Raw genomic sequence first — 121,649 nt, 5'->3', positions numbered from 1 at the left:
AGCAAAGTGATTTTTATCAAACCTTGTGCTATCATGTCGGCAAGATCATCTTGGCATCAGTCAAACCCTCTGTGATCAGGTAAAGTCTATCCCTGATCAGCACCCACATCATTCCTGCAGAAGCCCAGCTCAGACTGACATGGCCCCCTTCCAAAGATCCACAAAGAACCAGAGAGAATTCGGGCTCATCAGAACAGGATTATAGAGAGAGCGCTGGAGGGAATTCCCAGGCAGTCCAGTGGTTAGGACTCAGCACTCTCATGGCTGGGGCCTGGGTTTGATCCCTGGTCGGGGAAATAAGATCCCGCAAGCTGTGCAGCGTGGCCAAAGGAAAAAAAAAAGCACTGGATTGGTCAGGAATCCTTGGTTCTAATTGGGCTCTACTCTATTGGTTTATAGTAAGACCTTAGCCTGTGAGTTGGCCATCTGTGCCTTAATCTTTCTATCTATAAAATGGACAAACATTCTTCACTTCCTAGCTTATCTAACAGGGATAGGAAGCCTATAATACGTAGCCTGCTTCTCCGGCTTGGGGGAGCTAGTACCCTGGCTGGTCAAACAACTGGTGTGGTGGCCAGCGGGCAGTCTCCAGGTCCTGAGGCCCCTCCCAGAGAGCTTTTGGGAAAGGTGGTTGCAAAGAGGCAGTGGATCCTAGAGCATCTTCTCAGTTGCTGGAGGTCATCTTGGCTCAGAAGAGGCAGAAGGAGAGGAAAAACTGTCTATCCTGGCTTGGAGGCAGCTGGTAACAATAATAACAAGAATAACAAAGATGATAATGATACTAGTTCTTGACGGCCCAATCTGGGGAGGACTTTTTATGCAATATCTCATTAAATGAACTCAGGGTTTGGAGTAGCTATTGACATTAAATCCTCCCACCCCACCCTGCCAATCCCTCCTTCTAGAACTTAGCACAGTGGAGGAGGTGGGAAGGCCAAGGTGGAGAAACTGGAGGTGGTCCCACAAGCCATATCAGAGGTCCATGGCCCACCGTACTGCATGCATACCCAGGAGTGGGCTCCTGTTACAGGTTGGGGGCAGGGGTACCCCTCTCCTCAGGATCATGGTGGAGCCCTTGGTGCTGAGGTCTGATTTCTCCATCCCAAACTTTCTCCTTGGTGCAGCCCTGCCCTACCCTTGCCCACCTCTTGACAGGGCTATGTCCCCTCCCACTCTTTCCTGCCTCCTCAAGATGAGACCTTGAAGGGGACCAAGTTTATCTTTCATTCGCCCATCCATGTATTCAATAGTCTCCCGAATGGTCTTTATGTGCCCACAGCCTTCTCCCTGCAGCCCCTCGCCCGCTCAGTAGCATCCACTGCCCTCCTCTGCTCTCTCTGCATCTGTCAAAGCCTGCTCTCAGGAAAGAGGCTGACAAATCCATTCACACTGATAGCAGCTTAATGTGTTCTCTCTCCCAGGAATATTAACAATTTAACAGGGAACAAAGGAAAGAAGCCGGAGGTTGGGATTCCAGCATCGACCAGGGGTGTCCCTGAGATCCCACAACAAAGACTGGCCTCGCCCCCCAGGACGCCAGCATGGCGCCCTCCCTGCACCCACCGCCATCCACATGGACACCCAACCCTCCCCACGTGGAGAGCAGGCTCACAGCTGGGACCTCCCCACCGCAGCTCAGCACCCGGCCGTCCAGAGCCCCCTGTGCCAGCTCCAGCCACGCCTGCTCCCAAGGCAGCCACCCCCCTGCCCACCATCTGTGACCAAGCTGAGGGGCTGAGGAGGGAGTCAGAGGAAAGCAGAGGTGAAAGCCTTTCCATTCCCTTTATTCCCCCACAGTCTGGCCTACACCCCCTGCCAGGAGCCAAGATCCAACAGTATATTCAGCCTGCAGCTGCCACTGGTCATGTGAGCCCATTGCTAGGTTACAGGGACCCAAAAATAAATCTTTCCCAACCAGATTAGAAACTGGGGGCCTTGGATGAACCAGGCTCAAAAGAGTGACAGGAACACCCACAGTGCATGTGCAGGCCAGGCCTGCTATGAGACGGGGGAGTCTTCCCCATGCTGCCCACACACCCCCATCCATCAGCTGGGGCTCAATGCTGGATCCCCAAAGAAAAATTCCCAGAGAGCTGCTGGGCCTTTGATAATTGCACAATAAATAGGTCTCCAGGGAGAGTGGTCCTTCCTCACTAGCATCAGGGGCTGCTTGGGCAATAGCCCTCTGCCTGTTCTTACCATCCAACCTCCTCAGCATCAGCCTGCTCCTCCACATGCGCCACCCCACCCCCGGTGTACCTAAAAAGCGCCATTAACGGTTTGCCCTGTGGCTTGAGGGCCGATCTGTACCAGTTGCCCTTTTCCAGACTTGGGGAGGGAGAGAGATCTAGCAGTAGCCCTAGAACAAGGCACTTTCACAGGAGAAATTTCACAACAATTTTCTGAGTTAGTTTTAATAACTCCACTTATACACGTGGAAACTGAGGCTCAGAGAGGTTAAGTGACTTTCTCAGAGCCACACAGCTGGGCAGCTGGGATTTAAATCCCAGATCTCTATTTACTGAGTCTGGGGTTAGGAAAAGGAAGAGGACAGGGAAGCACAGCAAAGGAAAGTGAGGGTCCCTGAAAACCCTTCCCTGGAGCCTGATAACCGGACATTTTACTTACCCTGAGTCGGGAGTGTTTTCTCTCCCTGCTGCCCTCCTCCACATCCTCTGAGTCAGGCCACAGCTGACTCAGCCCACATGCCTCCTTCTTCATGGCTTTGCACTCTGTCACCTTCTCTGGTCCAGGACCTAGATGGTGCTTAGGCCTGAGGGGGGTCATGTACAAATTCCCACTAATCATTACCCCTCTACTTCAGAACCCCCAGCTGGAGTCAGAAGAGCAGAGTTGCAAGGGTCATAGGAGGTCAGGTAACTATTTTACAGATGATTAGACCCAGAGACAGGAAGTAAGTTGCCCAAGGCTACACAGCTAGAGGGTGAAGGAGAAATGACCAGAATCTAAGCCTCCAGATTTCTATCCCCCCTTTTTTTTGCTTGTCACTCAGGATAGCTGGGGGTCTGTCATACCTGGCCCTGGGGCAAACCTGAACTTTCCCCAATACCAGGCTCCCTTCCTCAACCTACCACATCTCCAAGGCCCTCCCACCTGCCTGTTCTCTTCACTAAAGTGTTCCTCCTCCCCAGGCAAGGGTCCAAGGAGGCCCAGACACCCCACTCACCTCCCTGTACAGTCCTTGCCTCCCTGTCCTGAGCACACTCCCGTCATCGCCTGAAGCCTCAGAGCATCCCATTCCCACCTCCTGCAGCTCCCAGCAGCCCAAACTGCAGGCTTCATGTCACTCGATTCAAGAATGTTTACTGAGCACTTTCTATATGCAAAGCTCTGTTTAGGGGGTAAGAGAAATGGTACGAAGGTGAAACAAATATAAACATTGCCCTCTTGGTGCTTACAATCTAGAATGGAGATGAAGCAGGTTATAACCTTCAAAGGAGAGTCAAAGTGCCATGGAGATTCAAAGGAAAAAGTGAACCGACTCCCTCAGGAAATATGGGAAGGCTTCCTGAAGGAAGTGGCATGGGTCTTAAAGGAGGGGTAGGATTTAAACTGTGAGTAGTTGAAAGAGGAGAGGAGGAGAGCAGTTCAGGTGGAAGGAGCAGGTCTAGCAAAAACGTGGAGACAGGCAGGTTTATGGAGACAGGGCACGATAAGTTGTCCAGTTTGACTGAAAAATAATCAGGAAAACATAGGGCCACAGATGTGCCCATCTCTGGTCTTTTAGTGAGTCAGTTGACAAGTATTTACTGAATCCACAAGTTCCAGAGTGAGGGGATGAACTCAAGGCTGGGAATTTTCCTTATCATTCAGGCCTAGAGAGAGGAGAAAAAACACATAGGTCATCAAGGAGATAGTGCCTGTGACCATATGACAGAGTGAACTCAGGGCCGTCAGAGATGAAGTGATGTAGAGACCAAATGATACCGATGAGTCACAGGTGGGGCTCTCCCTCGTGACCTGCATGTCCATTCTGTGGGGGAGGTGAAGGATGGAGCGGTAACTTGAGTGCCTGGAAATTCTCCCTTCTAGATTCATGATGTCATAAGAAGCTGCCCAGCCTGATCTGCAGGGACAGGGCACCCTGGACCACCCAGCTGCTCATTCTGAAGCGGGCTGCCCAGCTGCCCAGCTCATTGTCAGGTCCTGGGCTCTGACCTAAGACCAAAGAGTTGAGCTGGGTTTCCCAACCTGCGGTCCACAAAGCACTCCCAGCAGTGCCTGGTCTCTGACTCTAGGGGGCGCCCCTGCTCTACATCTCTGGGACAGTCCCCCTAAACAACGTGTACTCAGCCCCGCCCGCCCAACTGAGCCCTAGGGTAACCTGACCCTTCCTTCTCCAGGCTGGGCACAGCTGAGCACAGGGATACGGGCCCTATGGCCTCTTTGCCAGACAGTGTTCTTTCCTCCAAAGTCCTCTCCCTGCATTCGTGACCCACAGGACCCCCCTCACCCCATCCAACTCTCATGCCCCCACGGCCAAGGAAGGTCCAGACTCCTAGACCCAGTGCTCCTTAAGGATGGAGAGATGGACTGTGAGTGGCCCCTTGGGGTGGGGGTGGGGCCGATGGTCAGCCCTCGATCACCTACCTGAGGACTCTGTTGCAGAATGGTGTGTGAAAGCTTAGTCTTTCAGATGCCCTAGCCTGGAAGGGTAGGCCTGGAGGGTCAAAATCAGCCCTGGGGGCGGGGGACCCTGGGCTGGAGAGAAGACACCAACTGCTACATTTCAGGGCCTCTAGGCCGCCCTGACAGTCAGAAACCACAAGAGGGCAGTGTTGGCCACAGAGCTGCAAACAGTTGATTGCGGTTTCCAGGTAGAGGCTTCTCACCTCCAAACCTCACCGGCTTTATCCCTCCTGGGGCACTTGCTGTCCTGTGGGCCCCGAATTTTCACCTTTCTGACCTCCCACAATCTTGGCTTGGAGGACCAGGCAAGAGGGCCAAGGCTCCCAAGAGAAAATCCCTCCTACTCCTAGGAGTTGGGTAGGAAGAGATGAGCAGGCTGGCATCCTGGAAGGAGCACTGAACTCAGAGTCCAGAGGTTGCACCTGCATAAGTGAGCAGTGCACTTGGGGCTACTCTCCTCGCTTCTCTGAGCCCAAGCTCCAAATGAGGATTGGACTAGACGTGTATATGCTCTCTAAGGTCCTTTGCAGCTCTCGATTTTGAGTCTGAGTCACAGCTGCTGTCCTCAAGTGGCTTCTCTCTCCAGGGCCCTGGCAGCTTGAGAGATTCAGGCCCTGGGGGTAAGGGGCTGGGTGCAGGAAATAGCAGTGGGCACATCTGCTCTCCACAAACCAGGTCATTCCTATGGGAATTACAGTCAGAAAGAGATTCAGTCCTAGGACTGGGAAGGGACCCAAGAAGGAATAACCAGCATCAGCTGGGCCCCAGAAAGACCCCTCTAAAGGGCTCCATCTGAATGGTTTGTGTGTGACTGTGTGAATGGTAGGAGGGCTGGAGGCTGGCTGAACAGTGTCCCCTCCCAGACCCAGGCTACCCAAAAACCACGGGGCCAGATTGGACAGCCCCAAAGTGGAGGCTGCAGAAAGCTTAGACCCCTAACCTTGGCCTTTTCACTTCAAACCCCCCAACAGTCACCTTCTGCCCTTCTCCCCACATTGCTCTGACTCCTGCTTCCAGCCCATACCCTCATCCCCAAAAGCAGAGCTCAAGGTTTGAATCTAGGAGAGAGTCCCTGCCTGACCTTCCCGTCTCTGGACTCCCGGCCCACCCCCTATCCCTCCAGACCAGCTCTGTTCCCTGTGCCTCTTTGTCCCCAGGCAGTGTCTCCTGACTCCTGTCATTTCACACCAGGCCCCTGGACACACTCTCCCCAAGCACCTCAGCTTCCTGATGGGGCATCTGATCGGGCACCTGGGGCCTGACCCCACTCAGCACAGGGTGTGTCCTGCTACTTGTATCCCAGCTTCTCTTTCTTCCCTGATGGCCCCATTTCTACCTTTTCTGTCTCTTATTTGGCTTCCCTCGTTTTATCTCTCTCATCTGCTCTCCCTAGCCTGTTCTCAGAACTCTCCAAGTCTCAGAGCCTCTTTGCCCTGGGCCTCTGCTCCCCCGCCTCTCTGTTTCTTTGCCTCAGTGTACACCTTCCTTTCCCATCTCTCTCTCCACCCTCACTTCCTCCTCTGCAGTGAGTACATTGAGAATCTGATCCATCCCTCTCTGGACTGAGGGTATAAATAGCAGAGGGAGGCTGGGCTGGGAGCCAAACTTGCTACCAGCCTCTTCCTTGCAGCCACAGGCTTAGGCAACCAGGACCAGTAGTGGGGAGGGTCCTGGGCAGGGTCTCCGGGGCAGGGAGTTAGAGAGTTGGGATTGAAGGCCACTGTACAGAGCGGCAGACCCAGACAGAGAGGATGTGACAGGAAGCTGGGGGTCTGGAGCCTCACGTGTAGGCCAGGTCCTCCCCACCAGCCTATCCACCCCTACTGGTTATGGAGTCCCTACTTCTGCTGCTAGAGAAGGAGCTCTGGGTCAGAAGCCTCCCCAGGGCCACTCGATGGCCCTGCCCCCTCCTCCAGGGCACAGATGCGTGGGCACAGGTGGCTGCCAGCAGACAGCAGCTGGGGACTGGAGTGTAAGTGGTACCCTCAAGAAACAGGCCACACTCTCACCCCAGCCAGCTCCCTGGCCTAATTAGAGACTGGAACGGGCATTGATCGGCCCTGAGCTCATTATGTCACAGCTGGGGAACAGCTGGCCAGTTTTTTCCAGGCCATTAGCTGCACCATGAAGTGGAGACAGGGAGGGGGCATGCCAGCAGGATCAATACCCCGTCTGTCTGTGGGGGGAAGCGCCTAGTGGCTGCCTCCTTCCGTGCTCCAGGCTGTGCTTCTCTCCGGGGCTGCCTGCCTGTGAGCCGAGCTCCTTGGAATTCATACACAAAGCTCAGCTCCTTCCAGCCTGGAGGCTGGAGAGACAGACTCTGACCTGACCCTGATCTGGCCTGCGGGGACCCTCTGAGTCTTCTCTCTCAGGGGATTAGAAGGACAAGAAAGAGGTTCAGGTTACCCACGCTGGTCTCCGAGGAGACCTTAAAAGTCCAGCTCCTCCCACCCCCGCAGCAAGTTGACACCTAAAGCAGCTGTTTCTGCTGGCCTGGGGCCCACCTGTCTGTGCCCCTGGGCTTAGCCGGGTTCAGTTTCCTGCGGGGTGGGGAGATGGGAGGGGATGCTCCAAAACTTGGGAAACGGCAGGTGGTAAAAGGAGGGAGGGAAGCAGGTCAGCTGGGCGGGACCTAAGACAGGAGGAAAAGTGCCCACACGGCCTGACCCCAGGAGGCCCACTGTCAGAGGGGAGTTCAGCTTTATTTAATGAACTGGCTTTTTACTTGTGGAGTTAGGAAGTGTCAAGACCCCCAAAATATCCCAAGCCACACTTCTCAGTTTACAGAAATGAAAGCAAACTCTAACCTGCCTTAAGCTCCCTCTGCCTGGCCGAATACTATCAGGGCTTCACTTTGGTTCTCTCTGTTCCTTTCCTGTTTGTTCCGTATGAGTTCTAATGCAGCCCCGGGGACTCTCAGTCATACGTCCTCTGGCCACCAGTAGAGTTGTGGGAACCGCCAGGCTCCCCTCCATCCTGCCTCTACGCCACTCCACCCCCAGCACCACCATGGGTCCAGCTGCTGGTTTCCTGGGCAGTTCCCCTACCCTGCTGAACAGAGGCCAGGATGTGCCGTGCCCTCTGCTCCCCAAACATCCTGCCCTAGCCTCTGTTTCCAGAATCAGCAGTGAACTGAGCCTGGGAGTCAGAGGCCTGAACTCCAGACTTGAGTTCCTGCTAGGCTTGAAGAGGCCGGCAGACTGGTTTAACTAGAAGGGCACAAAGGACAGAGGGCCCCTAAAATGTACTCCTCGCGTCATGGATGAGGAAACTGTGTCTCAATGAGCAGAAGCGATTTGCTCAAGGACGCCCAGCTGGTGAGAGCAGATCTGAGACTGGGTTTGCCAACTCCCAGGTGATCAGTGTTGGTTCTACTCCACCACGGGGCCTTGGCTGTAAGTTCCAAAAGCCACTGATCAGTGTCTAGTGGATCACCCTTGACCCATCCAGCACATCCCAACAAATCCATCCCTAGCAAATCCAGAGTGCACCCTGTTTCTCAGGCCTCTCAGAACCAATCAGAATGCAGGTTGGTCACCACTGCTGCCAGAAGCAGCCCCTTCTCCCGTGAGCCTCCAACAGGTCGGGAGCAACTGCTACCAAGGGATCTGATCTGATCAAGCGCAGACCGGCTGGGCTCTGCTGTGTCTGATGTTGATCCATCTGTGTCTGGGTCCAAGAGGTGCTGAGGGCAGAGGGCGTCTGGTGATAAGCTGGCCTTGCTGAACTTCCTCCAGCCTGACTCACAGGGATAGAGTGAACTGGAAGAAATTAAGTATTGCTCCTTCTGCTGGCATTGTGAGGAAAGAAATGTCTACATGGACTTGAAGATGACACAGCACCTGGCCCCAGAATCGAAAGGGCACACAGATGAGCTCCTGGGGCCAGCTTCCCCGGGGCCATTGTCAGGATGGCCTCATGCTCGTTGTCTCCTCCTTTGACTCCAGAACAGGGAGTGACAGCCTTAAGCAGCAGGGGCTAAGATGCTGAACCCCTGTGGTTCTAGCCAGATGTGGTGGCAAGACAGCCTGGAGAGAGAACCCTAGCATAGGGTGCTTCAGGTGGGGATCTTGTGGCAGAAGAGCTCTGAGAAGCCAAGGGCACAGGAATCAGCCCCCCGAGGCTGGAAAGGGAGCTAGAGAGGCACCAACGCTGAACCATCTCCTGTCAGAGTGTCCATGATGAGGAGAGTCCTGGCTGGGTGTCACATGTGTGCCATTTACTAGCCTTGTAGACTGGGGCAAGGCCTGGTCTCTCTGATCATTACACTTTCCTGATCTGTGACAAGATGCAGAGAGCCATATTTGCTTCACAGGTTGCTGCAGCTTTAAGGCTCACAGGGGGAACATCTGTGAGAGGCTTCTGAAAATGTACAAAACAGGAATGATGATTTTCATTACCCCGCACCGCTGTCTGTCGGCACCTCTACAGTGGGTAGCATTAGGACCCTGATTCCTAAGTTGCCAGAGGGTGGATTGTATCACAGCGTTGTGTACACAAGTTTTGTGGGGAATGACAGAAGCAAAGGGCGTTGCCTTCTAGAAGGGATTACCCAGGCCCCACCAGCAGATGTTTATGAATCTATAACAGCATCCATTAGTCCCCACAGGGTCCCTCTGCTCACGGAGAAGGCGCCTAACATCGAAGCATCCAGGATACGAGTGCACGCACAAGCATGAGCACACAAGGACCCAGGCAGACGCACCATGGCAATCCGCGGATTCGCCATCAACTGTCCCCCTTCCCAGGTGCTGGGCCTCCTCAGTTCTCAGTCCATTAAGGGAGGAATCTCTCTGAGGATAACAACGTTGCGATGGTAACTGGTTGAAGAACTAAGAGAAATGGACTGAAGGGACAATTTTGCATTCATTAGTTGTAGTTTTCTGGGAGAAAGATACTACTAATGATTTATATTTGGTATCATATTTTATAACTTACAAAAGACTGTCACATTCATTACTATTTAAGCCACATGGCACTCTTAGGAAACACATACTGTTTATTATCTGAGGCTCAGAGAGGTGAAGGGCCTTTCCTTGTCTTCATATTTCGTGATCTTGATATTTTTGAAGAATATAGTCCAGTTGTTTCGTAGAATGTCCCTCAATTTGGGTTTGGCTGATGGTGCCTTATGAGTGGATTCAGGTTATGCATTTTTGTCAGGAATGCTACAGAAATGATGCTGTGTTCTCGGTTCATCTCCAAAGAGACAAAAAATGTTGATTCATCCTGTTTCAAGGATGCTAACTTTTAGCAGTTGGTTAGGATCACGTCAGCCAAGTTTCTCCACTGTAAATTCAATTATAAGTGTTGTGTACTTATCAGTTAATAAGCATTTGTGGGGAGATACATTGAAACCATGTAAACACTGGGTTCCTCATCAAATTTTCACCCACAGGATTTAGCACTCATTGATGATTCTTGCCTAAATCATTTATTACTATGATGGTTGCCAAATGGTAATTTTCTAATTTTATTTCTTTTCTGTATTTATCAATTGGCATTCTAATATAAGGGAGTGCCTTCCCTTCTCACCACGTATTTATTCATATCTGTATTAGCTCAACCATTCCTATTTTATGCAATGGGTTACTATACTGAATACTAATGCTAAAATTATTTACTTTGATGCCTAAATTGTTCCAGACTTGGCCTGTGGGTATCCCTTCCATCTGGATTATGTATCCTTTTTTTTTTTTTTTTGCGGTACGCAGGCCTCTCACCGCCTCGGCCTCTTCCGCCACGGAGCACAGGCTCCGGAAGCGCAGGCCCAGCGGCCATGGCTCAAGGGCCCAGCTGCTCCGCGGCACGTGGGATCCTCCCGGACCGGGGCACGAACCCGCGCTCCCCGCATCGGCAGGCGGACTCTCCACCACTGCGCCACCAGGGAAGCCCTGGATTATGTATCCTTTTGTTCCCATCATTCTTTGAGCAATTCCTTACTTTCTAGCACAACAAGATGCTCTAGGTTCATCTAGTAATTTTTAGGCTGGTCAGTCCTGGTTCTTTTTAGTGGAAAATTTAGAAACAAAGATCAGAGTGATTGGTGTGTTCACTGCTATTCAGGTATCATTGCTTATAGGACCTTTAAATAGACGGAACTAGAAATATATATGTACACACACACACCACACACACACACACACACACACACACACCCTTACATCTATTTATCTATGTTTAAAACATGGGTTCAAACTAATTACCCTAATTCTGATGGTTTATTTCCTTTCCATAAATGTAACTCCTTTCACTAACCGTGAGAAATATAGCTCCCATTATCCTCAATATATTACCTATTTTCTCAAGTCCTCTACTTGCAGTCAATCTCCTAATCATATGAGATATCTCCTCTGCCCCAGGCTCACCAAACACACTGGTTGCACTGGCCAAATTTTGACCCCAGTCTCACTGACCACACTAGCTATGCTGACTGAATCCTCCATCTATATCAAAGGGAAAGAGGAGAGGAAGGGCACATTCTATAATTTTTTGAAGGATTGCATTTATTTAAGTGTCTTCATCACATATTGAAATCAATTACACAGTCATTCAGACACATCCTATAACCTAAAGATATCTGTTCCAATAACAGAGCATCTTTAATGTTTCTAATAGAGTAATATAGCCAGTATTTATGAAGTTATTTCTAGATTAATCTGAAAAACAGATTATAACATGTGTGTTCTTCATTCTGCATTTTTTAAAAAGTTACTTTCTATTTCCTTACTTACTTATTGGCTGCATTGGGTCTTCGTTGCTGCGTGCAGGCTTTCTCTAGTTGCAGTGAGCAGGAACTGCTCTTCGTTGTGGTGCACGGGCTTCTTTTGTTGTGGAGCACGGGCTCTAGGCACACGGGCTCAGTAGTTATGGCTCACGGGCTCTAGAGCGCAGGCTCAGTAGTTGTGGCGCACGGGTTTAGTTGCTCCACAGCATGTGGGATCTTCCCAGACCAGGGATCAAACCTGTGTCCCCTGCATTGGCAGGCGGATTCTTAACCACTGAGCCACCAGGGAAGTCCTCATTCTGCATTTTTAAAGCTCTCTCATAATCTGTTTTCTTATTTTATATTCATTCTAACTTTGTAAAGATGACAAAGTAGAGACTCTTTGCCCTACTGATAAATTCAGGAAAAAAATTTCAAAGATGGTATGTCAGACTAGTTGTTTACCAAACCATTTGTTTTTACCTCCTGGGTGCAAGCTTGACTACATTTCCCAGCCTCCCCTGCAATCAGGTGTGGTCATATGACTGAGTTCTGGCCAGTGGAATGTGGGCAGAAGTGATGAATGCCACTTCTAGACCCATAACACCTTCCACACAATTCTGCAGGCTCCAAGTCTCTTCCCCATCTGCTGACTGAATACAGAGGATCCATTAGAGGATTCCAAAGCCTGTAGCAGTTGGCTGAGTCACAGATGGACAGTTCTAGGTCCCTGCATCACCCTGTGCAAGGCCATCAGCTGAACATCTGCATTAAACTCTTATGTGAATGTGATGTTGACTTGTATTGTGATAAGAAACTGAGACTTGGAGGTTATTAGTCACATCAGTTAGCTCACTCTAACTAATAAGAAAGTAAATTAATTGCCAAAGTTTACCCTTTAGAAGTGATGAAGCATCATGTTGAATATGACCTTCTGATCCTTACCTGAGGGTTCTTCCCATCAGATCAGACCAAGTTAAATAACATTTTCCTCTTTAGCACAAGCATGACACTAGACCAACATTTTATCCCTTCCCCTTTCCCAAGGGGACTGTGGCCCACATTTGCTGTTTCATGGATGCATCTTCATCAGATGAAAACACCTGGTTTGCCTAACACCTGGCCTCTGGCAGGAGACTTGCCCACCCTGTAGAGGTGAGTCTCCCCGGTGAAAGGGGACAGCCCTTCAATTTCCCACAAGTGGACTCTGGTTGGTGTGGCAGTGGTGACAAGGCCCGAAGTCTGGGGATGGTCTGAAAGGCTTGGGGACAAGTTGATTTCTTCCCCTGACACAGGAGGCCAGCAGCAGTTCCTGGTCACCTCTACATCCTGGCTATTCATAGGCTGACAGCTATGAATAGCTGTTCAGCATGTCAGCGCAGTCCAGGCTTTTAGAAACTTACATCTTCCTGAAGAGGACATTCCTCACCTTCCTCCCTCCAGGGAAGACAATTTTTCAAGACCAAGAGAGTTAGAGAAATCAGATCAAGAAGGTGGGGAAAGTGGGGAACAATGCAATAATATGGGGGAAAGGAAACCTCAGGCTGGAGATGTGGACATGAGAAGCCTTGGGAGCTTTCTCAATATCTCGGTCTAAATTTCCGAGTAAAGTCACAGTCATATTTCTAGAGTTGGGCAAAGCCCCAAGGTTTGCCTAGCCTTCATTTCATAGAGAAATGCCTGACTGTCATTTCATAGAGAGGAAATTGAGGACCTGAGCATATCCAAGGTCACAGAGGTAGTCAGGGCTAGGACTAGACCCCAGAACAGTGCTCTTAGCACTTTTCTACTATGTTTGCAGGTCTGATGGGAACCACTCAGTTCAAGCAGTTGGAGAAGCAGATGTAATTAGGATACTAAGTGCTCGAGAGTGTGGTCTCTGAGGACACATCTCTCCATGACCTTGGCCAACCCCCAAGCCTCCCTGAAAGCCTTTCCCTGCTTCTATGAGATGCCAGCTCCCATCACCCACCAGGGTCTGTCACAATCTGTCTGGGGTGAGTCGCTCAATTGCAAGGTGAAGCAGGAGTGGGAACATCTCCACTTAGAACTCCAGAGCGCCTGGGAAGGGAAAGTGTCTCCAGACTGGAAAGGCATGGAAATTTCCCTGAACCCAGAAGCATGCTTGGAATAGTATCAACCTCTGCATCACCACTCCAGCCTGGCCTTGTTAGTGAGGCAAACTGCAATCAGGAGATAATTAGCTTGCTGTTATTTATTCCCTGCGTTAATCAGCAGCCCACTGCTTGCACAGTGGAGAGGGCTCCCGCCCCCAGAGCGGTGCGGGGGGCGGGGGGGTCCTCAGGGACCTTTAGTTACCAGCCAGGAAACAAGTAGCAGAAGACAAAGGACTGTGGAGATGAAAAGAGGGAGGAAGAGCCCCGACTACAGGACTCAGGCGCTGCTGGGTGCACAGTGCACCGATCCCTGGGGAGAGGCGGCTCAGGATTACCAGGAGCCCCGGCAGCACTGTGCTCCGCTTCGTTTTGTTCTTGGGGTTGGGCTCTGGTCAATAAAGGGCGGCTGGCGTTCACATCCCTGTTCTGCCTCACTGCAGTCAAATTGCCTTTTTCCAAGGCGACTTTCAAAAAAAGATGACATTTATCAAAGCCTGCTGAGTGGTGACCTTGGTGGGAGGGAGAGAGGGCGGGTGTACTGTCTATGGAAGCAGGCGAAGAAAATGAGGAAAACCTTGGAGGGAAGGAAATGCTTTCAAACCTCAAAGTTGTTGGAAATGCTTTTAAGCCATGGGGAGATGGCTCTGGGTTTGAGGCCATGCTCAACTGCACTCCCTCTTGGCCCCTTCCTCATCCTCACCAGCCCATTCTCACTGGCAATCCCTGCATTTCCAGATGCTCTATCCAAATAACAACCTCTGGTAAGGGCTCAGACCTATGACTTGATAACTCTGCAAAATATAGAACCTTAGAATCAGTAACAGTTTCAGAATTTCTGTATAGGGCAGGCTAAGAGGTTGCTATTTGGTTGGAAGGCAGGGAGTGAGGGAGCTGGAAGATTTGTACTAAAGCTGTATTTGCATACCAAGTATGTTGGGTTTTTTTTTTTTTACAGATATCATACATCTGTACGGAGGGCATGGATAAAGCTCTCCCAAGCCTCTTCTTGGATCCACCGCTGCACAGGATCCCAGAGTTGGAAGAGAACTTAGGGATCATCTGGTCAACCTTCGGTCCTACACAGGACTCCTCCACAAGTTTGCTCCCTTCTCTTCTCTGGCCCTTTACACACAGGCTCTTATAGCACCCGTCACCATGCATTGTGACCATCTATGTCTCAGTTTCCTTCACCAAACAATGACACTTAAGAACAGACACAGCTTCTTATGTGTCCACCTTTGTATTTCACTCTTCTACCCCTAAACACTCACAGGAGTTCTTGCTGTATGTGACTGGGGTATGTGATAGAATGAACGAACAAACAAATGAAGGGACATCTGAGCAAGACAGTCATCCAGCGCCTGCTTGAATGCTTCCCGTGATGAGGTGTTCATTACCTCAAGATGGAAAAGATCCATTACTGGACAGTTGAAATGTCAGAAGATGTTTCTGGTCATGGAACGGAAATCTGCTTTTCTGACCCTTCTACCTGGTAGAACAGCTCTTCCCTTTAGAGGCCCAGAAGAACAGAGTCTTCAATCTAGGATTCCATGGATAAGCCTTATGAGATCCCTGCCCCCAGGAAATATGTACTTAGGGGCAGGGAATCCACTGTTTCACAAAGGAGTCTGTATTGCCAAATTTTAGAGCCATACTTCATTTGTTTACTCCCTCTTCCTCATGAAATATATACTAGACAAATAAAAAGTCCTCAGAAATGCTTACTTTTTTAGATTTTTCCCTCCTTGCTTTTCCAAAGAAAGCAGATCCCCAAGTTGTTATGTATCTTGAGCAAAACTAGCTCTGTTACTTTAACCACAGATGATTGGATGGGGATAAATTCACATACTGAAGTTAACCATGTATGGGTTGGGCACACAGGAGGCCAAAGGAAAGAGCTTGATAGGAATTCTTATCACAAGGGTGTTCCATGTTGGATGGTAGCAATTTGACTCATTCAAAGACTCTTCCTGGGGAAATAAACATCCTGCTGGCACCCACAGAAGGTGGGTAACTTCTGGGTTGCAAGCCTCTTTCTGCCATTTCAAACCACTTTTTCAGTTCTCCTAGCCTTGAAGGCACTGGGCTTATAGTGACTACAGCTAAGAACGCAACTCCCTAGTTACAATACACTTCTGCAGGGTCCTGCAATAACCTTCTCTCCCTGAAACCTATTGGGTAGGACTCTTCTTTGCAGTTCCAAAGAGTCTGACTAATATACAACGCTTCAACTTTCAGAAGTGGTTATTATGGCTTCCTCCCAAAGTAAAAGGTCCTCATTGCTAAGTTATCCCTCATATATGGCTACCAAAGTAAGTATTCACATACATTCTCATTAAATCCTCACAAAAATCCTAGAATAGTGGTTCTCAAATTTGGGGGTGGGATACAAAGAATCACCTAGCTTCACCCTAAATACAGATTCCCAAACCCCCATCTCTAGAGGTTCTGAGCAAGTCTGGGTTGGGCCTTGAAATCCATTTTTAAAACAAGTTCCTTGGAGATTCTGATGTAGGTAGTCTGAAGTGCACACAAAGAAAACATTGCCCTACAGGGTAGTGTTTCCCAACTGCCTTGATGATCAAAATGCTTCTCAGACTCCTCCCGTAAAAATTCTGATTCAGTGGATCAGGGGCTCTGGAATTTGTACTTTAAATAGGGCAGTTATCATAACGTCCATTTTATCTGTGATAAAACTGAGACCCAGGGCTTCCCTGGTGGCGCAGTGGTTGAGAGTCCGCCTGCCGATGCAGGGGACACGGGTTCGTGCCCCGGTCCGGGAAGATCCCACATGCTGTGGAGCAGCTGGGCCCGTGAGCCATGGCCGCTGAGCCTGCGCATCCAGAGCCTGTGCTCCGCAACAGGAGAGGCCACAGCAGTGAGAGGCCCACGTACCGCCAAAAAAAAAAAAAAAAAAAAACTGAGACCCAGAATAACTTATCCACAGTCATACAGATAATTGATGTCAGGGGTGAGACTAGAATCCAGCTCTCTCAACACTCAGTCCAATGGTCTTTCTGCTGGGTCACAAAGGCCACACCACTACATAGAGGCCTGAACATAATAGACAATTGGTAGAGATTCGTTAAATGGAATCCACACAGGTTCTAGAGGGAAGAAACTATTTCTATAAAGCATGTTTGCATCTCACTCCACCCAGCCTTACCCCAAGGCATAAAACACAGTGGTCGGCCCTAAGGGCTCAACAGATATTTGTGAGAGAATGCATTATTGTATGATTACTGGACTGTTACCACTCCATCAACTACCTCTGGCTGTGCTCCTGACTGTAAATGAGCTGCCCAGAAATGAACTTGATACACCGGTTATCATCTGACCCAAACTGAGTACAGCAGGAGCTCCTTTGCCCATGTTTCTACAGGAACTGCTGCCTGTTCTGGGGAGCCAGACCTTGCCCTTCCTGCTGGTCTGGGGTGTACCCTCATGAAACTCATATAAGCCGACTGATCTACTACTGGCCGCCTCACTCCTTCAGCCTCTACTGTGGCTTCCTAATCCTAGCCTCCCATTCATCAACACTTAGAACTCTGCTATGCCCATAACCTCAGCAGCTTTCCCCCAGTTCTGTATGCTTTGCACTACTCCTGGAAACGAACTCCTGGAAAATAACCCTGCATTGAAAAGAACCCTAAACAAGGATGAAGGGCACAGCCCACTCCTACCTCCCCACATTTACACAGTGCCTACCACATGCTAGAGACTCTGTACATGAACTTATTAAATACTTACAACAATTCCATTAGGTAGATATTTTATGCCCATTTTACAGTTTAAGTAATTAATTGGCTCAGGTCACCTGGTGAGTGGCAGAGCCAGGATTTGATCCCAAGGAGCCTGGCTCCAGAGACTATGGTCTTAACCACAAAGTTACACTCCTTCTTCAGGCTGACTCAGTTCTGCCATGACCCAGCTTGTGAACTTGACTGCTAAGGTATCTTCCAACACTAGTAGTCTAAATTTCTCTTATCATAGGTAAGGTCCAGACCAGCTGACATTATGATTAGCCTGAGAATAGGCTAAGAACTGTATAAGTGGTCAAAGAGTAGAAACTTCAAACAGAAATGAATAGGGACTTCCCTGGCAGTCCAATGGTTAAGACTCTGCGCTTCCACTGCAGGGGGCATGGGTTCTATCCCTGGTCAGGGAACTAAGATCCGGCAGGCTGCGCAGTCAAAAAAAGAAACATAAATGAATAGGTAAGGACTCAAAAAGTATGATTCGAGGGAAAAGATCTATTAATTCAAAGAGTTAGTCATGTTAGTCAAATGGCCTTAGATAAGTGAGAAAAATCCTTAACTACAAGTTTAACCTTTAGTTTAACTATAATCCTTTATAAAATCATAAAAGTGCTGAATCCCTATACTGGAATATTAACTCTCCAAATACAATACAAACTAGTCAAGGATTCATACGATATGAACTAGCTTAGAAGTCTCACGTTAGCTAAATTTTAATTTTAGATATAAAGTCTTTCAAAATCAAAAGAGAGGGTTGCGTGTACAGGAAAAGAAAATATCAAAACTTTGACAAAACTTCTTAATGAAAAAACACCAAACTCATTTTGGAGGGCCTCCTGGTTATTCAGACTCACAGGCAGGAGCTCCAGGGTAGTCTTATTCGTCAAATACTTTGGAACAAAAGTCTTCCATCTCTGGATGTCCAGCCTGCTGCAGGCAGACTGAGGTGGGGGAACCCCACCGCTAAAGGCTAAAATAACATTTTGAGCCATGAATTTATTTGTCAGCAATATTTCAAAGCCACATCTATCTGATGACTCAGTGCAGGACTATTTTGAGATGTCCATATGTGGGTGTCAAAAGCCAAGAAAGTGTTCATGATTGAGCCATCGGAATGATCACCTCTAAGGCAGCAGAATAACCCTGACCAAGAGCATGCGCTGCAGATTGAACAAGACACTGAAGGGTGTCAATGGCACCCCTCCACCCACAGCAGTGATTCCTCTTCTGCCCCTGGTTAGTATCCACATGCTTGTGGTTCCTGCAGGTCAAGTGGAGCTTCCAGAAAGTGTGCAGGGTTGAAGTGGAAAAGAGTAAGGAGCAGCAAAGAGGGATTTGGATGTCAGTTGTCCAAAAAAGAGGACATATTGGTCTCCTGGACAGTAAATAATGGGTGAGCATACTAAAAGGCAAGTTAAAAGGTTAAAAGGATCAGTGAAATGAGTGATGGTTTATGGCGTGGAGGTGGGAGGATGGCAACAGGAATCCTCCAGATTGAGCACCTTCAGGAACAAACTAAAAATGGAAACATAGGTGAACTGCTAGGTATAGAAACAGCTCAACCCAATGGTAAGGGCTTCAATTTCAACCCTTTAAGCAATACTTAACAAAGCAGTCATCTTTACTGCTACCCCTCCCAGAAATAGCTTCATTTTGGAGTCAGCTCTTTTGGAGATACTCTAAGAACTACAAAGACTGTGCTGATAGTAGTAATACCACTGAAGTTCTCCATAAAATGCAGAATATTTTTAAAATTAAAAATTTTTAATTTAAATTTTTATTTTAAATTTGTAAATATTTTTAAATTATAAAAGATAGCACAGAGAGTGAGAGCTTGAAAACATGAGTGAATGTTCTAAACAGGCAATACCCTAGAATGTGGGAACAAGGCAGACAGTTGTGCAAGGTGATCTGTACATATGTCGACATCAAGACCAGGGGATCAGGGCTTCCCTGGTGGCACAGTGGTTAAGAATCTACCTGCCAATGCAGGGGACACGGGTTCAAGCCCTGGTCCGAGAAGATCCCACATGCTGCAGAGCAACTAAGTCCGTGCACCACAACTACTGAGCCCGCGTGCCACAACTACTGAAACCCTCGTGCCGCAACGAAAAGTAGCCCCTGCCCTCCGCAACTAGAGAAGCCCTCGCACAGCAACAAAGGCCCAACGCAGCCAAAAAAAAAAAAAAGATCAGGGGATCTCCTAACTCTCATGGAGAAAACCAGGTTTTTAAAAAGATAATACTTATAAATAATAAAGTACTTTCACACCTGTTACCTCATTTGATCCCCAAAATGTGTGCCTAGAGCCCGTGTTTCTAAAGCCCGTGCTCCACAACAAGAGAAGCCACTGCAATAAGAAGCCTGAGCGCCGCAATGAAGAGTAGCCCCCATTTGCTGCAACTAGAGAAAGCCCACGCGCAGCAACGAAGATCCAACGCAACCAAAAATAAATAAATAAATTTTTTTTTTAAAAAAGGTAGCTTCCTAACAGGGTGCTTTCCTCCAGCTCTGACTGAAGTGATGAGTACTAGTTATTGAAAAAGGAAAAAAAAAGTACTTCTAGTATGGAGAAAAGCAATTTATCCCATCTCATAACCTGATATACATATCCAGCCTTTTTTGCTCAGATGCTGAGCTGACCAAACAATCTTTCAAATTGTATTTAGGAACACTGGGTTGATCCATTGCAGCAAGAGGAAATAAACACCCACTATAAATAACCTGTTGCTATTTATCCTGCCAAGGTCCTCTTTTTGTTGTAAATTAATAGATGGTTGTTCTGGTCTAGAAAGCATCTGCAGGAGAATTATCATGAGTCAATTCTTTATACCAGGGCCATCCAGTGGAACTTTCCATGATTATGTTCAAAAGGGTAGCTGGCCAAATATGGCTACTGAGCACTGGAAACGTGGCTAGGGCAACTAAGGAAGTGATTTATAATGCTATTTAATTGTTTTTAACTTCTTTATTGGAGTATAATTGCTTTACAATGGAATGCTATTTAATTTTAATTAAGTGAAATAGCCACGTGTAGCTAGTGGCTACTGACTTGGACAGCACAGCTCTAGACCCTTGGTACTCAAAGTGTGGCCTGTGGATCAGCAGTGTCTGCATCCTTTTATTAGCTTGTTAGAAACGCAGAATTTCAGGCCCCACCCTAGACCTACGATTCAGAATCTGCATGTTGACAATATCCCCAGGTGATCTGTATGCACATTAAAATCTGAAAATGGCAAGGTTATTTCTGAATGACCTGAAAATTAAAAAAAAAAAAAAAAAAAGGATTGACTGAGAACCATATCTGTGGTGACCTCTTCAATTGCAGATATCCGCATCTGAGACTGGTGTCCAGCATAAGGGGGCTTCTTTCTTTGTATCTGTCTCTTATCCATCCCTTAAGCATAGCAGAAAGGGGGAAATGAGAGAAGGGAGAGAGCCTGGAACACCGAGTCTAAGGAAAGTCAGTACAGGATATGCGGATGGGGGTGCGGTGGGAAGAGCGTGAGTTTCTCAGGGATACCTGTACAAAACAAAATGATGGAATTCCCTTGATAATTATTGACTATGGATGATGGGTATATGGGCATTCACAGTATCATTTTCTCTTGTGTATGTATGACATTTTGAAAAATAGATGTGATTTCAGAGATGATGTGTGTGATAGCCAGCCTCCAAAGTGGTCCCCAAAGATCATCTCCTCCTGGTATTCATAACTTTGTGTAGTTTCCTCCCATACTGAATCAGGGCTGGTCCATGTGACCAAAGTGGAGGTGACAGGTGTGACCTCATAAAGCTAGGTCAGGGTGACCTCTGCCTTGCTGTCTCTTGAATCTCTTGCTCTGAGGGAAGTCACCTACCGTGCTGTGAGGACACTCAGTCTTGTGGAGAGGTCTCTCCAGCGAGGAGCCAGGCTCTCCGGCCAACAGCCGGCCAGTCATGAGCGAGCCATATAACTGAGCCTCTGTGGAAGTTGATTCTCCAGCCCCAGTCAAGCCTTCCATTGACTGTAGCTCCATTTGTTTGCAACTGCCAAGCCAGAACTGCCTTTCAAGCTGCTCCTGAATCTCTGACCAACAGAAACTGTGAAAGACAATAAATGTATATTCTTGTATTAAACCACTGAATTTGGGGCAATTTGTTATACCGCAATAAAGAACTGATGCAATGTGATTTCAGAATTTCCCACACCCTGAATACCCTCCCTACATTATCATTGATGCCTGAAATAAACAGGAAAGACCTTTTCACACTGTGCATAGGGTTAACATGCTAATACCCCTTGAAGAGATAATACATTCCCTTAAATCCATGGTAAAACATGTGACATATAAATTCTTTCTTTTGAAAACTCTTAGCAGGCTAATATATTGAGACATTAATTTCAGTCTTGTTCTTGCTGTTGTAAGAAACTAGAAAAAATAAAAAGGTAATTTCTCCCTCAGGGTCTACCATCTCAAGAACAGCTAGTCTTGAATTATAAGGTCTAGGCTCTTCTCACATCCCCTTATTCCCATGCCCAACCCCCAAAACACACACTGGTTAACAGCTTCTTGGTGTTTCAGGGACCACCCTAAAGAAGACACGGCCCCGCCCCCTTCATTTTGAGGATTAGGTAGCAGAGAAACTATGCTGGAATTGCTCCATAAGGGGAGGGGAAAGAGCTGATACTGGTTTAGGAAGAGGGCAAGTGCCAGAGTTAAGGGATGAATGAATGAATCCTTCCCCCAGGCTGGGAAGGATTTTGGAGTTTCCAGGAATGGAAACTTGTCCCTGGCTTGTATGCAGTCGGGGTGTGTGTGTGTGTGAGGAGAGCGAGAGAGAGTTGCCTCACAGGGTGTCTGTGCTTGCACCAAAGATCCTCCCTTACCCCTACTCCTGCCCATCCACCTTGTAGGCTGTGGAGCTGTACCCTTTCAGTGGTACCCCAAGAGTCGTGGAACAGTAGCATCAAGACTGAAAAATAAAGGCCCTTCTCCAAATCTTTCCCCCAAATGTTGGAACTTCACAGACCTAGAAAGAGGGGAGGGAGGAACCTCAGAACGTGACTAATGAATTTCCCGCCAACATTAAGAGCCGGGAGCTCAACCAGATTTCTCTAATTTGTAAAATTAGAAGACATGTGACGCATCTTGGCCCAGAGCCAGTTGCAGCGAATTCACTTCAGTTAGACCTACTTTTCCTGAGAGAGGTTTTGGTAGGTAGAAGGATGGGGTGGTGAAGGGGCTGGAAGAAGGTGGAAGAAGTAATTGGGGAACTAAGGGGCCAGAGCCCTCCTCTCGACAGTTTTCCTCGCCAGGTCCCAACACTTTCTGAGAAGGAATGAGCGGCGCGCGACCGCCGGTCCGCCAGTCGGGCTCCGACACAAACACACGCACGTGCGCCCCGCCCCCGCCGCGCGCACGCGCCCCCAGGCTCGGCGGCGGTGACGGGCGCGCGCGCGGTGTTCGCTGCCCCCACGCCGCTCCCAGCGCTCGGATCGCGGCGCCTCCCGCTCCCAGCACCGCTGCACGCCGGCCCAGCGGACCCGGAGACGGTGGCCGTGGTCTGGGGGCTCCGACGGCGCAGCGGTCGAGGCTGCGGCGCGGGGGGAGCGGAGCGGAGCCCGGCAAGTCCCCGGGAGGCGATGTTGCCGGGCGCGGGCCCCCGCGAAAGGCGGGCGCCGCGGCAGGCCGGCCGGTGAGGCGCCGCCAGGGGAGGCCGCGACGGAGCTCCCGGACCCGCCATGGGCTGAGACACGTCCTCGCCGAGCAGGTGCAGTGAGCAGAGGTCCCGCGGGGGGAGCCCGCCCCGACAGGCCCCGGGGCCCCTCAGCCCGGTTAGGGCTCGCCCTACCCAGCCTGTGCCCCGTCGACCTTCCTTCAGCTCCTCCCCAAAGGCCCTACTGACCCTGCCTCCAGACCCGGGCCCTGCAATCCCTGTAACCCCAACAGTCCCTGACGCCCCGGCGATCCCCATCCTCCGCTCCTGTGACCCTAGCGCAGCAGGCCCTTGTGCCCACCTCCTTCTCGGTCCCAGTATTTTGAGCTCACCGCCTGCACAGTGCTTGGGAACTACCCAGCATCTCTTCCTTTCTCTTCTAGCCCAACGGGGATGGGGCCGCGGGGTGGGGGGGTGGGGGAGAAGAGGGGAAGGCAGGAGAGTCGGTCCTTCCTGCCAGAGGCCCCAGTGACCACAAACCCATCCTCTTTCTCTTAAGCCTATGGTGAAAGTGACCCTTCCTTACCCCACCAGAACATGCCCGGGTGACTTCCTCCCAGATCTTCCTTGTGGCCTTCCTCGCCCTCCCCAGTGACACTATGCAACCCCAGTGTGACCTGCGAGGCCTCTGGCTCCTGCTGCTGTCCTTGTTCCTGCTCCTTTTTGAGGAGGCCAGAGCTGGCCGTCCCTTGGTTAGCTGTCCAGCCGCCTGCCTGTGTGCCAGCAACATCCTCAGCTGCTCCAAGCAGCAGCTGCCCAACGTGCCCCACTCCTTGCCCAGCTACACGGCGCTCCTGGACCTCAGCCACAACAACCTGAGCCGCCTGCGGGCCGAGTGGACCCCCACGCGCCTGACCCACCTGCACTCCCTGCTGCTGAGCCACAACCAGCTGAACTTCATCTCCTCTGAGGCCTTTTCCCCAGTACCCAACCTGCGCTACCTGGACCTCTCCTCCAACCAGCTGCGTACCCTGGACGAGTTCCTGTTCAGTGAACTGCAGGCGCTGGAGGTGCTGCTGCTCTACAATAACCACATTATGGCAGTTGACCGCTGCGCCTTCGACGACGTGGTCCAGCTGCAGAAACTCTACTTGAGCCAGAACCAGATCTCCCGCTTCCCTCTGGAACTGGTCAAGGAAGGAGCCAAGCTACCCAAACTAACGCTCCTGGACCTCTCCTCCAACAAGCTAAAGAACTTACCATTGCCCGACCTGCAGAAGCTGCCCGCCTGGATCAAGAATGGGCTGTACCTGCACAACAACCCGCTACACTGCGACTGTGAGCTCTACCAGCTCTTTTCCCACTGGCAGTACCGGCAGCTGAGCTCCGTGATGGACTTTCAGGAGGACCTGTACTGCATGAGCTCCAAGAAGCTGCACAATGTCTTCAGTCTGAGTTTCCTCAATTGCAGCGAGTACAAGGAACGTGCCTGGGAGGCCCACCTGGGTGACACCTTGACCATCAAGTGTGACACCAAGCAGCAGGGGATGACCAAGGTGTGGGTGACACCAAGCAATGAACGGGTGCTAGATGAGGTGGCCAACAGCACAGTGACGGTGTCCAAGGATGGCAGTCTTCATTTCCGGCGGGTACAGGTCGAGGATGGGGGCGTGTATACCTGCTATGCCGTGGGGGAGGCTTTCAATGAGACACTGTCTGTGGAGTTGAAAGTATACAATTTCACCTTGCACGGACACCATGACACCCTCAACACAGCCTATACCACCCTCGTGGGCTGTATCCTCAGTGTGGTCCTGGTCCTCATATACCTGTACCTCACCCCTTGCCGCTGCTGGTGCCGGGGTGTTGAGAAGCCTTCCAGCCATCAAGGAGACAGCCTCAGCTCTTCCATGCTTAGTACCACACCCAACCACGATCCTATGGCTGGTGGGGACAAGGATGATGGTTTTGACCAGCGGGTGGCCTTCCTGGAACCTGCTGGACCCGGGCAGGGTCAGAACGGCAAGCTCAAGCCAGGCAACACCCTGCCGGTGCCTGAGGCGACAGGCAAGGGCCAGCGGAGGATGTCAGATCCAGAATCAGTCAGCTCGGTCTTCTCTGATACGCCCATTGTGGTGTGAGCAGGATGGGTTGGTGGGGAGATTCTGCCCCAGGAGAGGTAATGCACCCCTGAAGGATATGAGGGGATGGAAGAGAGGGCTAGCTGCCCAAGGGAGTGGGCTCCCCCCGAACTCAAGGGAATTGGTCACGGTTACAGCAACAGGCAAGACCCCAAGCAGGGTGTGGCTGCCATGATTTTCAAATATGGATATGCTAATTCTCAGGCAAATGCTACACCCCTATCCAGAGCCCTGACAGTTCTCAATGTGGTGGAAGAAGAGGAGTGTATCTGAGCTGGTGGGAATGAGGAAGGGGTGGGAGGAAGAGCGGATTCCTTAAACTTTTTTGAGGTCATCCATAGCTCCTTAAGAGAAAATTATTTGGAAAAAAAAATCATTTTTTCCTATCTCTGCCCACCCACACCTGCGATGTTGTGTGTGCTGGCGGGAGCTTCCACAGCAGCCATGTTGGGGGAAAGCTATGTTATCTTTGACCAGGAAGTCACACTTCACAGCTGGGGAAATTGGAAACCTTTGGAAAAATGAGTCAGGAAAAGGCTGAGACCTTAATCAGTAACACTCCCCAAAGCCGTTGTAAGACTTCCCACTAATGCCTTCCTCTTTCTGGATGAGCCCTGGGTGGATGGTTCTTTGCAGGAGCCTGGCCTGTTGCCTGTCAGATACGGCAACAATGTGAGATGTGGTATCTGTGCCTTGTCCTGGGACCAGTGGTACAGAGGGGTACAACATGAACCGAGGGGTCCCTGTCACAGCATAGGTGCCAGCACAGAACTTGGAGGTGGGGGATAAACTCCAGATTGGCTAATTCCCTGGTTGGTGAAACCCTTGGTTAGCATTTGATTCCCAGCACCTGTGTGTAGCACCAGGGTGGAGGGTGCTGAAAGCAGAGCTTCTATGGATGCCTGCCACAGACGTGGGATGGGGGCCTCTTTGCACTAGGAGGAGGAGGGTAAATCAGCCTCTAGTATGTAGCATCCAGCTGGACCTACCTGATTTTTTGTGTATGCCATCTCTTCATTCAGTCTCCTGGTCAAGTTCAGGTGGGATTCTGAGTGTTCCCTAATATGCTGCTCTGCAAAGGAAGGAGTCCGGGAAAGTCTGGCCCCAGCTGGGTTAGATTGGGCTCGGGGATGGAGGGGGCCGGGTATGTATCTCTTCTGTGTTGACAAAGCCGCTTTGCTCCTCTCTTAGAGATCTCAGCCCTGCTGCAAGGCCAAAGCATGGGATCTCATCATCCGAGGAGATGGAATTGAGTGGTCTCTGCCACAGAAGAATGGCAATTTGGAGTGTGGCTAAGTCTTGCCCTCTCCACGAGGTTCCAGGCAGTCTTGTAACAGAGAGTCAGTGGCACTAAACTTTGAAAAGGAGACCCTGTCAGCCAGAGGTCTGTGCAGTTGTGGTTGTCAGGCCCAAGGAACTTAAGAACAGGCCCAATGTTCCATTCCAACCCGGTTGCAGGATACTTTGGGTATAGAGACGACAACTCCCTTTGACTCTACTGCAGGCCCTGGGAGTTGGTTGCTCTGAGCTTTGGCAAGGGGACGAGCAGGGCCAAGGTGAAAACGTTCTCTGACGTTGGTCTTTTCAGTCTCTCCCCTCTCTCCCACCAAGTCTCCTTCCATCGGAAGTTCTCCAGATCTTCTAGTTTTCTGATCTCTCTTTAGGTTCCAAGAAGTGTCATTTACCTGCGGGTGAAAGCTGCTTGCTAGGAGGGCCTAACTCCCGCTGCCTATTAAGATTCGGGGAGGGGACTGGAACTCAACGTCTGCTTCTTGTCTGTTCCCGGGATGTCAAGACTGCTGTCCATCCTTTATTAGTAACCTAGTTTTGTCAAGAGAGGTGCAGCATTTCCCTCAAGTACTTGCATGCTCATAGGGATGCATGCTTATAGGTCTGCATGCACCCCAGCACCTTGACTTCCATCAAGACAGTGAGTCTTCAGTCCCCACTAACGTCCACTTCCAGAGTGGTTTCCACCCATGTGCACAACTTCATGCACACAATTTTCTTGCCCTGTAGGAGAGACAGTGACCATGCCAGGCTCCACAAATACAAACTTTTGTACTTTAGATTTCTGAACGGCCTGAAGCTTCACCCACATCTCCACGACACTGAATAACTTCTCAGCAAAGGCTGGAGTTAGGAGAACTACAGGTTGAAGATCTTGAGAGGAGGGGTGATGAGGAGCTAGCTGGCTCTTCAGACCCCTCAGAAACCTTCCTTGGATTAAAGATGATATATGTGAGAAATAAATGTAGAACTAGGTCAGTGACAGACCCAGAACACTGGCAGGGGACCAGGGAGCTGTAAGTTGCTCTTCCTGTGTTAACTGCCCTGGTAAGACAGGGGCAGGAGGAAAAAGTTGTCTGGTTATATTTCAGAGACTTCTGAAGATTCTGATACTGAAGCTATAGGAACCAGGACTCCCTCCTCAGACTTACCAGGGAATCGGGGAAAAATCTCACCTCCATACTGCAGCTTCCCCTCTAGGCACCATCTGGGGCTCTGAAAATCTTTAAAGTGAATGTCAAATGAAGTGGGTCTTCTGGGGCCTTCTAGCTGTGTTCCTGAGGACTAGGAAGGCCATTTGCTTCATAAATCCTACCCAGTTTAGGGCATAATATCAATAAAAGGCCCTGAGGATCTAAGTCTCCCCACTGTATCCACTAGGTTGGCCAGTACCTACCGGTTTGAGAGACTGGTAGACGTGCCTGGCTGCCCCACCAAGAGACTGAAGTGATGAGCCTCCTCCCATGGTTTCAGTTGATAGAACCCAAAGGTAGCTTTCTACCTGGGGGATCGGGTACTCAGCGTATGTAAGCTCAGTAGAACCCCGTGTAGGAAACTGCTAGCTCTGGTTATAAAGGTCGAGCCATCACCCCAACTCCCATAAACCAGACGTGTCTCCCAGGAAGCAGGTGTCCCTGGAGACAGAACGACAGGGCTGTACAATCTGTGTGATTATTTGTGATTTTTTTTCTTTGCCTGTATTTATGAGGCTCCTAGGAAGGAGCCAGGAGCAGGTATACCCCAGCTGGGGAGAGTAAAGCCAACTGATTCCAGTTTTCCGTGTGTCCTTACCTTTGTACTTCCTCGTAGCCCTGCTGGCGGAGCAAGCAGGCCTCCCCATGTCCAGGATCCTAGTCTTCCCACTTATGTACTCTCAGGCTGGCAAACCTTGGAGCCTCTGGGCTCTGAAAACTAGACAATGATCATTAAACCTGGCTTGAGTCTCTGTTCTGGCATAGTCTGTGACTGGTTTATTTATCTTTTCAGCCTGTGGCTGGGGTTCACTGGACCTCAGAAGGGTGTGGCCTGTCTAGGGGGAGAAGAGTTAAATGCTGTTATAAGGGCATGGGTTGAATCCACATCTAGGCATTAAGATGGACCAGGGGTCAGCCAACCTTTTCTGTAAACAGCCAGACAGGAAACGTGTTCAGCTTCGCAGCCCATATAGTCTCTGTTACAACTACTCAGCTGTACCGTTGTGGCAGGAAGGCAGCCACAGACAGCACACAAATGAATGACTGTGGCTCTGTTCCAGTAAAACTTTATTTATGGACATTAAAATGCGATTGCCATATCATTGTAACATGTATTTGAGGTTTTTTAACCATTTAAAAATGCACAAACTCTTACTAGCTCACAGACCATACAAAACCAGGCAGCAGGTTGGTTTTGGCCAGCAGACCATAGTTTGCCAACCTGGCAGATATTCTCAAAAGAAATGTCACTGACGCTTTAGCAAGAGAGAGTTTAGAAATTCCATGACTTGGGGCTAGAGCCTGTAAATAAAGAAGGCTTTCTGGATCCCTGGGGAGGAGGGTTGTCTCCCTGAAGAGTTCTCTTAAAAGTCTGGATCAAGCCTGCAAACTGTACCATGGAAAAATGCTTGGACTGGGTTAAAAGAAACGATGGGAGAGCAGGTCGGTTTCACAGTATTTTGATTATTACCGGTATATGTTCATGTCGTGAATGGTAACCATCTTAGTTTGGCTTAAAGTATATTAATTTAATAGGAAGGTTATTATTCATTGACAGTGTAATATGTCCTAGGCATTGCACAGAACACAGAAATGCGGTCCCCACTTTCTTGGTACAGAAGACAGCTTACCAGAAATTGGACTGGATTCTACTAAAGTCTGAACATGCAGTTTCTTTGGCTACTCTCTTGGTAGGGGATTGTCATGGTAGATTCCACAAGGGAAGAGGAAATGGTATAAGGAAAAGAGAAACTAAAAGAATCAGAATTTGGGGAATTCCCTGGCGGTCCAGTGGTTAGGACTCCACACTTCCGCTACAGGGGGGCACGGGTTCAATCCCTGCTTGAGGAACTAAGATCCCGCAAGTCATGCAGTGCAGTCAAAAAATAAAATAAGAATCAGAATTTGAATAATTACCTAATTTCTTACATGGATAAAATCTTGACCAAAGGACAGTCCTCCTCTGTCTGGAAAGCTGTCTTTTTCTCTTCATGAGGAACAAGTAAAGTGGTGAGGGATGGAGACACCTCACAGCCAGCCACATCAGACCAGTCAACCTTGGCAGTCAATGCAATGACAGATGTTGATGCCAGAGCACCCCTAGAGTCTTCATTTATATAGTATTTTTTAATCTTTCCAAAGCAGTTTTTGCTATGGCTGAGTTTAGCCAAGAGGGTGAGCTGATAAAGAGAACAGATCTGGGGAAGACTACTGAGAGTTCTCCCCTGTATTTTGGCCTGTGCCAAGCCCTGTCTCTGTGCCTGAAACGTTTTGATACTCCTTTCTCCATCATCCCAAGGAATCCGTGGCTGCATCTCTTCAACCCTCCCCTTCTCCCCCCTTCCCCAGCCCCCCAGGGAGTTCCATAGGTCCTGGCCAAGATGTGCAGTTTTGTCTGCCATGTTTTGCAGCTCTTCCCCAGCTCCTCTTAGGTGGCACTGCAGGAGAATGGATGAGGTTAGTAGGATGGTTACCTTTTAGAACAGAAAATGGGAGTTCAGTGGATTGCCCAGCCTAGTCTCTCTTCCATCTGATCTCTCAAACTCCTTCCCTTTCTGCAGATGTAGCTCTTGTACCCCTTATCTTATCTCCCGGGCAACCGCTGGGGAAGCGTCACTTTTCCCACCCACACTGCAGAAAAGTCTCAGGCCCATGCAGTAGTATGGTTAGCTCTTCTGGTCTGGCTACAGTGAGCCTATGCTGGATGATTCCTCTCCCCAGGCTTCAGAGAGGAGAGCTAAAGCAGCTGCCACGTCAAGCCCTTTCATCAGGCTTATATACTGTTGTGTGGAAAACATGAAGTGTTTTCCTGCCCTGAGGCCTTCCAGTCAGACATAGGCTTTGTTACCGTCCCACAATCACAGAGGGCATGGAGAGAACCAACCTTTAGGACATGAGGCCCTGCAGGAACTTCTAGGTGCCCTACAGCACTGACACACATAAGGTGAGAGTCACTGACCCCAAAGTCGGAGCGGGGGGTGGTGTATGCATGTGCACGCCCATACAAACATGCACACAGGTTGGGGAGCACTGGAGCTGGATAGAACTTTGTGCTGCTTTTCCTGCACCTCCCACTGCTTCTTCACTTGGCCGTAGTTTGCTTTAGGCGTGGACCTAAGCAGAAAGGCCGAGCCCAGTCTTGGGCATCCTTAGAAAGCACTGTGAGATAAGTGGGAATCTGCTTTAAAGAGAGGGGTGCTGGGGGCCTCTCATGTATACTCAATGAGACAAAGTTGAATCCTCTGGTACCAGAGACTAGCCTGAAGTAGCTGCTTAATCTGCTTTTAACAGAGGTTCAAAAAATCTGAGAAATTCTAATAGCAGGTAGATTAAAAACTGGAACTTATTCCCTGCACATCGGTAACTTAGTCAAGCCTTCTGGGTGGGTGGGTGGGTAGGGAGAAGGCGGTCTTACTGGAGGGAATGGAGGAAATCTGTCTGCTTTAAGCTTAGCCCAGTGCTGGAGACTGTCTACATCAAACCACCATCCAGAGCAGTTCTGGGCCACTATCCTCCTGCCTTTCAGCTGTGTCTTCTCTGTGCCTATGCTTTGCTGAGGCCATGACTGCAATGCCTGACTAGTGTTTCATTCCTGGATCCCAGGACAGAGAAAAATAAAATAAAATAAAACCCACCAAGATTAAAAAACAAATACTGAAGCCTCTGCACTCCTGGGGTGCCTGCCTCTCTGTGTCCACTCCAGGCAGACTGCTGGCTGTTCTCAGACCAATGGAATGGAAAGTATCCTTCTTCTAATTTGAACATAACTGCTTTCATGGCGTGTGTATGTGTGTGTGCATGTGCGTGTGTGTTTTAATTCCAATAAAGTCCTTTGAGGAGGAAGGGGCTGTGATCCTACTCCAAGAGGCTGAAACAAGGAAGGAGAAACAAACCCGTGAACAAGCCAGGGGTTGTGTCTCACAGCTCCCTACCTCCATGCTGTGCCGGGGTGAGGGCCTGAGGCAGCCTGTGGCTATGGGGGAAACCAGAGGGTTGGTGTGGCAGTGTTGTGTCCATTGCTGTTGCTCCTCCCTTCCTGGATTGTGTGCTCCGCCTTTCCCTCAGAAGAGCAGAATTAGGTAGGAGAAATTTAGATAGACTTGTGACCAGGAGCTCCAGACTAAGACCAGCTCCAGGAACTTCAGGCTGGACCTGGGGGATAACTGACTCCCAGATTTGCAATCAGCCCTGTGACTTGAAAGCACTAGCTGGCAGCACTCAGGGCAAGCTTCACTAGAGTCATAGCCTTGGTGGCATTCCTGACCTTGCATCTAGGAGGAAATGTCTGTGTTCTCCAGTGATGGCCAGCAACACAACCTCTCAGAGACTTGGGTCCTCTAAGCATCATTATCCATAACTGTTTATTGCCTCCCTAAAAGAAGCATAAAACCCAGAGCCAGGTTGAGTGAAAGAGAGATAAGGACAAGCACGTAATACCACCTGTTTACATGTTTAATGCTTTGAACTTCCCAATGCCTGTTAACATAGCATTCTGTCATCTAGCGCTCACAACATCCCTGTGAGATAGGTCAAGCAGTAAGTGATTTGCCTGTGGCCACACCAGTGTTAGGAGCTGGGTAAACCCAGACTGCAGGTTTCCTAGCTCCCAGGTCGATTCACTTTTCACTTCATGATATGTAGGCTCTTTATGCCAACCAGACGCAGGGGCAGCGGGAGCACTGAACCAGACGCCTCCCTGCTCCCTAAGCCTGCAGAGGGCCACCAGAAATGCTGAGGGAGTCAGGGGTGTCCCCTGGAGGCCAAGACAGGTCAACAGAAGGAAGGGCAGGAGTACTAGAGGTTCAAGGTCAACAGCCACCACTATCAGTGTCAGTGGAGCATGTACTACGTTCCCTACATCTTGACCTTTGTCAGGTGAAAAGGCCTTATTAGTTTACTCAGAGGATGCTCAGGGCCCGCTCCCAGAGGAAGGATGAGGCTTGGCTGGGAGGTGAGACTCCTGACCCCTCCTCCCTCTGCAGCCCAAGAAGAGGGGGAAGGTGAGGGCTGGCTGACTCAGCCTGCAAGTGCTTAGAGATCTGGAGCTGAAAAGCCCCAGCACTGTTCAGCTAATGATTACTGTTAACTCTGAACGCCTTGGCATAGCAGCCAGCTGGCTCAGGAAGAATGCCTGGATCTCCCACGGTGAGGTTTTAAAAACAAGACCCACGGCAGCCATGCCCAGGGGTGGAAGGGTGGGGACGATGAGAAGGAAGGGACAGGCCGGTGTCGGAGTGGGGAGAGGTAGTCTGCGCTGTGAGAGGGTGCGGACAGAGGAGGCACAGGCTGGCAAGAGATAGCAGCCTACCTTCGGTGCAGCTGAAAAGCCAAGAAGGTGAGGCTGGGAGACTTCCCCAGACAGAGCTCCTGCCATTCAACACCACCCCCCAGCCAGGGGCAGGGCGGGGGGAAGTGTTGGGGTGGGAAAGCGGTGGCTATGGGAAAGATGGGGGCTTTGGGGTGGTATGTGAACCCAGAATGGTGATCCTATTACCATTTGGATTTAGATACAAAAAGCATCTATATTTCTAATGTCCTCAAGGCTGAGTTTGAATGTAATCATATTCGGAATCAGGACTTAGTGAGCTTGATATGCAAATTTGTGCAAATGACACAGAATTTAAAAAAACTTGAACACCCTGGCTTTTTTTTTTTTAAAGGCAAAACAGGCTGGCTACTAGCAGCTTTCCCTAGTTAGGGGACAAGGGCAAAAGGGCAGCCATTTGCTTCTCCCACAAGGCCTCTGCCTCACTCCTGAGGAGCCCAGATAACACCCCAGATGGGGAGATACAGGGAGGTGGGGGGATAGAGGGTGTAGGGAGGAGGAAACACACAAGCAAGAGGCATATGCAGCCGTCAGCCCCCGAGATCCCAGCTGGAGGAAGAGTGCTCTGGCACTGAGGTCTAATGGTTGCCCAGCTGCTGCCCCAGGATGTGAGGGCAGGTGGTGATGGAAGGAGAAAGGAGGGGAGCGGAGGGAAGTCCCCCTACAATCTGGCCAGCTGGAAAGAAGGGCTCCTCCTGGCGACCTCCTCCCTATACTGCAATCAGACTGGCTAAGCAGGAGACCACCTGTGCCCCCCTCTCTGCCCTGTGCCTCTGCCCCCCCACCCCCGAGGCCTACCGGTCAGAGAAGTGACAGCTGGGACCCCTTCCTCCTGCGGAATATAAATGACTTCCCCCTTCCTCCCAGGGCTGGGAATAGACATCAGCTGGCACTGCCCACGCAAACTGCCGGCTGTCAGCCAGCCTGCCCGCTCACCAGCCCCCGCACCACCTGGGAGGAGGCAACACCTCAGGCAGGCTCGGGCTTTATGGTGTTGCCTGCTTGGCTCCCAGAGCAAGCTGGTGAACCCCACCCAGCCTTCCTACCCTGCTATAGACAGAGTAAGACTCCCAGCACTGACTGTGGTGGGCAAGGGGTGATGGGCTCCCTGATCAAAGCGACCCTCAGTGAGAATCTCCTCCATGCAGCCCCAGCAACCATCTCTCCCAAGTTCAGAACACACTGAGGAGTTGGAGAGGGGAGAGAGGGCAATGAAAAAGACAGGAACAATCACCCTCTGCATAGCAGGGGTCCCCCTTGAGATGCTCAGGGTCTGGAGAGCTCCTAGGAGATGACACCTGACCCAGGAGGATCCTAGCGAGGTCCGCTCAGAGAACCCCTCTGCCCCTGCAGTTCTCACTCCTGTACTGTTGAATCATACCAACCTCCCTGCTTCTGAGCCACCCAGAAAGGAGGTCTTGAATCTTCTAAAGACCTGAAATATCCAAAATATTGCTATCTAGGAACATCTACCCCTGCTCCAGGGACCTAGAGCTCCAGGCCCTACACCCCAGGCCTCCCAGAGTTCCCACTGAGCTCTCTCTACCAGCCTTAACACCAATTTCCTGGCTCAGCCGTTTTCAGTATTTGCCATGGTCTACGGAGGTCCCAGCTCCCCGACTGAGCCAGACGACAGTCAACCAATCTAGCAGCCAGCCCTTATCACCGAGGGCAGTCTGGGGAACTACTGATACTTTCAGTTTGGAACAAGGAGGGGTCTCTGCAGGGAAGAGAGCCCAGCCCTCATTTGCCAGCTGGCACCAAATTCAGCCCCGTCCTGGGCCAAAGAGCTGGCAAGAGATGACACTTGAGGAAAGCTTAGCTGACAAGGGGAGAAGGGGAACCAGAGACACTTTGTTTTCTCTTAGATCAGAAGAGCCCTGCCCCATTTCCTTGACTCTTATTTTGTTCTAACAGCTTCGGAAGAGCTCCACGAAGCTATGTGCTAAGGCAAGGACCTGAGCCCTAAGAAGGACAAAACATGAGATGTTCAGGACTACTTTGCCACTGAGAATGGATGTCTCGCAGCCCTCAAGCCCAGATCCTGAAGTGAGCTGAAGGAAGTTCTTAGCTGGGCTAAGAAGCCCAGCCGAGGCTTAGTTAAGCCAATGCCCTTTTGCTCCTCCAAAAGTTTTAAAGTGACTTTAGTGCCTTTACTGTCTTGATGTTCTGGAGACCCTCACCTGGGCCCCTTCTCTCCACAGCGCCTGACCCCTTGTCCCCTGGTGCAGGGGCCAAATCGGCACAGATTCCTGAAAGGCCACGAGAGCAGACCTGTCCCTCCAGAGGGGTAAGGAGACAATGAATGTAAGAATTACACTCTGAGTCTGCTGAGTGGGCCAACCCACGGTTCAGACCTGGGAGGGTGTTCTGTGACATCAACTTGACAGACACTGAATGTTAAGAGAAATTGTTTAGAAACAATCACTCATTACACAGATGAGGAAACTGAGGTCCTGAGACATGTGACTCGCATCAGGTCCCACAATAGCGTGTACAAGGACCACACCCCATAAACAAGACCCATTGGCTCTCTCCACTACACTGCTTTCTCAAAGTGACCCAAAGAGCCATAGCTGTCATTCATAAGTTACAGGAATCCAACTTTTCACCAGGCATGCAAGCAAGAAATGACTGCCAGTACCATCACCACCACCACCTGACACTTCTGTCTCCCATCAAGAGTGGAGGCTTCAGGATCAAGCTCCCCATCACCTTTCACTTGCGCCCCGTACGTTTCCCCATTTGGGCCCACTGAGTCATCTGTCAGCAACAGCAGTTTGGGTTTCTGCAGCCCCTAGCCCAGCTAAGAAATACAAAAACCCTACCACTTCTGAAGTAGATCCCTGAAGGTCACCAAAGGAACCACTGAAGTCCAAGTCAAGTGTCCCATCTTGATTCACAGTTTGGAGGAATTCACATTTCCATTTTCTTCCTTGGCAAGTAGAAGCTGGAGATCTGGTGCATGATTACCAGGGCTGGATAGAGGGGCAGCGCCAGACACAGGTACCAGGCTGCACCTTTGATCTGGGCCTGGAACCACACAGAGTGCATACCCAGGAGCACTGTTACCGTAGCCATTAGGTAGATCACCAGTCCACATGTCAGATGGTAGAGCTTGAGGCGAGCCACCCTTGAGACCCTGGCTGCCCGGGGACAGAGGAGGCAGAGCCCACACAGTGCCTGGACGCTAGTGGCCAGCAATGTCAGAGCCCCTACCCAGCTGTGCCAGGACACCAGGTGGGGCAGCTCACTGCGGGTCCTGCTGGAGATGATAAAGCCCAGGCCCAGGGCTGCGCAGAGGATGGCTAGGGTCTGCCCCGCCCAATGGAGTCGGATCCGGGCCTTTCGGGAGCAGAAGAAGAACAGGGAGTGCTCAGGCGAGAAGAGTAGGATGGCCTCAGCCATGCAGAGGCAGAACTGTGAACACAGGAGAGGGCCAGTGAGCCTCAGACCCAGCTTGGAGGCCTAAGAAAAAAGAGGTGCCTTCCTACATCCAAACAAGGAGGACAGAGGGTGGGGGCTAAAGAACTCCCACCAGGACCGCCTGCCACACAGGTCCGCATTTGTGGGCAGAACTGGGAATCCATGCTAGAGCGGAAGTCTCATCATTCAGGCTGACATCATGCCCCCACCTCCACCACAGACAATGACCCTCATTTCTTGACCAATGGGAACAGCAAATGTTAAACTTCCTCCTGAACTTTGGGAGTGGGGAGCAACTGGATTGCACCCCTTCCACTTCCTCCTTTCAGGCCCTAATGGAGAAAAAAATGGTATCTTCCATGTCCTCCCACCCCCTTAAACCACCTGACTACCTACAGCCCAGCCCTCCATGTTTCCTGATCTCACAGGTAGCAGGGAAAGATGGGGCCCTGGGCATTTCCCCCCACCTCTCTGAGCCTCAGAAAGGCTAAGCCTTCTAAAGGCTGGATGCTTCCTTAGGGGCATATCCAAACCAATCACCTGCAGAAAGAAGCCCAAACTCACCGCCAAGGCCATGAATACAGGGTGCCAGGAGAAAAGACCTAAGAATCAAAGAGAACAGACTGACGACTGGGCACCGTTGTTTCTACCCCTGTGGCTGGCTGGAGCCCAAAGAGTCTGGCTGGAGGGGAAAGGTCAGAGGAGTGTCTCCAACCCTAATGGGTAATCAGGAACTCCGGGCAAAGTGGAGCAGCCAAAGGGCCTTAGGGTGAGTAACCAAGAGGGCAAACATACCACTTTGGCCTGCGTTCCCCATTCAGCACCTCGCAGCTACCAGCCCAGTCCTAGAACAGACCTTGGCAGCCCTCCTTTACTTGCATCATCCACGAGGGCCTTTGCTTATGATGAACTAGTGAGTTCCATTCACTTCAGTCGCCTCCTCTCCTCCCATCACCCAAAGCCCCACCCTTCCAGGCCCCACCCCCAAGGCCACGCCCCACCGCGCCCTTACTACCCCTCCCTAGTCCGCCCATCCACAGCTAGGGTCCCCACTCCACGCCTCTTAGCGCTCCCAAGCGCTGCCCCTCCAGCTCTCGGCTCCGCCCCCTTCCCCGCCCCGCCTTGCACACTTACTCGTTCCTGGCCGGGACAGCACTGTCAGAAAGATGGTGAAGCCCAAAGCGACCAGGTGCGCCAAGATCCCACTGCCTCTCCGCAGCCACCGGGTCAGTCTCGGCTCCCTCTGTGGAGCGGGAACCAGACCTACCTCCAGGGACTGCATGGCGGTGCCCAGCCGCCCCACACTTCCAGCTGCCAGGGCACGTCTTCCGGGTTTGCGATCGCGGAGGCGGCCTCGGCTGCGGGAGAGGCTCCTCCCCGGGGCGCCGCCGGCAATGCGGCGGTTCGTCCACAGCGCCCTCTGGGGGCTGGGGGAAAGCGCATCCGTCCTGGAGAGCCCCGAGGGCAGAAGGCGACTGGACAGCTCCGGGCCCACCGTGTGTCTTCTGCCCAACTCATGTGTATCTTTATGTCTACCCGGGCTGACGGGGCTTATGTCTCAAATAGCCTGTGGAAACTACGTTTACGACAACTTATTTCACCCGAATCACAGATTTGGTATACTGAACCAAGAGTGTGAAACCAGTGTTTTGAACAGTTTTCCAGAAATACTGGATTTCCCTGGTTGCCCACTCTCTCCTGCCACCTCTTCTTCTGTCTTGTTAAGGGAATAAGATCCCTCCCTGCCTAAAAGCAAGGAGACGGAAAGGACAGGAGAAGGCTAAAAACTAGTGCCCTGTGCCTGGTGAATTCAGGTTTGAGGACCAAAGGAGGGACGTGCAACAGTCGTATCCCCTGTCTGCACAGTAGCTGTTGTCCCCAGTGAGACAAATGGAAAAACTAGGGCACTCCCAGCCCTTGCCGCCTCCACACCATCTGCTCAGCCCTGGGGAGCCAGGCGAACCTGAGGGGCTAGGGCCTCCCACACAGCTGCTGCCTCCCACACCAAGGGAAGTTCTGTAAGTGAGGATACCTTTTCCCTTCCTGCCTCCAAAAAAGGGTGTGGTTCAGCTTAAGGAGGCCTACCTGGGAGAGGCCGTACCCCTTCCTGAAGGGTAAACCCACAGGCCATGGAGAAAGACCAAAACCAGGCTGTCCCACAGAAATCAGGGACATCCTGAGTGCAATTACCAACTCAAGCTCCAGTGGTTGAGAAAATAAGGCTACTAGTAAGAGACAGAAAGGGCTGAAGAAACTGAGGCAGAAATTCAGAGACAGGACGGAGGAGCAGGATTGCTGGAAGACCAGAAAAGGACCACAGGCGGACATCCACAGACCTTCAAGGCCAAGATCCAAGAGTAGAGCCAGAGGTGTGGCTCCCCTCCCCCATCAAGTTTCCTTTCCCAGCGGGACTGTAGTCCCCTTGCTCGCTCCGAGCCACATGCTTCCTCATCCTAAGACTCCCCCAGTGATACAACCCCCAGCCATTTCCACAGACTAAAAGGACAAAAATATACGAGTGTAAGAGATTTTTTCTTGCAGGCAAGTGACGGGAGCTGGAGTCTGACTGCCTATCATCTCAGCCTCCTGGGGAGCAGCTGGGGACAGTAAGGACACTCATTTTGTTACATTTCTTTCCTTCCTTTTCTACGTTTCTGTTTTTATATTTTCTTAGCAGCAACAGAACAGGGAGACAGTCTTGAGGTATTTTAAAGAGTTTTTTTTCTTAAAAAAAATAATATAAAGTTATAAAAAGCGGCAGCAGCCTGGGGCCCGGATCTGGAGGGGAGGAGGTGCTGGCGGCTCCATCGCAGTGGGCAGGCACTTTCTTGTTAATGGGCTTTTGACTGTAGGAAGACAAGAGGCAAGAGACAGGGTCGGGCTGGGGGTCTAACTGTCCTCCTATCCAGCAAACTATGTGGGCCAGAAAAGCTAAGGCTTGATTTCCTCCTGCTGGTCTTGTGAGTAAAGCTGGTCAAGGGGGAGGATGAATGCCAGCCCAGCAGAGGCAGCCTGGAGATCACCCATGCACACGTGTGACAAAAACACACTCAGGCCCCATGCAGCTGTCAAACTTACTACTCTCGTATGGGCACCAAAGGTGTTGGTATGCATCTGGCCAGTGCCTAAACCAGGAGGGCATCTCCCCTTCCCACCTCCAATGCGTTCCTCCTGGCTAAGGTCATATGGATAGCTCATAGCATGCTATTCCAGGGCTCCCATCAGAAGAGGCAAATAAACCTGGCTGCTGGCTTTACCAGAAACCCTGGAGAGCTTGCCTGCCACCTCAAAACCTGGCAATGGGTATATGTATAAGATGGGCAGACATGCATACGGGGACCTTGGGTTATGTCCCTGCCCTTTCATGCCCTGATGCCCAGAGGCAAAACCAAGGAACAAGACCAGCCCACCCAGCCTGTGCGCAGCGTGTTAGGCCACAGCTCAGGGACCCAAGCTCAACCCCACTGCCCAAACCTTTCTTATCAGAGCTCATGGAGTCCAGCTTTCTCTCCTTCGGGGAACAGAGGTAGCTCCAAGTCCTGGAGTGAGGGCCACGGCCAATTCAGAAAGTGGCCCTTTGATTAAAGCAAGCAGGGGAAGGGGGAGAGGCAGAGGCAACATCTCCTTAGCCCAAAGGAGAGGGCTGGGGATAGGGGAAGGCCCACCAAGCAAAAGCCGGGGTCACCTCTCCCTAGAGCAGATGGCCCAGGAACGCTCTCTCAACTTCCCCAGTCTTCCCTTCCCTGCAAGATGTTTACTTAAGCACCTCTTTTTGTCAGGTGCCTGTGCACTCCAACCTCATCCATCCTGACCCTTCCCTGCCCCTGCTCTTCAGGGAGCTGGGCTGGTACCTTCAGTGTAGAACACTTCTCCTCAAAGGCCAGGGCTGGACCCGGCTTCTTGCGGCGCACAGAGCAGGCCGCGTCGGCAGGGGCACCAGCCTGGCAGTGCTTGGCCTTCACTGGCCGGCAGTAAGTGGCCAGGTTTTTCCGCTTCTTGGCTACCTCCTCCTCAGAGAGGCAGTTGGTCGGCAGGGCCTTGGCCGGGTGTCCAGCCGCTCCCTGGTTGTCCAGCTGAGAAGCCTTGACTGGCGTGGGGGGCTGATGAGGGGAACCCCGACAGTCCAGGGGCCCTGCCCGCTTCACTCTTGGCTCCACCGTCCCATTAAGCCCCATGCCCAGGCCTGTTTTAGTCTTGGCCGAGAGGCCCCGGCAGCCAGAGGGTTTGCCTTTTCCAGTGGGCTCCAGGACGCAGGTCCGTTTGAAAGTGGTGGGCCCAGGGGATAACTTTCGCTTTCGAGAAGGAGCCTCCACCTCGAGCCCGTCCTTGCCTTTGGATGACTTGCTGGCCTTGGAAGGTGGGAGCTTGCTGAAGGACGGGGAAGGTGTGTTGGCAGGCAGTGGTGAGGTGATAGCCTGGCTCCCACCCATGCACTCCGCCTGGCTGCAGGCGGCTGCCACGTTGGGGGAGCCTGCAGGGTAGCCAGGGCCAAGGCTGTCCTTGGTGGGGGGCGTGGAGGCTGGGCAGGCAGGTCTGGGGGGTGGGCCTGGAAGGCGGGGGCAGCTGCCCGTAGAGGATGGGCTCAGGGGAGCAGATGGCGGGGAGCTGACAAGGTGGGATGGAGGCTCAGCTGCCGGGGGGATCTTCCTGCAGCAAGAAGAGAGCCCCACTGTGATGCCAAGCAAGCAAGAGGGCCTCCCCACCAACACACAAGTCTTTCCACCCACGTAGAAATGGCCCACAGAGCCCTGGCAGTGCCGCCCTCTGCTGGGAAACGCTGGAACTCAGGGATAGGAAGAAGGCACAGGGAAAGGCAGGAATGAACTAATATACAGACCCTTTAAAAACCTCACTTTAAATCTCAGGCTGGACATCCCCTATCCCTACTTACCCAAAAGGTACTGGGAGTGATTGGTGAGAGTTAAGATTCACTCCCAGGCGACCCATTCAGGCCCTGCCTTAGCCCAGCTCCAGGCTGCCAAGTTTCCCCACCTCCTGTTCACCCTACCTGGGGTCTTCCTGGCAAACAGCCAAGCCACATCTACAGGTATGTGTGACGAATTAGGGGTTCTGAAGCCCGTGTATGCCTGGGGCCTGGGAAGGGAGGTTCTGGGGCTGAGAGACTCACTTCCACATGTGTGAGCTGAGGTGCCGTTCCAGCATAGAGCTCAGTGCCGAGCAGAACCGGTCCAGCCGGCGGCTAAACACGTAGCATCCTGGACTCACCAGCCGGCTCCCAAAGGTGCAGAACTGGAGGCAGAAGGAAGGCACATGGTTAAAGGGGCCTGAAATACAGGGAGGGCACCTTCATGTAGGATCTGACCTCCTCCCCACATTGTGGGCCAGGAGGACTGGCTCCCCACCCCCAGGTCCCTGCCCCAGGTCCTTACCGCCTGCGGCCGAGGGGGCCGGGTTGCATAATGGCAGTCAGTGGGTAGGTGGAGGTCATCAGATGTCCCCTCCTCCTCACTCTCCTCGCTGGAGGCCTGGGCACCACCCCGGGGCAGGGGGAAGGGGAACAGGCCTGGGTCCCCATCACCACCACAAGGGCCTTCATCATCCAACTCACTCTCAGAGGAGGCCCGGGACCTGGAAGGGCCAAAGGGGATGTGAGGGTGATGTGATGAGAGTGGGTCACGGTAGGTGTGTCCCTGAACCTGCCAAGCTCAAAAAGTCAGGGCAGACACCCTGCTGGGCGATCAGACAAAGAGGAAGGAGGACAGGAAGGGAGGGAACAACAGAGCTCACAGAGTAAGAGCCAGAAAGATCAGGGGCCACAGCTCCCAAGGGGTTTTCTCCCCAGCCCCTTCACTTCCCTGGCCCTGCCTCCTCAGGGGGAAAATCTGCTTCACATTCGCCTCCTCCAGAAAATCTGAGTATAACTGCACCCAACTCTGGTCAGCCCAGTCAACCCCCTTCTTGCATCACATATTCCTGTGAGCCTATCTGAGCTGAGCCTATGTTACAGGCAGAGATGCATGTGTGTCTCCTTCCGCAAGGCAGGCTCTCCCCAGGTTCCAGCGCAGCCTCTGCACACGAAGGGGCCAGTGAATTAATACACAGTAGGACTGCCTCACCCAGGACCCTGACTCTTTCGGCTCCCCAATTACCACTTTTGGCCTGTTGGAAGCAGCTGGGAAAATGGTTTTTCCTCGGTGTTGGAACACTACAGAGTGCCTGGGGTACTGCGGTATGCCGGGTTAGGAACAGGGAGTCACCCACCTCCACACCACCGCCAGGGGCCCCTCCCCACACACTCAGGGTGGAGTGAGCAGCATCTTCCAGGGCACTCCCTGGGCCTGAAGGGGTTCCTGATGGCCTGGGGCCAAGTGTCCCCAGGTAAGATGGGCGCTGGATCCTGGACGTACCTGGGCAGTGCACAGTATGGGTAGGTCTGCTTGGCACGAGCAGAGAAGGTGCTGCTGGGAGCAGCCACTGCTGCCACAACCTGGACTGAGGAGGGGGGCTCCTGGGAGGGGCGCTCAAGAGCTGCCTCCTTGCGCCCTGGGCTCTTCTCCTTGGGAGACTCCCCTTTGCGGGAGTTGGCCTTCAGCTCTGCCACCAGCACATCAAAGTCCTTGGCTCGGCCCTGGACTTCCCTGCGCTGGTGCACGGAGTGGATCTAGAACACAGCAGGGGGGAGGGTGGGGAGGAGCTGAGCAGAGGTAAGGGGCAGCGGTGTGCTCTGGCCTGGGCAAGTGAAGAGACTGGGCGTGTGAGTGTGGGTGTGTCTGTGTGTCCTTGTTTCACTTCCTGACAGGGCCAGAACCCTCCTCTGGAGAGGGGGATCTGGAAGCCACCCCCTGCCCGCTGTCCCCACCTTGGGCCCAGTATGGAGAGCCTCCCCTCCCCTTGCCTGGTCTGGGCTTAACCCCCATCCCTTCAGCTGGATCTTGGATGAGATCTCACTTGCTCTCCCTGCCCAGGGCCCGTGTCTGTGCAGAGGGACTGGGGGTTACCTTGCAGGTCAGCAGGCGGGTACAGATCTTTTTGGTCTCTGGATTTATTACCCCACACTGCCTGTTGAGGTCGCACTCCTTCCCTGTGGGGAAAGCGGTTCCCATGAACCCCAAGGCCATTTCTGGGAGGGTCTGGCGTCTTCAGGCCAAAGGCTGGAGAGCCTCTGGGCCTCAAGTCTGGGGCTGCAGCCTTCCAGAGATACTCCTCTGGGCAACAGCAGCTCTCTGCTGGGTGTAAGAACCATCCCGTCCCCATGCCAGCCCCGGCACTCCTTTGGGGGCCCCAAGTCTCAAACAGGGCAACATGTACCAGGAAACAAAAGCAGCTACAGGCATCTGGGATGCCAGGGAAACCAGCTATGGGAGGCTTCTGGTGCCCTGGATCTAGACGAGAAAAGAGATAAAGTTCAACAGCCCAAGGTGAGGAAAAATACCTTCACCTTCTTGGGCACAGGCTCCCATGGCCTTAATCAGGAGACCTGGGCTGAAGAGAATCTTCCAAGAGAGCAAGCAGGTCAAGTAAGTGTCCACGTCAAGGGATGACCAGGGGCTCCTGTATCCTGGCACGCTGTGATGGCCAAGCCCACCCTTTCCTGACCCCCTCTCCATCAGGCCCAAGGACAAAGCAGTCCAAAGGAGTCCCCACTCTACCTTCCTGACCCTAAGACCACGACTACTCACGAGCCATCTTCCGGTGGGTTTTAGGGGGCAGCCTGGCCCCACCAGGCTCCTTTTCAGACGGGCTGCCTTCAGCCCGGTGACTGGAGCCCTCGCTGGGGGTTATCTCGATGCTCCCTCTGCCAGGAAGTTCTTTAGAAGGGGATGCCATGGGGTTTTTTCCAGGGGAGTCCTTGGTGAGGCCAGCCGGCTGGCTGAGGAAAGCAGAGGGCGGAGCCACCCTGATTCCGTGTCCATCAGGCTTCGGGAGACTGGACATCTTTTCCAGATTCACCACAGGCACGAAAAGGCTACACATGGAGAGAGGGTGCAGGCTGGGAGGTAGGGAGGCTGGGCCTGGGCCCCAGACTCTAGCCCAGAGCCATCTCCTTTCCCAGCCCTGGAACTTGGGTGGGCTCCTGCAGGGGTGCAGAACATGGGAAAAGGGGACCCCATATTCCCTGGAGCGAGTAGAAGGGAGCTGCAGAGAGAGATGGCCGCCTCCTGCAGTGAGCAGTGCCCATCGCCCCACAGCTGCCTCCATGTGTGCCAACCCCTCCCTGGGCTAGGGTCAGGGCTTGTCTCAGGGAGCCTCCAGCCTTTCCTTACCAGAGGTTGTCCTTCTGGGTCTTCTCTGGAGGCTGGTGGCCACGGCTCCGGGACCCCTGGCCCTTCTCCCTGGAGGAGGTTTTGCTGGAACCTGGGGCCCTACAAGCTGGGCCCTGACCGTTCACTACATGGCATTTCTGAGAGCTGGCAGGGGCTGGAGGTGGGGGTGGGGCCCGGGCGTAAAGCTTGCTGAGCGGCCCATGTCTTCTTTCTGTCACCAGGAGGTGGAGAAAGCAATCGAGGTGAGTGGCATCAACTGTCTCCTTCCCCAACCTCCTAACCCTGCTCACAGACTCATGATAGAGAACCTGGGGTTTCCAAAGCTTAGATTTTAAATTTGCCTCCTTCCCATTTGAATTTGAGCCTTCAAGACTCAAAATTCTAGAAATCAGCTTCCTGAACCTCTTAGCTCTTCCCAGACGCTAGAACTTTACTCCACCAGATGCTAAAAGGTTGCTTAAACAATAACCCCAACCAACCACAATCTGTGAAGCTCCCCGCCTCCACCTTCTTATTCCCAAAGCCTCCCTCCATTACTCACATGACCTCCCAATTGGCCCTGTCCTCAGAGTTCCATGTTCCACCTTCCCCTGTCCCCTCTATCTCCTCCCGAGGGCTCCCCTCACCGCAGTGCTTCTGGAAAGCTTGAGGCTTCACCACTTGGCTGCAATGGTTACATACAACCAAATAGAAGTCGTCATGGGCAGGGCAGTGCCCGAAGATGGACATGTCTGCAATGACAGAAGCCCTTATCACTGGAGCTGAGGACACCAGATTTTCCCTGTAAGATCAGAGAACACTCCCACCCACCACTCAGATGATACTTCCCCTCCCAGCTGATATGACAAGCTTTATATTGGATGCTTCCAGCTTCCAGAGTTCAATCTAACCAGTCCCTAAGAATGTGGGCTTTCAGGTGAGTGGGCACCAAACACCAATGATTAGGATCTCCCTCAATAAGTCACAGGAGCCAGGGGAACAGGCTGACTCAGACCTAACAAAGTGAGAATCCCCAGACCTGCTGCTTCAGGCAGCCACCTCCTGGGTTGTGGTGGAGGAAGGGAAGGTGGTCCTGTCTGCCCTGGGCCCCAGCCCCAGCATGTGTCAACTCGCACCTTCTTTAATGAGGGTCATGGCATCCAACTTCTTCAGGTTTTTGTTACTCTCCTCCAACTCAGCCCCTGGAGGAGAAACACAGCTCAGAAGGACCACTCCCATCCCAGAAGCCCCATCTCCCGTCCGACCAGGTCCTGGGGCCAAGCAGGAGGAAGCTCTCACTACTCGACAAGCACCTGGTGCTCAGGACCACTTGGAGAACCTTTCAGTGGATCTTTCTCAAGTGCCCATTCTTCCTTCACCTGCTACCTCTGGAATGAGCTGGCCCCATGAGGAGGGATCCAGCCACCTTTCTTATGGATCCTTTATTCCAAGGTACAGTTCAGGATTCCACTGCTGACTAGTTGGGTGACTATGGGTAATTATCTCTTTTCTGGGCCTGCTTCCCCATTTAAACGGGAAACAGTCCTTAACATATTTTACTACAGATCCCTGAGTCCCTTCTTGAGATTTCTCAGACAGGTCCTTTCTGCTTTTCTGTGGCATCCCAAACAGATAATCTCCTAGGTCCCCATCCCCAATTTTGTTCCACCTGTGTTGCCATGGCATTGTCAAAGTTACACCTAGCTTCTCAGGTCCTGCACTGATAGGATGGCCACAGAGGAGAGAAACTGCTGTCTTAGGGCCCTTCAGCATCTTCAAAGTCCCCTTGATCAGCTATGCAAGCCCTTTTCCTCTTAAGAGGGGGTTTGGGCAAGGGTTGCCCTTGTACCTCAGTTTCTGGGTTGATGACAAAAACGTTTTAGCTGTGCAAAGTAGCTCTTTCCCCATCCCCCTATCTTACTCCTCTCCCCTCCCTCCTCTACGCCCCCTCCCTGTCCCTTGGAAAAAAAATCAATTCTGAGTCACCAAACCCGTCTGATTCCATTTCCGGTTCTCAATGCACCCAGACCCTGACAATGGCCCCATCCTTGCCCACCCAGCATGGGGCAGTTCTGGGGTGGCCTGAGGCTCCCACTTAGGTCTGCTTCTGACACCTACTAACAGACGTGCACCTTTCTAGAATGAGAAGAATACTGACAGTCTTATATAATCTCCAGATATGAGGGGTGGTGGGTTAGGCATGCAAGAAACAAGGGGCAGCTCCCACTCTTAAGTCCATTAAAATGCAGTGATGGACAGAACTGAGCTGGGAGTTGGACGTCTCAGAGGAGAACAAGTGTCATCAGAGACCGCTCCATGTGGTCTCCTCCTCCACCTCTTCTCACTTGCAAACTTCTTCAGGGGTGTGATGCCTGCTGTCACCCCAAAGGCCACGAGGCCAGATGCCCCCTGGGGCCCAGGAGACAAAGATCAGGAGAAGGGGCTGTCAGCCCGCTCACCAAAAGCACTCAGGGGCCTAGAGAAGGTGGGGTCAAGGGAGAGAGCCCGGGAGGCAGGGCAAGAGGCCCGGGAAAGGACGGAGGGTTGGAGGCATGTATGGATGGACGGAGGAGGAAGGAAGGGAGGATGGATGGATGGATGGACCGACGAACTAATGCGGAGGAGGCGGGGGTCTAGTGGCACTGCAGCCGACAGGCAAACACCGAAAAGGAGCAAAAGGTGTAGGGCAGAAGGCGAAGGAACAAGGGGGGTTGGGAGGGGGGCACAGAAGTGGGGTGCGTGGGAAACACGTGGAGAGGACTGTTGCGGATGGGGAAAGCTTGAGGCAGGTGCAGAAGGGGCGGAAGCTGGAGGACAGCAGGCGAGAAGAAACATAAAAGCAAGCAGATGTGGGGGCAGGTACTGGGCAACGGCAGAGGCAGAGGTGGGCAGGGTGGGCTGCTGGAGAAAAGCCGGCGCTAGGACCCGGAGGCGCGAAGGTGGAGGAGCGGGCGGGCACTAGGACCCGGCGGGTCCTTTGTTTGGGGGGCCGGGGAGCCGGACGGCGGCTCCCGTCGGCAGCTCCCCTCTGTTGGCGGGGGCCCGGAAGGGGGGAGGGGAGACAGTGATGGGGTCTTCAGACTCTAGGGGTGCTTCACTCACCGTCGGCTGCGGGCAGCTCGGCCCGCTCCACCCACGAGCTCCAGCTCTGTCCCGCGAAGTCATCGAGACTCGGCACCCGCCGCTCCAGAGCGGCCATTGCTGCCGCCGCGCGTTCACGCACCGCCATCACCGCCGCGGACGCGCGCCCGCCCCGGCGCCGCCGCTGCGCGGCCCCCTCCCCCCATCCCTGCCGCGGGCACGCCTCCCCTCTCCCTCCCACCTTTCCAGCTCACTCTTTGCGCAAGCGCAGCACTGGTTGCCTTCCCCTCACTCTCCCTGCCGCATAGCCTTCTGGGAAACGTAGGCTTAGAGGTGGTGAGGTTGCCTACTGAGCTTGACGAGAGAGCCCCTCCAAAATGCACAATTGTGGGGGAAAAAGAGACCAAAGCCCCAGGACCTCTGCTCCTAACCGTTGTGAACCCATTCTTTGTGCTACCAGCCCACTCTCTTAAGTTCGCTGCACACAAACCCCAGTCCCAAACCTCTCTCTGCCCAAGATGCCCCTTTAAACCGTGCCTCCGCCAGCTGGCTGGCGCCCATTCCCGGGCTGGCGGCCACGAAGCGACTTCGCTTCCCCGTAGATCGAATGCGGTAGGTGCAGGGAGGTGGGCGCTGTGAATCAGAAGGGCAAAGGGAGGGGGTCTGTAGGATGTGCTGAAGGACACAGGGGTTGGAGTGGGGGGAGGGTCCTCAACTCTCGGGTTGTGCCTCCTGTGTGGCAAACCCACGCTGCCCTGACGCAGAGCAGAGGGTTGAAGTGGCGTTGTCTGGGTTTGGGAGGACCTAGCTGAGCTGACCGGGATCACCTGTCAGGATGACAGAAGGCTATCTCCGAGCCAGAGCCAGCCCCGGAACTGGGGTGGCCCCGAGGCTGCTGGTGTTTGCAGCATCTCTGCTGATCCGTCTCTCTCCTCATGAGCACTGCGATCGATACCCTGTACCGCCTCTTCCCAAACCCTGGCTGGACCCTGACTCCATCCATCCCTTTGGCTTCTTTTTCTAACGAATATTTTCTCTGCTGGCAGGGCTGCTATCAGAGCCTGGGCACAAGGAGATTTCTCATCAGATCTGTCATTTTCCTTGCTAAGGCCTGGAAAACACCTTAATCATCCACCTCTTTCTCTTTTCTCAGCTGATAACATTCCCTCCCACCCTCACATAATCAAGAGACAAAAGCCTGCCCCCCAACCCCATCACATCAGAAAAGAGATACTAATTCTCTTTTCCCTCCTCAACCCCTTACACCTCACCACATATATTCATTCTTTCATCTAAGGGGAAACCAAACTGGAGGCAAATAAGTCAAGGTCTGTGACTTCAAGAGCTCAGACTGTCTCATTTTCACCCAGGGAAGGTTTAAGTACTTCAAGGATAATCTCTGAGGGTAGAGATTCTTAACCTGAGAACCATGGATGATTCCTAGGGGGAGTGGGAAACTGGTGACATTGAACGTAATATTGTGCCCAAGTGTATTTTTCTAGGGAATGTAAATGTAGCCTGTGACTGTTTGTCAGAAGGGGCATAGAGGTGCAAGTCTGTTCAGCAAGAACCTTTATAGTTAAAAGGGCAAAGCACGTGGCCCTCAACTCCTGACAGGAAGCCTGTCTAGGTCACAGATGGTAGGAGAGTAAGTGGAAACAGCATTGTGGAAGCCAATATCTCTCGCCTTCTGAGTTTGCTCTAAATTTACTAATGAGTCTCAGTTACTTTGGACTAATTGGTGCCACCAGAAGAGGAGATGTTGCCAGACTGGGGTCCGCCAGGAACAGCTCCTCAGCGTGCAGACTCTATCGCTGGGAGTGCAGAGTGGAGGGGAGCGGAATGATGTTTTGGCGGAAGTGCTGATATTTGTCCAAGAACTTAAAGCAAGGGGAGGAGGAGGAAAAAGGTCCCCAGAAGGGCTACATTCTCGGCTCCTTCATGGCAAATGCTTGAAGCACTGTTTATTCAAATGTATAATAACAAGCACCAGAAAACAACATGCAACATTCTCCCCCCACCCCTGATCTTCAATCCCAGAAGAAGGATACCTATGACCATGATAGTGGAGGGAACTCATGTTCAGGAAAGGTCCTAGGTGGGCACCCTGGCAGGGTCAGAATTTACTAGGGCAAAGGGCAAGTGCCCTGCCTGTTGGCCTCCTGCGGCAACTGGAGAAACCAGCACCTTCTACCTCAGGACCCACTAGGCAAAGTGGTGATGCCAGCCCTAGTTGGAGGGGACATGAGTCCTATGAGGACAGCCGCGCACTCAGCATTTGACCCAGCCCAGCCCTCTGAAGGTTATGAGGTGAAGTAGCCTTTCCTCTTAGGGTGGCTATGGAGAGAGAGGCCATAGCCTAAATCCAGGCTCTTCAGGCTGAGAACAAGCCAGCCTCTTGAAGAGGAGAAAGAGCCTTCTCTGCTCTAGGCAGAGTTCTGGGCTAGGAGTCCTTGGCAGGAGTGCATACCCACCCACCCCCTTTCCCTAGCTGAAGGGCCAATTAGTAACTTAGGCCCCCAAATGAGAATACTTTATCCATCACATTTCAGATAAATTACAAATACGTACACAGAATCCAAACAGAGTTCCAGTAGAAGCTGCTCACAGACCCTCACAGGGGCCAGCTTGAAGAAAACTGAAGGTCATCCCTTTGTTCTCTGTGTCTCTATAGCTGTGGGCAAAACTGTCTCCCCTTGTCCTTGAGTAATCATGGGGACAGCTCAGGACAGAGAGGTTCAGACTTAGAAACACCCTTATCCCCATCTCCTACCTTCCCTCCTCAAATGCCTTCCCCCAAATCTAAAAAACAAAACAAAACACCTGATTTTTCACTGAAGGACTCTGGAGCATTTGAAGATGTAAACCTCACACTCCCCTGTCACGTGGGGAAACTGACCCAAAGAAGAAATGATTGGCCCGAAGTCAAAGGTCCTGCCGCCTAGGTACCCCAGTAATGCACACATTACAATGGAGGGTGCTGAGGAAGGTGAGGAGGTTGGAGGGGTTGACTCAGTCCTGAGGAGAGACTGGCACAGGGCACATTTACCTTTGGGATTACATCTGGGCTAATTGGCACTGGATTGGAAAATGGCTGGATTCTGCCTTCTTCCTTCTTCCCTGGGCAGCCCTATGGCCAGGGCAGACTGAAATGTTTTGAGCTGGATGGGAGACAGATGGCCCTTATCCAGTCAGCACTGACTCTTGGGCCCTGGGGTCCGCAGAGGGACTGAGGAGGTGTCAGGAAGGGGAGACACACCAAAGACAAATATGGAACTGGGTCCCGAAGTGAAGAAGCACCAAGAGCATCAGCCTGCCCTGGACTGGGGTGGGTGTGTAGTGGGGACAGAGCTTGGAACAGATGCGGAAGCAGGGGAGGAATGGCGGGCAAATGGAGAGGGCATGTTCTTTCGTAAAGGTGAGAAGGGGAAGTATGAAATGGGCCAGAGAAGGAGCAGGGCGGGAAAAAAACGAGCAGAGAGTGAGGAAGAAATGGGCCCATCCATCCATGTCCTGGGGCTCTGGGGCAACTTAGACTCATGATGGTCCTTTATTACCCTTTCAGAGCCCCTATCTGGCCCTACAGGAATGAAAGGAAGGCCTGGACAGACTTTGAAAAGGATCTTGAATGCCTCAGACCCAAGAGGCTGGGGAAGGGAGAGGAACAGAGAGGTGGGAGGCGGGGAGGGCTGAAATGGAGATGCTCCTAGACCCCTCATCTTGTGTCCCAAGTGTGAGACCAAGCCCAAGTAGGAGGACAGGGAGGAAGGTAAGGAGTTTCTAGGGCAAGTATGAGTTTAGAGTGTTGGTGGAAGTGCCCCAGCCTGGAGGGGTGGAAGGACTAAGGGAATTTAAAAAAAACTGATTCCCCAGCAAGTTTTCTGGCTTCTGTTTCTTTAAGTTGCAACTCAGTTGCAATTTATCTGCTCCCCACCAAGTCTCAGCCTATTTGGGACCCTCTGAAAGGCTGTTTTCTAGGCTAGTCCGCCTCCTGGGTTCCCACGTGATGGGCTCTGTGGGCAAACAGAGGCCAGAGGAGGCAGAGGAGAGGGTGGGGAGCATAATGAGCTCAGGCAGATTGGAGGTCAGCGCAGACACGGGGCCTTGATGACAGCCATTGAAGAGGGGTCACTAAACCACTGGTGGGCCCTCCATGCAAGGGGGCAGGGAGAAGGCTGCCAGCCAATTTCCCCTCCCCCCACTTTTATTGACGCTGGACAGACTGATAGAAGTGGCAGCTAGGAACCAGTCTCAGGTCTCCTGACCCCAACCTTTGCCTGTAGCAGAGGCTGGTTCTCAAAGGCTGTGAGGGTATACGTAAGACCCCAAGTAAGATGCCTGGGTCCAGGCAGTAGATAAGAAGCACTGAGCTCCTGCCATCCAGGGCTCCAGCAAGAGGAGGGATAGGAAGCCACTGGGAGGGCTGCCCAGGTTTCCGACAGCTGATGCCTGCCCATCCAGTGAAGACGTCTCAAAGCTCAGAGCCCAGAATAATGGGGGAGGGGAGTTGGGGGGAGGAAGAAGAGGAGGTCCTGGAAGCCAGAGGCGGTTGAAAAGGCGCTGTCCTGTTCGGGAGTAGCCGGGTGGGGGCCGCTTACTGCTTCTCCACCGCTCCCTGCTCAGCTGCGCTCTCCTGGCCGGCGCCCTGGCCCTGGTCCTGGCCCTGCCCGTGCCACGGGGTCTCCTTGAACACAAACCAACAGTTCCCGGCCCACAGGAAGAAGCTGATAAAGCCAAAGAGCTGCAAAGACATCAGAGGGAGGGTGGCTTATGAGAATAGGAGGGCATCCTGGGAACAGGGAGGGGGAGTACCTGTGTGTTGGGGGGAGGGGGAGGTGCAGAGAGCTAGAAAGACTAAAAGAGAACTGGATGTAGAGTCAGGGTTTAAGGCCACCACCCACTAAGGGATTCTCTGGTGAAAGTGTCTAACTCTGTCCACAGCATGCACCCAAGTTGTGGCTTGGTCGCTAGGAGAACCTGGCTCCTGGAGTGGAGCACCGTGCAAAGCACAGCAAGGAGCAAGGGCTCTAGTGGCACTTCCCACAGCGTCCGCAGGCCATTTTCCGAAGGCCTTGTCAGGGTGGGTGGGGCCAGAGCTGTCCAAGGTGCTCCTTCCCTAGGGTAGCGACCCAGCCAGCTCTATCCAAATATTTATTCAAAATATTTAAAAACCTATCAGCAGGGAGTATTTAGGGGGAAGTGTACTGATGTCTGCAATAAACTTTGAAATGCATTAAAAATAAGATGGATCAATAGATGAAGAGAGGCAGATAGATACAGGACAAAGCAAGTCTAGTAAAATGTTAATGGTACAGTCTAGCTGATGAGTGCGTGGCTGTTCATTGTAAAAGTCTTTCAACTTTGCCGAATGTGTGAACATTTTTACAGTAAAAGGCTGTGGGGCTAACACCTATCAGCAGGGTTCCAGCAAGGTCTAGAAGGCTCCCTGGTGTGCCAGCCATTAAACCTTTCAGTTGCTGGGCCCGGGGAAGGTTCAGGCCATTTTCAGGGCAGGGCTGAGGCGGCTGGGCTGACAGGAGGGCATTTGCAAAGCTCAGCTACTTACCAACTAATATGGAGATGTTTCAATGTTCTAACAGCTGGGGTGGCCAAATACATGCATACCAGCTAGACCCACCACTGCCCAAAGACCTTTTCCAGCCTGGAGGCCTGAGTGACAATAAGCCCCTTCTCACCCACTCTGGGTCTGCCCCCCCTCCCCCGCTTTGAGCCCCGTCACAGCCCTAGGCTCCCCCTCCACCTGCTCATGTGTGTACATTCACACAGACTGTAAAGAGGCAGGAGGAGGGAGAGGCAGTCACAAAGAGCACGCCTGGAGGTGGGGAGAAGAGAGGGAAATGGGAGGCAGAGGGCGGAAGGAGGAAGGCACAGGAGGCTGAGTGGCTCTTGGGTTCCCCCTGCCCAAATGTCCCTCAGGGTCAGCCAGGGGCCAGCAGCCAGCATTAGGTTCAGCGGAAGCACTGGTTGCCAGTGCCGGGGAGGGCAGCTGTGAAGACACCCTCTCTGTCCCTCTCAGACCCTGCTGTGACAGGCCTGGGCAGCTGGGAGTGTGCTGCCTTCCCCAGACCCCTTCAGTGGCCACAGGTCTCACCACGGAGATGTTGGCCAGTCCCATGGAGGGCGTGGCCCCGGCACTGCACACCGCCTCCTCTCCATGGCACACAGACATGGCTGCTGTCAGGCTGGATGGTCGTGTGGCCCCCTTGACGTCAGTCAGGCCCTTGCCCCAGGCAGCTGCAGCTACCAGCCAGAAAAAGGTGAAGGAGACAGTCACACAGAAGTCCTGGGAGGAGCAGAGGGACAGGAAATACAATCAGAAAGGCCCCCATGATTCTGTACTTCTTTTCGTCTTGCCATAAGGCACTGGGATATTGGGGTCCCAGGACAGCTGCCTCTTCCTATCCTACCCAACACCTAGAGTTTCAGGGAACTCAGATCATCCTAGGGAATCTGCCACCAAGAGAATCCCGCCAGCCAGGGCTACCCCTGCCCATGCCCTCAGAACTGAGGTCAGGTAACAATGTGCCCAGGCATCTGTTGGTCAGTGTCATCCCTAAACCCACGTGGCCTAAACTTGACACTCTCCCCACGCCCAGCCTTTCCTTTGATCACCAGTGCTCAGTTACAAGTGGTGGCAGAGTGAGGGCAGACTGCAGGAGATAAAAGGGGTCCCCTAAGGCACCCTTTCCACCTTGCATGCCTGGGATAGGGAGAAAGTAAAGGGGAAATAATATTGATAATAGCTAGCACTTATGGAGGCTAACTATACACCAGGTATTTTACATGCATGTTCACTTTATCTTTCCAAAACACTATTAGATAGTTATTATTTTATTCCCATTTTATAGTTGAGGAAACTGAGAGTTAGAGAGGTTAAGGAAATTGTCAAGAGCACACAGCTAGTAAGGGACAGTGCTGGGATTTGAACCCAAGCAATCAGACTTCAGCGCCTGCTTCTTGAAGCTATTGTGCCTACTTTGAGTAGAGCAAGCGATGGGAGGCTGGTAGACGCAGAGTCCTGGGACATGGGCCTTCCACTGGCCCGAGGACCTGTGGCAGCCCCAGCACCCGAAGGGACCAGCAGCAAAGAGCTGGCAGGGAAATTGAGGAGGTTCACATCCGAGTGTCAGGGACCCAGGAAAGCCACCATGTTTGTCCTCAGCCCGGAAACGTATGTCTCCTCAGTGCCTCCACCCCATCCCTCCTGGCTGTGCCCACTCACCACCAGGGGGAAGCGCCTGTTCTCCGTGTAGATGTTGTGGAAACGCAGGTAGAGGACGAGTGCAGCTATGGTGTAGAAGAAGGAAAAGATGCCCAGGGTCACGAAGAACTCGGCGGGGGCAGAGAAGTCCCCCATGAGATGCATGGTCTTGGAGGTGGATTCATCGTCGCAGAGGGGCATCTCATACTGGACCCGGTTCAACCTGCAGGTGGCACGGAGCCCACCCTGAGCTCAGGGCGATCCTCTCCCTGTGGAGGCAGTGGGCTTCCCCTGCCCCAGGAGCAGTCCTGCACTAGTTCTCACCCAAGGACTCTTACAGAACCAAGAAAGGGGCAGGTAGGGAGGAAAGTTTCTGGAGGGAACCTTGCAGTCAGAACAGGAATTTTCCTGGAATTCTGGTCAAACTCTACCTCCCTCTCAGCCACCACCCCACACTCATCCACCCTGCCCAGATACGGTGACCCTGTATTTCCACGTATCTCCACGACCCTTTAGATTGTAACCACAGTATATATAGTTCATCTATTTCTGGTAGCCAAACCACCAGGGAAATCAGCTTCATTCTGTCCCTGGGAAAGCACAGGTCCACAGTGGCCAAGTTAAGATTGGAATCACCCATTCTCAGGCTTTATTTAGGTCCCCCAATGAGACCACACTGGACAAAATCAAGAGAGAAAAACAAATACCCTATTATGAACAAGAGACAGCTAATCTAACTTGGCTGCTGCTACTAGAAATTTCTGAAAAGCTGAGCGCTGTCCCCATTCCCCTCTGAACACTTGGGCTCTCCCTTCTCTAAGCTCCCAAACACTCAGGAAAGAGTATTGTCTTCTACCTCCCGGCCAAGGTATACCCCCTTGTATTCTGGTGGTACTGGTGAGCATCCCCCATCAGCTCTTCAGGACCTGAGTACTGACAAGCTTCCTTACCTTCAAGGCAGGGAGGAGGCTGCTGAGGGTCGAGAAGCCTCCACCCCACACTGCATAGGTTCTTTCTGTAAGAGCTGTTGTTACCTGCTATTGGTTATCCATGGACTGCAACATTATTATAACAGGGATCTATTTGAGTTTCCCTTATATTTTTCTCTGGCCAGTGTGTCTGAAATTCCTAAAGGGCAGGAAGGACCTGAGCCTTGTAATTCTATCTGAAACTGGAGTGGCACACAACAAAAGGTCTTTAGGTTTCTGGAGGAGAAAGAGACCAAGCAGGTCCTGCCAATCCAATGAGAGAGGCTATGCGGGGTCAGAATCAACTCCTGCTCACCTGAAGGGATAGCCGAACGAAACAAGGATGGTGCTCACGTCCTTGGCTTCGTTGTTGCAGCGAACCGTTGCTCCTGTTTCCCCACTGTAGGAGCCGCAGGACCCGAAGGCGAAAATAGCAAAGAGCTGAGGGAGAGTGAAGCCCCTCTGAGAGTCAGAAGGTCTCAGCTGGCCAAGGTCTATCACTTCAGAACCACCCTCTGACTCTCAGCCGGTGCAGATATGGGGGCGGGCGGAGGGCCAGGAGTCCCTTTGATCAAGTCCCTCCGGGCCGGGGACCCATGGCTTCCTTTGGTCTCCCAGCCTCAGGGTGCTGTGTTCACTGCACAGCGTGCTGGACCAAATAGCCAAATGAATAAGGTTGACTTTGACTGGTACCTGGGAGGGAGATGAAGAGGGAGAAATGGGCAGTTTCCAGGTCTCCCCATCGGATGTGACACTGGAGACCACAGGTAGCCTCCTTAAGATGATGACTAACACAAAGCAATTTAGGCTTTGGAAACTTCTATCTCAAAGTTGGACTTGAATTTCCTCCCCAAGGGAGAGGCACCCTAGAAATAGATTTCCCTGCACCAATCTAGATCAGGAGTGCATGGAATTCTTTCCATTTCTCCTTTGAAGCCATCAATGAATCTTGCCATTACCTTCTTGCTAACTTCCAATGGCTTCCTGCCTCAGTGGAGGTATAGCTAGAGGGGACAACCTCTGCCAAGCCTTCCGAGGGGCCAAGGGGGCAGGGGCCCGGCTGCTGTGTACTGCCAGCTAACTCCTCTCCCCCAAAGGCACCTTTCCTTTGGCAACTGTGCTGGCTGGGTTGATGATGGCAGTCCTGGCTCAAGCCCAGAGAAAAGTATCCTCAACTTGCCTTATCAGCCTCTGCTTTTTCCCCAGTGGTGTTTCCCTTTATAATCCGTTGCTGCTGCCATTTCTCAGTGTTAAGAACCAGAGGCGTTTCAGATCACATGAATTGTTTTCCTCTTCACCTTTCATCACATTTTACTAAACCTCCTGCCTTGAATGACATGAAATTCCCTCATCCTATGATTTTCTAATTTCTTTCTGAGGATACACACTTTGGTTAGAAGGAGGTGAGAAATTGGAGTCTCTGATCCTCCCACATTATCTGTTCAGGGCTCATTTCCTGTGCACTTACCATTGGCTTGTGCACGATATAATCATTTGTATTAAGCAGTGAGCTTATTCTGTTAATTGTTCACTTTTTGTACGTTTCTTTGCGATTTGGTATCTTGGATATTAAGCACCTAGAAGACAGCTAATTCACATCCCAGTCCTGCATCCAGTGTTTATAGAATAGAGTTGTGTTCACATTATTTTGCTAATGCTTGATAGTATTGTGGAGTGAAGAGCCCTGGATCAGGAGTCTGGAAATCCAGGTCCTGGTCCTGGCCCTGTCACTAACTGGCAGGGTGACCTCTAATAAGTCATTCTGCTCTCTGAGTCTCAGTTTCCTCCTCTGTAAAATGAGGAGTTTGGAGCAGGTAATCCAAAGGCCTTTTCCAACTCTATGATTCTCTCACTCTCCGAGGGTAACGCTATCAGTGTGCCCTTGGCTGGGCTTGCCAGCAGCTGCGCTCTGTCCCTGGGTGGTGTCCGGTGCCACTGCCCCACCTTGCATCGCCTGGCCTGGCAGATCTTCTTCATGCTGGAGCCACTGACCCCTCTCTAAAGGTCATAATGGGTACCTCTCTGTTTCTAGGAGGTTTAGTTCAAACAAATGACAATTGTCTCCATCTTAAAAATCGTCCAGGAAAGGAGACAGTATAACCTCTCTCCAATGCCTGCTTAACCTCCTGATCTGACTTACATTACAGAGGCTGCAATAGAGCCCTGTTTGCTCATCTTCTTGACAGGCCTGGAGAGAAGTTACTCAAAGCCTCTGCATCATTATCCTTTACATACTCCAATTTGCCTCCCTGGCATAACAGTGGAACTTCTCTAGCTCGTCCTCGTAAGAATTCTCCAATCTTGTCAGCTCTGTTTCTTGTCAGTTCTCTGATTCCTCTTGGAAGTTTCTTTGTTCCTCTTAGCTTCTGGTGCCCAGAACTGGACACAATTAAGGCGTTACATTCTGGGAAGGGCAGACAGTTGGATATATGTTTACTGTTGGCAGTTAGCCAGTGAATGACTCTGTAATAGGTTCCCCCCAAAAGTAGGTACTCCTAACTTGGGGCAATGAACAGTTAGTTATGGAGCCTGCTTTTTACTAGCACTCTCTTGACTGGCACTCCTGACCATTTACAGAAAGATGTCATTTACTGAGCATCTACTATGTACCAGGCATTGTTCTAGGCGATATGATTTATTAGTGAACAAAAGAGAAAAAAAACCTCTGTCTTCATGGAGCGCCTACTATAGAGCTGCACTATCCACAATGGTAGCCACTAGCCAAGTGTGGCTATTTACATTTAAATTCATTAAAATTAAATAACACTTAAAATTCAGTTGCTCAGACACACTGGCCACATTTCAAGTGCTCCCTAGGCACATGTGACTAGCAGGTTCCATACTGGACAACACAGATTATAGAGCTTTTCCATCATTGCGGGAAGTTCTGCTATGGCCAGATGACAACCTTGAGGTTCTGAAAATCCTGAACCCTCCTTTACGATTCCTCTCTGGGCAAAATATACCCATAGTAACTTTAGTATTAACTGTATTCTCTTCTATTCTGATTCTTTGAAAGTCAGGAGCCTCTAAACACCTTATATAACTTTATTAACCAGAATATATGATTAAATTTGAACATAACACAGTCAGATGGTGTCAGATAACAGATGACAGTTGGCTATGCAAGTGAACGGATGGAGGAATCTCAGCAAAATCTCACAGGTTCACAGAGCAAAAAGGATCTCAGAGATTATCAAGCACAATAGTCTCATTTCATAGAGGTGGAAACTGAAGTCCCAAAAGATTAAGTGACTTCCCCAAGGTCACATTTAGCCAATGTGAGAGCCAGGCTTAGAATTCACAACTCCTGATTCCCGGTTCTGTGCTCTTTCTACATCACCCATTCATTAATCAACAAAGAGTTATCGAGCATCTACTTTGTGCCAGGTGCTGCAGAATCTAAGTTGAATAAGACCTGGTGCCTGCTCTCAAGAGTTTGCATCCAGAAAGGAGAGAGTCATGCTCAAATAAAAACCAAAACAGAACCCTGCATCACAGAGTTATAAAGGCTGAAAAAGATCTCTACCGTGTGCAGGGAGGATTGCAAAGAGAGAGGAAGTAGCTCTGCACCTGGGATGCAGGAGCAGAGAAAGACATGCTTTCCCAGCCTCCTCTACCTTTCTGTATCAGATATGCTTTCTTCCTTAACTGTGCCAGGTGACTGAGCCACAGGGAAGAGTGGGGAAGAACAGAAACCACCCCTGTCACCAAGCACAAGGCTCTGAGCCAAACAAGCTGGTCATAAAGAACAGAAGCCACAAAGACATGGAGACCCTAAGACAAGGGGCAACTCCAGAGCTCTGGTACCAACCAGCCTTCCTCCTCATGGACCTGCATTGCTGGGAACAGCAGTGGTCATACACTGCCACCCTCCTACCCCTCTTCCTCCTCCTCCTCTTCCTCTTCCCCCTTCCCCTCCTCCCTCTGCATCTCTCTCTTTTTTTTAAATAAATTTATTTATTTTATTTTTGGCTGCATTGGGTCTTTGTTGCTGTGCCCGGGCTTTCTCTAGTTGCAGGACTACTCTTTGTTGCGGTGCACGGGCTTCTCATTGTAGTGGCTTCTCTTGTTGTGGAGCACAGGCTCTAGGCACGCGGGCTTCAGCAGTTGTGGTACATGGGCTCTAGAGAGAAGGCTCAGTAGTTGTGGCGCACGGGCTTAGTTGCTCCACGGCATGTGGGATCTTCCTGGACCAGGGCTCGAACCCGTGTCCCCTGCATTGGCAGGCGGATTCTTAACCACTGCGCCACCAGGGAAGCCCTCTGCATCTCTTTTGGAAAGATGTCAGAATAACCTTGCTACTTTAAGGATGAGGCTCCACTTTGGTGCTGACTTGCTTTTTGGTGATAATCCTTTGTCAGTCCTGAGAACACTAACATTTCCACTTAGTGCAGGGCACAAGAAAGACAAGTTCTCCCCCAAATCCTATTCCCACAATCATCTCACTGGTTTTTATGGACTCTGATGGTGTACTTTCGAACTCCCCACATTTACAGAAATACCTTATTTTCATTACAGAGACCCCAGGGCCAAATAAGTGACCTTGGCACCTCAAAGGTGAACTACTGATCAAGGGCACAAGTTAAAGGTAACGTGACATTATCGATACAGTAACTGAGTAATCCAGGAGATTCGTACCTTACCCTCAAAGTGAGGATTTGGCAGTGACATCTGAATAATCTCACCAAAGGACAAGTCTAGCTGACAGTCTGCATAAGGGGGAAAGTTAGGGAGAAGGAGAGGTTTGGGAACAAACACTTGCTGAATACCTCCTGGACTGCCAGGCTCACCATGGTCTTCCTGAATGCTCCAATGCTTTACAGATATTAGCTCCTGTAATCCTCCCAGTGAGCTCATGAGATAGATCTTACCCTCATCTACAGATAAGAAACTGAGACCCATGAAGATTTCATCACTTACCCTAGGTTCCATAGCTAGAAAGCAGAGAAAAACTAGTTCTCCAATAATTGGTATATGCCTATGTTATTTTCCTAGCTTAGTGTAGACTTAGTGAGACCCCAGAACTGCAATTGAGGTGAGATTAGTTAATCTTTAAATTTTAAGGAGATACCCCAAGCTAAGCTCCTCACTAATAAAAGAATAACATTACTTTTATTTCACCAGGATTCCAGTAAAACCTTTGCTTTTTGTAATAGCGACAACAAAGTTTTCAATTATCATTACAATAACTGCAGGTTCGTCTGTGGTTTTTCCCCCCTTTTCCAGACCGGAGTATTTGATCCCTCCAAGCAGGAAATATGCAAAAAGTCCCAGACGACATTTTCACTGTCATTTTGGTGCTGGTTCCTGGTGCTGGTTCCTGTGTTCACCTGCAGAGACTCAGAGCAAGTGAAACTCACTCTGAATTCAGGCTACCAGGATGGCAGCAAAAGCAAATCACGTCTCTTTATGATGTTACCCTTCGAATGAAGGCTGAGTGCAGAGCCTAGCCCTGGACTCTTGGATTGAGTATTACGAGAGAAAGGCATAACTTCCTCTCTAAGAAGCTGAGGATCTTAACAAGTCAAACAGCGGGCTTCCCTGGTGGCGCAGTGGTTGAGAGTCCGCCTGCCGATGCAGGAGACACGGGTTCGTGCCCCGGTCCGGGAAGATCCCCCGTGCCGCAGAGCGGCTGGGCCTGTGAGCCATGGCCGCTGAGCCTGCGCGTCTAGAGCCTGTGCTCCGCAACGGGAGAGGCCACAACAGTGAGAGGCCCGCGTACCACAAAAAAAAAAAAAAAGTCAAACAGGTCTTAATTCTTAGGGATCAGAACTGACTGTGGGAGGAGACTAGGCATTGCTTTGTGCAGCCTTATAGAAATGTTGTGGGTATTGGTTGGGGGAGGGTTGGGAAAAGGGTAGAAAGGTTAAAGAAGGAAGCTTTTCAGAATCCCTCCCATGGAGGATGATTCCATGGTCTAACAACCTCATTGTTTCCCTCATCCCTTGACAGCCTTTCTCAAATTTCCCTTAGATCCATTTGTCTAGTTTAATGATAAAATTGTACCTTACATTTCTGGTTCTGCTCCTCTGGACCACTCATAATGGATCCCTAGTTCTGGATGGTAGACACACAGAGTCTTAATATCATTCTTCTACGGCCCCCTCAAGTACTCAAGTGGTGGCTCATGGCACGGAAGTGGGGGGGAGGTGAAAGAGCTCAGTCAGCAGTAGTTCCAACCGCTCTTGAGGCAGTAGAGAGAGTGGAAAGTCCCCAACAGGTCCCAGAGTTTGCACTTGGGAGCTCCGCATGCTGGCCTGTAGCCCCAGTCAGGGTCTCAGATATCCAGAGGTAACCCCAAATGCACTATTGCCCCCGAATTCCAGATCTGATGATTCTCGTCCAAAGGATGATTTAAGAATCAGCGACACAGTGCTAGCTCCTGTCTCCAATGAGTTAAAAGCCCCTTAGAACTCAATCCTCCTCAGTATTAATGGTAACTTATTCCCTAGCTGAATTCTGTGCTGAAAGCACATTAATTAAGTTTTTCACACACCATTTGGTGTGTGGATTGTCTAACTTAAATCTCTTCTGTGACAGTGCAATAACTGCTCTCGAAAAGTCTTTATGATTTGAAAGAGCGACTGCACCTGTCCACATTCCTAATTTATACCCAGGAGGCCTTGGGCACCACGAAGGACAGAGAACATGCTAATGTCTCAAAGTACCAGTGAGGCAGGAGAAGATGGTATTTCCCCTATACCACTGCAGGGGAAACTGAGGCCCTGGGCAAATGATTTCTTCAAGGTCACAGGATAAGTCTAACCCAAGGGCAATGTTCTAGCATGCCAACCCATTTAGAGCAGAAAGGGACCCTAGGGATGGTCTGAACATTTGATTAATATGGAAACTGAAGTCCAAAGAAGAGAATTGTCCAGGGTCAAGTAAGTAGAAAAGGCAGGTCCAGGTCTAGAACCCAAGGCCCCAGCCTTCTAGCTCAATATTCTATCTTATTCTACAAGCCACATTTTGGCTGATTTTTATTCTGTCTTACTATTTTTTCTTTTATGTAATCCTAGAGCCATGAACTCCATTCATTCATTCATCCACTCCCTCACGCAGTTACAGGAACACAGATTGCTCTAGTGACCTCAACAGAACAGCTGCCAGCCAGGACCCTGTCCCATGAATCCACCTCCAGGATCAGTCAGGTCCTGGTGGGTTTGGAGACAGGATGGTTTCCATCGCCTGCCTCCTTCCGTCCTCTGCCCTCTGCAGCTCTCCTCATTCCCACTTGTCCTCTTCGCCCCTCCCGCCACCGAGGAGTGGTATGTGCAGGATCAGAGTTCTGGAAAGGTTACACCCGGGTCCTCTCGCCCGAGTGAAATGTGAGCGCCCTGGGCAAAGACTCCTTGCACATAGAAGGACCGAATCCGGGGCTCCGCGTGCTTCGTTCCTCACCCTCCTGCCACCAAGTGCTGGAGAAGCAGCCCCAGCCCGCCCCTCCCCCGCCCACCTGTCACCGCCCCCCACCCTTCCTTCGGGACCGGCCTCAGCACCTCCCCGCCCCCCACTTCGGCCACATTGCTCGGGTCAGCGTCACAGCCCAGGCTCCCGAAATAGCCCTCGTCTAGGGCAGCGACTCACCCACTGGAGAACTTTGATGAAGCCCAGCGGCTCCTCCAGCCGCCTCCAGCGCAGCCCCACGAGCAGGCGGTCCACCTGCGGAGACAGGGCTCGGGGTCAGGGCGGTGGGGGACCCAGGAAAGCGCTGGCCCTCTTCCTCCCACTCACACCCGGGAGAGAGGGCAGAATAAGGGTCGGCCCGACACCCAGGTGGAGAAGGGGCGGCGAGAGAGCCCTAGGGGCGTGCAGGGAGTACCTGCTGGCGCGGCGACTTGTCCGCCGTGCGACTGGAGCTCTCCGTCGAGGACATGCTGGCGCGGCGGGGCTGGGGCGCGCGCGCGGTCCGCGGGGACCGCGGTGGGGCTCGGGGCTGCTGACCCGCGGCGGGGGAAGCGAGCTGTACCGAAGCGCGAGCGGCCGTCGGCGGCCCGGGATCCAGTCTGGCTGGGTGGGTCGCGGGGGCGCTGCTGCTCGCGCTCGCCGAGGCCGCGGCCGCCGCTCTACCCCGCCGGCTGCAGAAAACCCCCGAGTCCAATTCAAACTTCTGTCAAACTCGCGAACGAACTTGGCAATAGAGTCACGTGGCGTGCGCTTGAGAACCCTCCTCCCGCCCCCTTAGCTCCCGGGTCCCTGCCCGCAGGATGCCTTAAAGGGACCTATGGCCTCTGCGGGCAGTTCGGCCGCGAGGGGGCTCAGGTTCCTTGCCAGGAGCCTCCAGGGCCAGTCCCAAGCGAGACATCACAGCTGCCCCGACCCGTAGCCAAAGTCGGGAACCAGCCTGGAGCGCTGGCAATCATCGGCTCCTAGTTTATCTTTACCAATTTTCCTGGATTTGGAGCTGCTCTGTGCCGTTTTTTCTTCTTTCACACCATAATACTCAGAACCTAAAGGATTTTCATAAAGGCATTATCAGGGCTGAAATAAAGTTCTAAAACTTACGGTTAACAAACTGCTTGCTTCTAAAATCTTCAAGAGCCAGTACAGACGAAATGGGCAATAGAATGTAACTGACTTATTGTTCTGTCTAGTTAGGCGTTGCTTTAATTTGTTAACACCAAAAGTATTCTTACGTTAGTAATTTAAAAGTTATGGATCATTTAAAAGTATAAACTCAATCTCCTTTAAAATAGCCCTCGCCATTTAAATGAGAGTGAAAATATTCTTTGACGAATGGCGGGGGCGGGGGGTTGGCTTAGAAGATGTACTTTGTGTTGAAAAGTTGACGTTGTTGCATATGATCCACCGTAAATCGGTCCCTAATTTTCAAGATGTGTTCCGCAGGAGCCTGAATGAGTAATGATGAATATTACACATTCGGTTTACCGGAGTGTAAATATAAGTAGTGAAAGGTTAAGTGATTTGCCCAAGGTCACTGAGTGAGCCAGTGGGAGGTAGCCAAAGAACCTGCCTTCACCTCCTAAGAACTGACTTGTAAATGTGTATCCATCGCCTGGGAATCATTCCTGGAGGCCCCTTCTGGTACTTCAGGATGACTGGTTTTTGAACATTTAGCTATTATTAATACAATTCGTTCCCCCACTAAATAAGTGCCTTCCAAGGTTGGGGTGGGGGGAGTGACTGGGGTCAAGTCACCTGGGCTTGAAGGGAACTTCTCCAGTGGACTTCCATGCAAATCTAGGCTAAACAAGGAACTACTGAGTCCCCAATCCACTTCAGATTCCTTTTCTATGGAATAGGGATAATAATTTCTGTCCTTATTTCATAAAGTGATCATGAGGCTTAAGTGGTGTGAGGTATGTAAATGCCCACACTACACAAATATGAAATAATCTGCTCATTACCGATGTCGACAACAATATGCATATAGAATACAACACAAGCAGAAAAGAATCAGAATAACACAGCAAAATCCACACACCCACCAACCAGCCTTGTTAAATTTTAACACTCTTCCTCATTTGTCTCAAATCTATTCCTTAAAAACAAAATTAAAATGGCATATAAAATTGAACGCCTGTGTGTGTAGTATTCCATCCTATCACAAAATATGATCCATCACTGTTTATTCACCTGCCAAAATACATTTGGGTTATTTCCATTTTATTTTTTTACTATTATGAGTAGAGCTGTTAAAAAAAACATTTTCTGTACAGGTTTTTGAGTGAAGTAAGTCTTTATTTCTAGGATAAATACCAAGAAGTAGGATTTCTAGATTATATGTCTAACTTTATATGAAACTACCGAACTGTTTTCCAGAGTGGGCTTATCGTTTTGCTTTCTCACCAACAATGTATTCCAGGTGCTTTGCATCTTCTCCAGACCTTGGTACTGTCAGAATTTTTTTAGCCATTCTAAAAGGTACGTGGTGGTACCTTATTGCCATTTTAATTTGCATCACCAATAGCTCACGATGTTGAACGTTGTGTATGTGCTTATTTGCCATCTGTGTATCTTCTTTGGTGAAGTGTCTGTTCAAGTCCTTTGCCCATTTTTTAGTTGGGTTGTTTCTTACAGTTGAGTTCTGATAATTCTTTATATACTCTGAATGCAAGTCCTTTGTTGGATATGTGATTTGCTAATATTTTCTCCAGTCTATAGTTTGTCTTTTCGTTCTTTTAAGTGTCTTTTGCAGAGCAAAATTTTACACTTTTGTGAAGTCTAATTCATCTTTTTTTAAAAATGGATCATGATTTTGGCATCATGTCTGAGAACTCTTTGCCTAACCCTAGGTCACATGTATTTTCTCCTATGTTCTATCCTAAATGTTTATAGTTTATGCTTTCCATTTAGATATTTTTGAGTTATTTTTTGTATAAGGTATGAAATTTAGGTCAAGGTTCCTTATTTCTTCCTTCCTTCCTTCCTCCCTCCTTCTCCTCTCTCTCTTTCTTGGCATGTAGACGTCCAAATGTTCTAACAACATTTTTTGAAAAGACTATTCATTCTCCATTTAATTGCTTTTGCACTTTTGTAAAAAAATCAGTTGGCCATATTTGTGTGAGTCTATTTCTGGACTGTCTGTCTAATCTATGTATCTATGCCTTTGCCAGTACCACACTGTGTTGGAAACTGTAGCTTTAAAGTAAATCTTAAAATAGGGTGATATAATTCCTCCAACTTTAGTCATCTTCTTCAAAATTGTTTTAGCTATTCTAGCTCCTTTGCCTTTCAAAATAAATTTTAAAATCAGGTTGTCCATATCTTCAAAAAATTCTGCTGGGATTTTGATTAGAATTGCATTAAATCTACAGATCAATTTAGGCAAAACTGACATCATTTCCCTGTTGCATTTTCCAATCCATAAACATGGCATGCCTCTCCATTAATTTAGGTCTTTGATTTGTTTCATCAGCATTTGAAGTTTTACGCATACAGATCATGTACATGTTTTGGTAGATTTATTCCCGAGAATTTAATTGGGGGGGAGCCATTATAAATTATATAATTTAAAATTTAAGTTTCCTTTTGACAATTGTTAGTATGTAGAAATATGATTTTTTCTGTTGACCTTGTATCCTGTAACCTTTCTAAACTCACATTTTAGTTCCATGAGTTTTTTGTAGGTTCCTTAGGATTTTCTATGTAGACAATTACATTGTCTGCAAATAGGGAACATTTTACTTCTACCTTTATAACCTGTATGCCTTTTATTTATTTTCCTTGCCTTATTGCACTGGCTAGGACTTTCAGTATGATGTTGAATAGAAGTGGTGACAGTGGACATCATTGCATTGTTCCTGATCTTAGGGGAAAGTATTCAGCTTTTCACCATTTCATATGATATCAGCTCTAGGTTTTTTTATAGATGCCCTTTATCAGCTTGTGGAAGTTCCTTTCTTTTTTTCTTTTTTAAAATTAATTAATTTATTCATTTATTTTTGGCTGCGTTGGGTCTTCGTTGCTGCACGCAGGCTTTCTCTAGTTGCAGTGAGCGGGGGCTACTCTTCATTGTGGTGTGCGAGCTTCTCATTGCGGTTGCTTCTCTTGTTGTGGAGCACGGGGTCTAGGCACACGGGATTCAGTAGTTGTGGCACGTGGGCTCAGTAGTTGTGGCTTGTGGGCTCTAGAGCGCAGGCTCAGTAGTTGTGGCGCATGGGCTTAGTTGCTCCATAGCATGTGGGATCTTCCTGGACCAGGGATTGAACCCATGTCCCCTGCGTTGGCAGGCGGATTCTTAACCACTGTGCCACCAGGGAAGTCCGAAGTTCCTTTCTATTTCTAGTTTGCTGAGAGTTTTTAATCATGGATGGATGTTGAATTTTGTCAAATGCTTTTTCTGCATCAATTGATAATGTATTTTTTCTTCTTTGGACAATTATGACAAGTATGGTAGATTACACTGATATATTTTTTAGAATATTAAAAGGATACATAAATACATATATAAAATGTATATAATTTTAAAATAAAGTGTATGTATACACACACATACGTACATATATATATATATATATATATATACACACATATATACACACATACATACATACACTTTATTTTTAGAGCAGTTTTAGGTTCACAGTAAAATTGAGCAGAAACTGCAGAGAATTCCCGCCTCCCTATCCCCTCCCTGCATGCAGCCTCTCCCATCATCAACATCCCGAATCAGTATGGTACATTTATTTGTAACAATCAATAAGTCAACACTGACATCATTATCAACCAAAGTCCATAGTTTACATTAGGGTTTACTCTTTGTATTATATAGTCTATGGATTTTGACAAATGTATAATGACATGTATCCACTCTTATAGTATCATGCAGAATAATTTCACTACCCTAAAGATATCCTGTGTTTTATCTGTTTATCCCTCCCTCCACCCCACCCTGCAACCAACCACTGATCTTCCTGCCTCCCTATTTTTGCTTTATCCAGAATATCATACAGTTGGAATCATTCATTATGTAGCCTTTTGAGATTGGCTTCTCTCACTTAGTAATATAAGTGAAATATATATAATAATACATAAGTTTCCTCTATGTCTTTTCATGACTTGATAGCTCATTTCTTTTTAGCGCTGAATAATAGTAGTCCATTGTCACAGTTTGTGTATCCATTCACCTACTGAAGAATATCTTGATTGCTCCCAAGTTTTGGAAGCTATGAATCAAGTTACGATAAATGTCCACGTGCAGGTTTTTGTGTGGATGTAAATTTTCAACTCCTCTGGGCAAATACAGTTCAATTGCCATATTGTATGTTTGGTTTTATAAGAAACTGCCAAACTATCTTCCAAAGTGGTTGTACCATTTTGCAGCCCCATCAACAATGAATGAGAGCTCCTGTTGCTCCACATCGTTGCCAGCATTTGGTGTTGTCAGTGTTTTGGATTTTAGCCATTTTAATAGGTGTATAGTGGTATCCCATTGTTGTTTTAATTTGCAATTTCCTAATGACATGTTATGTTGAGCCTCTATTCATATGCTTACTTGCCATCTGTATATCTTCTTTGGTGAAGTGTCTATTCAGATCTTTTCCCCATTTTTAAATCAGGTTGTTCATTTTCTTATTGTTGACTTTTAAGTGTTTCTTGTATATTTTGGATAACAATACTTTATCAGATATGTCTTTTGCAAATTTTTTCTCCCAGTGTTAGGTTTGTCTTCTCATTCTCTTGACAGTGTTTTTTGCATAGCTTTTTAAAAAAGTTTTAAACTTTTTTAAAAGTTTTAAATTTTAATGAAGTCTGCATCAATTTTTCCTTTCATGAGTCATGCCTTTGGTGTTGTATCTAAAATGACCTCACTAAACCCAAAGTCATCTAGGTTTTCTCCTATGTTATCTTCTGAGTCTCATAGTTTTGCATTTTACATTTAGGTCTATAATCTCGAGTTAATTTTTGTGCAGAGTATAAAGTCTGTGTCTAGATTCATTTTTTTTGCACATGGATGTCCAGTTTTTCCAGCACCATTTGTTGAACAGCATATTTTTTCTCCACTGAATTGCCTTTGCTTCTTTGTCAAAGATCAAATGACTATATTTTTGTGGGTCTATTGACTGATTTTTGAATACTGAATCAGTCAGCTTTGAATTTTTGGTCATGATGTGTTATTCTTTACGTATATATATTCTATAATATATATGTGTATATTATATATTGTTGAATTCAATTTTTAAATTCTGTTGAGAATTTTTTTTTTTGGCCATGCCAGTGCACGGCATGCAAGATCTTAGTTCCCTGACTAGGGATCGAACCTGGCTCCATGCAGCGGAAGCACCGAGTCCTAACCACTGGACCGCCAGGGAATTCCCCTGTTGAGGATTTTTTTCATCTATGTTCATGAGGGCTATTTGTTTGTAGTTTTCTTTTTTGGACTCTCTTTGGTTTTGTTATCAAGGTAATGGTAGCCTCCTAAAATAAGTTGGAAAAATCTTCCCTTCTCTTTCTGTTTTCTGGAGAGCTACTGCTTTTTAAAAAGCTGAAGCTGTATTGTGGCCAAATCGACTGTACATTCAAGGTAACGTCACTCAGCATTTTTTTTAATCCATGAAATTTATTCCACAGCAGGTTTTTTTTTCGAAAATTATGCCTGTTAGGAGTAGAGGCACCCTACAAAAGGAGACTGACCACTTGCCAAATTTCTGTCCTGAATAGTTTTTTGTTTCTGTGTTTATTTTAGATAATCTTGGGAGACCCTGAAGACTTTTTGGACTTCTGGTAAAATGATTTCTACTATTTGGAATCCTAATTCTGTTGGATTTGGATTTATAAACAATTTGTAAAGGCCTAATACATTTCCAAACCACTTAATCTTTGTACATACTTCAGAAGAAAATAGTTTATTTTAAGGGAAGAAATATATATATGTGTGTGTATATATGTATATATGTAAAAATCAATGGCTGTTATTGTAATGGAAAATAAAAACTATGACAATTATTGTGTGAAACAGTGATTTAAATATTTCTATTTTTTTCTGGAACCAGTGACACAGAGAAAACATTCCTCCATAAACAAAGACATGGAAGTGTGTATTGCTGAGGCATATTGGTGATCAACAAATACTTCTATTTGCCCTGAAAATCAGATGTATGAAGGGCCATAGTAGAAAATAAAATTGGAATGGCAGTTGGGGGTAAGGGCCTTAAGTGATAAGCCCTTAGACTTTATTGACTACTCACTCAGATTTTGAGCAGAAGAGGTGATAAAGAATAGAGGTTAAGGGCTTCCCTGGTGGCGCAGTGGTTGAGAGTCTGCCTGCCGATGCGGGGGACGTAGGTTCGTGCCCCGGTCTGGGAGGATAGAACATGCTGCGGAGCGGCTGGGCCCGTGGGCCATGACCGCTGGGCCTACGCATCCGGAGCCTGTGCTCTGCAATGGGAGGGGCCACAGCAGTGAGAGGCCCGCATACCGCAAAAAAAAAAAAAAAAAAAAAAAAGAATAGAGGTTAAGGACCCAAGTGGAGTGAGACAGATTAGTTCCAAACGTAGTTCTGCCACTTAGGAGCTATGTTTCCTTTTCAAGAGACTTAATTTTCCTAAGCTTCTATTTTCTTATCTACAGAATGGGGTTAATGACAGTATCTACTACGAAGGGCTGTTATGAAGGTTAAATAAGGTAATATAAAGAGAGCCTGGTGCCTGCCACATACCAAATATTCAATAAATATTCGTTGCTCTGTGGTAGAACTGTGATTCAGAACTATTAATCTGGCAGCAGTGTGTATAAGTGATGTAAGTACATGGCTTTCCTTCTTAAAACAGAACCAGAGCCTTTCAAGGTTTGTGCCAAGAATACTTCAGGAAGTTGAATCTCCAGGTGGAGTGGCATGTGTCTGAAATTGAATTAACAAGATTTAGAGGCACTCTGACTGAAGGTCAGGGAAGAGGGAATCATGATTGCATTACTGTTTTCTATATTCCAGTGTACCCATATACTGTGCTATTTTTAAGCACTGAAATTAAGGTATTTTTACTGGTGTAATACCATTATTTTAGACCTCAGTCAGCAGCTTTATTTACTCTTCTTAGGTCCTCTTCAAACCCTCCTTCCTCCTCCTGCTCTAACCTCCTCCTCATCACTAACCATAAACCAATACCATTTATCACCATAAACCCTCCCATCCCCTCCTTACCACCCCGTTCCAGTAACTCCCTACCTCTTCCAAACTTCATCTCTTACAAACTTCATCCTCCACTACGCTCTCTCAGCAAAAATGCTGAGCGAGGACTAAAAAGGAGGAGTCTTTGAAGTAGGAAATCTCCCCATAGGGGATGGAGAAGAGTCAGACCCAGCTAGGGCCATCTCTTTTGGGCTCACAGGAGAGAAATCATTTTCAATCAGAAGAAGTAGTCCTGAAAACCCTATGGGTTGCTAAACTGGGCAGGAAAGTCTAGAAGCTCTTCCTAACCAGCTACATCATAGATGATGTGTATGGATATGTGTGGGGTAGAAGTGAAGTTGCAGAAAGCAGCAGAGCCAGTAGTGGCCAGAAGGATATTTTGTAATTTGTTTACAATTTTTGTTTTTAAATGTGTTAAATAATATTTAGTTACATTAATATTTTTAAAACTTTATAAATTCTAAACATGTAAAAAAATCCAGTATTTTGGCTTTGCAGGAAATTAAAGCAGAAAGTTTAAAAATATAATTTTGCTCTAGTATTGTAACTACTCACTAAGAGAGGAATCAAAGATGGTTTTAAGTGTGAAAGACCATTGATGACAGGTATAAAAATAGGGAATGTCACATCAGGACTATCAAACATTGTCCTGTACTGTAAGATATGATGTCATGATCTGGATCCCAAACTGCTTTCTTTCTTTTTCTTTCTTTTTTTTTTTTTTTTAAATTAGAGAGAGAGATTTTGTAGTTTTCCTTTGCTTTCCTTTGGTGTCAGCACCAAGTACCAAAATATTGGATTTTATTTCATTAAGTGTGCAGAATTCATAACATTCTTTAAAAATTAGTGAAACTGCTGCTGATTCATATGCCTCCAAGCAAAAACCCTCCTCTGTTGTTGCTTCCAATTTGCTTGTTGCAGAAAACCAGATGAATTAGTTTAAACTACTTTAGTGCAGACACCTGACTCAAACAGGCTTAAGCAGAAAAGGAAATTTGTTGCCTCCTGTAACTGAAACATCCAAGAGTTTTAGTCATGACTCGTTCCAGGGGCCCAAATAACATCAGAAGTGGATTCCTTCTCTGCCTCTGTCTCTGTCTATCTCTCCTCTGCTTTTCTCTCTATGTCGGTTTCATTTTCCAGCTGGATTCTCCCCCTTGATAGCCCAACAACATGTCTGGTCTTAACATCGTAACAACCTAGCAACCCCATAAGAGTTGCAGGCGAAGTTCTGGGTAGGGCTCTCAATAGCCCAGGTTGGGCCACATTCCCATTTCAGAATCAGTCACGGTGTGGCCAAGGGACTGGCCAGATCCTTGTACTCATTCTTCGACCTTGTGGGTAGTATCAGTCCTATCAAAACCACAAAACTGAAAGTTAGAGAGAACTAGTTTCCCCAACGGAAAATCAGGGTGCTTTTGCCTAAATAAAGAACAGTGAACAAGCAAAAACAAAGATGATCATTACATCAGATAACAAACCTGTTAGAACTGCACCTAGAATCATGGCAAATTGACTCTAAGAGAGGATCGAAGAATGTTGCCCATAAATAAAGTCCATGAACTCTGGTACGTAAACTTTGTGACATCTCTTTCAGTAGTTTCAAGTGATTTTTCAGAACTGAGGGCATGGAGATGTTCTGCAGAATCATCTTCTGTCAGCTCTTTAAGTGTGGGCACCTCTTAGGGTTTTATTCTCTGAATAATTAAGTTGTCACATAAATGATCTCTGGAGAAGATGAATTGTACCATAATCTGACAAGCTGTATTTCTCTCATTTGGGATTGTACCAGCAAATCATTAGGTTGTAAAGAGAACCTCACAAGGTATCTAAGCCACCTGGAGTACAGACAGAACAACCCTTAAGTGTAGAATTTAAGAACTAAAGGAATCTGGGATTGTTTTCCAGAATGCAGCTAATTTTCAAAATGAGATGTCAATTAAATAAATATCAACTGAACACGGTTCCATTACTGATTGCTTCCATAGTATTTATTTCCCCATTTTTCCAACAGTAGTACCCAGATTTTGTATAAGGCAAGCCATTTATGGCCAAATGGTTTAAGTAAGATAAATCCCACCTCTGGTTTTAGAAGTAGGTTCTGATTGACTTATGGCACTATTTCTGGTCATAATAATTCATTCAAGGATGGGAATATGACCCAATTTTGGCCAGTTATACTCAATTCTTGAACATCTATTTGAATGAATAAAAATCTCTCTCTTAATTGGATGTAAATCCACATGCACATAGCTTCAGGAACTATTGGCAGCCATCCTGCACCAGGAAGGGAGAGTTTGCTGAGGATGACGCCAGTCTCAGGAAAAACTAGGAGAGAAAAACTAGGTCCTGGTCACATTATTTGAGTTGCTGGGTCAAGCCATGCTTGAAGCCATGTTACTTGTGGACGTTTTTGGTAATGTGCACCAATAAATTCCCTTCACTTTTTAAAGTCAGTTTGAGTAGAATTCTCTGTTTGTTACCTGTTACTCTAACACAAACCCCAACTGAATACAATTCTGATGCTAACCACCTGGAGGTAGTGTAAGACTACGCAGGTTTAAGGGCACGGTCCTCAGCAAGACTGCCCTTACTTCAGATGCCATCCACACTTTGAGAGTCCCCAGGTCACCCACACTTCTGACCAACTGGCAGAAATTCAAGGGTTCCCATTATCCCATCAGGTTCAATAATTCACAAGAATAAATCACAGAACTAAATGACTCAGAAAAGCACTGCACTTAACAATTACAGTTTTATTTAAAGGATACAACCAGGGCCAGCCAAATGAAGGGACACATAGGGTGAGGTCTGGGAGGGTCTTCAACATGGAGCTCCCATATCTTCTCCCTGGGGAGCCAGGACATGTCACCTTCCCAGCACACCCGTGTTCACCAACCAGGGACTCCTCTGAACCTCAGCATCAAGACATTTTATTGGGATTTCACTGGGAAGGCATGACTGATTGGATCATTGGTCACATGATTGAACTCAGTCTCCAGCTATGTTAGAGATGTTTCCTCAAGCTCTCTCTCCCTGCTGTCCCCTCTGCCTCTGCATTCATTCAATCTCTCACCTGCTCTCACCTGAACTCTTAGTACAGCTTCTTAGTTGCCATTCTTATTCCATGCCACCTTCCCACAGGTTAGACCTCCTCGCTCTGGCAGCTTCTCTGCCTTGATTAAGCCCCAGGGGATGGGCTTAGTCTGGAACAATAGGGGTGGGATTTCTTTGAGCCTATTTAACCTGCAGTTCGAAGACATTCTTGAAGATCCTCATTATCTGAAACAGAGAATACAATTAAGGGGAAATTTAGGTTGTTTCTCGTCACTATTCCCTCTCCCTCTTGCAAAATGTGCCTTTTTCAGGTTCATGTCATCTATCCATTCATCTTTTCTCCCTTCTGAATGCAATGATCTTCCAAACTCTTGGCCACTTTTCTCATTCTCTGAAGATCTGCAAGCACCTGGCTCATGGCCTTCCTGTCCCCTCAACTTCTGCCACTCCCCTGGGCAATTATAAAGTCCATGTGGCCTCTTAGCTTCCTGTTCTCATTATCTCCAATCCAATGAATTTCTTCTCAACTCTGCATCATCCATAATCCTCTTCTGTTTTCATGCTACCATGTCTCCTTGGCTCTCGTATCAACTCTTATGGCTTTAGACACAGTCTGTGTGCTCATGACTCCTAGCTATTCTTCCAGCTCAGACCTCTCTTCTGAAATTCATACCTCCATATTCAGCCGCCTTTTCAGCATATCCCTTTATATGTCTCATACTCGGGCATCTCAAACTCAACTTCTCAAAACTTAGCTATTGCTCCTTTGAACTTCCTAGGACAAATCTGCATTTCAGCAAATGATACCATCAGCCATTCAGTTGTGCCATCTATCTTCCTCACCCCCTTTTGTCCTATTAAGTCCTGTTCATTTTACCTCCAAGATATATCTTGAATCTGTTTACTTTTCACTATCCCCACTGCTGCCAACCCAGGCCAATGCATCATCCCTTTTCACCTGGATGACTGCACTAGTGTCCAAAAGGTCTCTCTCTATTTGTTCTTGTACTCATTCAATCCATTCTTTACATAGCAAGCTTCATGAGGGTTTTTTTTTTAAGTGCAAATTTTACCTTTATTCTCCTTAAAATCTTTTAGAGGCTTCATAGGATGATGTTCAAGATCTTTTGCATGTTCGACAAGGGCCTTGCGTGATCTGGTTCCCACAGTCTTTCTAGCTTGCCTCCTGCCGCTCTCCCCTTTATTCACTGGGTCAGTCACACAGCCCTTCTCTCTTTTGGCAGCCATCCTGCACCAGGATGCACCAACTACAATAAGATATCATCTCACACCAGTTAGAATGGCCATCATCAAGAAATCTACAAACAATAAATGCTGGAGAGGGTGAGGAGAAAAGGGAACCCTCTTGCACTGCTGGTGGGAATGTGAATTGGTACAAAGCCCCCTCATGCCTCAGAGTATTTACACACACAGTCCCTTCTACTGTGAACGTTCTCCATGCCCTACTCCAATCTTCATCTACCCCTTATTGTGTGACAGAAGCTGTGGCCTGAATAAAACACAACTCTCTTCCCTTAAGAGCTCATAGATTAATAAGAGACCTACATGTAAGCAAAAAAAGAAAAAAATTCCACCACAGTATAATAAATGCAATAGAAGTATGGCCAAAGGAAGAAATATTTATCTATCTCTGAGAGTCAGGAAAGGACATTTAAGTAGAAGAACCAGTATGTCCCAAGGACACAGGCAAGGACATGAGGAGATATAAGCAGTTTGGTGCTGCTGGTAAAGGTGAGGAGGTTGCAGGAGGTGACTTGGATGCTGTGTTGAGGGGCTTGAATTTTATCCAGTAGGCAAAGAGGGTGTCCCCTACAAAGGATTCTACATAGGAGAGACATGAATACATATCAACTACAGTGCTATCAAACTGGTAAGTAATGGGAGAGAAAGACATCAAAAGAAGGTGAAGGCAGAAAGTCAAGTAGGAGAATACTATAATAGTCCTAGCAAGTGGTGATGGCAACTGAATTAAGGCGAAGGTAGTGATAATGGAGAAGATGGAATGAAGATATTTCTAAGGGGTAGAATTGATAGGACTTGGTGACTGAACAAAACATGAATCCTTGCCCTTATAGAGCTTGCATTCTAGTGTGGAAGGCAGATAATATATCCAATAAACAAAAGCAAAGCAACTGACAAAGGATTAATGTCCAAAATTTACAAGCAGTTCATGCAGCTCAATATCAAAAAACCAAACAACCCAATCCAAAAATGGGCAGAAGACCTAAATAGACATTTCTCCAAAGAAGGAATACAGATTGCCAACAAACACATGAAAGAATGCTCAACATCATTAATCATTAGAGAAATGCAAATCAAAACTACAATAAGATATCATCTCACACCAGTTAGAATGGCCATCATCAAGAAATCTACAAACAATAAATGCTGGAGAGGGTGAGGAGAAAAGGGAACCCTCTTGCACTGCTGGTGGGAATGTGAATTGGTACAGCCACTATGGAGAACAGTATGGAGGTTCCTTAAAAAACTACAAATAGAACTACCATATGACCCAGCAATCCCACTACTGGGCATATACCCTGAGAAAACCATAATTCAAAAAGAGTCATGTACCAAAATGTTCATTAGCTCTATTTACAATAGCCAGGACATGGAAGCAACCTAACTATCCATCGACAGATGAATGGATAAAGAAGATGTGGCACATATATACAATGGAATATTACTCAGCCATAAAAAGAAACAAAATTGAGTTATTTGTAGTGAGGTGGATGGACTTAGAATCTGTCATACAGAGTGAAGTAAGTCAGAAAGAGAAAAACAAATACCGTATTTTAACACATATATATGGAATCTAAAAAAAAAAGGTCATGAAGAACCTAGGGGCAGGGTGGGAATAAAGACACAGACCTACTAGAGAATGGACTTGAGGACACGGGGAGGGGGAAGGGTAAGCTGGGACAAAGTGAGAGAGCGGCATGGACATATATACACTACCAAACATAAAATAGATAGCTAGTGGGAAGCAGCCACATAGCACAGGGAGACCAGCCTGGTGCTTTGTGACCACCTAGAGGGGTGGGATAGGGTGGGTGGGAGGGAGACATAAGAGGGAGGGGATATGGGGATATATGTATATGTATAGCTGATTCACTTCGTTACAAAGCAGAAACTAACACACCATTGTAAAGCAATTATGCTTCAGTAAAGATGTTAAAAAATAAAAAAAAATAATTAAAAAAACCCAAATGCATACATGATATAATCCCTTTAATGTTACAAGCTATGAAAGAAAATAGAGCAGAGTAAAATCCCAGCAAATGAAGGAGTTATTTTAGATGAAGTAGTCCCTGTGAGGGGGTGACATTTGAACAGAGAAATGAGCCATGTGAATATCTGGAGAAAGAGTATTTTAGGCAGAGTGAACAGCAAGTGCAAATGTCCAGAGATGGGAATGTGCTTGTCATATATTTGAGGAATAACAATGAGACTAGTGTGACTGAAGCACAAAAAAAAGGAAGGGGAGAATGGGAGAAGATAATGTCAGAATATAGCAAAAGACCTCGTAGATCATGGAAAAAACCTTGGGTTTTATTTTAAGTGTGATGTGAATCGTTGGAGGATTTTTGAATAGGGGAGTACCATATCCTAACTTATACTGTAAAAGGATCACTCCCAAAAGACTATCATGGGGGAAGTGTGGAAGCTGGGTAGCCAGTTACAAGGAAGGGATCTATGTAAGAGATGATGGCGGTTTGGACTAGAGTAGTAGTGATCAAGTTAGTGAGAACTGATCAGACTTGGGATATATATATATTTTTTTATAAATGTATTTATTTATTTATGGCTGTGTTGGGTCTTCATTGCTGCATGTGGGCTTTCTCTAGTTGTGGTGAGCAGGCGCTATTCTTCGTTGAGGTGCACAGGCTCCTCATTGCAGTGGCTTCTCTTGTTGTGGAGCATGGCCTCTAGGCATGATGGCTTCAGGAGTTGTGGCACACAGGCTCAGTAGTTGTGGCTCACGGGCTCTAGAGCGCAGGCTCCGTAGTTGTGGCACTCAGACTTAGTTCCTCCACAGCATGTGGGATCTTCCCGGACTAGGGTTTGAACCCACGTCCCCTGAATTGGCAGGCAGATTCTTAACCATTGCGCCACCAGGGAAGCCCTGGGATATATTTTGAAGGCAGAGCTGATGCAATGTGATGATGGATTGAATGAGGGTAGTAGAAAAAGAGAGCAGTCAACAATGACCCCAATATTTCTGGCCTGAGCAACAGGCTGAATCACAGAGCCAGTTACTGAGATGGAGAAGACTGAAGGGAATTAGGTTTGATAAACAGGGACTCAAGAGTTTGATTTTAGACATGTTTAGTTTGGAATACTGTTAGACTTCCAAGTAGAATAGTTATTGGAGATATGAGTCTGGAGTTCAGGGGAGAGGTTAAATCTATAGATATACATTTTTGGATTTATTGGCTTATAGGTGACATTTAAGATGATGGAATTGGTTAAGATTTTCTAAGATGAGTGTAAGCTAAAACTGAGTAGAAGTCCAAGGATGGAACACTAGAATACTCTAATACTTAAGGGTTGAGAAGAGAAAGAAGATCCAACAAAGAGACTGAGAAGTGTCCAGTGAAGTGAGAAGAAAATCAGTAGAGGGTAGAAGCCAGGTAAAGATAGTCTTTCAAGAAAGAGGAAATGATCAACTGCTTAAATGCTGCTGTTAGGTCAAGTAAGTTGAGAATTGGATTTGGCAACACGAAGGTTATTGGTGACCTTGATAAGTCTAGGTGAGAGATGATGGTGGTTTGGACTACAGTAGTAGTGATCAAGAGGGTAGAAGCCAGGTAAAGGTAGTCTTAGAAGAGTAGCAGGGATAAAAGACTCATAAAAGTTTTTAAGTATCAGGCTTCCCTGGTGGTGCAGTGGTTGAGAGTCCACCTGCCAATGCAGCGGACAAGGATTCAATCCCTGGTCTGGGAGGATCCCACATGCTGCGGAGCGGCTAAGCCCGTGCATCACAACTGCTGAGCCTGTGCTCTGGAGACCGTGAGCCACAACTACTGAGCCCACGTGCTGCAACTACTGAAGCCCACATGCCTGGAGCCTGTGCTCTGCAGCGAGAGAAGCCACTGCAGTGAGAGGCCTGCGCACTGCAACGAGGAGTGGCCCCTGCTCGCTGCAACTAGAGAAAGCCCACGCGCAGCAACGAATACCTAACACAGCCAATAAGAAATAAATTTATAAAAAAAAGTTTTTAAGTATCATAAAAGGTTAAGATGCAGTAGAAAGAAAGTGAGAGGATTCTCTATATAAAGGGGAGCAGAAAAGTAGTGTAGTAGCCGAAGAGACATATGCCATCAAGGGAGGGTTTCTTCAAGAAGGGAGGGAGGACTGGTGATGCAGGAGAGAGAGGAGAATAAGTGTGGAAGCAAAGTCCTTGAGTAGGTGAGTTGTCTGGATATTTGAATATTTAGGCCTGGAGCTCAAGAGAGGGTAGAGGCTAGAGATACAACTTTTGTAATGATTAAATTATATATGAAAGGGACAAATATGAGAGTGGATGAAATTAGGAAGAATGAAAAGCAGAAGCCAAGGAATAATCCTGAGGTATCAATTTTTTTTGACAACAGCATATGGCATATTGTTTCACTTCTCATGCCTGTTAAAGCCTTTCCTTCCCTGGATTCACACCCATCTCTCATAGTACTTTACAAAAATCTTCATTAGCACTTATTTCATTGCATTTACGTTATATATCTGCTTCTTCCACCAACCTGAAGGCTCCCTCTGCCAAAAGCTTTATCCATCTTCGTTTCTACAACTCTTAACATAATGCATAGTAGGTGCTAAATGAATGAGACATGGAGCAGGGGGAAGTTAATCCACAAATAGACTGTGTGATATATAAGCATCAGGAAGTGTGAATATGCCTTTTATGCCTTTCTGAAAGAAATATACATGTTGGAAGGAATTCATCAGTGATGCTATCTGGAGTTTTCTTTGTAGAGAGGTTTTAAATGATTAGTTCAATTCCTTTAAAATACAAAATATAGAATTTCCTGTTTGTTATTGTTTCAGTGTTGATAAGCTTTATTTTTCAATAAAATTTTCCACTTCATCTGAATTGCCAAATTTATTGGTATAAAGTTGTATCCTCTTATATTTTTAATAGCTATAGGACTTGTGGTGATGCCCCTATTTTATTGCTGATATTAGTAATGTGTTCTCTTAAACTTTTCCTTGATTAGCCTTGCTAGGTGATTAATTTTTTGTCTTTTTGGAGATTAATAAGTTTTGCTCTTGTTGATTTTCTCATTTTTTTGCTTTCTATTTTTATCAATTTCTGATTTTATATTTATTTTCTTTTTTAAAAATTAATTTATTAATTTATTTTTGGCTGTGTTGGGTCTTCGCTGCTACACGCAGGCTTTCTCTAGTTGTGGTGAGCGGGGGCTACTCTTCGTTGCAGTGCATGGGCTTCTCATTGCAGTGGCTTCTCTTGTTGTGGAGCACGGGCTCTAGGCGCACGGGCTTCAGTAGTTGTGGCTCATGGGCTCAGTAGTTGTGGCTCGCGGGCTCAGTAGTTGTGGCTCACGGGCTCTACAGCGCAGGCTCAGCAGTTGTGGCACACAGGCTTAGCTGCTCTGCATTATGTGGGATCTTCCCAGGCCAGGGCTCGAACCCGTGTCCCCTGCATTGGCAGGCAGATTTTTAACCGCTGCACCACCGGGGAAGTCCCTTTATTTTCTTTTTAAACTGTCTTTGCAAAAATTTCCTTTCTCTCAATTTCCCTCTGAGCTCTGAATCCCAACAGTAGTTCTCAAGCCAAAGTGTCCCATTAGAGGAGTCCCAAGTCTGGAAGGAATGAACCTGCATTATTACTCCACCATGCTCAGTAGTTAGGTAGGAGTAGGTTGTGGGAAATGTGGCCTCAGATGTGAACACACTGGTGGATCCAGATCAGTATCTGGGTTCATCAGTTAACTATGCTATGCACAGCAGGAAATCCAGTGGCACATTTTCAGAAACACCACAGTCTACTCCTTTGACCCACTGATCTGTACACTTCTTCTTGTTGGTTTGGGGAGAAGCTCTTCCATGGTTTCCATGGGCCTCTCTTCCTGATGAGAAACTTGAAAGAGGAAGGTTAGTGGAATGAACTATAGAAATTGGTCTGGAGGCCACAGTTGATACTCATTCTCTCCCTTTTCCACTATCCACTCTAAATTCCCCTCACCCTCAGTTTTCATCTTAGCAGGTCTTGGTGGCTTATGTGATGGTATAATCCAAACCCTTATTCTTGAGGGGACTGAGCTCCTAGTAACCACACACTTCTTAGTCCAGAGTTGCTGCATGTGTTCACAGTTACAGTGGGGCAAGGGAGTATCAGGAGATGCCCAAGTGGATCACATGGATTCTGTAAAAAGCCATGATACCTTCTCCTACTGATCAGGGTCAGTTATCCTTGTCATGATGGTGACTTCTCTTTTCACCTACTGGTCCCTGGAATAATGAGTCCAAAGTGCCCCAGCAGCAGTCATAGCTTACAGTTCAATGGGGCCTTTGCTGTGTCCCTTAACAGGAGTGCAATCCCGTTGGGGACCAGTACCTCCAGCCCTATATATCCCAGGTTTGTGGGTACAGGAAGCACAAAATCCTCTAGTGGGTCATTGGTAGTAAAGGTAAATGGAGCTATTCCTGCATCCACTCCTTGGTTAGTGGACCCATGTACTTTTCCTATTGGGTTCATAAAGGCCTGGGATTTAATGTGTATAACATATCCTGAATGATAGCATCTTGTTTTTTCAGAGTTGCCTCTGCAGCATGTGGGAGGCTGGAATAATGAATAAGTGAAATGAATGGCATTTCACTTGAGACTTTAGAAAGCCATTCCAGCTCTTTATCAGGTCAGCTTTTTCTGGCTGGTGTGGTACTAGGTCATGGGTCCACTCTCGCACTTCTTTTACCATGAAGCAGTTGCCCTGGTTGGATGCTATGTTATGCAGGATTCTGTGCCTGTGGATCAGACACTCCACAAATCCCAATTCAGTAATGTTGGCTGAGGATCTGTTGGTGGAAAGGAAAACCCATATCCAGAATAGCTATCTATCACTGTGAGAATGAAGCACTGGCCCCCGCAGAATGGAAGGGACTCAAAGTAGTCAACTTGTCACCAAGTAGCCAACTGTCTCCATGAGTAATTGCTCCATTTTGGGGGCTCAGCATTGGTCTCTATTGCTGACATGTTGGACATTTAGGCATTAGTAGCTAGATCAGCCTTAAAAAGTTGGAGTCCATACTTTCTGGGCCCATATATAGCTTCTATCTCTACCACTGAGGCCACACCATTTATGTGTCTGTATTAGTTTCTTAGGGCTGCGTTAACAAAGTACCACAAATTTGGTGATTTAAACAACAGAAATTTATTGTCTCACAATTCTGGAAGCTAGAAGTCTGAGACCAAGGTGTCAGTAGGCTTGGTTCCTTCTGAGGGCTGTGAGGGAAAATCTGTTCCATGCTTCTCCCCTAGCTTCTTTGGTGTTCCTTGGCTTCTCCTGCATCACCCTAATCTCTGTTTTTATCTTCACATGGCATTCCCTCTGCATATTTCTGTCTTCATATGGCCTTCTGTTTATAAGGATACCAGTCACATTGAATTAGGGGCCCATCCTACTCCAGTATGATGTCATTTTAACTAACTACAACAGCAAGAACCCTATTTCCAAATGTCACATTTTGAGGTATTGGGGATTAGAACTTCAACGTATGAATTTGGGGGGGATACAATATAACCCACAACAGTGCCCATCAGGCTGGTTCCAAGGTAGCCAATGATTAAGGCTGGTAATGACAACTACATGAGTTATTTTCTCTACTTAATTGTTTAGTACCTCTTCCCTAGTGGGTGCAAAATATGATACAAAAATCTTCACACTTCATGCCCACTCATGTATATTCACCCACAAGACTCTACCCTAGACCTTCTTGTCTTTGGTCTTCCAGTCTTTTTTCTTCCCGGCCCCTTACCAGCGGGCCAGGCCATTGACACATGCCCAAGAATCTATATATATTCTTACTTCAGTCTGTTTCTCCTTATACACAAACCAGATGACCAGGGACAATGTTTCTAACTCTACCCATTAGGAAGATTTTTCCTCTCCACTATTTTTCAAAGCTTCTCAAGTATGTGACTATAATGCGGCCACTATCTAACTTTGGCTTACATCCACATCTTAAGCTGACTCACCCATAAACCAAACTCAGGCTTTACCCCTCCTTCAGCTGGTCATGGTATTGGTGCAGTTGTGGTGGGTGACATGCGGGTCTGGACTACCTGGTCATGCAGCTTACAAGTACCTCAGTTGTGCTTGAGCTCCATCTCAGATGCACCATTTCCATCTTACAATAAATGCTGCTGGGTCCATCTGAACACCAAAAGAACCAAGGCCGTAACAGGCAGTTTTGGACACATGACTACTTGGAGTCCCATGGTTAAGTGTTCGGTTTCTTCCAAGGCCTAGTATCACATTAGTAGCTGTTTCTTAAAACATATATAATTCTCTGCTGCAGATGGCATGGCCTTGCTCAAGTTCCAGTGACTGCATTGTGATTTTTCCACTGAGGCTTACCATAAGTTCTGTCTTAAGTCAGTTTGGGCTGTTATAACGAAATACCATAGACTTGGTGGCTTAAACAACAGACACTCATTTTTTCACAGTTCTAGAGGCTGGAAGTCTGAGATCAGGGTGCCAGCATGTTCAGGCTCTGGCAATCCCTTTTCCTGATTTGGAGACAGCCACCTCCTCATTCTCACTCTGTCCTCATGGGGTGGGCGGAAAGTGCTCTCTGGTATCTCTTCTTCACCATCACATTGGGGGTTAGGGCTTCAACATAAGAATTGGGCAGGGGGACAAATTCAGTCCATAACATTCCACCCCTGGCCCCTAAAATTCATGTCATTCTTAAATGCAAAACACATTTATTCCATCCCAATAGCCTCCAAAGTCTTAACTCACTCCAGTATCAACTCTAAAGTCTCATCTAAATATCATCTAAATCAGATATAGTGAGACTCAAGGTATGATTCATCCTGAGGCAAAATTCCTCTCCAGCTGTGAATCTGTAAAATCAGACAAGTTATGTGCTTCCAAAATACAGTGGTGGGAGAGGCACAGGATAGACATTCCCATTCTAAAAGGGAGAAACAGGAAAGAAGGAAGGGGGGATGCGTCCTAAGCAAGTTCAAAATTTAGCAAGAAAATTCCATTAGATCTTTAAGGTTTGAGAATAATCCTCTGGCTCAGTGCTCAGCCATCCAGGTCCAGTGGGGTGGCAGCATCACCCCCAAGGCTTTGCTGGGTAGTCCCACTCCCAAGGCTTCAGGCAGAAGCCGCCTGCCTGTCAAAACTGAGGCAGTGGCCCTGGTGATCATCTATCACTCTGTCCTGTCCAATTCAATAAATCTAACAGCCGTCCTTCATTTTTCCCCATCTCTGTCCCCTTCAGTTCAAACTGGCAGTGCTTCTGCTCATGTAATCCTGTAAACTCCTTATCAAGTGATAATCTCATCACACCATTGGTATTTGAACATGCTTTCTCATTTTTTGCAATATGGATAGGCTGAGAATCTTCCAAATCATCAAGTTCTGGTTCCTCTTTGCTTAACAATTCTTTCTTTAATTCATCTCGCTCCTTTCACATTTTACTGCCAGCAATCAGGTGAAACCAAGCCCCTCCTTCAATACTTTGCTTAGAAATCTCCTCAGCTAAACATCCAATTTTATCACTCAAATTCTACCTTCCACAAAACACTAGGACACGGTTCAGCCAAGTTCTTTACCATTTTATAACAGGGATCGCCTTTCCTCCAGTTTCCAATAACATATTCCTCATTTCCGTTTGAGATTTCACTAGATTTGCCCATAATGTCCATATTTCTAGCATGTAACTTAAAATTATTCCAGCCTCTACCCATTACCCGGTTCCAAAGCTGCTTCCATATTTTTAGTTATTTTTTACAGCTGCACTCCACTGATAGTATCTCTATTAGTCAGGGTTCTCCAGAGAAACAGAACCAATAGGAGTTAGATATAGATATAGATGTAGATTTATTATAAGGAATTGGCTCACATGATTAGAGAGGCTGAGAAGTCCCAAGATCTGCAGTCCGCAAGCTGATGACTTAGGAGAACCAATGTTTAGTTCCAGTCTGAGTTCAAAAGCCTGAGAACCAGGACACCGATGGTATAAGTTCCAGTCTGAAAGTCGGCAGGCTCAAGATCCAAGAAGAGCTGATGTTTTGGTCCAAGTCTGAAGGCTAGAAAAGACCAACGTCCTAGCTATGCAGTCAGGCAGGAGGAATTCCCTTTTACTCAGCTTTTTTGTTCTATTCAGGTCTTCAATTGATTGAATGAGGCCCACCCACATTAGGGAGGGCAATCTGCTTTACTCATTCTACCAGTCCAACGTTAATCTCATCCAGAAACACCCCCCACCCCAACACACCCAGAAAATGTTTGACCATATTATTTGGGTACTCCATGTCCCAGTCAAGTTGACATAAAATTAACTATCACAAGCTCCAAAATGCATCTTTTCCCATTCTTGACACCTCTAATACAAAAGAGTCTACTGGAATATATGGCCAAGTGGCAGAGATGCTTGTACAGGAGCCTGGACCTTCTGAAGAGCCCTTCTCCTGTTCTGGGCCACAAAGCTGGAAATCTTCAATACTACCTGGTATATGGGCTGGAGCAGTATTCCCAGGTATGGAATGTGTTGCTCCAGAACATAGAGAACTACCAAGCCCTGTGAATTCTCCTTTGTGGTAGGGGATGCAAGATGCAACAATTTGTTTTTTACTTGGAAGGATATACTACTAGCACACCTCTAACCAGTGGACCCTTAAAAATTCACCAAAGTGGCAAGTCCTTGAATCTTTGTAGCATTTTTCTACTCTCTGGAGCACTGGTCTTACCAATACCTCCAGCATACTAGCCACCTCTTTCTTGTGCTTGTCTGACAAGCATAATATTATTTATGTAATGGGTCAACTACTGAAGCCTGCAGTAGTCTACAGTCATTCTCCAGGATCCATCTGCAAGGGCCAGACTGGCTAATTAAGTGGAGACATGATAGGGACCATCCTCCCTCCACCCACATTCTTTAGGTCTTTAATGGTGGCACTAATTTCCATTATGCCCCTGGTATGTGATATTTGTTTTTTTAATTCACTATGTTGGCCAGGGGTGAGTGTTTCCACTTGGCCTTCCCCACTATGATAGCTCTTACTTCACACAAGTCAAGGATTTAATGTAGGTAGGTATCACTCCAACCGCCAAATATATCAATTCCAATTACACACACAGGAACCGGAGAAATCACCATCGGGTGGGTGCATAGACACAATGGACCCACTGTAAGCTGGACTTTAGCCAGGACCCCATTTACTACAAGGCCCCCATAAGCCCCCACTCTAACAGGGGCCACGACAATGCTTTGGGTCTCAGGGTACTGATGTCAACTCAGACTCTGAGTAAATTTTCTGGTTATTCCTCTTCCCCAGTGTGTACAGTCACCAAAGTAAATGGCCACAGGTCTCTTTGGGGAAGGACTGAGGAATCATTACATGTATACTTGCTGCAGTGCTGCAGGATCTGCCACCTCTTAAGTCAATGGGTTTCAGATCTGAAGAGTGGCTCAAATCCAGACACTGAACAAGGGATAATGACTTTTGGTGCAGTGGGGGGGAACCATACTCAGGCTCTTGCTTCTCCATTTTGGCCTTTTTTTGGTTGTAGATGTTAACTTTGCCCCTAGAGATGCCAAGTTCTATATCCATCTCCACAGTTCGCTGTGGGTCAGGCCCCCTTGGTTGCCACTCTTGTCAGATGTTGTTGGTCTTTGTCATAATTGTAGCCTCCTGGCTTCTGGTGACTAAGTGCCACCATCTGGTCTCTCTTACCTGGGGGAAGGGGAATATCATTCCCATAGTTATTAATGAGCCCCAGCTCTGTGACTGTTTCTACTGTCAGCCCAGGCAGCAGAGAACTTCTTGGTGATGCTCTTGCCCCTCACCAGATTTCTGATGGCCTCAGTGAATGGTGTGTTTTCTGGGCCTTCCTGTTGAACATAATCTTCTGATGGGTCTTCTGGCTTCACAAACCTATTCCTGCATGCCCACTTTCCTGTCTTTTTTTTCATTATTGTATCATATGCCAGGGCAACTGGGGCATTTCTACTTTACTCAGCATTGGCTGTCACTTTCTCTAGGTTTCTAAAAGCCTCCCGGCAGTGAGTTTTTTTCATCCCCAAGAGTTCTTGCCAGGGTGTTAAATCCTGTGCCTCAAGAAAGTGCTCCCAATTCAATGAATTCCTGATTGTCTAGTCTTATATTCCAGCCACTTTGATCAAGCAACCTCAAATTTCAATTGCAGGGTACTCCCCTGGCTTCTGTCTATATATGCGAGCTAATTCTTACAGCTCTTTGTATTTAATCTCTTTCCTCCGTTATCAGGCCCAGTATGTTCTCAGCTGGGTTTTTTTTTTTAATATAAATTTATTTATTTATTTTTGGCTACGTTGGGTCTTTGCTGCTGCGTACAGGCTTTCTCTAGTTGTGGCGAGCAGGGGCTACTCTTCCTTGCAGTGCACAGGTTTCTCATTGCGGTGGCTTCTCTTGTTGTGGAGCATGGGCTCTAGGCGCACTGGCCTCAGTAGTTGTGGCACATAGGCTCAGTAGTTGTGGGTCGCGGGCTCTAGAGTACAGGCTCAGTAGTTGTGGTGCACGGGCTTAGTTGCTCCGCGGCATGTGGGATCTTCCTGGACGAAGGCTCAAACCCACGTCCCCTGCATTGGCAGGCGGGTTCTTTTTTTTTTTTTTTTTTTTGTGGTACGCAGGCCTCTCACTGTTGTAGCCTCTCCTGCTGCAGAGCACAGGATCCAGACATGCAGGCTCAGCAGCCACGGCTCACAGGCCTAGCCGCTCCACAGCATGTGGGATCTTCCCGGACCGGGGCATGAACCCATGGCCCCTGCATCAGCAGGCGGACTCTCAACCACTGTGCCACCAGGGAAGTCCCTCAGCTGGGTTTTGTTAGGATTTAACTCTAGTTACTGGCCTGGCAGCCAGGACAGGAAGTAGGGGCAACTTCAATGTTGCCTCATGGGGCAGTGGCTCTGCAGTGTCTTTCAGCATGCAGAGAATAATACGAAGAGGTGAACCACCTCTGCAAACTTTGTAAGTTCATGTGGGTTTGCAGAACTAACATCCTTACAGATGTCCATCCAGAAGTCCTATCCCTTGTTTCAGGGTTTCAGGTTTTTGCAACCAGGGCCCTGACCTGCTTTGGTTGCACATTTAAATGTCTCTGGAACTCTGTTGCCTCTATCACGACCTGAGTCTGTGGCTTAACTGTGTCAGCTCTTCCACTATAGGACATAAAAGCCTCTTTGTAAGCTACTAAAGAGGTTTTCTGTCTCTCACACTTAGGCATTAACCCAGGGAGAACCCTTGCTTTCTCCTTATTCCTTTTCAGAGTGTCAATACAACTTAGCAGTAACCAGCCAACTCCACTGTCCTTGTAGGCATGTTCCCACTCATATATTTCACATGCCTGAAATTCTATCTGCAAGGGCTTTCTCCTCCACTGGGATGTTTTCCCAGGTCACTACTGATTAAATCTTTAGCAACTGGGTCACCACCTTGTGCTAGGAGCTACCCATGCCCCTAAACTGCTCAGGATAGCATCGTCTTTGCTTATGAGGTAATGAGTGTGCCAGTCCTGAAACTTCAACTTATTATGTTTTCTTGGACCTCTCCTGGTACCACTTGTGCTAGTTAGGGCCCTCTGAGAGGCAGTTGCCAAGGTGGGATTTGACATGTGTATTAGCCAGGGCTGCCATAACAAAATACCACAGACTGGGTGGCTTAAACAATAGAAATTTATTTCTCCTTTATTTCTGGAGGCTAGAGGTCCAAGATCAAGGTGTCAACAGGTTTGGTTTCTTCTGAGGCCTCTGTCCTTGGCTTGCAGATGGCCACCTTCTCACAGTGTCCTCACATGGCCCTTCCTCTGCAAACATGCCCCTGGTGTCTCCTTACGTGTCCAAATTTCCTCTTCTTATAAGCAATCAGCCAAACTGGATTAGGGTTCACCCTACCTAACACCTTCATTTTAACTTAATCACATCTTTAAAGGACTCATCTCCAAATACACTCACATTCTGCAGTATTGTGGGTTTAGGGATTCAACATATGGATTTTGGGAAGGACACAATTCATAACAACATGCAAGATATTTTTAGGGGAACTATCTGTGAAAGATAAAAGGGAAGGGAGCAAGGGAAGGTGGGAGAGTCTGCAAACTGTGACTCAGGCCTGACACCTATGAAGGAGAGGGAAAAGAAAGGATTGAGAGTAGGCAGGGTCTCAGACCACAGCACAATTTGAAGAAAGTTCAAGCTAGGATGATGGGTTCTCCAGCCAAAACTGCCCATCAGAGACCCAAACATTACAGCAATGAAGCACATTAGCCATGTTCAGTCATTTATAAGTTAGACAGTTACAGGAACATAAAGAATTCAGTTTGGGGATCAGTTCTTACTGGTTTCTCCAGTAGTGTCTCCAGTCCACCCTGACCATTCTGCCACACTTTATTTTGCTCCAGGAGCCATGTGCCTAGCTCTCCGAGATGTTTATACACCTTTCTCAGTTTCTGAATCTAGCTCATTCTCTCATGCTTTACTCCATTCCTTTCCTTTCTGTCTTCTGTGGCTCATTTTTTCAGAGGGACAGCTGGTTCAACTTTTAATGAAGCATTTATTGAATGGAATTGATTATAGGCAAGAAACTATACTAGGTGCTGGATTTTTTTTTTAATTTATATTTTTTCTGCATTGGGTCTTTGTTGCTGCACGCAGGCTTTCTCTACTTGTGGCAAGCGGGGGCTACTCTTCGTTGCAGTTCATGGGCTTCTCATTGCGGTGGCTTCTCTTGTTGTGGAGCACAGGCTCCAGGCGTGCAGCCTTCAGTAGTTGCAGCACATGGACTCAGTAGTTGCAGTGCAAGGGCTCAAAGGCATGCGGGCTTCAGTAGTTGTGGTGTGCAGGCTCACTAGTTATGGCTTGTGGGCTCTAGAGCTCAGGCTCAGTAGTTGTGGCGCACGGGTTTAGTTGCTCTGCGGCATCTTCTGGGATCTTCCCGGACCAGGGATCAAACCTGCGTCCCCTGCGTTGGCAGGCGGATTCTTAACCACTGCGCCACCGGGGAAGTCCGTAGGTGCTGGATTTTTATTCCATAATGGTCCACTTTCTTGGGAGAAACCAAGATTTCCCTTCTTATCCACAATGAGAGCTACCTGTGGCTCCCTTTCACTTATGATATATAAGGCACAAACACATTTACCCAGAGGAGTCTACATTCAAATAATCTTGTGAGACATTCACCACCACATCTGATATGAGTAAGGGCTGCAGAGCACCTTGCATCCCTGGGTGTTCAGGAAATACTATTATGCTCAAGTACCTATATAGGTACATAGGTAATATTTATGTAGGTATATAGGTAGTTACTATATATTAATTTCAAGAGAACTTCAAAAGAGAGGGCATACTGAAATTAACTAAAATTTTTTAATAGAAAGGGCACATTAAGCTGACCAGAAACTAAAGGATACCATTCCTTTCTCAGAAATCTAAAATGTCCCTGAGGATTGCCACTTGGAATTTCTCCTCAGTTTTACTGGTGCCAAACTTCTTATTGGCTAGGGACCACAAAACGAAATTCCTGTCGAATTTACGAGGGAAAGAAATAAATGTTGGGCAAAACAGATGTCAATACCCAAAAGGCTTATTTCTACATTTCCCCTACCACTGAATTGCCTTGGTCATTTACAAACCTAATCTAAGGCTAAGTTATGAACTTAACTTGAGAGAGACAGGCCTGGAGAGGTTAAGGCCTTGACCAGTGGTATATCTTTAACCAGAATCGGAACCCTTGCGTTTCCCTTTCAGTCATACACTGCCCACTAAATGACTCCCTAACTGGTTATCTTTCTTGAACACATAATTCATTTACAGTCTTTCTATGAAGCTGTGAAGTTGCTCTCCTATGCTTAGGGAATGGAAGCATGAAGCACAAAAAAGACGGCACCTTCAGCTAATTCATGAATAACAGAAAAACAGTGAACAATTTGAATCCCACATCCAGAGCTCTGGGTCACCAGGTCGAAAGCCTGTACTGGGGGCAGCGGGGAGAAATGGAAGGAAATGCTAGTAAAATTACCTTGACCGTGCGGAAACTTGAAGACTTTCCTACCGACTAGAACTCACCAACTTTTCTCAACAAACGAGCCATGAGAGGGGAGTGCTGAAGCGACTGGACTCGCCCCCGGCGCCCGCTCAGACGCACCGGAGCGCACCTCATCACCTCCCAGGTCGAGTCCTGGAGGCCGTCACACAGCACCTGGAGGAAGTCCGCGCCGGAGCCGGAAAAGCGAGGAGTCCCGCCAAAGGCCGGGCAGGTGAAGAGCGAAGAGAGACTGGGACCAACGTGCTCTGGCGGGGATTGCGGGAGTCGGCGAGGGACCTATCAAACCAGGGTTCAGACAGACCGACTCTCCATACAAGTTCCCCAGTTGCCAATCTTGGGATGGCTTCACAACGTCTCTAAAACGTGAACTCTCACCACACACCTACCGTTCCGAGCGCCCCTAGCAACCACAAGCAATTAAAAGCGGAAGAACGACCTTTGTCCCGCCCTCTCTGGAACTACCGAGGCCGGGCGGGGGAAGCGCGTTGGCCCAGTCACCTCGGCGGGAACTCCGACCAACCAATAGAAGGCAGGTACAGGAGGGCGGGCTGAAGGGGTTGCGAGCGCACGCGCAGTTGGTAACGGAGACTTGGCTGTGTGGCGGTGTGGGTGAGTTGGGTGCAGGTGGACTCGTCTTGGCCCTCAGAATCCCCGAGTGGCCGCTGCCGCTTTCTCCTGCCCTTACCATGTTTCTCACCCGGTCTGAGTACGACAGGTCTGTGTGGTTGGGGGAAATGGGGTGGAAGTTACGGGTCGGCGGGCCCGGGGCCCGGTCTGGGCCTGGGTTCTGCCGTGTCATGGGGGCGCCCCAGGATCCCGAGTCTGGCCCGGCTCGGGGATCTCTCGCCTTCCCCAGCCGCCCGCTGTGATTCCCCAGGCTAGAGTTGCGCCTGTCGGCCGCACTTGTCCTACCGCTGAGTCACTGCTGGGTCCGAAGTGCGGAAGCGTGAAGCTCCGCTTTGTGCTTGGGGAAAGGCGGCTGGCGCGCCGCGACTCCGACCTTTAACCTGGAAAGGCCAGGAGTCACCCCTTCTCCCCTTCATCTTTTTGTGCTGAGTGTGACTGCCTTTTTAAAAATGTAAACGTGTGCCTGGAAGAAAAAGCAATTAGAGATCACTTAATGGGTTTGATCATTTCAGCTCCCTTTTCCTTCTAGGAGCACAACCTCGTTTTCCGTTTCTTAGCTGTGGGAACAGAGCAGCCATTCCTTTGATTGAGGTGTAATGGGGCGTGATGTGATGTATAGTTTCTGCAGAAGCTCGAAGGAAGTCTCAGCTTTGCCCAGATATAGTGTATGGTGTCTGATTTTATGGGAACTGGAGTTTAGAGTGTTCTCAAGAGTTTTGTCATCATGCTGATTCAACTAGACCCAAGCTTTTCTGACTTTTTAAACAGTTTAAAGCAAGTTACTTTAAATGTGTGTTGCAGCCAGATCTGTTTTTGAAATCAAAGCTGTGAGGTTGTTGTATTTGTATAAAACAAAAAATCTTTCAGAGCTTGGAAATGTTAAGTAATATTAAATTGTACATACTTATGCTGTAGACATTTTTACTTTCAGTTTCTGTTTTGATCAGTTATGTTTCACATAGCTATTGTTTTTTTTTAAATTTTAAAGCCAGGAAAGGCAGATGTTTTCTTTGTACTAGATGGCTTGAGAAGCTGCATTTCTTGTCAAGTATATGTTGAACCTGTCAAAAGTTTTATCACTTAGAACTACCACTTTAAGAAAAAAATCCTTTTACTGACTCATAGAAGATGTATGTGAGGTTTTCAAACTGACTCCTTAAAAAAAAAACAAAAAAAAACCGGACTCCTTTTCTACTGTCCTATAAAATAACTTTGTTAGTCAGTATTTAGCTTCCAGAGCATTGAAAAGAATCATCTTTGGGTGATATAATTTTGAGTAAGGGGTGTGTATGATGGAAATTGTTATTCTTATCAGAAAACCTTTATTAAGGTTTTTGTGATCATTTACTTAACATCTTTATTAACTGCTTTGTGTTACTCATTTTTGTATCTTCCTAAAGAATGCCTAAAACAGTCCTTTTTATTCACTTAGCTAAGGTACTTGAATGCTTGTCATATGGCAGTGAACAATATCATGATCCTTTTTCTCATATGGGAGACTGTCCTTTAAAGAACTATTTACAAAAGTAACTATAGTGTAATTCAGAAATGTGTTCATGTCATTAGAGAAGCTCAAATCAACACTATGGGAGTTTGACGAGAGAGATTGCATTCAATATTAGGGTATTATGGAAAACTTTAAAAGGAGCTGATATTTAAACTGAGCGTTAGGAACTTCCCTGGTGGTTCAGTGGCTAAGACTCCACGCTTCCAATGCAGGGGGCCCGGGTTCGATCCCTGGTCAGGGAACTAGATCCCACATGCATGCCGCAACTAAGAGCCTACATTCGGCAATGAAGATCCCACTTGCTGCAAATAAGACCAAGCACAGCCTAAATAAATAAATAAATTTTAAAAAACATAAATAAACTGAGTCTTAGATGTAAGGTTTTAATAAATATGGAGAGTGAGAGTGAATAGTTTTGAGGCAGAGAATATAGGATTAACAAAGGAGGGGCAGTGGGAAAGCATACATAGTGTTTGCGAAAATTCTAGTCTGCTGGCACATATGATACACATATGGGAATGGGGGGAGATCTGGGAAAACACTATGGTGCTAGATACTGGATGGTTTTTAATATGAGGTTGAGAAGTTTGGGTCTTATTTTGTAGGCATCTGTGTGGCATAAATTATAATTTTAAGAAGTTACATAATCATAATTGTGTTGTATAGAGATTAATTGACTGGATTAGAGGAAAGAGAATCAGTACCAGTTAGAAGGCTATTAAAATACTTAGTTGAAAGGTAATGAGGGCATTGAGAATGGAAGGGAGTGTAGAGTTACTGTGTGGGGGGCGTGGGGGGAACTGATTGGAATTGATATGACTTGGCATATTGTTAATTATGGGAAAAGGGGAGGAGTGAGTCAGATCGTTTAGAACTTTATAGTTTGGGGAACTGGGAGATGCGAGGTGTTTTAAAGTAAAAATGAAATAGGAATGGCAGGAGATGTAGCTGATTTTGCAAGCGTGACTGTATATTTCAGACTGGAAAATGTCAAGTGTTTGGCACTAATGGGATATCCAAATGGAAATGCTCAGGAGGCTTTCAGATTAATCAGGAAAGAGGTCAAACTGGTAATAGAGATTTGGAAGTAGTTAGTGCTTGACATGAATGAAATAACCCAGAGAAAGTTTGAAAACAGGGCCAAGAGCAGAGCCCACATTAGGAAAGACTTAGTAATACCTCAACAGGATGAAGTTCCTGAATTCGGGTGAAAATACTGTATTCGTATTCACATAGTACTTTACACTTTACAAAGTGCTTTCATAATCTGTGCAATTCAATACCAATTGTATTATGACAGAGGCAGGATAGATTTTTTTTTTTTTCATTTGAGCAGATTAAAGTTAGTAAGTGGCAGAACTAGAATTTAATCCCAGGTCTTCTGCCCTCGGACTTTCCTCTCAGTGATTTTTAAAAGCTGTTTCTTAGAGTCCTAAATTTCCTTTTAAATGACATTAGGGATAGTACCTCTGGGGAAAATGGGAGGCTGGAATGGTGAGATTCTCTTTTGACTCCTGATAGTTGAAAGCTTGGTCTTAGATTGCCTAAATTCTCATTCCAGTTCTGCCTCTTATATGCTGAGTGACTTTGGGCAAATTAGTCAACCTCCTTGTGTCTCAACTTCCTCATCTCTAAAATCGTATCGCTTTAGAATACTATTTCATGGGATTGTTTTGAGAATTAAGTGTGTTGTCATTTAAAGGTTTGCAACAGTGCCAGGCATATAGTACATATTCAGTAAATGTCAACTTGTATTATTATCTGTTTTATATTTGGGATATATATATATATATATATATATATATAATATTTCTTTTTTTAAAAAAAGAGGTTTTGATAAAACAAATTTGCAAACACTGCTCTGTATCCTCTTACACGTTATAAACTCCAGACTCCATAAACCAAGGAGCACAACTATTTTCATTCATTTGTTCAAATATTCTTAAAGTGTCCATTGTGTGCGGAAAGCATTTATAGCTAAAACCATGATGCCTCTTCTCCAAAGGGATTTCTAACAGATGAGCAAGGAAAGGTTGGGAATTGTTTAAAGGAGAAGAGCAGTCTGGCATGTATAATGTATTGAGTGAATTAACTAGGTTAGGCTTTAGGAACTGCAACAGATCTCAGTCTGTTGTTAAGATAACAATACTAATTCATACAAATAAATAGAGAAATGTCCCTGTGGCTGACTTTTACTAAAAAGTAAGATATTAACATCAAATTCACGTAATGGGAAGAGGATAAGGATAAATGCACATTTTCTTAGGAATTGCCTGATAGTTTGGGGGCATGAATTTACCAGAGGGATTCCAAATTGATTCAAGATTGAGGCAGAAAGTCACCTGCTTTCATTTGATCAGTTTGAAGATACTATGGGAGTGGGGCAGAGGTGTTCTATGTATAGGTTCCATTCTCTTGAAAAACTGTTAATGTACCAAAAAACAGCTACAGATTGTTGTGGGTAAAGGAGCATAAAGACAGTGTGCACATCTTGTAGCCATCTGAGCTAGATGTCAAGGAACTTGACTTTAGTGTCTCTATGCTTATTTTTTCTGACAATTTTAATACCATTTTCTTTTTTTTTTTTCTTAATTATAGGGGTGTGAATACTTTTTCTCCTGAAGGAAGATTATTTCAAGTGGAATATGCCATTGAAGCTATCAAGGTATAGTATCAAGTGGGGTAGTTTTTGAAATTTCATGGCAACTTAGTACTTTGCTGGCAGAACATTTGGAGTAAATGTGTTTTAGCTATTCCTTTAGAAAATGTTCTTTATCTCCCTTTAATCAACCACAGTTAACCTTCTTTTTAATTTTATTTTTTTATTGAAGTATGGTTGATTTACAGTGTTGGGCACAATTAACCATTTGTATAACAATTTCAATCCCATTCCTAACAAGTACTTTGGAACTTTTTAAACAAATAACTGCTTCATAGTTATGTAAGTAGCTTTTTCTTAGTGGGGTTGGAAGGACATGTTTTTGTTTATAATCTTCTTGGCTATAAAGAAAGGGGTCTAGAATTCCTGAGTTAGCACCTGGGAGATATTTTATCATCTTGAACAAATCATTTAACTGATCACCTGTATTCTTGTTGGTAAATTTGTCAATTTGTACTAGACATTTTTGGGTCTGAATAAGAGATGTGTCCTGTAATCTAACAACAAAATCGAATAGTTCAAACCAGTATTCAAAAAATTAGTTAGAAAGTAAGCTATTTATACTAAAGTTAGTTATGTGGGATCTTCTATTTGTTGGATTATGGATAATCTAAATTCTGCTTTAGATCTAAATTAGGTCGTTTAGGATAAGGTCCAGGCATCAGTATCTTTAAGGACTACCTCAGTGATTCTTAGTGTCTAGCAAGGGTTGAGAATCACTGATCTAGTCCAACTCTTCACTCTGTTTCAATCACCTCTGTATCTCCAAACAGCTTCTGTTTTTATAGATCTAGTGACAGAATATTTTCTCACTAGATAGCTCATTCTGTTTGGAAATCGTTCATAATGGTTTAGAAATTTATCCTTATATTGAATTGAAAGTCTAGCTTCCTGAAGTTTCCTTCAGTTGGCCCTAGTTTTGCCCTTGAACCATACGGGATGTTTAAACCTCTTCCATAAGGCAATTCCTCACATATTTGAAGAGAACTATTGTGTTTCCCTCTAAGTTACCTCTTCTAGAAAGAGTGTATTGGGGGAAATAGTTGTATGAGAATCTGGAAAGGGCAAAGAAGATTCTTAGTTGAAGACATAGAAGTGAAGGTGGAAGCATTGTAGTAGATAGTGGGCAGAAAACGATGGGCCAGCTACAAAAAGTGCCTGTTTTCTATTTCTAATCATGTGTGCCCTATATTTAAACCATATGTTACTATGAAGTCTGAGATTATCACAATTCCAAGCTGTAGCATTTATTTTGAGCCTCAGCTAAGGTAATAGTTCTATCCAGATGTGCAAGCGAAGAGTAATTCTCAGGTTTTTTGGTTCTCCTTAAGCCCCTTAGTGCTAGTAATTTCCACGTTGCTTAGAGATAACGAGATAGTATCTGATCTCTGTAGCCCTAGTTTGAGCTAGGATGGAGTAGTGCCATTAATGTATGCTGCTTAACCTGTGTAAAAATTCATACTCCTAGGTGTTGAAACAACCTTGTTGTCTTGGCAACTTAGCCAATGTGAAAGCAATTTGATAACTATAAGGATTTAGTAGTATGAAAGGAGCTGGAGAAATGACTGAAAATGGCTGACAAATAGAAATTATCACGTAGAGGTGCTGTATGGATGGCATGGGTGAGATATAGCCAGCAGAGGTGGGGGCAGAGTGCCTTTTAGAGTTAGGTTTGGGGGAAGAAATGGAAATCTGTGACAGTGTCAAAATTATTGTATTATTCTGAGCATCTGGACATTGGTTACTATGCTAGTGAATTATATTAAATAAATAATACATAGTCAGTTCAAGTGTTCCCTTTCTTCCCTTCTCCGTCTCCCCAGTCCCAACCCAGGGTGGGGGTGGAGTTTAGTCAGAATCGTAATATTGAAATGTCTGGGTATAAATATAATGTACAAGAGAAAATTATCTTGATTTTGATATATTTTGTAAAATAGCCTGTCTCAAAATATTGACCCTTTTTTGGAGTAGAAGCATAGAAATTATATTTTTTAATTAATTGATTGATTGGTTGATTTTTGACTGCATTGGGTCTTCGTTGCTGCGTGCGGGCTTTCTCTAGTTGCGGCGAGCGGGGGCTACTCTTCGTTGTGGTGCTCAGTCTCTAGGTGCACGGGTTTCAGTAGTTGTGGCACGTGGGCTCAGTAGTTGTGGCTCGCGGACTCTAGAGCGCAGGCTCAGTAGTTGTGGTGCACGGGCTTAGTTGCTCCGCGGCATGTGGGATCTTCCCGGACCAGGACTCAAACCTGTGTCCCCTGCACTGACAGGTGGATTCTTAACTACTGCGCCTCCAGGGAAGTCCTAGAAAGCTATTTAAGTTGGAGGCCAAATTGAACAAGTTGAAAATTTTTTCTTGTGCTATGAGAACTTCCTCCACAAAATAATTACAGGGACTATTGACATTTTAGAATGGATAATTCTTTGTTGTGGGGGACAGACCTGTGCATTGTAGGCTGTTTAGCAACATCCCTGGCCTCTACCCATTAGATGCCAGTAGCACTCACTCCTCCAGTTGTGACAACCAGAAATGTCTCCAGACTTTGTCTGTTGTCCCCTAGGGGGTAAAATGGCTCCCGGTTGAGAATAACTCTGCTAGATAAAATTTTAAGGTAGGCACGGGGACTTCCCTGGTGGCGCAGTGGTTAAGAATCCGCCTGCCAATGCAGGGGACACGGGTTCGAGCCCTGGTCCGGGAAGATCCCACATGCCGCAGAGCAACTAAGCCTGTGAGCCACAACTACTGAGCCTGCGCTCTAGAGCCTGCGAGTCACAAGTACTGAAGCCCACATGCCACAACTACTGAAGCCCATGCACCTAGAGCCGATGATCCATAGCAAGAGAAGCCACCACAATGAGAAGCCCACGCACTGCAATGAAGAATAGCCTCCGTTCGCCGCAACTAGAGAAAGCCTGTGCGCAGCAACGAAGACCCAATGCAGCAGTAAATAAATAAATAAATAAAAATTTACAAAGTAGGTATGAATTCTGTTCTGCTCTGTTCAGTTGGAGATTCAAGATCAATACACTATACACAAAACAATTAGAGGACAACTAAGTGCCAAATTAAATTCTCTGACAATGGTTTCTGACTTTTTTATTTTACAGTTGACCCTTGAACAAGGCAAGGGTTAAGGACACCGACCCTCCAAGCAGTCTAAAATTGCCCTATAATCTATTGATATAGTTGGCCCTCCATATCTGTGGTTCCTCATTCACCCATTCAACCAACCACAGATCAGTACTGTTGTATTACTATTGAAAAAAAAAATCCACATGTAAGTGGACCTGCACAGTTCAAACTTGTATTGTTCAAGGGTCAACTTATTTTTAAGGCATACGTGCATGTAGTTTTAGTCAGAAGGTAAAATAGTTTTATAAACCTTGTAACAAAAGCAGAAATCCCTGAGCCTGCCCCTCTTTATCTTCAGCTTCTCAGATGCAACATTTTAAAGTCTTTTAGCTAATTTTCTTGGCATTTACTTCCATATCTCTAAGATAGGAACACAGACTTACATTTTTTTCACCTAGGTATTATCCACAGACTTTTCATTATGAAGGATGACGACTTCTGCCCCCAGTGACACACAGATATACAGTTTCCTACTGGGGTAGAGATAGGGCAACCCTCTCAATGTATGTCATATCTATCATAATTTTGTTAGATCATTAGTCAACATTTCTATTGGTAAGACTACGTAAATGCTTTTCATACCTGAGCTGTTTTTCTGTTTCTGCACAATAGTGTTTTCCTGGGAGTTTGTAATTCTCTTTAAAAATTTTGCCTAATTTAGTATGTAAATATCAATAATTCATCCCCAAGGTCTCTCCAAGTTATGTATATCCTCTCAAAACACTCAGGCACATTAAGTATCCTGTAAAAGATTCTTAAAGAAATCTTTGAGCCTTTGACCAGCTCTAATCTGGACTGGTTCTCTGGGCCTACTGCACAGCTGTATACTTAGGCTCTTCTATCATCATCATCCTAGGAACTCTCTTTAACTCCCTCTTGCGTTAGATCGCAAGTCATTTTCTTTTTTGATGTATTCCTTCAATTTGGTAGAACCTGTTCTCCAATGATTTCATAAGAAAGTTTTTTCAATTTCCAAGCTTTTTTGTTTTTTTTCCTTTTTCTTATTAGTGTCCTGTTCTTGTTTTATGGATGAAAATACCTTTTTCAAGGACTAAAAAAAATTTTTTTCTTTAGATTTCTTTTTCCCCTTGAACAAGCTAGATTTTTTAGAGATATATATTTTTAAACTGCAGATCTTGACCTATTAGTGGGCACTGAATCAATTTAGTAGGTCATGGGAGCATTTCTTTTTGACGTAGACTGGAGCAGTAGATCTCAGAATGCCTTGCTCATAGTATTGGTGAGTGTTTTCTTTTCTGCATGAAACTTTGTTTCTATTATATTTATTTCTTTGTACCTGTTTGTGTATTTTGGTCATGATATAAAGTATATTTCTTAATGTAGATTTGGGTCAGAAAATTTGAAAACTACTGCTCTAGAGAAAACTGCCTCTTCTCATTTCATGCCTTGAAGGTGTTTCTGCCTGCTCACTTCTGAGAGCTGAGCAGGGAAATAAGGCTGGGGTTCTTAACATTAAACTTGTCAATTTTTACTTAATTCCCCTGTTTTCCTGTAGTACTCTGCCTTCGATGGTGGCATCCCCCAATCTAGAGACCCTCTGTTTTACTCTCTCCAGAGTCTTCTACAGGAGTGGGAGTGGGGGCCATCATCTAGCTTTACAACGTAGGGTAAGAGATCTGGAAATCTGTCTCTTAAGCAAACGTTGAACTAATTTTATAATTTTTAGCTGTTCTGTTTCTATTTCCAGAGGTCCTTGTTGCCACCATTCCCTTTTTGGGGGGTCCTATGATAGAAATCAGGTTGTTTCTTGACTTTCTTTACTACTGGCTTAGGATTTGGATTTCTCAGGTTTGCTAAGTAAGTAATCACTAACCCATCTTCTTTCTTTAAAATTTTGTGTCTGTGTCTTTGTCCAGTCTTTGTCCTAGTGGATTTATCCAGTCCCCGCTTAAGCCTTTTAATTTCCTGTTCTAAGGCTTGGAGAAGGAGTAGAGCTAATGTATGTATTCAGTCTACACCTTTACTTAGAAGTAAGAGCACTCATTTTTTACATAAAATTCTTTGACATTTTATCTCCTGTAGTTATGCATGTACCATTAAGAAAATATACAGTGAAAAGCAGGTATATATATTTAATAACACTTCTAAATAAAGTCACAACTTTACACATTTGAAAAATAATACGTATATGTAAGAGACATGATCATTCAGTCTGCATGCGTTTTAAGCATGTTATGCACAATGATTTATGAAATTCTTTGGAATACTTTGCAATAACAGACTCCAGGAATCTGATGCTCACACTGATAGTCATTGCTTTGTAGAACTAAGTAAATATAGTGATTTACTGTAAGTAAATGTAGTGATTATTTAGAGGAGAGAGCACGCATAGTTATGGAAGCCTTTATGAATGATGGGTGGAATTTGGATAGGCAAAGGGAGGAGCGTATTCCAGGTGGGACAGCATGGGCAGAGCAAGGGTAGCGGATAATATAGCATGAGAAAATGGATTTGGCTATACCTGAGGGATTTTGCTGGAGAATGATAAATAATAAAGTTGGAAGAGTAAAGTAGGATTAGGTTTTGAGGACTCTGGAAGCTTTACTTGGATTTTATGTTACAGGCAGTATAGAGAGATATTAATTCTTTAGAGAAGGAGAAGTATAATGAAAATAGTATTTTATTGTATCAGTCAGGCCATAATATGAAAGATACATTGGGAGAGAGAGATTAAAGATAGACTAAGGAGGCTATTGAAGTAATCTTGGCATATAAAAAAATAGCTAACATTTGTTGCTCATTTATTACGTACAAGTTACCATTTTAAGCATTTTATGTATGTGTGTTTACCCCTCTTGATGTGTAAGTATTGTTGTTATTATCCCCCTTTTGTAGATAAGGAAACTGAGACAAAGAGGGGTGGGTGACTAGGATGGTGACATGGAGATGGAGAGATGAAATCAAGCTATATTGTAGACTGCTAGTGACCTTGAAAGATATTTTTATGTTGTTGGTGTTTCTTTATCTTTTCTTTTTTCTTTCTTTCTTTTTTTTTTTTTTAAGTAAATGACTTTTCTGGAGTCACATAGATTTGAGGGATATCACCTTTTCGGATAGATCAAGGTAGCAGAGGTAAAAAGATACCAAGTCCAGAAAAAACATTAGAGTTGTATTACTTCTTGCCCTCTATGTTTAGAACTTTAGAATCTGCCCCTCTCCAAAAAACTGGCATTAGAGTTGATCATTTTCCGGACATTTTCAAGACCTTCTTGAACTTCCCCTTTAGAAGCACAAAATTCTGTAAATCAGTGCTCTTGCCATTGACAGGAATAGTACATTATTAGGATGCTCCTTATTTTCTCTGTGTATTAGATATGGCTGATTGAAGCTTCTATCATGTGAAGATATACAGAGAGATTCCTGGTGAGTATGTGAGATTGTTCTTTGACTTCTATATGATAACCATAACCTGTTTCTCTTTAGCTTGGTTCTACAGCCATTGGGATCCAGACATCAGAGGGTGTGTGCCTAGCTGTGGAGAAGAGAATTACCTCTCCACTCATGGAGCCCAGCAGCATTGAGAAAATTGTAGAGATTGATGCTCACATAGGTAAGGAGTAGGAGAAGGCTGTTCTGTAGGATCTTGCCTGAGTTAATCAGTCTTCTTTGATGTTTCAAGGGAGGTTCATTAGGTGAGCATCTTATCCCTTGTTAGTTATCATTTTCCAGGTAGTAGGCCATTGTGCATAATATAGGTAGTAGGAAGCAGTTATAGGATTCACCTACTCCCAGACGTTCCTTTCTCCCTCAGATTTATACTTGGCAAATGTGATGGTTATTGAAATATGTGAAGGTTGAATCATAGGCCAGCTCCCTATGGTGGCTGGGTCCTCATCGATGCATAACATTAGGAGGCTACCTGGAGCAGAGGATTGTGTGGGAAGGTAGGGGTGTCCACTAAGCAAAGAGAAATTCTTAAAGATCTTCAGAGTGACCAAGGTGCAGAGAGTATAAGGATGATAGACTTTGACCCAGATCGGTACTCTTCCTCTGTTTTCAGATTTATCATTTCAATCTATCTCCCCTCACCTTCCCTTCCTCCCTTTTTTGGGTCCCTGTTAAATTCCCCTGCCGTGGCTTCTGGCATCATTGTAGCATGATGAGTAGTTCTACTTATTTATAGCATGGCATTTTAGTTGACTGCCCACATTTACTTAACCTATCTAGTCATCTAATTACTGAAACATTGGTAAAATAATTAATTGCTTGAGGGCGTCAGAATCAAATGCCATAGTGACTCAGTGAGCTTGACATTATCTCTTTCATAGATATAGAAACTGAGATTTAGTCTTTTAAGATTAGAACATTTTATCTACTTTCTCTGAAGCCATCTACCTTTTGGAGGTAGGTCAGTGTCACTTCATTCAACAAATTGAGAACCTATTATGTGCCAGACTTTGTGCTAGACACCAGGGGCACACAAAGGAATGAGACATAGTCCCCGTGTGTTCCAGGAGCATACAGTTTAATAACAGAGGTAGATATGTAAATAAGTCAATGCAATTAAGTGAAGTAGGTATTAAGAAAGGCTGTAGTATATGCTTAGTAGGGGTACAACGGAGGAAACAATTAGTTTTCCCTGGGGCCAGTGGTAGTGAGGTTTTCAGAAAAGGATTCCATAAAGGTGATGCTTGAGCTGAACTGAATTCTAAAAGATAAGGAAGTGTTTACCAAGTGAATAAGTGTCTGGGTGTAGCAGGGGAGAGCTTTCTGGTAGGAGGGAATAGAAGAGCAAAGCTGTGGTGGTGTAAAATATAAAATACCCTGGCACACGCAGTTTGGCATGACTGGCAGGTGGAATGTGGCAAGAAATGATTCTGGGATCAAACAGTGGAAGTCCTTTTTACCACACTAAAGAGCTTGAACTTGATCCTTTTGCATTGCCAAGGTTTTGAGCACTGAGGAAATATGATCAGATTAGGATTTGAGAAAGACCATTCTGATAGTAGTGTTGAAGGTACAGTGAAGGGGGCTGAGACTGGAGGCAGGGAGACCAGGTCAGAAATTTTTTTAATAGTCCAAATAAAGAGATGATGAAGGCTTAACCAAGGTGGTGGCCAGAAGACGGAGAGGTAAGGACTAATGCCAGACAGGCTAATCAGACAGCAATTGATAGAATTTGGGATTCAGTTGGTTGTGAGGGCCAGGGAAAAAGATGGAGCCTAGAAGGGAAATGAGTTGAGTCTGTGGTCTATCCAAGTAGATATATTAAGGGAGTCATTTGGCTTTATAGGTCTGAAATGTGGGAGTGAGACCCAGGCTGGAAATTTAGATTTGAGTCATGACGTGTAACGTCACAGCCATAATCTTGGCATCTTGGGCCATCTCTCATATAACTAGTTTGTGTTTGGTCAGAAAGTGAAAAGACTTGATTTTCTTCTAGGGTCTTCCATTGTAGCTCATAGTGAGATAGTTATTTTTTTTCCCTTGTTTCTCCTGTTGGACTGTTAGTGCTTGCTTAGTTTGAAAGTGCATCACGGGCTACCAAAGAGTGCTGAAGGAATGCTTGAGGATGTAACGTGTGGAAATTCATGTTTGAGTAGCTGCTCTTCTCTGTCTCCTACCTTAATAGCTGGACTTCTGTTTCATTATGAATGGTTTTTATTTGTTAGTGATATAATTATACTTGTGTTCAGTGTAGATAATTTCCCATCTAATCTCTTAGGTATATTGCTATGGGATTGCTGAATGGCTGCCATGGTTTCACTCCAGAATTTCAGTATTTCCTGAGTGGATGAAAGAGTTCTACAAGGATTTGGCTATCGGGTCACTGTTGCTTTTACATTGCAGGTTGTGCCATGAGTGGGCTAATTGCTGATGCTAAGACTTTAATTGATAAAGCCAGAGTGGAGACACAGGTAAAATTAGCATCATCTCTCCTTTTTACCATGATGCTTGTGTTCCTTGTTTAGTGATGATATAACTGCCTGGGCTGTACTGCAGGTATCTGTGTTAATATCAGATGTAGCTCTTGGGAGTGATTTTGGGTAGAATCCCTAGTTACAACTTTCTGAGGCTTGGAGTCTAGCCATCCAACCATTGCAGCTTTGAGGAAGCCCTGGTAAATAGTGCTGACAGTTTCTTGCTTCTTTTTGACTTGCCTTATATAAAGCAAGCATTACACTGCATTCTGTTCCCTAATTGACTTTCTGTGGGAGCACCATAGCAAGAGGTAGAAATAGCTAAAGGAATTCTCACCCCAACTGCCTTTGCAGCTAGGCTTGCAAATGACAGCTCTCCTGTAGTGAGTAATGATATGTACCAGGTGATAAATGCTGGTTAGGAATACTGATTTTTTTTTTTTTTAACTGAGCTCCTGCTGCCAACAGAGTAGTAGACTGGTAAGAAAAAAATATCTGATTGGTAAAAAATTTTTTTTGTGCTTATTTGCAGGTTTGCTGTCAGTACTTATGTAAGAATAAGTCATTTAATTTAAACTCCAACAGAATGATAAGATAGGGCCTTTGAGGGAAAGCGGCACTCAGCTATTAGCCTTCACTTTGTGAAAAGACTAGATTTGGTGCTCTGAAGGGTTAACTCTGTTTTTCAAGGGAGCAATCCTCTCCCTTGAAAAGTCGTCATTGCTTAGAGTCCTTTTGGTATAACTTTTATTTCCAGAGCTATTTCTCTTCCTCTCGTGCAGTCCCGAGCATTTGAGTTTAATGTTAAGGAAAACACACCAGAGCTTGAGCATTCAGTTTTTAACCACAGTTCAAAGGGATGTGTGTGGTGAGATGGTGGGCTACTTTTAATGCCATTCTTACGAAAGGTAGACCATGCTTTGCTCTTCTTTTAGAACCACTGGTTCACCTACAATGAGACCATGACAGTGGAGAGCGTGACTCAGGCTGTGTCAAATCTGGCTCTACAGTTTGGAGAAGAAGATGCAGATCCAGGTGCCATGGTGAGTTTGACGCTTGTGCGAAGCTTTCTTGCTGTCCTGTGGAACTGATGACATTTGTCCTCGGAACATGTCTTTCTTGTCTCTTCTCGCCCCCCTACTTCATAGCTATTTATCTTAATACCTCCTGCTTTTTGGTTCTAGTCTCGTCCCTTTGGAGTAGCACTGTTATTTGGAGGAGTTGATGAAAAAGGACCCCAGCTGTAAGTACCATTTGGCCATTTTTTTCCTGCTTCCTTTTTGGGAGAATTATTTTCATTTGGGATGGGACTGGTTGTTTAAATCAAGTGAGAAGATTATTGTAGAGTTGTAAAAATGAAGGGCTTCTAATTCTATAAAGTTCATTGATTCTGTGCTGCTTACACAAAAACAAATTTGGGGATTTTATGAAGAACTCCTCTACTGGAATCAGTGCTATTTCTGGAAAGAAATTAGAAGTAACTTTGTTGCTGTAGTCAAAATGTGTTTGAGCCTTGCTTTGGAATATTGATTTGATCCCTGTCCTCAAATAGTATTTAGATAGGCATACATAAGTATCATATTTATATATACTCTCTATATAAAGTATTCTTATACATACTTCTCTTCTAAATCCCTGAGGAAATTATTATTAGTTTTCTTAAACACTTTTTAAAAGATCTGGTTTTTCCAGCCATAGAACATCTTTTGGATTTGTGCCTCGGTATTTCCTGGCTGCAGGGCCAAGCATTTATATTTTTTAGTGAGACGTTTGTTACATAAAATGCCACCGTTCTTAAGCATTTTAATCCTCTTCTTTTTGGTGGTTTTGCAGGTTTCATATGGACCCATCTGGAACCTTTGTACAGTGTGATGCTCGAGCGATTGGCTCTGCCTCAGAGGGTGCCCAGAGCTCCTTGCAAGAAGTTTACCACAAGGTAATTAAGCATTCTCACGACTTCTATTATCTTTTTTTTAAATCATGGTATAATTTACATAAAATAAAATGCACAGACCTAAGAGTTCAGTTCTATGAGTTTTGACAATTGTATACACCCTTGTAACCAGCACTTAAAACAAAATATAGGGACTTCCCTGGTGGTCCAGCGGTTAAGACTCCACGGTCCCAATGTAGGGGGCCCCGGTTCGAGCTGTGGTCAGGGAACTAGATCCCACAGGCCGCAGCTAAAAGATACCGCATGCCACAACTAAGACCCGGCGCGGCCAAATAAATAAATAAATAATTTAAAATAGATACATATATATATAGCACACTTCCATCACCCTGCCCCAGAATGCTTGCCTCCTCTCCAGTCAGTCTCTTCCCCCGTTTCAGGCACATTTACCGTTGTAGATTAGTTTTGTCTGGTCTTTCTATGAATAGAATCATACAGTTTGTATTTTCATGTCTGCCTTTTTTTGTTCAACGTACTGTTTTTGAGATACGTTCGTATTTTTGCACATTTCAGTAGTTTCTTTTTATTGATGAGTGGTATGCCATGGTATAGATATACCACAATTTGTTTATCCTTTATTTTCACAGCTTTACTTAGCAGTTTATATTTCCTAGTCTGGCTCTCCAAGCAAGTGGGCATTTGGTACTTTTTATCTTTGTGGGATGGGAAGCCTTGGTTTGGGGTAACTCATTGTAGTGGCTGAAGGCTGCCCTACTTGTCATTCAGGTGGTTCATACAGGGATGCCTGCTTAAATCAACTTCTAGTATTGCTTTTACGTGTGCAGGAAATTAGATACAAAATGGGGTAAGCAAAGAGCAGATTTTCTAAACCATTGGGCTACCTTCTAGATCATTTGGGAATTATTATTCACAGGATATCATCAATATTATCTTGCTTCTAAATCAAAAGACAATAACTAGAGAAGTCTAACTCTTTCCCCTTCTTCAAAGATCACTTAACATATTAAAGTTGGTAACTTTGTTCTGGTTCAAAATAAGACTTTTTTTTCTCTGAATAAAGGTACTCTACTTATTTACCATTTACCTGAATTCTGGAGATACTTGTAATGCACTGTACTTATTGAGATGTTTGATTTATTAATATTTGCTAAATCATTTCTTCAGGGAGGTGTAGGGGAAATCTTTGAAGGAAGGAGGGATTATGTACAATTAATGGCTACTCTTCTTGCCCTCTTTGTTTCAAGTCTATGACACTGAAAGAAGCCATCAAATCTTCACTCATAATCCTCAAACAAGTAATGGAGGAGAAGCTGAATGCAACTAACATAGAGGTATTTTTCTGTTTTATTCAGATATCATAGCTCTCATTGCTGAAGATCAAGATAGTAACATTTTTGTATGCTCAGTTCTCAAGAAGTTATTATCCTGTGAATAAGCAACTTTAGTAACGTGGTATGGCAGAAGCCAGAATTTGGTGAGTTAAAGAATAAAAGGGAGTGATGAAGTGGACAAAACAAGAATATGCTGCCTTCTCAAGAAGTAATTAATGTCAGCAGCAGGCAGCATTAAAGAAAAGGATTTTTGTCTTTTTAAGGATGGGGAAAGATTTGAAAATACTTTTATAGTCTGAGAAGCAAGTAGTGGATAGAAAAATGTTAAAAGAATTAAGGGCTTCCCTGGTGGCGCAGTGGTTGAGAGTCCGCCTGCCTATGCAGGGGACACGGGTTCGTGCCCTGGTCCAGGAGGATCCCACGTGCCGCGGAGCGGCTGGGCCCGTGAGCCATGGCTGCTGGGCCTGCGCGTCCGGAGCCTGTGCTCTGCGACAGGAGAGGCCACAGCAGTGAGAGGCCCGCGTACCACCAAAAAAAAAAAAAGAATTAAAAGTGGAAGTTAGATAGTGATGGAAAAGTTCTAGAAGAGAGAAGGCATGGTACAAATGAAGGAGTTGGTTTTGAAAAATAGAATTGATTCACCATTATATTGAATACCCATTACATGCCAGGTACTATGTAGATGCCAGGGATACAGACACAGAAAATCCAGTTCCCATTAAGTAGTATAGAGGACATACAGATAATAACAGCTTGGGTTGATACTTCTGTAATAGCAATATGAATGGATTGACACAGGAACATATAACTTATACTGGGGCGTTAGGAAAGCTTACTGGAAGAGGTGAGGTTAGGAGAAGGGAAGAGAATGGTATTCCAGGAAGAGGGAACAGGACATGTAAAATAACGTTGTGCGTAAAAGGGGACTCTGAGGGATTTATCTGAATGCTGGAGTGTGAGATGTATGTGAGATAGGGAGATGACACTGGAGAGACGTGGACCAGATTCTGAATGCCCTTATTTAGGATCCTAAGAGTAGACAGCAGGATGGGAGGTAATGATGAGTAAAGTTAAGGCAGGCTTGGAGGTGAACTGGGAGAGAGGTGTTATATTTCCCTGGTGATTGTTAGATCATCTGCTGAAGGTGGGTGAATGCAACAGTGAAATAAAAAGGAATGGAAAATATTTGGAAAAGTCATTATGGATAGGGAAAAGGGAAGACAGGGATGAGTAAAAGGATTGCTGGGTCACATTAAAATACGCTAGCTGAGGCTGAAATCACAAAACAAGTTGTTGTAAAAAGTCAGGATAGTGGTTACCCTTGGAGGCATGGTATGTATGTATATTATATTTTAATTAAATTTTTAGGGCTTCCCTGGTGGCGCAGTGGTTGGGAGTCCGCCTGCCGATGCAGGGGACACGGGTTCGTGCCCCGGTCTGGGAAGATCCCACATGCCGCGGAGCGGCTGGGTCCGTGAGCCATGGCCACTAGGCCTGCACATCCGGAGCCTGTGCTCCGCAACGGGAGCGGCCACAGCAGTGAGAGGCCTGCGTACCGCAGAAAGGAAAAAAAAAAAAAATTTTTTAAAGGCCAACTGAAGCTGGAATCACAAATCAGTAATTAAACCAATCAGCACTTACCAGGATACTTTTCAGCTATACTCAGCATAGATTGAGAAAATGTATATTTAGATAAATCTCTGGCAAAGGATTGACTGGTTATGGGCAGAAGAATGGAGAGAGTACTGGAGAGTATTGTTTGTCAATCTGTCACCAATAGAGCCCGGTTCCTTAGGCTGCAGTGAAAGGGGCAAAATTGGGCACCAGAACAAGGGGCTGGCCTAATGGTGGGAAGGTCTGAGAAGAGTTGGAGAGAGGTTGGGGCTGCGGGAGGGGTGTTTGGCTTGCTTCTTCAGCAGTCATGGGGAGAGGGGGTTATGGAATGGAAATGGAAAACTTACTTCATAAATAGTTGTTTTTTCACCTTCTCAGCAAAGATTTGAAAATGCTTCCCCTTCGTGCCAGTCTCTGAGATGATGAGGCGCAAAATATGCAACGATAGCCCATATTGACCCTTAGGAGGGATTTTGTCAGTTCCTTTTGTGCTTTGTTTTCTGTGGTACTGAATGAGATAGGGTCTTGGCATTTCCACTAAGACTATCTCCTTGCTACCTCAGAGTAATTCACATGTAGCTCTTTTGATCTCACAGTGAAGGTTCTAAGGCCTGCTTGGTTCAACTAAAACTTCAAAGATATTTTTTAGCTCATTCAGTTTCAGTGCAACTACAGTGTTGCTTTGAAGAGAGCATCAGGTGTGTGTCCCATCCACGCTCTATCATTAATCCCTGACTAGAGTTTTCTTCCCTTTAACACAGGGGCACTTTCACTTTTCCAAGCTCTAACTCATGGTTTCCAAACCTGGCTGTCCATCAGTCTTTGGCTGTCCATCAAAAATCTCTATTTTTGAAATCTCCTTGGGTGACTCTGATGCTCAGCCTAAGAAGGTCAGGCATTTGGGAGCCACTGCTCTAGAGCCCACCCTCCTCTATCTCTTTGAGGTCCCTGCTCCTCCAGTTGTCCCTTGCGTCACCAGCCTCTCCTCAACAGCCACTTCCCCTCAAAAAGGGAAAATTTCCAAGTTGCATCTTTCTTTAGAGAAACAAAAACAAAACCCACCTTTGTCAACCCCTCTCTCTACCTAGTATCCTTTTTTAAAAGATCAACTTCATTGAGGCATAATGTACATACTGTAGTGTGTGCCTGTTTTAAGTTTACAGTGCAGTGAATTTTGACAAAGGTATAACCCTTGTATCCGCAACCACAAAATACAGAACGTTTCTGTCGTCCCCAAAAGTTCCCTCATGCCCCTTTTTAGTCACTTCCTTCCCACTGATCTGCTTTTTGTCACTATAGATTTGTTTTGCATGTTCTAGAATTTCTTATAAATGGATCTTACAGTGTGTATTCTTTTTGTGTCACACTTCTTTCACTTAATAATTTTGAAATTCAGGAGTTTGTTACATTTTATTGCTATTCCATTCATCATATCTTTTAACCTTTAATTGCTAGATGATGAATCTGTATTCATTGTCTTCACTGCCTCGCCTCTCATTTATTTCTCAATCACTGCCTTGGTTTCTGTTATTATTTCCCTGAGACTGCCCCTTGCTAACATAACTCCTCTTTATCAGATTTCATGGTCATTTTTAAGACTTATATGACCTTTTCTGAAGCAGACACCTCAAATTTTTGACAGTTGTAAAACTAAACTCATTTTTCCTGAAAACCATTTCCTCTTCCCTTATTTCTAATTCTGGTTGATGACACCTTCAGTGAACCTGTCATTCACAGCAGAAACCTGGAAGACTCTGACCTCCCTTTGCCTTCACCGATTTGTTTTTTTGCCTCCTTAAATAACTCTCATATCAGTGCCTCTTCTTCATGCCTATTCCTAGGGCCTTCTCTTGTTCAGGCCCTCATTTTTCTCCTGCCTTGTATGTTTTGAGATTTCCTAGCTAGTCTTCCTGCCTCTAGCCTTACCCTCCTCATTTTCATTCCATTTCCCCTGCCATTGTGCTACTGAAGTGGATTTTCTAAATTGCATATCTAATCTCAATTGTCCTCCACTTGTAAAAAGTCTTTTCTGACTCTTAACTGTCTGCAAGATAAATTCCAAACTTCTTTTCATGTCATAGTAATTCACTACTTCTTAAGGCATATGTTTAACCTGTTAGGTAGCTTGCTAATTTTACATGCAATTATCTTTTAATCCTCACAATAGCCTTATGAGATAGGTATTCCTACTTCCATTTTACAGAGGAGGAAACTGAGGCTTTGAGAAGGCAAGACCTTGCCCAAAGTAACAGTATTGGTAAATGGTGGGGTCACGGTTTGAAACCAGGTCTGATTTGGGGTCCTGTCCTTTTTTTTTTTTTTGCGGTACGCAGGCCTCTCACTGTTGTGGCCTCTCCCATTGCGGAGCACCGGCTCCGGGCTCGCAGGCTCAGCGGCCATGGCTCACGGGCCTAGCTGCTCCGTGGCATGTGGGATCTTCCCGGACTGGGGCACGAACCTGTGTCCCCTGCATCGGCAGGCGGACTCTCAACCACTGCACTACCAGGGAAGCCTGGTCCTGTACTTTTTAACACTTTAATACACTATCTCTGTATAAGCTCTGAACTCCTGCTACCTCTCCATTTCATCTCATCACATACGCAACTTCTGCTCTAGTCATTCGGAATTACTTTCAGTTTTGCAAATGCATCATCTTGTTTTGTGCATTTATGCATTTGCGTATTCAGTCTGCCCTCTGCTCCTTGACTGACCCATTCTTGTAGTGCTTTAAGATACAACTCAAAGATTGCTTCTCCTTGAAGCCTTCCTGGACTCCCCCTAGATTACTCCTTTGTGCCTTTATGTATGCTTGGCTCTGTTGTAACACTTACCTGACTTTAAAAGCATTTGGTGTCTAGAGCTCTTAGTAAATAAGACAGACTTTCTTCATGTTTGGATCTCTAGTGCCTTGTACAACTGTAACTAGTACACAGGTGCTTAGCAATTAATTATTGATCAAATCAATAAAAGAAAATATCTGTTTTACCTGCCTCACAGAGGTTTTTTGAAAGTAAAGTGAGGATTTCCCTGGTGGCGCAGTGGTTAAGAATCCTCCTGCCAATGCAGGGGACACAGGTTAGATCCCTGGTCCAGGAAGATCCTGCATGCCACGGAGCAACTAAGCCCGTGCGCCACAACTACTGGGCCTGTGCTCTAGAGCCCGCAAGCCACAACTACTGATCCTGAGTGCCACAACTACTGAAGCCCACACGCCTAGAGCCTGTGCTCCGCAGCAAGAGAAGCCACCGCAATGAGAAAGAAGCCCGTGCACTGCCATGAAGAGTAGTCCCCGCTCACCGCAACTAGAGAAAGCCCACGTGCAGCAAGGAAGACCCAACACAGCCAAAAATAGTAATAAATAAATAAATAAATAAATAAATGTATTTTTAAAAAAAGAAAGTAAAATGAGATAAATAGAAAAGTAGCTTTCATATAGATTATGTAAGTAAATGGCAAGGGGTTATTTTTACTCATCTAGTGATGGGTACCTTCCTGAAGGCAGTATTTGGTTTAAGTCTTATTAGTATTGATTTGCAGCCTGGTTCTATAGGACTGTTCTAATTCAGAGTTGCCCAGTTTCTGGTTTTTAGCCCCTGTAATGGTTTGGGAGGACTAGCCTGTGAGCCATGGGTGACTTGACAATAAACTCTATAGGCTCTCACTCTTCTCTGGTTTATTGACTTTGTATCTCTCTGTCCTCATGTCCTTAAGAAAAGCATTTATATATTTTAATTTCCTTGGAATAGAACTCATGGTCTATATGGACATCACTAAATTATTTAACATACATTTTACAAATATGTTTGGGACTCTTCTGATATTTCGTGTAATTGGATAGATCTTTTAGGAGAATCTAGTGGAGACTGCAGGCTTTGAGAGAACATTTTTTTTAGTCTGTCCCCAGACCAGATCTTCAGGTGTTTTAAGGTGTGCAGTAGTAGTCTTCTTCTAAATTTTACCTGTAGTTGAGGCAGAGAATAATAAACATTATGTAACTGAGCTGTGCTAATTTTGGCAGTTTTCAAATTATACTAAATATCAATAGTGAATGTTACTCAAAAAATGCCCTATTATGTTTAATTTTAAAGTTAAAAAAAGGTAATATAAGGAAATGACATTTCAAACAAACACAAAAGCTAAAGGGAAAAGTGAAGTGGCACCTATTCCTCAGTATTACCCTAAAACATGGGACTATGTTGTCAGCAGAGATGATGGAAGACCTGGTGGTTTGGTTAAATTTGAAACTAACCATCTTCTGACCCTAGTCTTTTATTGCTTAAATACATTATAATCTGGACTGCTGGTTATTACTAATATCTTTAGTGGTAACTGATTTCCTATGGTCAGTGTTAATGAGATCTTTTCATCGCCAGTCCTTTTAAAAAAACAAAACAAATGTTTTTCTTGTTAAGTTACCATATGGGCAGTTTTAGAGAAAATAATACCCACCAATAATAGTTAATTATGTGGTGCTTATTACAATGTTCTAGACACTGTTCTAAGCACTTTACATGGATTGACACATTTAATCCTCACAACTACCCTATGAGTTAGGTGCTTTTATCCCCATTTTACTGATGGAAATTGAGGCACAGAGTGGGCAAGTATACCAAGGTCACATACACAAGTTCAACTTGCAAGTGTGTGAATATGCTTTTAATATATTTCTAAAGGAATCTTTAACAGAAAAAACTACTGACACCAATTTGCTGCTGCTTTTGTGATCCTTGTTGAAGTAACCTCAAGAAGTGACAGTGATGCCAGGCATTTGGTTAACTATTATGTGGTGGGTTAACCTCAAAATAGAAAATTTGGTCAAGAAGATTTTTATTTTGGAGTCAGACAGCTATTTTAGGAACTGCTGCTGGAAAGGATATCCCTGGGACAGCAGATCCCTTAGTTCCTAATGAACAGCTGTGTCACCAACAACTTCTCCTGACCGTGCTGGGGCTATAAGCAGGGTGATCGAGCCGAGCTTATTAAGCCTTCTCTGTTTTCTTTCCAGCTAGCCACAGTGCAGCCTGGCCAGAATTTCCACATGTTCACAAAGGAAGAACTTGAAGAGGTTATCAAGGACATTTAAGGAAGCGTGATCCTCAGAATTTCTTGGGGACAGTTTCAGTTCTCCTAGTTGCCCTTAACTTTTATTTCCAGCTCCAATTCCTTGGAAAATCTCCAGTGTATGTGCATTTTTTTATGATGTCTGTACATAAAGGCAGTTCTGAAATAAAGAAAAATTTTGAATATTTGTTAATAGACTATTCTCTTCTAAAGCAGTCTTGTGTATAAAATACTTGTGTTGTGGGCAGAAAGGATAGTGGTATTAACATCCCTATCCTATCAGTATCCTAAAATTGTTTTAGTGGCTCTGTACAACAGAATCAACTATATTATGAATTCCTTGGTGTTGACAGATGAACTCCCAGCTAGTCCAACTCCTCCTCATGTGTTATAGGTACTAATACCACTGTAAACTTCAGTTCTGTAGTTTTTCTTGAGTAAATAATTTTTTGCTGCTTTCCTTATATGAAGGAGATGCTACTAATTGACCATCAAAAGAACATGTTTTGAGGCCCTCCCCAAAACTGATGGGTTGGAATAAGCCAGCTACAATGTTGTACTATTTCTTGTGCCTTAAGGGACAATTTGTAATGAGATTTTCTTTTTTTTATGAAGTCAAGGACTATAAAAGCATCAAATTTATGATCTTGGCCTCACTGGCAATCAATTACAAATCAGTAAGAGAGAACTGGGTAATTCAGAAGTAGTTTACATTAGACTTTGGAATACACTATGAACTTCCCCCGTTAGAGCTGCCAGCATATGACTGGTTGAGATGATTTAAAGAATCAATCTATTGGAGCCTCAAAAATGGCCATATGGACCCAGCAATCCCACTACTGGGCATATACCCTGAGAAAACCATAATTCAGAAAGAGACATGTACCACAATATTCATTGCAGCACTATTTACAATAGCCAGGACACAGAACCAACCTAAATGTCCATCAACAGATGAATGGATAAAGAAGATGTGGCACATATACACAATGGAATATTACTCAGCCATAAAAAGAAACGAAATTGAGTTATTTGTAGTGAGGTGGATGGACTTAGAGTCTGTCATACAGAGTGAAGTAAGTCAGAAAGAGAAACAAATACTGTATGCTAATGCATATATATGGAATCTAAAAAAAATGGTACTGATGAACCTAGTTGCAGGGCAGGAGTAAAGAGGTAGGCATAGAGAATGGACTTGATGACCTGGGGTGGGATGGCGAAGCTGGGGCAAAGTGAGAGTAGCATCGATATATATACACTACCGAATGTAAAATAGTTGACTGGTGGGAAGCAGCAGCATAGCACAGCACAGATCAGCTCAGTGCTTTGTGATGACCTAGAGGGGTGGGGTAGGGAGGGTGGGAGGGCGGCTCAAGAGGGAGGGGATGTGGGGACGTGTATGCATATGGCTGATTTGTTGTGCAACAGCAACTAACAGTATTGTGAAGCAATTATACTCCAATAAATATCTATTAAAAGGAATGGCCACATGAAGTAGATATTGTTACTTATACTTAACAGATGAAGAATGTAAGGCTGTGTGACCATGGACTCAGAAAATTAAGCTGTTGAGACTTGAACTCAGGTTTTAAATCATCAACTCTTGGTACAATGCCAGGCATGAGAAGCCTAGATACCTACTGAGTAATAGGGAAATCTCATTGAGATTTGAAATGTACTATCCACAACATGGCTAATCCACGTGTGAATAATGCAGAATTGATTGTGTATTGTCTTCATTAACATTTGTAGGAAGTTGTACTCTATGATTTCAAATTCTGATGATTTGAATAGGCTGAATTCATATTAAATTTATACCAAATTTCCAGCAAAAAACGTGCTTATATACATTTGGAAACTGCAATGATGGGAAACATTTGGGGAAACAGAATTTTGCTCTAGACACACACACATAAGGTAGGGAACTAAAGTTATATTGTCGCCAATGTTCTTGAGACTGTCCTAGTGATTTTAACCCTGTTATTAAATATAACGTGATCATGAGATTAGTTTCCCTCGTGTTCACCTCTTATCAAATCCTAATAGAAAATGCCATTGAAAAATCCTATCTCAACTAATATTTGTTCAGATTTAACAAATTTGAGTACCTATGTGCTATATGCCAAGTAATGTATTAGGCATTGGGGATAGAGCTGTGGTCTAGGTATGGTCTGTGCTCCCATGAAGCTTCTAGTGAGGAGAACTAGGCAATAAATACCCCATTTAACTCAATGTAGATTAATGCAGAAATGGACTAAACATGCTGCTTTAGGGCAAGGTGAAGTTGTGTCTCTGAATCATGTGTATTATGTAGGGAAAAAACATATACCAAGGAATAAAGTAGCTCTTAGCTTCAGCTTACACTGTACTGGTGAAACAAAAAATTTCATACCCTCTATAATTCCAATTACAGAATTCTTGAAAGAGATGGACTTTGGTTTTCTGTAGAGTTTTAAATTTTCCTACGAAGTTTCTTTTTGTGTCCATTTAAATAGAATCAGAAATAATCTTATTAGCAAAAGCAATGGTTTTGTGAAACGTAACTGCTTTCAATTCATCTTTCTGCCACAGAATTTATCTTGGAGAAATGTATAGTTTTTAGTAATAAGATAAATTTACATATTTTAGTTCTGCAAGTAAGGTAATATCTTAGGTGTGGTATTTCACAAAGGATATCTGACAGTGCAACTTTTGTATTTCGTGCCAGTGTCATTGACAAAAGCGAAATACTAAAATAATTCATTCACTCAAACATTTTCTCAGTTCCATATGCAAGGTACCATGTCCCCAGAAGCTGATACAGTTTGAAGAAGGAAACATATTCTGTAAACATACAATAATAACTAAAAGCAATATATTAAAAAATGAAGGTACAGGTAATTCCAACAATTTGAGTTTAAAAGTGTATTTAGTAATTTCTCCAGGAGATGGCACTGTTGAGTTGGCTTTTTTCTTTTCGGACAGTAAGACAATAGACCATTCATCTTTGTGTCACCCAAACAAAGAAATATTCCTGTATAGACCCTTTTCTCTCCCCGGCTAATCACATGCTACTGGAACTGACTGTCTTGTGATCTACTCCACAGTTGGCACAGATTAAAAAATAATCTCTTACAAAAATTATCTGACACATTGTAGTTAATGGAAAGGAACAAATTGTTCACCAGTTTTCATGGAGCTTTATGTCGTCAGTTCAGTAGCTGAGAACTTGGAATACTATTTTAGTGATTTTACCATCCTGCTCAGATGCCATTCAAAAATATTTTTCACTTGTCATGTCTTACTATGGTTGTTCTGGCAAAATGTAAATTTGTAAATTTTTGTTTGCAAATTAATGTGACTACAGGATTTTAATGTAAACCTTGGGTTCGGTGCACTGCACCATTTATTTTCCTCTACAATAAATATATTCTCATTCGGGTTTACCTGCAGTTAATAGTTAAAAGTAATTTTTTTTAAAAGTAATTTTTAGTTGCTTTCTTTATTTGGGTGTAACGTGTTGTATACTTTGTGTCTTTCTATTTGTTCCCTTTTCTTCTGAACAACTGGCATTCTGAAGAGATGGAGTCAATAAAGAGAACATCCAGAACTGGTTTTACCTGCACTGCATGTTCCAGAATAAAGTTATGGGTGTAGTTTCTGCGATAAAGGGAACAGCGTAGGGGTTTTGTTTTATTTATTGGAGGCGGGATGTTAATTTAGGGGATATTATATATCGAAAACCAAACTTGTGCAGTGCGCTCACTGCAGGGTTAAGGCACCCTGATAAATATGCATCTATGCAATGATCATGTCTAAAGTCGGCACTGAGCCAATTTTATAAAAGGGGGCAATTCTCTTGCCCCCTTTTACCTGCCCCTAATGCCTAAGCTACTTTCTAACTCCAGGAAAATCAATAAGCAACTTCTTCTTTGGCTTAACCCCCTGCATAAGAGGAAGGTGAGAGAGAAGAGACTTTCTCCAGGCTTGCGTGAGTCACGGATGTTCTGATGTCTGCCTCCATGAGACTTAGCCCACACAGTTCTCCTTCACCTTGTGTCAGCAAGGCGGCTGCTTCAGCAGACAATGGGCGCTGCAGCGTGCGGGGGTTAAAAACCAGAAGCACCGGTTCATGACGGAGACCCGTTTTCCAGCTGAGCAAACTCAGGGTTTCCCCGAGGAGATTTTCCAGGCGCTGCCACAACCCAAGGAATTTTAGGGGTGTCTCTGGGGGAGAAGAGGGGACCAACCCAACCCCAACTTGAGGGTGCCAGAGGGAGCAACGAGGGGTCGGGTCGCCACGAAGCGGGGGCGTTCTTGTGAAGGAGGGAAGCTCCTACGCTAACTCTAGAAGCCCGGCCTTGGATACGCCAGCGAGAGGGGGATGACCTCAGCCGTCTCTGCCACGTTCCAGCCAATCAGTCCTGCAACTTGGCATCCTAATCCAGGACCCCCGAAGCCGGAGGCGACGCGAGCCAATGAGCAGTGGGCCGGGGAAGAAGGACAGGCGGCCAGCCTATGGGGGCGGAGAGGCCCGGCTGCGCGTATCCAAGGAACGCCGGGCTCGGGCTCGGGGGTGTGGCGCGGCGCCGGCGGGGGTGGGCGGGCGCGCCGGGCGGCAGGTGTCGGCAGCGTAGGCATTCGGCGGCGATGGAGCGGCTCCGGGGAGCTGCTGGCGACCTCTCGCGCTGGTCCCACAGTCTCAGCCTCCTCCTCCTCCTCCAGCTGCTGCCGCCGGCGACCCTCGGCCAGGACCGGCTGGACGCGCCGCCACCGCCCGCTGCGCCGCTGTCGCGCTGGTCCGGCCCCGTCGGGGTGAGCTGGGGGCTGCGCGCGGCCGCGCCTGGGGGCCCGGCTCCCCGCGGCGGCCGTTGGCGCCGCAGCGCGCTCGACGAGGATGAGGACTGCGGCGGGGTCCGGGACTTCGTCGGCAGGCTGGCCAACAACACGCACCAGGTGAGCGGGCGCCGGGCCCGGGCACCGCCCGGACTACGAGGTGCCACCCGCGGGCCCCTGGGCCCGCGCACCCGGCTCCTCTTTCTCTGTCCGCGCGCCTCGCGTCCCAGCGGAGGAGACCCCGGCCGCTCGCCCGCCGCGCGGCGCCCGCGCCACCTGGGCCGCAGCCCCGAAACTACGGCGGGCGGGCGGGCCGAGTCGGGCCCGGAGAGCGGTCCCCGGACGCCGCAGCCCGGGCAGCTGTGTTTCGTCACAGGGGAAGCCGGCTTAGACTTTCACGCATTCTTTTTTTTTTTTTTTAAGTTGTCAGAATCTCTCGAGCGTTGTTGTTTTCCGTCTGTATAAATAATTCGGATCCAGCAACGCTATACCCCAACAGGAAGCTGGAGGAGTGGTTGGAGAAGTTGGAGCTAAACAGAAACAAACGTGTGTCCTCGCGGGGTCAGTACTTTCAGGGTGGGTAGGCGGGTGTTCAGAAATCCCAAAGCAATGATTAGGTTCCTGTGTGTGTTTTAATAGTTAAAGGAACAAGCTTGGCAATGGGGTGACAGCGTATATGTGATCTCTCTTACTCCTTCAACTTGACCTTCTATCATGGCATTGGACTCTGACCAGGATGTCTAGATCCTGTTGTAACAAGGTTTGCAATGGGTAAGAAACACATTGCAGATACTGTGCTTTGAGCTAGGTCCTAGTCGGACACTTTAAAAATTGTGGCAGTTCTGTTTCTGGGGACAAGCAACCCAACCTCTGCACACTACTGTGTTGACAAAGCCAGTTGTTGGCAATGTCCTGGCTACTTGCTCTAGATCAGCTCGGGCATCTTCTTCGTGTTTTTTCTAGAACTGCCGGTTTAATTGTTGCATAATGTATTTTCAATTTAATGCATTTTCTCTCTTATATCTCTTCCTCATTCAAAGAGAGTTGCACATGGGGACAGAGGTGAGGGGCTAACTGCACTTGTCCTCGTTGAACCACATTCTGTATCAGCCGAATCTCAGTCTCCCCTTGATCTTTCTCCCTCTGCCTGGACTCTACTTGTTACCTGTGCAGAATTCTCTGATCTGGGGACCCAGGGCAATTGCAGTTAAAGCATAAGCAGTCAGGGAGAACTCTCGCTAAACGCAGTCCAAGCAGCAGCTGCCTAAAGGTGGCCAAGCTAGTGCTGACCTGTGGGATGGGTTGGGTGCAGATAGGGCAGAATGAGAACTGGGAAGTCTTCGCGTTTGATGAGGGGGAAAAAATGTGTAGACTTCCATCTCACGGTGGAGAGTTGAGAAAGGCTTTACAACACCAGTGCCTGATTTATAACAGG

The 121,649-nt window shown here is 46.8% G+C and overlaps 6 protein-coding genes and 1 long non-coding RNA gene across 14 annotated transcripts in view; 3 read left to right on the top strand and 4 right to left on the bottom strand.

The window, feature by feature from the left end:
* The first annotated feature begins 22,690 nt into the window (after window positions 1-22,690).
* Window positions 22,691-28,251, top strand: AMIGO1 (adhesion molecule with Ig like domain 1). Its single transcript, XM_027096307.1, has 2 exons — window positions 22,691-22,985; window positions 23,466-28,251. The coding sequence occupies exon 2, from the start codon at window positions 23,531-23,533 to the stop codon at window positions 25,010-25,012; it is 1,482 nt and encodes a 493-aa protein (XP_026952108.1). The 5' UTR covers window positions 22,691-22,985; window positions 23,466-23,530; the 3' UTR covers window positions 25,013-28,251.
* Window positions 28,252-31,929: 3,678 nt separating this feature from the next.
* On the bottom strand, window positions 31,930-37,563 carry CYB561D1 (cytochrome b561 family member D1). Of its 3 annotated transcripts, none has more exons than XM_027096310.1 (3): window positions 37,382-37,557; window positions 36,812-36,849; window positions 31,930-36,241 (listed from the first exon to the last, which is right to left on the bottom strand). In XM_027096310.1, the coding sequence occupies exons 1-3, from the start codon at window positions 37,527-37,529 to the stop codon at window positions 35,738-35,740; spliced, it is 690 nt and encodes a 229-aa protein (XP_026952111.1). In that variant the 5' UTR covers window positions 37,530-37,557; the 3' UTR covers window positions 31,930-35,737. The 3 variants fall into 3 exon arrangements, with proteins under 3 accessions (XP_026952111.1, XP_026952109.1, XP_026952112.1); XM_027096308.1 differs by having other exon boundaries at window positions 36,788-36,849; window positions 37,382-37,553; XM_027096311.1 differs by lacking the exon at window positions 36,812-36,849 and having other exon boundaries at window positions 37,382-37,563.
* Window positions 37,564-38,880: 1,317 nt separating this feature from the next.
* Window positions 38,881-47,723, bottom strand: ATXN7L2 (ataxin 7 like 2). Of its 3 annotated transcripts, XM_027096305.1 has the most exons (11): window positions 47,554-47,723; window positions 45,588-45,653; window positions 45,099-45,203; window positions 44,473-44,683; window positions 43,888-44,174; window positions 43,207-43,289; window positions 42,616-42,869; window positions 41,638-41,836; window positions 41,376-41,497; window positions 40,099-40,894; window positions 38,881-39,093 (listed from the first exon to the last, which is right to left on the bottom strand). In XM_027096305.1, the coding sequence occupies exons 1-11, from the start codon at window positions 47,678-47,680 to the stop codon at window positions 39,079-39,081; spliced, it is 2,265 nt and encodes a 754-aa protein (XP_026952106.1). In that variant the 5' UTR covers window positions 47,681-47,723; the 3' UTR covers window positions 38,881-39,078. The 3 variants fall into 3 exon arrangements, with proteins under 3 accessions (XP_026952106.1, XP_026952105.1, XP_026952107.1); XM_027096304.1 differs by lacking the exon at window positions 38,881-39,093 and having other exon boundaries at window positions 39,980-40,894; window positions 47,554-47,695; XM_027096306.1 differs by lacking the exons at window positions 38,881-39,093; window positions 45,099-45,203 and having other exon boundaries at window positions 39,980-40,894; window positions 47,554-47,695.
* Window positions 47,724-51,014: 3,291 nt separating this feature from the next.
* Window positions 51,015-64,171, bottom strand: SYPL2 (synaptophysin like 2). Its single transcript, XM_027096248.1, has 6 exons — window positions 63,548-64,171; window positions 63,313-63,387; window positions 56,039-56,163; window positions 54,776-54,977; window positions 53,645-53,836; window positions 51,015-52,273 (listed from the first exon to the last, which is right to left on the bottom strand). Exons 1-6 carry the CDS (start codon window positions 63,599-63,601, stop codon window positions 52,127-52,129), a joined length of 795 nt encoding a protein of 264 aa, XP_026952049.1. The 5' UTR covers window positions 63,602-64,171; the 3' UTR covers window positions 51,015-52,126.
* Window positions 64,172-74,053: 9,882 nt separating this feature from the next.
* Window positions 74,054-92,198, bottom strand: LOC113614581 (uncharacterized). The gene is made up of 3 exons (XR_003430679.1): window positions 91,647-92,198; window positions 85,493-85,679; window positions 74,054-74,599 (listed from the first exon to the last, which is right to left on the bottom strand). It is a non-coding gene; the product is annotated as an uncharacterized LOC113614581 (long non-coding RNA).
* Window positions 92,199-92,247: 49 nt separating this feature from the next.
* On the top strand, window positions 92,248-115,596 carry PSMA5 (proteasome 20S subunit alpha 5). The gene is made up of 9 exons (XM_027096206.1): window positions 92,248-92,388; window positions 96,406-96,472; window positions 103,041-103,167; window positions 105,408-105,475; window positions 106,414-106,521; window positions 106,663-106,721; window positions 107,312-107,414; window positions 108,638-108,724; window positions 115,344-115,596. Exons 1-9 carry the CDS (start codon window positions 92,360-92,362, stop codon window positions 115,419-115,421), a joined length of 726 nt encoding a protein of 241 aa, XP_026952007.1. The 5' UTR covers window positions 92,248-92,359; the 3' UTR covers window positions 115,422-115,596.
* Window positions 115,597-119,984: 4,388 nt separating this feature from the next.
* SORT1 (sortilin 1) overlaps window positions 119,985-121,649 on the top strand; it is a 73,483-nt gene continuing 71,818 nt past the window's right edge. Inside the window, exon 1 of one of the 4 annotated variants that reach the window (XM_027096293.1) lies at window positions 119,985-120,334. In XM_027096293.1, the coding sequence (XP_026952094.1) occupies window positions 120,029-120,334 (306 nt within the window). In that variant the 5' untranslated portion in view covers window positions 119,985-120,028. The remainder of the gene's footprint in view (window positions 120,335-121,649) is intronic. The other 3 variants (XM_027096292.1, XM_027096290.1, XM_027096294.1) reach the window with 3 other exon arrangements.

The sequence above is a fragment of the Aethalodelphis obliquidens genome, unplaced genomic scaffold, assembly GCF_003676395.1.
Source record: "Aethalodelphis obliquidens isolate GAN/ISIS:26980383/991018 unplaced genomic scaffold, ASM367639v1 scaffold100, whole genome shotgun sequence".
In the NCBI taxonomy this organism is placed as follows: domain Eukaryota; kingdom Metazoa; phylum Chordata; class Mammalia; order Artiodactyla; family Delphinidae; genus Aethalodelphis; species Aethalodelphis obliquidens.
This window is presented reverse-complemented; position numbering and strand designations above follow the sequence as displayed.

What these genes read in the sequence shown, in the direction of transcription:
- AMIGO1 (XM_027096307.1), top strand. Translation starts at nt 23,531, where the DNA reads ATGCAACCCCAGTGTGACCTGCGAGGCCTCTGGCTCCTGCTGCTGTCC.
- CYB561D1 (XM_027096308.1), bottom strand. Translation starts at nt 37,529, where the DNA reads ATGCAGTCCCTGGAGGTAGGTCTGGTTCCCGCTCCACAGAGGGAGCCG. An exon ending in GCTGTCCCGGCCAGGAACGA is followed by an intron (nt 36,850 to 37,381) that starts GTAAGTGTGCAA and finishes TTTGATTCTTAG; the next exon opens with GTCTTTTCTCCTGGCACCCT. An exon ending in GTTTGGGCTTCTTTCTGCAG is followed by an intron (nt 36,242 to 36,787) that starts GTGATTGGTTTG and finishes CTGTGTTCACAG; the next exon opens with TTCTGCCTCTGCATGGCTGA.
- ATXN7L2 (XM_027096304.1), bottom strand. Translation starts at nt 47,680, where the DNA reads ATGGCGGTGCGTGAACGCGCGGCGGCAGCAATGGCCGCTCTGGAGCGG. An exon ending in CATGACCCTCATTAAAGAAG is followed by an intron (nt 45,204 to 45,587) that starts GTGCGAGTTGAC and finishes CTGTCATTGCAG; the next exon opens with ACATGTCCATCTTCGGGCAC. An exon ending in AGCTTTCCAGAAGCACTGCG is followed by an intron (nt 44,684 to 45,098) that starts GTGAGGGGAGCC and finishes TCCTGGTGACAG; the next exon opens with AAAGAAGACATGGGCCGCTC.
- SYPL2 (XM_027096248.1), bottom strand. Translation starts at nt 63,601, where the DNA reads ATGTCCTCGACGGAGAGCTCCAGTCGCACGGCGGACAAGTCGCCGCGC. An exon ending in ACAAGTCGCCGCGCCAGCAG is followed by an intron (nt 63,388 to 63,547) that starts GTACTCCCTGCA and finishes CTGTCTCCGCAG; the next exon opens with GTGGACCGCCTGCTCGTGGG. An exon ending in TCGTTCGGCTATCCCTTCAG is followed by an intron (nt 54,978 to 56,038) that starts GTGAGCAGGAGT and finishes TGCCACCTGCAG; the next exon opens with GTTGAACCGGGTCCAGTATG.
- PSMA5 (XM_027096206.1), top strand. Translation starts at nt 92,360, where the DNA reads ATGTTTCTCACCCGGTCTGAGTACGACAG. An exon ending in ACCCGGTCTGAGTACGACAG is followed by an intron (nt 92,389 to 96,405) that starts GTCTGTGTGGTT and finishes TCTTAATTATAG; the next exon opens with GGGTGTGAATACTTTTTCTC. An exon ending in AAGCCAGAGTGGAGACACAG is followed by an intron (nt 105,476 to 106,413) that starts GTAAAATTAGCA and finishes CTCTTCTTTTAG; the next exon opens with AACCACTGGTTCACCTACAA.